This window comes from Ambystoma mexicanum, chromosome 1p (assembly GCF_040938575.1).
Source record: "Ambystoma mexicanum isolate Mex_15411 chromosome 1p, UKY_AmexF1_1, whole genome shotgun sequence".
Classification (NCBI taxonomy): domain Eukaryota; kingdom Metazoa; phylum Chordata; class Amphibia; order Caudata; family Ambystomatidae; genus Ambystoma; species Ambystoma mexicanum.
Window position 1 is genome coordinate 1,464,355,912 of NC_090921.1, and position 144,179 is coordinate 1,464,500,090.

General features: G+C 47.2%; 1 protein-coding gene across 1 annotated transcript; it reads left to right on the forward strand.

Moving 5' to 3' along the window:
• Positions 1-2,637: 2,637 nt before the first annotated feature.
• On the forward strand, positions 2,638-110,106 carry PAQR6 (progestin and adipoQ receptor family member 6). The gene is made up of 8 exons (XM_069607114.1): positions 2,638-2,773; positions 47,527-47,710; positions 51,764-51,891; positions 64,001-64,206; positions 68,581-68,707; positions 71,452-71,548; positions 105,599-105,743; positions 106,796-110,106. Exons 2-8 carry the CDS (start codon positions 47,660-47,662, stop codon positions 107,065-107,067), a joined length of 1,026 nt encoding a protein of 341 aa, XP_069463215.1. The 5' UTR covers positions 2,638-2,773; positions 47,527-47,659; the 3' UTR covers positions 107,068-110,106.
• The last annotated feature ends 34,073 nt before the right edge of the window (positions 110,107-144,179 follow it).

Here is a 144,179-nt window from a genome sequence, read left to right on the forward strand (position 1 = left end):
TACCTACTCCATAGCATCATTTTTCATGTGTGTTACACAGCACCTTCAGTGCAGTGACACAGGGTTGTCTTTGAGACTTCCTACTGACTCAATTTTTTGGGGCTGACTACTGTCCCCTAGAAAAGATAAAGTTGCCATTAACTTTATGTTAGTCACTTTAAACCACAGATCGAGTACACCCCATCTTACATGGAGTATTGGAAAGGGTTAATTCTTATCCCTTTTTGTCTGTGTATCTTGGAGCATTGTTTCGCTCCCTTTACATCAAGACTTGGCTGGTGGCAGTGGCAACTACCCTATTTTTTATACTGCAGTTATCTTAAATAACCATGGTATTGTTTTAGGCTATTATATTAGCCTCAAACATAAACCCGCTTGACCATATATATTTTATTACGGTTCCAGCTGGGTTTATTCGCCATTCCTTTTTGTAAATGTCTTTTTCGTGTTTTACTCTGCGCGCCAAACCAGGTTTGGTCCCTTTGTTCGCCGTCTTTTTGCAGGCTTCTGCACAGAAACCCTCCTTAAGGCGCCTGAAAGTCTGGGTAGGCAGAATGTGAGGGAGGGGTTTTAGGACCCCTGCCATGGGTTCCCTTAGTAACCCAAGTCGCACTCCTGTTTGATTGGCTGGGTGACTGTCCTTGCCAGGACAGCCACCCTGCTGTGTGATTGACAGCCAGGCTATATGAATGGGGGAAAATTGCCTAAAAAGCAGGTCTCTGGGACTGGAAGAGCAGAGTCGCCACTGGAATGAAAGAACCAGTGAGGAGCTGATGGAAGAGGACCCCTACAACGACTGAACCGCCCATTGAAGCCCTGCCGGAGATCTGAATCTTCAGAATACGACTACAGAGAAGATCCTCCAGGAAACTTCTTCCCTTGAGCTGGTGGGACCAACCAGTTTGCCCAAACTTCAAGCCAGGACCTCTCCTCTGGTTGAATTCGCTGTACAGAGCTACAGTGGGCCGGATAGCCAGGAAGGTCGGACCCTGCTTGGATTTTAAGGAGCGCCCTTTTATTTGTTGCTTTGCTCGGCTGCTGGTTTCTTCCCTGGGTAGTGCAGGACCCTCCGGTCTTCCTACTTCTTGTCAGTCCGACAGTCGCTTCAGGAACTGTGAGCCTGCAGGAACTACCAGGAACGTCCGCCTCAGCTACAGCTTCCTCCCCGTTTTAAGGTACTGTGCAAATCTGGTTGTTCGTTTCGTTCAACCGCGATGAAAGTGTTTGAAATCTTTCTCATATCCGAGGGCTTGTCCTTCTCTTCTCTTTGAATTAACTTTTCCACCAACCAACCTCGTCCGGAATCCGTGGCACGAACTTTACCGCGAACTAACCTGAAGCATGTGATCTTGAGCAAAAGACTTTTGACCTAGTGACTTTGGCCTTAAGCCTTTTTACCTGATTCTATCATTGTAGTTCTTCTTGCTCAATTGCCATGAGTATGAGCCTGTTGGTGTGGTTCAATTTTAATCAACTTTGTCTTTCCCTCCCTTTTAAATTGCTGGAGTGCCATTTTGCTCCCACTTCATTTTGTGAGCTTAACTTGTCTGGAACTTATTGGGAGTTGTGTGGTGTATTAAGAGTGTGATTTTTAAAGTGCTTAGAATAGTGAAATGTTATACAACTGAAGAGTAAAATTAATGTTTATTCTTTTACTTGAAAACCTTGAGTCAGTGTTTGTTTGAATCATAGTAATTGCTGTCCTTTGTGTAACTATTTGATACTGCCCACTTACTCTTGAGATAAGTCTGGCTGCTCAGCCACTGCTACCACTTTAACTGTGTAGTACAGGCTTGTACCAAAGGTGAATTTGTACTGTCACGTGTAGTCTTAATTGTGTGTGGTGTTCCCAAAGGGTACTGCATATAATTCTGCCTAACACAGCCTATAAAATTAGAATGAGGCCATATTGGAGCTCATTTTGCTCCAGTCTGTAATTTGGCAGCGGAGAGCCGTTACATGTAGACATACGCATAGACGGTTCCCTGCCGCTATATATTGGGAGCATGGCAGAGTGCAAATGTGCTGGGGACGAAAGGCGCTAGAGACGCGCCATGAGAAAATTACACTTGACTCGACTTAGCAGCAAGAGGACTCAATTGCCAAACCCTGAGTTCCCCCGGGACTTGGACTTACACATTTATAGGAAATGCTCCATGCCTGAGGCTGTTAGGTCCAATGCACTGTCAATAAAAGGTGTTATCTGCCCAACTCAGTGGATATGCACTTTATCAGTTCTAGTAAGATGTCAGCCTGTCTGATTCAGACATACAACTTAGCTTTCAGGTTGCATTCAGATCTTAGGAGCAGGAGCATTAATCCACTGAGCTATCTTGATAATATTCCTTCTTCAGAGTCACCGCAGTCTGAACCAAAACAAAAATGGGTCAACCTTAAAGGAAGCACCATACACAACGAGGTGTATTTGGCTCTAGCGGTTAAAAGCATGCAATCTGATATGCTTTCAGGGATGGGGTAATGCCGGGAGGGACAGGGGCGCCGGGCGCTCTCTGCTTCGGGCGCACACAAAGCCCTTTCACTGAGGCTGGTCTCCTGACTGTGTACAGAGGCGAGGGGCCCTTTCTTCTCTCTCCGCCAATGGGGAGGCAGCGGGCGGGTCTTGCTGCCTGGCCCCGCCAAGGAATGCGATAGGGGAAAAAATCAGAACACTGGAATAACTGACAAGAGCAAAACAATAAAGCGCCAGGCAGAACTCTGCACAAAGGGAAGGATGGCCTGGAGGAGGGAGCGCGCAGCCCGGCCCGCAGCACAGGTTTGGAACCCTGCACGCGCCGCTTTTTGCGTTTGATTTCACTTATTTTGTGAGAGCGTTCGGGGCTCTGTACAACATGATTGCATGGAGGGGCGTGGCCTTTCCTTATAGATTTCATAATGCATCATTCCTGTTCATAATGTACTGGGTTTTTTGGTGGAGAAAGGCGACGAGGAAACGCCCCTTAGAAAGACAGAAAGTCAGACATTTCACATATACACAAATCTGAAGCGGATGTCTGACAAATAAGTTTGTTTGCTTTTATGAAGTCATTGGGGAGGCACACGGATGCAAGTTGCTTTAAAACGACGACGATGGGATATAGGAAGGAGTAGGGCGGCGTATTTTTAGCAAATAATTGTAGCAATGAAACAGAAATGCCAAGAGGAAAGCCTGTAAAACTACCCTGTTTCCTAAAGTAAAGAGCCAGCTGGTCCCCCTGATAGACTGGAATACTTGTATAGTTTGCTGCTGTCGGGCACCCACAAAAACACCCCTGAATTTTAGCCTGTGGCCACCCGCCCCCTCCACACAAGCCCCCTTGAGCGAGCACACACATGGCATTTTGCAGCAGTGTGCAGCCCTTCGGTGGGCTCAGACACCAGACAGCGGTTACGAGATTTTGGGCACTTGTTTGGTACCCTACCCGGTGAATTTTTATCTTTTTACCCCTAGACTCTTGAAATGGAAATTAACAAATACAGTACTTTTGGTTCCTCCTTTTTCGGGATTCTGCTGTGCAATAAAGCGACGGTAACAGAATAACTGCCACTTTACCGCCATTTTTAGTAGCTTTTGAAAAACAGTGGGACATGCTATCCAGTCGCGTTTAAAAAAATGTACTTGCATTGTTGGAACAAACCTTCTTATGGTTTAGTAGTTTCTTTGGAAGGTAGGTCCCAAAGTGTCAAATTGGGTGATGTATTTTCGTCCCACCCCATTCCTGTGATCTGTTGACCCCTTGTCTCATTTCTTTGCAGCCTCTTGAGTATTTTTTGAAAACATAATTTCCCGTTTCACTCTGACGTTGATGATATGCAAATCTATGTTTAAAGCAACCGACTTAACCGGGAACTGCTCTCATTAGGAGGATTCGCTTTCCTAAATTCACCCACGGATGGCTGTTAATGGACTCGACTTAAACCCCTCCAAGATCGGAGTGATAGTGGGAGCTCCGAAACACTGCTTAAAGGATCCTAATCCTGCTTTACCTTCCCAGTTTTTGCTCTGACTTCCTACTTCCTTGTCCATCAAGGTGAGGAATTTGGGAGCCAGATCCATCCCTCAGAGCCAGATCCATCCCTCGCTAGTCAGGTTAAGGAAGTGGTAAGATGCCTACTTCCCACTTCCTTCTCTAGCAAGGTGAGGAGTCTGGGAGCCAGATCCATCCCTCGCTAGTCAGGTTAAGGAAGTGCTAAAATGCCTACTTCCCACTTCCTTCTCTAGCAAGGTGAGGAGTCTGGGAGCCAGATCCATCCCTCACAAGGTGAGGAATCTGGGAGCTTGATCCATCCCTCACTAGTCAGGTTAAGGAAGTGGTAAGATGCCTACTTCCCACTTCCTTCTCTAGCAAGGTGAGGAGTCTGGGAGCCAGATCCATCCCTCGCTAGTCAGGTTAAGGAAGTGGTCAGAGCTACATTCAGAGGTCAGGCTACTTTTGATCTGCAACCTCAACACAAAAGCACTACAATCTTGCCTTTCCCTCTCCTCACAACTAATGAAACACCCCCATTGTCTCCCAGACCCGTCGGAGTGCCTGGAGACCACTGCAGCGGTGAGTGGTCCAAATCTTGATGGAATAGTATAGCAGCGGCGCGTATAGAGGCTCCCTGCAATTTGCTCTGCAGTAATAGCGCTGCAAATGGGCAGAAACTCGCCAGATTTACCGCCAGCTCACAGCTGGAGGTGTAAAGCCAGGCGGCTTTCGGAGCAGTAATGCGGCGGTAATAGCAATGGCAGCCGTGTGCTATGCAAGACCTCATTGCACGTCGCGCTTCCTGGAGCCACAATGAGGAGCATCAGCGCTTGGATCTTGCATACCTGCTATTGGAGCACTTGACCGCACTTGGGCGCTTTAAACTTTTTTTACTTTCAGAATTGTTTTATTGTCAAAATAGTTTCTGTGTTGCCAAGTTTCTGTCAGCATACGCCCCGATGCACACATCGCTTTTCAGGCGTTGATTAACATGATACCCTCTAAAACGTGCCATACCGGCGCACGATACTCGCATCATTGTGAGTTTTTGTTCATCATGGCATCACTTGCCAGCTTCTGCCGCCATCTGCTCACGTTTACCATTTACCAGGCACTGACATCATGTTCTGGTGGCCACACCATTAGTCGGGTATTAGGTGGCGGCATACATTGTTTGCCAGGTGCTGGCATTGTCTTTAGAAGTTCACAAACTATTTGCCAGTGATCACAAGCGGATGTGCCCATGTACTCAGACCATCTGGCAAGCATGGCTCTACTTTGCCCGGGTACTCACACCATTTGCTAGGTATTGCCAGTATTTGCCCAGGCACTCGCACACTTCGTCATTCTTGGGCATCTTTTACCCAGGTACATGCATCATTTGCCAAGCATTAGCATTCAATGCCCATGTGCCATGAAGTAGCTGACGCAGAGTCAATACATAAAATAAATAATATGGGACTCTCAGCACTCGCCAGCAGCTGGGGCCGGAAGGGACGTTAATGCGTAAGAACTGGGGACCACCTTTGTCAATAAGGTCAACCTGAATAATGCTGAGCAATTGTGTTGAGGGTAAGGGGTTAAATGGTTAAACAATAGGGCCGTGAAGGCGGTAAAAAGGTGGGAACATGTGCCCCTAAAGGAGACAGAGTAAAAAAACAACCTGACCAAAAACAGCCAAACTCGGTCAACCTTATTGATATAAATCCTTTTACAACATGTTTTCACACGGAACTGACAGGACTGGCTTTTTTGTGACCTTGGTCACTTCTCTTCTCTTCCTTCCATCAATGGGAGTATTTAGCATTGGTTTCGAACAGGGGCCTGCAACCTGTGGCTCCTCAGATGTTTTGGCCTACTGTTCCCATGATCCTTCATCATTGACTATGCTGTTTAGGGCTGATGGGAATTGTAGTCCAAAACATCTGGTGAGCCAAAGGTTGCAGACCCATGGAACTTTAGAAGCTGGTGCACACGTATTACACAACTGTTACACACACTGCATACTCTTTCACTCCATGGCTAGCCCCCGCCAGCTAGGCCACACTTTATAGCAAGCCATTCCCAGAAGTAGTGCCAATGCTTAGTCTTGAATATCATGTTCCACTTTCTTTCCATAGGTCGGCCACACGTGGTTACATACAACAACCAGAAGGAGTGAACATGTTAAGTCTTAACACACTGGGGATCATTTTGGATTAACCTGGACGTGCGTGAGTGGTCCTCTCACAAGAATAGGCTCTTGCACGGTGCCGTGCCATGTTTCATAATGGGGCAAAACAGCTATTACCATACTGTTTGCTCAAGATCACAAGGTGGCTCTGCAATAAAACATTTACTCTCCAGTGTGAGATCTTACATTCCTCCCCTTTGTTCGCCACATAAGAGCCCTCCATGTACTGTTTGTCTAAGATCACATGGCTGCACTGTAGGGATCCCTCCAAGTCCAGTGATGACTGCTGTACTGATTGCTTTCTTCCCCAGGACTGGAACACACGAATTCAGAATGAATTGCTCACCAAATATCGCAAGGCTATCCTACATTGAATAGATTCACCTACACGTGCTGACACACTTCATTTCCAAGAAAAACAAAACAACACATTATAATACTTCACCATGATCACAAGGCTGTACTGTAATGAATATTTTCAGGTCTCCCAAATTCTTTAAAATCCCATTAAACCTGTAGGGTGAGTTCCTTCTTTTACATGCTCACCCTAAGAGGAATACACTCGTCCCCCTGGTGACGGGTGACACATTATTTACCAGTGCTTTCTGTAAAATGGTGCATGTCACCATAAGCACTATATATTCAGTGCAAGACTGCCACTCAAAGGCCAGCCATGCACAGTGAAACTTTTATTTTCCATTTACTGCGAACACAGTTTGTTTGGAGTAAATGTCATATAAAAGTTGAACACATCCCTATACTCACCAGTTAAGTTGAGTACCATACAAATCTCCTCCCCAATGTAAGTGGGCTACTAGATTTTTAATCGTCCAGTGCCGGCTGCTTTTTTACCTGCTCATAGACTAGGAGCACAGAATTGCCACCACAGGGACACGCTGCACTATTATTTGCCTGCCTCCCATTACTTCTACTTTCCTCTTCATGGAACTCAAGAGCTTACTGTCTATGGTGTTTCGCCAGGATAAGAAAGCTGCAGGCACTGCGGCCTCAGTGTGCAGTCCCCACTAGACACCAGTGGTTGAAGTGAGCGGGAGCGGTGCTCCTCTACTTTTTAAAATTAGGTTCTAATGTTCCTATATTTTTATTTTAAAAAGAAATCATTCCGGAATGGTTTTGTTTTAAAGTAAAAGTGTAGGAAGAAGTTGAAGCTTGCACTTTCAGTGCAATACACTGAACGTTCCCTTAAACAGCAGGTGCAAGTGTTTGGGGGTTTGTATTGTGCATGGGAGGGGGCGCTGCAATGGAGTCTGTGGGGAGCAGTGCAGGCCAGCAGGGAACATAGTTCCACAACTTCTTTTCGTACACTTCGACCACTGCTAGACACTGGCACTCTCTGCCTCACAGTGGAGTTATTTGCCAAGGGTTGGGAGCACGTTAATATATTCCTTAAACACACTGCAGTGCAGAAGAAAGATGGCAAAATCCTCAAGCAGCATGGAAAGAAAAGCAGTACTTAAAGGCATTTCTTGACAGCGTGTACGGTTGCACTAGCAGCCAGCAACCATAGCACAGCTTTCATGATGATGCTTCATGGAGCAGCTGAGTAACCCCAGGGCAGGGCCTTTACACACTCCTGCAGGAGCGATGGCAGCCAGCAACCATAGCACAGCTTTCATTATGATGCATCGTGGAGCAGCTGAGTAACCCCAGGGCAGGGCCCTCACACACTCCTGCAGGAGCGCTGGCAGCCAGCGACCATAGCACAGCTTTCATTATGATGCATCGTGGAGCAGCTGAACAACCCCAGGGCAGGGCCACTACACACACTCCTGCAGGAGCGATGGCAGCCAGCGACCATAGCACAGCTTTCATTATGATGCATCGTGGAGTAGCTGAGCAACCCCAGGGCAGGGCCCTTACACACTCCTGCAGGAGCGCTGGCAGCCAGCGACCATAGCACAGCTTTCATTATGATGCTTCGTGGAGCAGCTGAGCAACCCCAGGGCAGGGCCCTTACACACTCCTGCAGGAGCGCTGGCAGCCAGCGACCATAGCACAGCTTTCATGATGATGCTTCGTGGAGCAGCTGAGTAACCCCAGGGCAGGGCCCTTACACACTCCTGCTGGAGCGCTGGCAGCCAGCGACCATAGCACAGCTTTCATTATGATGCTTCGTGGAGCAGCTGAGTAACCCCAGGGCAGGGCCCTTACACACTCCTGCAGGAGCGATGGCAGCCAGCAACCATAGCACAGCTTTCATTATGATGCTTCGTGGAGCAGCTGAGTAACCCCAGTGCAGGGCCCTTACACACTCCTGCAGGAGCGATGGCAGGCAGCAACCATAGCACAGCTTTCATTATGATGCATCGTGGAGCAGCTGAGTAACCCCAGGGCAGGGCCCTCACACACTCCTGCAGGAGCGATGGCAGCCAGCAACCATAGCACCGCTTTCATTATGATGCATCGTGGAGCAGCTGAGTAACCCCAGGGCAGGGCCCTCACACACTCCTGCAGGAGCGCTGGCAGCCAGCGACCATAGCACAGCTTTCATTATGATGCTTCGTGGAGCAGCTGAGTAACCCCAGGGCAGGGCCTTTACACACTCCTGCAGGAGCGCTGGCAGCCAGCGACCATAGCACAGCTTTCATTATGATGCTTCGTGGAGCAGCTGAGCAACCCCAGGGCAGGGCCCTTACACACTCCTGCAGGAGCGCTGGCAGCCAGCGACCATAGCACAGCTTTCACTATGACGCATCGTGGAGCAGCTGAGCAACCCCAGGGCAGGGCCCTTACACACTCCTGCAGGAGCGCTGGCAGCCAGCGACCATAGCACAGCTTTCATTATGACGCTTCGTGGAGCAGCTGAGCAACCCCAGGGCAGGGCCCTTACACACTCCTGCAGGAGCGCTGGCAGCCAGCGACCATAGCACAGCTTTCATTATGACGCTTCGTGGAGCAGTTGAGTAACCCCAGGGCAGGGCCTTTACACACTCCTGCAGGAGCGCTGGCAGCCAGCAACCATAGCACAGCTTTCATTATGATGCTTCGTGGAGCAGCTGAGTAACCCCAGGGCAGGGCCTTTACACACTCCTGCAGGAGCGCTGGCAGCCAGCAACCATAGCACCGCTTTCATTATGATGCTTCGTGGAGCAGCTGAGTAACCCCAGGGCAGGGCCTTTACACACTCCTGCAGGAGCGCTGGCAGCCAGCAACCATAGCACAGCTTTCACTATGACGCATCGTGGAGCAGCTGAGCAACCCCAGGGCAGGGCCCTTACACACTCCTGCAGGAGCGCTGGCAGCTAGCAACCATAGCACAGCTTTCATTATGATGCTTCGTGGAGCAGCTGAGTAACCCCAGGGCAGGGCCTTTACACACTCCTGCAGGAGCGATGGCAGCCAGCAACGATAGCACAGCTTTCATTATGATGCATTGTGGAGCAGCTGAGTAACCCCAGGGCAGGGCCCTCACACACTCCTGCAGGAGCGCTGGCAGCCAGCAACCATAGCACAGCTTTCATTATGATGCTTCGTGGAGCAGCTGAGTAACCCCAGGGCAGGGCCTTTACACACTCCTGTAGGAGCGCTGGCAGCCAGCAACCATAGCACAGCTTTCATTATGATGCATTGTGGAGCAGCTGAGTAACCCCAGGGCAGGGCCCTTACACACTCCTGCAGGAGCGCTGGCAGCCAGCAACCATAGCACAGCTTTCATTATGACGCTTCGTGGAGCAGCTGAGTAACCCCAGGGCAGGGCCTTTACACACTCCTGCAGGAGCGCTGGCAGCCAGCAACCATAGCACAGCTTTCATTATGACGCTTCGTGGAGCAGCTGAGTAACCCCAGGGCAGGGCCCTTACACACTCCTGCAGGAGCGCTGGCAGCCAGCGACCATAGCACAGCTTTCACTATGACGCATCGTGGAGCAGCTGAGCAACCCCAGGGCAGGGCCCTTACACACTCCTGCAGGAGCGCTGGCAGCCAGCGACCATAGCACAGCTTTCATTATGACGCTTCGTGGAGCAGCTGAGCAACCCCAGGGCAGGGCCCTTACACACTCCTGCAGGAGCGCTGGCAGCCAGCGACCATAGCACAGCTTTCATTATGATGCTTCGTGGAGCAGCTGAGTAACCCCAGGGCAGGGCCTTTACACACTCCTGCAGGAGCGCTGGCAGCCAGTAACCATAGCACCGCTTTCATTATGATGCTTCGTGGAGCAGCTGAGTAACCCCAGGGCAGGGCCTTTACACACTCCTGCAGGAGCGCTGGCAGCCAGCAACCATAGCACAGCTTTCATTATGATGCTTCGTGGAGCAGCTGAGTAACCCCAGGACAGGGCCTTTACACACTCCTGCAGGAGCGCTGGCAGCCAGCAACCATAGCACCGCTTTCATTATGATGCTTCGTGGAGCAGCTGAGTAACCCCAGGGCAGGGCCTTTACACACTCCTGCAGGAGCGCTGCCAGCCAGCAACCATAGCACAGCTTTCACTATGACGCATCGTGAAGCAGCCTAGCAACCCCAGGGCAGGGCCCTTACACACTCCTGCAGGAGCACTGGCAGCTAGCAACTATAGCACAGCTTTCATTATGATGCTTCGTGGAGCAGCTGAGTAACCCCAGGGCAGGGCCTTTACACACTCCTGCAAGAGCGCTGGCAGCCAGCAACCATAGCACAGCTTTAATTATGATGCATTGTGGAGCAGCTGAGTAACCCCAGGGCAGGGCCCTTACACACTCCTGCAGGAGCGCTGGCAGCCTTCAACCATAGCACAGCTTTCATTATGACGCTTCGTGGAGCAGCTGAGTAACCCCAGGGCAGGGCCCTTACACACTCCTGCAGGAGCGCTGGCAGCTAGCGACCATAGCACAGCTTTCATTATGATGCTTCGTGGAGCAGCTGAGTAACCCCAGGGCAGGGCCTTTACACACTCCTGCAGGAGCGATGGCAGCCAGCAACGATAGCACAGCTTTCATTATGATGCTTCGTGGAGCAGCTGAGTAACCCCAGGGCAGGGCCTTTACACACTCCTGCAGGAGCGATGGCAGCCAGCGACCATAGCGCCGCTTTCATTATGATGCATCGTGGAGCAGCTGAGTAACCCCAGGGCAGGGCCACTACACACACACTCCTGTAGGAGCGCTGGCAGGCAGCTAAAGCTCTTTCTAGCCACCCTAAGCATGATAACCGGCTTCTATGTTTGATTTTGTTCATAATGACTGGCGTTTCTGAGCAGAAGGGAAGAGTCCTGCCTACATGTAACCAGAGCGGATGCGCGGTTGACCACCAAGTGTTGACGTGCTCGAGCGCCTGCTGTTGTGCACGAGTGTTCATTAGCAGGCCGTGTGCTCTCGTGCGCTGCTTCCTGCCATAGCAAAGACACAGCGTCATGGGTGGTCAGTTGGTTGAGCTCACACTTTTCTTACCTTTGCTCAAGCTTCAATTCACAGCAGTTTTGAAACCCAGGCTGGCCAGCCTTCCCTTATCAGAAATCAATACATTGAGTACTAACATGTTGGTTAATAGTCGCTTACTGGCCTACAAAGACCACAATAAAACATGTATAAAAGCATGCTAATATTTTCTGCACACTAGACATACTTTAGCAACTCGAGGCTCTTTGAATGTCTGTTTTTGTAGTGCTTGCTGCCACTCTTGTCTTCATAACATTTTAAATAGCAGGTGCTACTGTTGCCCAGCTTAACAGTTGTTTTTTATCGACAGCTGGAGAATGGAAGGCTAAGTCAACCCCTCCTAAATGTGGATGACTTCGAGTGCACCATTTGTGTATTGTGGCTCCTAGGTGTTGCAGAGGCAACACCTGCTGGAACGCAATCAGTGTGTGCGGCTAGTGGTGGACAGCCAATATGTATTAATACCATTGCTGATTATGGCAATATTCCTTCCTTTTGTGTGTTTCTGGTATTGTGATTTCCTGAACAGTGATCTTTCGGTGCGCGCCTTATTTGCAATTGGTGCCTCTGCTGTAGAGAGTCCCAGATGTCCGAGTCTTGACACAGCACTCTTTTGCTTTTCCTTTGGTGTGTGCATGGCTTGTGTTCATTACTTTAATGATTGTTAGCATTGGTAACGGTATAGACGTTATTGCTGCCCTTTAGTTAAGGTGTGTTTCTTAGGATATGTGAGCCTGCCCTTGACAGATGACATCCAAAATCAATCGGCTTTCCAGTGATTGTTTTATTTACTTTCATTTTTGGGATCCCAGATCTGAAAAGTTGAGTACCACTTTGCGACAGAACCACCATTATTCCCCTCAGAGTTGATTGTTTGAGACCCACAATCCACACCATTTGTTTAAGAGCCACAGTCCATACCACTGACTCAAAGGTTGCGGTCCGTAATAACATGCCCTTTTAATATAGCGCTCCACTCCTGGGCTAGACGACTACTGAAATTATAGACATTTGCACCCAGGGAAGGGAGCCCAGCCAATCAGGTGGCTGGAAGAGCGGACGAGAATACACTGTGTAACACCCGCTCTTAATTGTAGGGAGGCATCAGGGAGCCTCTCCCTGTTGCTTCCCTACATCCCCACCCTCCCGCCCCCACTTCCAATGTTATCCGAACCCTTTCCTCGCCTCCCTCCTTCCCTCCCCCACTTACCCACTGCACCGGAGCTTTGTGTTCAGCTCCCGGCGCTCCTCCGTCCATAGCCGCCCTGGAAATGGAAAAGGGAGCAAGTCCCTTTTCCTATGGTGGCAGCCATCCTTTTTTTTAAAGTGAGATTGGGCTTGCATATTATTTAACTATTTGCACACCGGAAGAACCCCGGGGTGCGAATGGCTATCACCCCATTGTCATGGAGCGGGCATGACCGTTAACGCCCACAACCCTTGCAGAGGCCCTGGGCTTGCGAGCCGTCACCGGCCAGGGAGTTGACGCGGAGATGATTGCCATAACAGCCAATGGAATATAATCCCATTTTTGTTTAGATGTTTATAATCCAAATTAGATTTGATTGAACTGTTCGAGAACATAGATGTACAGAAAATGGAACACTTATTTTTAGTCAAGAATATCCTCTCTAATCTAGGAAACATAAAAACCTCAAACGAACATAACCCCTACCTTTCATCCCTCATTCCACCCACCCTCTACTAGTAAAGAAACATTGGCCCTCATTACGACCCAGCCGGAAATCGAAAAACGATGGCGGAAATGCAATACCGCCATCGAATACCGCTCGTTGCGACTATGACCCGTCACCGTAAAGTACAATGCCATTAGCGACACCCTAGTGAATGCCAACGCTAACTGCACCAAGTACGCGCACGCGCGCCATGCAAAACCGTAATTACCACCATGGCGCAACGGTACGCGAATGCTGACCCTAGCGGACATTTACATTACGCCATCAAGCATGGCGGAAAGTACCAATCCGCCATGGCGAGAAATACGGCATCGTGAACCAACCGCAAATGGCCCAACTGAGTGCCTGTACACCACTCCCTGGCCACATTGCACAACACCTCGCAGGTGCAATGAAGTAAAATGCAACCAGTGAAATGCACAAGTCACCCACGCATGCCAACGAACAAATGAATGTAGGGGCTCCAAGTGCCTTGTGAGTGGCCATCCATATTTGGCATGTCACCATTGCCGTACTGATGCAGCACAGGCATGCGAAGGTTCAAGTACAGCAAAATGAACTGAAAGATGAGACAAAACAACAACAGGCCCCCATCGCCTGACACCAGTGTAAGGCAACATTCAAAGCAGCATCCTTAGGGAGACTGCACCAGCCCTGTACACATGCCAGTAAACAAACCAACCATCAGCATAAGCATGTACCACACAAGTTGGCAGAGTGACTGAGCAGCCAGGCTCATCTCAAGAGGGGCCAATGGGAGCTGCAGGGCACAGATGGCACGAATACAGAAGCTATTCCAATGGACATGACCTCAGTCTCCCTCCAAGAAACGCACGCAAACACAGGCACCTGTGACCAGCCATTATCTGATAATCACATCATTCCACCAATCCACCTGGCTGACCGGCATCTGTTACACAAAAGCTAAACCCCCGCCCCTAAGCATGACATCATTAAAACAGTCATGATGGCAGCCCCTATCCCTGACCTCACTGGGCTTCGTAGGCAAACGCGGCCAGTACAGTACCACGCAACTATACTCAGAAGCCGGAACCCAATGCATATCTACTCACAATACATCGCTCCACAAATAGGAATATGCTACATTACTTCCAAAGAATAACGCTACACGGTTAACATCAGACTAAAATTTTAATGCACATCAAATTCACCAAGCCCATACAGCTATTAGGCCATGAACCCCAAAATATCTACATTACTGTGGGCTGCATCCGCAATAAATGACCAGCTACTCCTTGTGTGACGCCCTGTTCCTTCATGGTACACAGGGGCTACATTCACGTCCAAAAAGGCAACATGGAAGCGCCTAGAACCGCAGGCCCGTCCCATTAGGTAGGCACTAGTCCAGCTGAAAGGTAGATATGTTGCTCCTAGCCACTAGTACTGCGTAAGGGCATGGTGGCCATTGGCGATCGTCCCATAAGATCGTAATGGTGCTCCACTGATTAACACGAAGCAGCAGGTGTCGGGAGTAAAAGCCATCTGCAGGAGTGGCATACAGATGGCAGCGGAAAAAGGGGAGGAGATACCTGTCACCCAAATGAAATGAAAAACAATAGTATGGCCATCAGAACTTCATTTGAATCACTCACTTCAATGATCACACCAAATCTACAGCCATATGCATGCTAGCCCACTCAAAAGGATTATTTCCACCCATGAATCACTTGCCAATCATAACAACATAAATCGAGGTGAAAACACTATTACAAACGAGTGTTTGTGTGCATGCGTCTGTCAAAACAGAATCCATGAGATGGGATTAGTAACGTGCATAGACACAAGTGTTGGAAGGCGCGTCGAGACAGGGAGGGTTCAACAAGGGCAGATAGACGATGGTCCCACTATGGCAGCTCTGCATCACATAGCGCAGGGGAAGGGGATAGATACCAAAAAGCCATGTACATGGCAAACTCTCTATTAAATCATCTGTCCATGCATCCATACATCATTCCCTCATCCCGGTATAAAAACGCATGATTATTAACTCACATTACATTTGAAATCTCCATTGAGTCTGTGCGTAATGCAGCCTGCAAAATCCACTGTGCTCCAGCCCGGAATTCTAGTGATGTGAAGTAACATGTATTTGGGAACGTCCTGCCTTATCGTCCACTACGCTATTGCGCATCCCATACTATTCATATCAATCATTGCATTCTCGCCATGGCCCCTGTCCCAAGGACATTAAACAATAGAACGTTATATTTGCAGTCAGACCTGTGGGCGTCTCCTCGCCGCTAGCTGAAAACCGAAAGCGCTGTCCTTCGAATTCCTCATTTGCAACATCACGTCGAATAGGCATCCGTGGGCGCTCGAAATCACAAAATCATCCATGTAGTGCGGCAGTGTGTGAAAATGGCAACTGGCTTCACTCACAAATGGGACGCCCCGCCCGTCGGTGGACCTCGGTACAGTGCTCGCCCAAAGGGGATTGCAGCTGGCACAGGTGGAATGAATCACCACAGGTGGAGGCCATACAGCCTGAAAACACATAAATTGCACACCCAACCCCCTCCCACAACCACACCCACTCCAAAATGCTACCGGCAGGACTAGCGATGTTGGGCCTGGGGGACCTGATAGCACTGCAAGTACTCCAACTTCAAGAAGAAGACGAACACCAACTACTACAACAACCGGCCGCACAGAGGAGACGCAGGAGGAGGAGGAGGGCAAGGCAGGGCCAGCAAGGCCCACCAGCACAGCCACTACCACCACGCAGGCAGCCCGCAATCCCACGCCTCCGAGCTCATCCGTTCAACCTCACTGATGAGCAGATCCACACCCTCTACCGTTTGGACCGGGACACCATAATCTCCATTGTGGACATGACACACGCTGACCTTGTCAGCATGATAGATAGCCCAACCGCCATCCCACCCCTACTGAAGGTGGTGTCTGTACTCCACTTCCTGGCCACAGGCACCTACCAGCACACAGTCGGACAGTTGCATGGCATTTCACAGCCACTGTTCTCACGGACACTATTGCAAGTGCTCGATGCCCTCCTGAAGCACGCAGACGACTACATCTCTTTACCACGCTCGGAGCAGGAGATTACAAACACAAAAGTTGGATTCCATGCACTGGCCGGCATACCGGGTTGCATTGGTGCCATCGACTGCACCCATGTGGAATTGGTTGTCCCACATGCCATGGAGGCCCAGTACCGCAACCGGAAGCAATATCATTCTCTTAATGTACAGATGGTGTGTGACTCCAACAGGATCTTTACACATTGTTGTGCCCGATTTCCTGGATCAACCCATGATTCTTTGGTCTTGAGGAACTCTACAATACCACGCTACATGGAGCGACACGCAGGGAACAGATCCTGGCTACTCGGTGAGTCTCATTCCATGCATGATAATGTGGGGTATGTGATGCGGCAATGACCTGGCAGGAAGGGGGGGGGATGCGTACGTAGCAATGTCATTCCACAAACATCCTTTCTTGTCCACATACAGGTGATGCCGGGTATCCACTGAAGAGATGGCTCCTTACACCACTCCGGAACCCACAGGACCAGCATGAGGAGGACTACAACCATGCCCACTCACGTACCCGTGTAGTCATAGAACAGGCATTCGGCCTACTGAAGGCTCGTTTCCGCTGCCTCAGCAGGTCTGGCGGGGCACTCCTGTACCGCCATGAGAAGGTTGCAAAGATAGTCATGGCATGTGTCATGCTACACAACATGTGCGTACGTAGAAATGTGCCCATGCCCCCTGACGCAGAACTGCACGCACCTGAAGATGGTCATGATGAGGCTGGGGATGTGGCAGCACCTCAGGGAGTCCGCGAGGCACAGGAGGCCCGTGAAATTCGTCAGAGTATCATAGATTCATGCTTCTAGCACTCACGCCTGGTGGCTGATACATGGACACGGGACTTGTGGCACTGTGTGTGTCTGGAACATGCACAATGTGGACTGTACGCCTATAAAGGCCTCGTACACAAAGATCAATGTCCACACGTCTCATTGGATGATTATGAAATGTTTATAGCATATGTGAAGTTATGTTACACACCCCATCGACCCGCCACCCATGTAAGCCCAACACCCCCCCCTCCACCCTCCTACCTCCCCCCCGAACACCAGTGTCCAAAGATGCTCATTGTCAGTGGGCAGACGCTATTGCAAGCCCCCTCTCCGGGTATCAGGGGCACCCCTGCCTGTGGAGCGCAGGTTCCTCCCAGATCTACGTTGGGGGCTGCCCTGGACGGAACTTGCAACGGATGATGTCTCTGCCTGCTCACGTCCATGCATGTCCCTAAGGGTTTGTGAGAGCTCAGTGAGCACACGGCGCACAGCGGCAAGTTCAGCACATACGTCTTTGGACGTCGCATGCAGTTCCCCCCTCAGGCTCTCGGTGCTTCTCTCCATTTGTACCCTCAGGCTCTCGGTGCTTCTCTCCATTTGTACCCTCAGGCTCTCGGTGCTTCTCTCCATTTGTGCCCTAAGTGTCTCAGTAGATGTTTCTATGGCTGCCTTAGTACCCCCACATTCATCAGCATGGTCCTTGAGGAGCGTGGCCAGTTGCTGCTGTTGCACGATCACCTGGTCGAGGGACTGTTGCCTCTGCTGGGCCATGGCCATTTGCGGTGGTGTCACAGAGGGGCTGATCAACTCATGTTGCCTTGCCACAGGGCTTGTGGGGGATGGCCAGTCGTCGTCTTGTGGGTGCCCCTGCGTGGTGTCCTCATGGTGTAGGGGATGAAACAAACAGGGGGATTGAGACAGGTCATGGATGGGTCCTACATCGACAGCACCGTTGTCTGTGTCGGAGCATGCTGGCATCAATGCAGTGTCACCTATGGTGCTGCTGCCATCAGAAGCAGTGCCTTCTGTGGCATCCATTGGGGGGACCTGTGGTGCTGCTGGTGTGGGCATGCTGGCTGCTGGGGTGCCTGTTGAAGTCCCCTCCTGTGTGCTGCCACTTGATTTGGGCTGCTGCCGTGTCTTGATCCGTGCAGCTGATGTGGAGGGTCTTTGGCCGTTGGTCTTGGCCCTCTTTGCAGGTGTGCTGGTAGGGGTGTCCTGCAGCTCGTCGTTTGACTCGGACCCTGTGGTGGAGTAAAGGAGGGCGAGCGTTATTTATGGGTCTGTGGAAATTGGAATGGCAATGTATCACATGCATTGGGGTGGTACCTGAGGGTGATTTGGGTCAGGGCCTTGGAGGTGGTTTCATTTCTGTGTGGATTGAGGATGCAGTTGTTTTGCAGCCTGCAGTTAGGGTGTGCATGCTGCACGTGTAGAGGGTGTTTTTAGGATTTTTAATTATTTATGTATTTAATGTGACTTTTAAAGTGCGCTATCAGGCCAATGTATGTGGCCGTTCTCCTGGACATGTGTTTCTGTTGCACTATGTGGCCACATGGTACTTCACATGATTGGACATTGTGGATTTGGCATTGTTTTATTTGGCCCACCTACCTGATTCTTCGGATGTCTGCACTCCTTTCTCCATCCCTCCGACTCCCACTATGCTCTCCATTCCAATGGTGGAGGCACAGATTTCTTCCCAGGGGGTCAACTTGATGGGTGATTCCGATCCTCCCCCGGTAGCTGTGGCAATGTTACGGTTGGCTGATAGTATGCTCCGTACGCGTATCCGCAAGTCGTCCCATCGCTTTCTGCATTGCTGTGGGTTGCGGGGTGCGGTCCCCACCGCACTTACCCGCTGTGCCACCAGGGCCCATGTGGCCTTCTTGTTCGCAAGTGCCGTCCTGGTCATTTGCGTCGAGAAGACGACGGCAGCATTCTCCTGGAGGGTCTCTGTGAGCACGGTGAGTTCCTCATGGGAGAAGTGGACCTGCCGCTTGCGGTCGCACGCTTTTTTTGCTACTTTTCCCATTTTGTTTGTTTTAACTAGGGTGGCTGTCGGGTTGGGATGTGTCTCAGGGTCGGATTTTTAATGGTTGTGTTGGGATTCTGATTTTATAGGTGTGCGGCGTGCTGTTTCCCGTTCCGGCCCCATGTTTTTACTTCCGTTTCCGTATATTTACGGTCACCGTATTTTGCGATTGGCGCTCATTACGGTGACCGCTATGATGGGTGGCAGAATTGCACCTAGGGCGCCGTACGACGGCGGTGAGGGGCGTTTTGGGGACATTTCCGCCATCGCGGAGTTTGCACTTCCGCCATGGCATAATGCTCGTGCCCGATGGGTCATAATTGGCCGCACTTTACTCCATCGTGCAATGGCGGAAACGCTATTTACGCTATGGCGGTCGGGTCAGTTACTTTCCGCCAGGGTCGTAATGAGGGCCATTGAATCCAACTGTCCCAAGTCTGTGTTGGTAGAAGGCAAACGCGTGTCCATTATGAAATAGTCACTCATTAGAATGTACATATTTCTCCATGAAGGGCAGCCAACGTTTTTTTAATAGCGCCTGTAAATGGACTCTAGGCGGTTTCTCGCTGCTCCGAAATCCCAAGTGCGGCGAAGGGTGTCTGCACAGAAGGCGGGTGGTCTTTTCTAAAGGGCTTTTCTCCCCAAGGTGGCAGCCATATTCTGAGTTGCAGGACCACCAGAAGGTCAAGACATGCCAAATGCCTGGGCCATGTTGGGCAGCGCTCTCAGACCATGACTCGTGGAGGTGCTTGCGTAGGAGGCTGCCAACCATGAATTTGATCTTTGACGCAGAGAGTAAGCAATTGCGTGCAGCCCATGAGAACGCAGCATCTCTTGGAGATAAATCGGCAGGGGCGTTTTAGAGTCTCTGCAGCAGGTGAATAGATTTCTGGGGACATTAAAGATATCATAAGTTACAATTGGCAAGTTGAATAATGACATTTGTCCCCTTTCTGCCCTTTACTATCTAGAGTCTTAGCTATTGAGGAGAATTATGAATCTTTTTGTGGTATTAGGATGGTTTCGCTGATTTTTTTACTTGTTTCTCTGGGATGAAATGTAATTCACAGGTGAAGCTGCGGGTCCCTTTATGGGCTGGTTGAGTGGTAGAGTCGAAGTCATTAGGCATGGCAGTGTGTGAGGATCACACTTTGCGGTTGGGCTTGCCAAGACTTTGGATTCAAGTAAGATCACTTCAATTTTTACGCCATTTGATTTTTTATTTTGTCCCTTCACACACACAATTTTATATTTAGCAATATTTCCAGGAAAGATAAGCAGAAGAGCCTTCGTGCCCTAATGGAGTAATAGATGCAACAGCCATTTTTTCCACCCCGCCAAATCCTAATCCTCTCTCAACGGGTAAATATGGTTCATGGTTAGAAACTGTGAATTGTTAGGGTGAGTGCTGTGAAAACTGAAATGAACATCAAGACCAGTGTTAATCATGTTCTTAGTGATTCAAGAATACCAAACCTTTATCACTGACCTGTTTGTAAACTTTAAAGAACTGTGGTAAGTCTTATGTTCTCACAATGCTCTTTGATTTTATGCAGAGCAGCCAGTAACACTCATTGGTGCCATTTTCTCACCTACACCATTGTCTGGAAGTATTTTAAAAGAGTAGAATAGGTATGAACCAGACTGTCATTTTTGAAATGATAGCCTATCAGAAAATAATGTATATGGTGAGACTACCTTTTGATTATGTGCTTTGCTGAATAAGACGAGTGCCATGTACTTATTATGACTACAATGTATACTGGAAGTGATCACAAGATATACATATTTTAACGTTTTAAAAAGAGACAGTTTGCAATGAATACACACCTAATCTTGTCTCACAAAATGTCCTTCCTTCTTGGAAAGGATCGTGCTCAGATTAAAACTGATTATCAGTTTCTTTTGTGTGTACAAAAGCAACTGTTACTGCATGCACAAGCACGAATAATTAACCAAAAATAGAACATAGGAAAAACAGTTGTAGACCCCGCAGCACTGTCCTCTGGTCAAGATGACAGGGCTTCAGGGTCTAGCAAGGTTCTGACGGCCTTGTAAGAACAAGGTCTGTCTGAAGCCTACTCCGTAGAGCCAGTCTGCACCTCTTTCACCCCTCCTGTGCCCCCTCCGCCTTATAGGCTTGGCTCAATAAAGTGTGATGGCAACATTAAATCTATAGCCCGGTCGCCGCCACAGGGATGCCTCTGTTGAAGCTGCTCTCATTCTACAGGTAACCAACCCACTCCCCCTTCCGGAAGTGTGTGTATTTTCCTCTAGTCGTGCTGCTGCCGGCAATGGCAGGGTGGCTCTAGCAAGCAAGAACATGACCACGTGCCCCTCGCCCAGAGAGAGAGAGAGAGCCAGAGGTATAGAGACAGTGCTGGGACGCCAGGTCCAGCCAGTATAAAGCGACCATTTACCCTATTGTGAAATGTGTGAAGAAACTGTGTTTTCTTTTCTCTTCCAAACACTGATCTTACTGGTTGTTTTGTATTTTATCCAACTGGCGCATTTGCCTCGTGATAACCCACTCACCAACCACCCCATGAACGTATTCTTTATGTTATCGTTTGTGTTTGTATTTTGGTTTTGTTAAGCACAAATGTTTCAGGAAATCAAGGATGACCTGTAACCAAGGGGCTCAGCGGTCGAGCATAGGGGTTAGCTAATGATTGAGACTTAGGCTAGGGGCAGGGAACACATCCATTTTCATATATCATTCTTTTCGCAAAGTGGAAATCCCAGATCTAATGCTGCCCAACGTACAGTCGCACCACACCATTCTGGCACAACAAACAGGCGATTGGGATCAAAATTCGAATATGTTTAAATATTTAAATCAAAGGTGCTCCCTTTATGCCGGGGAAGTCACGACAAAGCATCAGGTATACATTACATGGGATTACTTACCCAATGAAACTGAGCCTCCTCATAACATTCTCTCTAATTATACTACACACAATCAGTCCCACATCAGCACCAATATTAGCACCTTCGGCAGGCTCCTCAGCCAATCAGGTTGCTCCTAACGATCCAAGCCCGGGTTTGGAGCAATCCGAGTGCTTTACACACCCACCAGCCATTTTCCCTAGAGCCCCCAGCCAACCTCCCTCATCTGTCTACACCACTCCCGACCCGGCCCCCACTTACCTGCGCCTGCCATGGTCCTGGGGCCTCCGCGGCTCACCACTCCCCATCTCCTGCTCCGGTCTGCCATGGAAATGGAAGAGGGGCTCTGTACGGACAGAGCCGCGCCCTTCCTTTCCGCGGCGACCATATTGAGGTGAGGAAGTGTTTGTAAGAAAAAATGGGTTGCGTCGCCATGACCCAATGTTTCTCACAAATAAATTGCTCTTTGCAGTCTAAGGGTTTGTCTTGGGGTGCTAACAGCAATAAGCACCCATTCAGGGGGTCTTCACCAGCTCCAACAGTGTCAGGCCTGGTGTTAACGCTGTCGCTTCGCTCCGGCCTTTAACTTGGGCCTCTGGCTGTTACATGCTGGTGAAGCCCCCTGCGAACGGGTGCTTGCTTAAATAATATTTCTAAGAATTCTAATCCTAAATGGCACATGGCCACCTCTAAACAGCACTTAATTATGTGGACCCAGTGCCGCTTTTCAGTTCACATTTGAACAAAACAACTTTGATCAATCAACAAGAAATCAAAACATCTTTCATTTTCTCCAGTATAAAAAACAAGCATGGTACCAAAGAAAATTCAAATTTAAAAATCATGTTTAGACACTTATTTGTTTCTATGCGTTCCCCCTAATGTAAGCGTGGGTTTGTGGGTACATAACTTGTGCATGTAATTGAATGTAAGTTTGCATTGCATGTGCCTTTTGTAGGTTTGGGTTATGGAAGCAGTGTTATCAATTTAGAGTGCCCAGACTATTGGTTCACCCACCTATGCTAGGAGAATTGTTTGTAATTTTCTCTTGCAAGGATGAGTACCTCTCCCACTTCGCTTCCCAACCGGGTCACACTGTGTAATGTCAAGAGTGAAGAGAGGATATTTTTAGATTCTGATTACTTCCATTTCTGAGTGGCATTAGGATGACCAACCACCTTTGACCTACCCATTCACTTCTTCATATCGATGTCTTTCACAGGCCTCAATTTATCACGCAATCCTGGACATGTGGAAATGTGCCCCCTTCCACAAACCCAGTAACAGACTGAACCTGTGAAAGCCGCAGGATCCAATTACAAAATGCTAAACTGTCAATGATGAGAAGCAGTCTCTATTTTAAACAGCGCCCACAGCACAGACAAAACCTGTATGTATTGTGAGACAGGCATGGTATCAAGAGAGACACAGACTCATTTTCTATAATTTCAAAACCTTTATTTGCTATAATGTTGGGGTTGGTGTAATACCTAACTGGCCCTGGCTATAAAGGGATGGTTCCCTCAACTGATGTTTCTAAGGGCCATCGACATCTGAAAGTCCAGAACCAAAATCCGTCTGTGTCTAAACCTATACTTGCCCTCACTCTCTGATAAAATGCGGTAGGAGGTCTCTTTAAAGAAAAATAATGATTTGAAAAGAAATATTTGCCAAGGCTGGTTTCAGGTGGTCTTCTCACCAGGTGTGGCCTGGTCAGTATCATCAAAGTTCAGCACAATCAAAAAGAGGATGTTTGTTAACTATTCTCCACAAAGTTCTTGCACTTTGTTCATTTGTTCAAACAACTCCCAATGTATTTAGTTCCCGCGGATTCTCTTCTCCAAGCTTCAATCCTTCCAGACAAACTAAAAATATGACACAGTTTCTCTCAGGATTCTCAGAGTTCCCTTCCCCAAGCGTATGCCTCCTTGTTTCACCAAATAAGTATCCACCTTTGTAAGGCCTCTTGGGGTTCCCTTCCCCAAGCTCAGGCCCCTTCATAGTTTCACTGTTGCACACATTGTCATACCAGTTTCTACATTTCCTCCAGAAACTTGTAAGGCCCGATTGACATTGCCCATTTTAAGAATATTTACATGCTAGTCGTTAACTTGTCTCAGAAAATTCCTAAGCCAATTTCACAAGGCAATAGTCCAAATACAATAGCCCATTTAATGAATGTTCTGATAGTGGCGAAATTCAATTTAACAATATCTGTGTTAGACACTACAAGGTTTGCTACGCTGTTTAAAGTCCCCAGAATATTGTAGTGCCAGTTTTCCCATGCCAGTCCCTCCCCTTATTCACATGCCATGTTATGCCACCTTACTCCCAGCAGGTACCCCTTCTCTCTGCAGCCAAATATCAGGTAGTGCTGGCATATGCCCATGTGGTATGCCACTACCTACTTTAGCATGTGAGGGGTTCCTACCAGCCAGAACCTCCCAACCTACCACACCTTACATAGCCCAATCACACAAGAAGCCAGTCCTGGGCATCATATGTAATATCCAATTGGAACCAGGAGACCACTACATTGGGAATGGGCACACATTGTAATGCCTATTACATTACACAGTACACACACCCCAGGATAAAAATGTCAATTTGCAAGCTACTAGCCAGCCATTAAAAAGGTCATTTGCTATCTCAATTCTACACAAATACACAGCACGCCATTACTTGCGGCGAGGCAATTATCACTAGCCAATGGGTGCACATTTTGAGCCCTAGACACACACACACACACACACTCTCATAAATATACACACAGCACCTTCCCCTCACTCTTCTGCATAATATACCCTACCTGCCCTGACGGTGGGGTACTGGGTCTTGGCGCTATATTATTACGCTACCACAGTGACACGTTGACATTACACTGTGAATCGTGCCACAATGAGGGGCTCTGTGACAGCTCCCTCTACGCTCCCAGCCCCTGACTCACCCCATGCATTATCTGGCTTTGGAATGGAGTGCCTCTCATGCCTTCCTAAGTAACTCAAGGCTCGTCCACTCCTGGAGCTTAGGCCGTGAATGAGTGTCCATGTCCAAGGGGGACCACACAGACGTGGACGTACAGTAGGGATTTCTAGGAACATTGTGAGGGGCAGTCCTTATGATTACCCAGACTGTTCTTTTTTAATGGAATGTTTTTAAATGAAGGAACAGGTGGGTTAGGTGTAGATGTCTGGTGGTATGAAGTTACTCCGGAGCTGCTACAAAGATTTCCTGGTGTCTCCTGTCTTAGTGGAATCAGGGAGTGGTCATTTTGTCATCAGTGACTGCTTTCGTTGGTGTCTTTCTGCCGAAAAGACACAAACAATGCATTGCCTAGTTTTCCCCTTCTTTGGAACCAAAAGCAGTTATACCGTTGGACGTTTCTTTAAACAGATACCATCACCTGGTGTGTGCCTCTGTTGAGCCCTGTCCGCTCTTATCTGAAGTGTAATATACACTTTTTAGTCCACGTTTGCCGTTTCCTTCATTTTGCTTCTGTTACGCTAAAGGTTCTTGTACCTCACACTGCTGCCAATTGAGCGGGAAAAGAGCAAGAGTGCTTTGATGTGCTGTTGGCATCTTCAGTTCGGAGAAACCAGTCACTGAGCATCGGCCCATTTTCGGTCAGTAGCCGTCATGTTGTGGTGAAGTGAGATTGTGCGGGGTATGGTTTCATGCTGGGTGTTGTGAAGTGGGTGCGGTTTGTGATGCAGTATTGATATGGTTGTGTTTCGTTCAGAGTTTGAGGGTGAGTATGCTGACACATTATTGTTCCCAACAATGCGTCTAAGTGTGGTACATTTCCTACCCCCAGCAATCCTTCTGACCTCCGTTTGTCTGCACCAGACCTGAGTAACTTGTTTGTGGATAGCAATCAGTGAATTAGCACCGTGTCTGCAATGCCACCGTGTTGCGGGAAGAGGCTGCGTCCCACTACGCACAGAAACATTGCACCTCAATGCTTATTTTCCCTCATGACTGTCATTGAGAGGGCGAGATAAAGAACTCCTATTGAAACATTTGCCAGAACTCTGAAAACATAATTATCCACAACAGGGAAACGTTTTCTCCTCTTGCAAAAAGTTGCCACAAGGCGGGGAAGCCCTCTTTTTCTATTCCCACCAGCTGACCGCCACCTGACCTCGACGTTGCACTTCCCAGGTTCGCCGTCTTTGTGACCTTTGCCAGTCTACCCGCAACTCCCGCCAATTCCCTGAATGGGGGCCTTGTGTGAAAGTGCAAGTGGAAGAGTGATGTACAGACCACCACTGCCTCCTGGACAGCTGGGCCGTGGTTTTCAAATCTCAGACGTTAAATAAACCTTTCTCATATAAATCGGGCCATACAAACGCTTGATATTCTTGGACCTTTCATACTGCTGAGTTGGTGATGTTTGAGAAAAGGTTCGGTCTTTTTTCTTTCACTTCGTCCTTTCTATTTTCTTTCACTGATTCCTTTCTTTTTTCTTTCCATGTCCGCCTCGAAGGTGTGCCGAACTAACCGTTGAGAGTGGACCCATTTCAAATGACCTGGTAGCCGGTCATGTCTGCATATGTCAATAACAAATAAGTATTTATGAGGTACTGTTGAAAACAATCGTTCGAATGCAAAACGACCGCGCAAGTTGTCATGTCGGGTATTTGCGGCATAGGAATTTTAAATGGGTGCGTTTTATTATACCTGATGTACATATCTGCTCACACAATCAATATATTTACTATTTTGGAAAATTATCTGTTTGATTTCTCATACGTCATAGCATGTTTAACATCTTCCTTGCTGGATTACAGCTGCCACAGAACTGAATGCTATCCATGTGTGGTCCTGTTCGCTTGTAGATGTGCTGAGTGACTTTCCATTAAGGTCTCTGGAGGTTTTCTAGAACCTTCTGGCCAGTCGAGCCCTGATTATGAGATCACACTCGTTTGTAATGTGGCTGATTTTGCAACTATTTTGGTCTGGTGGGTTCTTACACACACCCTGCTAGTGTGAGGGGTGCATGCACTCACCTTGTCTGAGGGGATCTTGCACTTAAATACTCTGAGGGAATTTTATACAGACAACCTTCTTGTCTGATAGGTTGCAACACCTATGATATGATATGGCGTTATAACGCGCCTGTACACAAATGTTTCGATATATTACCAGAGGTGCAGACCTTGATATCCTGTTAGTATGAGGGATGTGGACACTCTCATAGTCTGAGGACCGCCAACTCAGAGCCCACCAAACTCTGAGGCATTGTGATCATGCATCTATATCAGTCTCTGGGCTTTCACTCCGTGACATCCTAGTTTGAGGGGCTTTGACAGAGACATCCTCTACCAAGGTCTTATTCTGATAACTTGTCACTCAGCAGCTTTGCCTCTAGGTTGGGTCTCTCTTTGTCTCAAAGTCGCTTACACTGAGGACAAGCTAGACTGAGCACTGTACCTCAGAGACAATTTTATTGTGTGAAGCGCCGTCTCCGAAACAATTTGAAATGTAGTGGTTCTGATCCTGACACCATCAGGACTGAGAAACGTTGGCTCTGGGACCCTCTGGGCAAGTGAGGGGGTTTGACTCACAAAGATGGCCTTTGTTTGAGGGATGGCGACATTGAGATACTCTCTCACTTGGAGTGCCCTCACAATCTCTAATCTGAGGGTTGTGCAGGTGTGCCGGTAAAACAAATCCCACAAACTATGGATGAATGTGAAATATTTTCCACTAGGAGACAAAGTATGCATCATTAAGCACGCATGCATAACCATTTTTAAGGCAATTTAAACATACATTTTTTTCTTTTTTTTAAAAACAGCCCAAAAATTTCAAGCACACTTTTCTCAAGTGCATTGATCAACAAAATCCCACACAAATAACCTTTACAGAGCAACAATGACATCAAATATCGCCATCTTGGGGCAATATCTTTCCTCATCTGAAGCGGCTTTCTTCCCAGACTAAGGTGAACGTGTCTAGAAATGTATCATTGGTCACCAGACTGAGCCGCGATATCCAATAAAAAGAGAGAACAGAAGAGGAAATGGTGGCGATAAAGTGAAGCGCCCCCAGAAGATCCGGATTCTAATCTGGGCTTCCCTTCCTAGCCCAGGGGGTTTGGTCATGACAGCCCTGTTTGAAATGTGTTGTGTCGCTGTCTATGAGCACTGGCGGACATGCGCAGATTGATCCCAGTCACTGTCCTCATGTGAAGATGTTCCTCGCATCTTCCTCACTCCGGGATGGGGCTCATTGGAACCCAGTAATCAAAGAGTTGCCAAGGAAGGGGGAATGGTTTCCACAATGTGTGACATTTCCCACAAACCTGGTTCCCTGTTTTTAGCCTATTCAGCTCACTGGGGGGCGGGTGGGGGAACTGTGACTCAGAGTCACTCCTGGTCTAAGTGTGGCAGAAAAGAGACCTTACTGCTCGGAGGGTCTCCAACTACCAACTCCTAAACTGAAGGTTTTAGCCACTCACACCCTCTTGAGCGGCTCAAGTCATATTTTAGGTGACACTGACTCTAGATTAGGAAGATTCATTGCAGGCTTTTGCTTTTCATCCTCAAAGCTAAAGAAAGACCTGTGCTTGCAGAGACGCCCAGTTATCCCGTGTTGCATGAGAGCATTCCCCCCAGCGGTGCATTATTCCTCGCAGTCTGACACGTGACACCTGTCATTTGGAGTAGTCTCAGACTACCAGGAGCAGAATGCATAGCAAAATAAAGGAATACTGGAGAAGGCGTTGACACCTGGCAGGTGGCAGGTTAAGAAGTCTGCCTGCTTGTGCCTTGAGTCTGGTGCAGCATTTGTGGATAATGGAATGCGAGGCTAGGTGGGCAGGCTGTGCCTTGCATAGTGCCTCGTGGTGAACATACATTGAAATGGCGATTTCCCTTGTTTACCATTGAGCTCAGCCACCGCTTGATTCCCAATCATTGTTACTGCCCTGCGCCGAACAGGTGAACACAGTGCGAAACATGTCTGTGATTGCTGAACACCTTTTGGAGATGTCTGTTGTTGGCCAACACATGAACCTGTGAAGTGGCATTGCCCTTGGGCTTTGGCTTTTCCTGAAGCAGTGAAGCTAAAAAGTGTGCCTTCCACGGCAAATGCGCACATGCCCAGTCCTAGCGCGTGCCTTGATTCTGTGGCAGATTCCTAGATGAAGCAGCCCAGGGGGCGTGGTGTGGCTGCAGCGTATCAAGGGACATGTTTTTTCTTCGCTGGACTAGATAACATAGGAAGGGAGTCAGGTAGGGAGTGAAACTATAAATGATCATTTCGGAAAATTGATGAAATTTTCTTTATCAGAGATGTTCCCCAAGGTGCTGGGTTGATTTCAGTTGGCTCTTTACGTTGTGTAATCATAAAATGTAGGGGGATTCCTGCAATGCATCTAGAAGTCTCTTCAGCTGTGGCAGCCACACTACCATTTAGGGCCGCAGGCTTTTCCAACAGACCTGCAGTTGAGAACCTTTTCTAAGGGAGCATTAGCGTGCCAGTGGTGGCTTTAGAGAGTAAGAGCAAGAACAGAGGAACCGTAGCAGGTAGGAAGCAGAGGACGTTACACGCAGAAAAGGAAGGGAGCATCAGCATGCCTGTGGTGGCTTCAGAGAGTAAGACCAAGAACAGAGGAACCGTAGCAGGTAGGAAGCAGAGGAGGTTACACGCGGAAGAGGAAGGGAGCATCAGCGTGCCAGTGGTGGCTTCAGAGAGTAAGAGCAAAAACAGAGGAACCGTAGCAGGTAGGAAGCAGAGGAGATTACACACGGAAGAGGAAGGGAGCATCAGCGTGCCAGTGGTGGCTTCAGAGAGTAAGAGCAAGAACAGAGGAACCGTAGCAGTTAGGAAGCAGAGGAGGTTTCATGCGGAAGAGGAATGGAGCATGAGCGTGCCAGTGGTGGCTTCAGAGAGTAAGAGCAAGAACAGAGGAACCGTAGCAGGTAGGAAGCAGAGGACGTTACACGCGGAAAAGGAAGGGAGCATTAGCATGCCTGTGGTGGCTTCAGAGAGTAAAACCAAGAACAGAGGAACCGTAGCAGGTAGGAAGCAGAGGAGGTTACACGCGGAAGAGGAAGGGAGCATCAGCGTGCCAGTGGTGGCTTCAGAGAGTAAGAACAGAGGAACCGTAGCAGGTAGGAAGCAGAGGAGGTTACACGCGGAAGAGGAACAGAGCATCAGCATGCTAGTGGTGGCTTCAGAGAGTAAGAGCAAGAACAGAGGAACCGTAGCAGTTAGGAAGCAGAGGAGGTTTCATGCCGAAGAGGAATGGAGCATGAGCGTGCCAGTGGTGGCTTCAGAAAGTAAGAGCAAAAACAGAGGAACCAAAGCAGGTAGGAAGCAGAGGAGGTTACAAGCGGAAGAGGAACGGAGCATCAGCATGCTAGTGGTGGCTTCAGAGAGTAAGAACAGAGGAACCATAGTAGGTAGGAAGCAGAGGAGGTTACACACGGAAGAGGGAGGGAGCATGAGTGTGCCAGTGGTGGCTTCACAGAGTAAGAACAGAGGAACCGTAGCAGGTAGGCAGCAGAGGAGGTTACACGCAGAAGAGGAACAGAGGATCAACATGCCAGTGGTGGCTTCAGAGAGTAAGAGCAAGAACAGAGGAACCGTACCAGGTAGGAAGCAGAGGAGGTTACATGCGGAAGAGGGAGGGGGCATCAGCGTGCCAGTGGTGGCTTCAGAGAGTAAGAGCAAGAACAGAGGAACCATAGCAGGTAGGAAGCAGAGGAGGTTATACTCGGAAGAGGAATGCTTTGAGGAACCTTCCTAAATTCGAAGAGATGGGGACCCAAGTGGAGCTCAGCGGAGAGACAGTCCCAGTGTCATGCTCCAAGATAAGAATAGGCTCTTAAATCCTTAGTCCTCTACTTCATTTCTGGGACACAGAGAAGTCTGGTTGAACGAAGTGGCCGGCCGCAAGGTGTGCAAGGGTGAATTCAGAGACCTGTGGGTCGAATCAAAGAGTGATTTATAAATGATGCAAGCAAGAGTATGCACTGACAAGGCTTATGGGCCAGACTTCATCTTATGCAGGGACAACCTCTTCTACCCAACTACTGGCATCATACCCGCACACCAGTGTCTTTTTGCCAAGGTACATCCTTAGGCAGCCAGACACAGGCATCGATGTCCAAGTACATTCTCAAATGTCGTTGAGCTTTACAAATACAGCTTAAGATAACATTACATGTGTCCAGGTTCTTCCATATTTAGCCAAGTGCAACCTCATATTATAGCATCATAGACCAAACCTAAATCTAACCCTACCACTAAAAAAAAAGGACTAACATAAAGTTGACCAAAACAGGTCTCTAAAGGGTTTCCATCTCAATAGCTGAAATGGTGGCTGGCTTTTGACCCGCACCTAAATGTCTCTCTGGATGTTTCCACGTCCTGTGCCTGGTAGGTTAATTCAGAGTTCTGATAAGAATATCCATTAAGTCTTCCTCGTTTTCTTGTATAACAGTCTCTGATTATAGCAGTTGAATCATGATTCCTCCACCCTGGAGTATGGGTTCTCTAAATCGACCTTGGAGTCGTATGTCTCTCCCTCTCTCCCTCTCTTTTTCCACAAGTTCTTTTATCATTTATTCGACCCCTTCTTGGGGTTTTGTTACTTTCAGCCCCTTTTGGGGTCCAGACAGTCTCGCCCCTCCACCCCCATGGATTATTGTGTCCCTTACTTCTTCTTGGGGCCGTTTGGCTTTCAACTAGCATTGGGTTTTCTGGTCTTCTTCACCTGATCTTGGGTCTGCGTATCTCTTAACCCAGATAGGGGCCCCTTTCACACCACCTAAGGTTCTCTGGTTTCTTACCCCGCCATGGGGACCCTTTACCCCATCTGGAGTCTGTGTATTTCTTAACCCAAGCCTGTGGTCCTTTGGTTTTCACCCCACATTGGGCTTTCTGATTTCTCATACAGCCTCTGGGTTTCTTTACCCGATCTTGGTCCGGTGTTTGTCTTAACCCAGCTTCGAGTCCTTTGGCTTTCACCCCAACTAGGGTTCTTGGGTTTCTCACCCTGCCGTGGGGCTATTTGGGGTCTGTTCGCCCTTCTCGGTGCTCCCGAGAACAGATGCATACCGTCTTTGTTGTGGCAGCGTTCCTCGCCGGAGGAGGCGGCCTTCTCAGCTATTGTGGAAACCTGGTTCACCCTCATCCTGTGGTTCCTGCGTTGGTTTGTTTCGTCACCCTCCTCTTCTGCCGGATGCTCAGCATTTAGTCAGGGCCATTCACTGCGGGCGCCGGTCAACGGCTTTTGGATTTGTCAGTGCTTCATCACTCGCTCGGTCGAACCCGAATGGCTCCATGCCGTTTTGGAGAAAGCAGCATTCCTCAGGCTCCTTGGCTCCTCCGCACAGGATGCTGTACACATTGGGTCCTTTGGTTTTCACCCCGCATTGGGCTTTCTGATTTCTCATCCAGCCTCTGGGTTTCTTTACCTGATCTTGGTCCGGTGTTTGTCTTAACCCAGCTCCGAGTCCTTTGGCTTTCACCCCAACTAGGGTTCTTGGGTTTCTCACCTTACCGTGGGGCTTTCTGGGGTCTGTTCGCCCTTCTAGCTGCTCCCGAGAACAGATGCATACCGTCTTTGTTGTGGCAGCGTTCCTCGCCGGAGGAGGCGGCCTTCTCAGCTATTGTGGAAACCTGGTTCACCCTCATCCTGTGGTTCCTGCGTTGGTTTGTTTCGTCACCCTCCTCTTCTGCCAGATGCTCAGCATTTAGTCAGGGCCATTGACTGCGGGCGCCGGTCAACGGCTTTTGGATTTGTCAGTGCTTCATCACTTGCTCGGTCGAACCCGAATGGCTCCACGCCGTTTTGGAGAAAGCAGCATTCCTCAGGCTCTTTGGCTTCTCCGCACAGGATGCTGTACACATTGGGCTACTGCCAGACTCTGCCCTCCAGGGGGATATCCCCTCTCACAGCTTGCTCCGCAGGACTTCCTCTTCCCTTTCCGTCTCATTGGGTGTTGCTCCTGCAGCGTCTTCATATTGCAAACTGAAACAGGATTGGATGACCTTTTCGTTCCATGTTTCTCATGATGAGTGTCTCATAAAAGGGTCAGAAACCAAACTAGCTATTTCGTACGGGTCAAACGTACAATTATATTGATCAATCCCTGTATAGCCAACAAACACATGGGATTTTTCTCATGAGGGAGGATGAATAAGATCCCTTTCTGGCGATTCCTTGTCCACCAAGTGGGAGTCACCCCAGTGGGATCCTGCTTGCCCTGCCCCCCAGGGGTTGTTAAGCTTAGCACGCTTGCCTTCCCAGTCAAAAAGGGGATGGCTCCCCCTTGGGGCGAAGGGACAACATCCTTGTATTCATCACACCAGCTTCAGTCATCACATGCCCAGCTGCTGCGTGCAACTATTACATAATAATGTAATGTAATGTAAAGTGGTCTTGTATAGTACACTTCTGCCATTTTGGCTGTTTGTAGTAAATGATTCTGGAATAAGGAGGGGAAGAGGGAGAGGCAGGTGGAAAACCTGAGATGTTTTTGGAGGCTGGCTGGAAGCCCCAGAGGCCTGGTACCAGTGTGATTCGAGGTGGTCTGTGGTGGTGACACTTCAGTGGCTGTTTATTCAGAGGAGTGAGCCCAAGATATATTGGGTGACCGTATGGGTAGTTGGGAGAGTGTAGAGTCTCTGGTGCGGGAGCCTGCGGGAGGGTGCTGTATGATAGAGCTAAAGACATTGTGCACCATACAGAGAGGTTCACGTTGCTGCACTGAGGTTAATGTGGTGGAGGTGTTGCTAGAATGTGTGGGGCCGCTTTGTGCATGGGGGAACATCCCCGCCCTGAATGTGTTGCAGCGTGGCTGCAAAACATTTCAGCATTATGTAATGAGACAGCACGAGCCTTGCTGGGCACCCCAGCTGGGCTTGCGCTGTCCAATTACATAATTGATCATTGGGGGCCCACTGCCCTGCCTCAAAAAGATGGGGGGGATAAAAAGGCATGCCACAGAAGTTGGGAGGGACAAAACCCCCTGTCCCCCCCCTAAAATTACGCCCATGGCCAGAATCCTTCTGAAATGTTATTCCTGCACTGCAGAGGCGCACAGTAAGAAGCCGTCTTATCTTTAAGAGCATGTGCCTGGTTTAAACAAATCTCCAAAACCCGATCTCTACCCCGCTTTCCTGGAAACTGTGCATATCTTCTCGATCTCTGAGCTGAAATCGGCACAGCAAACTCAACTCAATATACCCAGATACCGAAACAGAAAGTCAGGGGCGCCGCTCTTTTGTGCGATTAGAATTTGGAGCAGGGAATGGAAAAGAGAGAGAGCTTTCCCTGGGTGGGTCTGTGCGCCCCATTGCTTCTGAGTGTACTCTGGCAAGGTGGCAGAGAAACTGGCATTCGAGCGAGAAGCATCACAGGGCAGCTGCACCCACAATGCATACGCTCCCTTCACTCTCAACCATACTAGGAGGGATGGAACGGCAAAGGAGCAGACCGTGGCACAAGCCTTCACTGGAACAGTACTGAGCAACCAATGAGAAATGGGGAAATGGCCTACAGCCTCCGTGACTGGAGATTTGTATGTGTCCTTGTATGGAGCTTTCTTAAAAGACAGCCCAAGTTATTATGACGCTATTTATTCTTATGTTATTTATTGAGCGCAGACCTAGCTTCAAGAAGCAACAGTGCACTTTACAGGGATATACAACAGTACAGATGCATAACGGAGCGCTTTTCAGATGTAACAACAGAACAGATATACAGCGGGTGGTAGGATGCAGAGGGTCAAAGAGGAGGGGTACAGCTGTACAGGGTGGTGGGGGGAGAGGGGCGGATGGCGTCTAGTGTGTCAGGTGGCACAGGGGCGACGTGATGGCCTAGGTGTTGAGGAGGAGAGATTCCTTGAAGAGGTGGGTCTTCAGTTTATTTCTGAATGAGCGTGGGGTGCTGACAGAAGGAGGTTCCAGAGTCTTGGGGCGTAGGCAGAGAAAGCTTGTTTTCTAGACCTTTCCTTTTTGCAGCAGCAGATTTCAAGTCTGCACATGTCCTTGCTTCTGGTGGTGCACTATCCGATGGAGATGCTGAGTTGCTCCGCGAGGTAGCTGTGTGACTTGAAGGCGACTGTCTTATAGATGATGCAGCAAGACTTGAAGGTGATTCATGCATGCAGTGGGGGCCAGTGAAGGTCGATGAGGGCTGGGGTGATGTGGTCGTATCTGCGTAGACCCTTGATGAGATGTGCAGCCGCGTGTAGGTCACTTCTCAGTGGCACAAGAGAGGACGACGGGAGGCCTTCGAAGAGAGAATAGCCCACATCAAGGTAGGATAAGACCAGTGTTTGAGCGGTGGATCTAAAGCTGTCCGGAGAGAGGAAGGGCTTTACTTTCCACAGAAGGGAAAGCTGATACCAAGCTGTCTGAGTTGTCTTTGCTATTTGTGTCTGCAAGAAGAGGTGTTTGTCGATGTGTAACCCGAGGGACTTGGCGCAGGAGGTGACCTCGGGTGTGAAGCCCTCAGGGTTCATGGTTGATAGCCAGGTCTGTATGTCTGGGCTTTCAGAGTTGTTGGTAAGGAGTAGGAATTCGGTCTTGGAGGGGTTGAGCTCCAAGTATGCCCTGGACATCGAAGACTGGATCAGCGAGGGGCAGGTTTTGAGTCTGTGATGTCCTTGATGCAGTCGGTCTTGAGGTATCGCCGTATCTTGTGTGTCGTCTGCGCATTGGTGCATGTGGATATTGTGTGTTGCTAAAAGGGCTCCCAACAGCTCCATGTATAGATTGAAGATCACTGGGGAGAGGCTAGAACCCTGGGGGACTCCATAGGTGATGGGTAGCATTGGCATTCTAATGGAGTCCATCTGAACCATCTGCTGGCGGTTGGCGATGTAGGACTTGGACCAGCATAGGATGAAGTTGCTGATCTCTATGCGCCAATGTACGGTGTATGTGAGTGCCTGGTGGTCTGCTGTGTAAAAATCGACCGAGAGGTCCAGTTGAGGCTGTTGTTGACCACCTGTACGGTTGCTGTCTCCATGCTGCATCTGAGTCTGAACCCGGTTTGGTAGTTTTGGAGGAGATTGTTGGTGTCAATGTGTTGCTGCAGTTGCGCGGCTACCACTTTCTCAATGATCTTACCTATGAAGGCAAGATGGGTGATGGGGCAATAGTTACTTAGGTTGTCGGGATCCAGATTGGTTTGTTTATTAGAGGGAGGATTCTTTCTGTCTTTAGGGTAGAAGGGAAGGTGCCTTAAGTTTGGGAGCTGTTGATGATCTCCAGGTAGGGAAGGAGAGCTTCTGCGGGGAGAGTCTTAAGGATGGATGCTGGGAAGATGTCTGTATATGATGTGGCTTTGAGGGTGGCCAGGGTTTCTACCAGGTCCTGTATAGATAGTGTCTTGAATGTTGTCCAGCGTGTGGAGATTTTGCGAGGAGGGACGTAAGGTGGGTCTGTGGATGCAGAGCTGGTGTCTATGTGCTGGCGAATCTTGCTGATTTTGACAATGAAGAAGGTGTTGATGGTGGTGGACCTTTTTATGGAGTGTGGTATGGCAGGGTCAGTTAGCGGTTTGATGCAGTGGTTGACCGCTTTGAAGAGGGCTCTGCTTTGTTGTTGGCTTCTCCTATGGTGTTCTGAAAGTAGGAGGCCTTGACTGTGTTGGTTAGTTGTCAGCGAGTTGCTCTGAGTTCCTTGAGGAGCACGAGGTCGGATGTGGTCCTGCAGCAGTGCGAGGTTTTCTCTTGTATCCTGATTGCTTTTTTGTTGAGGTTGAGTTCTTGTGTGTACCAGGGTGCTGACGGTTTTGGTTTGCATGTGCATTGTTTCAGAGACACGTGTTGGTCGATGGAGGCTGAGAGAGTGCCGTTGAGTGCTTCCAGTAGAGCATTGCAGTTCAGTTGGGGGGTTTTGGTCCATGTGAGGTGGGGTTGGCAAGGTCTTCCATTAGAGCTTCCACCATGAAATTCTTGAAGGACCTGAAGGTTTATCTGATGGATTTTGGCATGGAGTGCTTGACTGGGGTGGTGTGTTGGATGTTGATAGGCACGGCCAGGTGCTCAGACCAGTCAAGCAGCAGAGGAGAGCTTTAATGGAGGGAGGGAAGGCAGTGCGGTGATGATTAGGTCAAGGGTGTTAACTTTCTCATGCTTTGGGTCTTTTATGTGCTGTGTGAGGCTGAGGGTGTCGAGAAGGCAGGGGAGAGCTTCATTCATCGGTTTGGTGGCCTCGTTGCCTGGGGGTGACCTTACGTCCCAAAGCATACTGCATTCTCTCCAGGCAGACTTAATATCAGTCTACTTAACCTGGCTTCTTGCATCATTGAAGTAGAACTCTGGTGCAAACTTGAGTGAAGCTTAGGGGTTGGGGAAAGAAACACACTTTTGAACCTGTGTCTGTGTACTGGTAGCTAAGTCACATTACAGTGACGTCCTTGCCATTGAAGGTGGCGTTACAGGGCACTGCCATGTTTAAACAATAGGACTCCTAATACAGGGCGCACAATTTGCTCTCCCTCTCAGCTGCATTTGACTCTTGGCGAGTGATATATGGTGTTTTGTGTATGTATAGAATTGAGGTTGAGAGTTGCTTTTTTATGGCTGGCTACTAGCTTGCAACTTGCATGTTTTACCACTGCAATGGAACAAAGGCACCAAAGCAGAGTTTTATACAGTTACACAGAAGCAGGCCACACCTTTATGCATAACACTCCTATCTCGGTCTCCTGCTGTAGTGCTTGGTCAAGGTATTTGTTGCCGGGCCACAACTTCAGCGCATCACTGCCTGTATGTTAGTGTGTTAGTGTGTTAGTGCCAAAGATGTGGGCGTGCTTTGCAGAATGCCCTTTCTCGAATTAGGTGCTGTTTTTTGTCATGCAGTTCAAGAATGAAGGCGCCAAGCAGGTGCAATGGCATGTTGAAGGCAAATGCAAAGATATTCACTTGTGTTGTAGCATTAAGTTTGTGGCGACAACTGGATATTCTTATCAGGTAAGTTATTAGCAAAGCTACAACTATCAATAATAGCCAATAACCTTAAATAGTAAGAATTTGGTTTTTTGATGACATATTTCTAAAATTATTAGGGGCACAGTTGATGGCATATATGTTCAATGTTTCCCCCTCTCTGGATGAGCCTGGGTCTTCAGAACTGGGAGCGTTCTCGCCACTGGTGTTAACAACCTGGGTGGGGATATCGTCCGCTGTTGTCACTTGTGTGTGCCTACTCTCTTTGGGCCTGTCCAGCACCCATCCCAACAGAGCTCGCTAAATGCTGCTTCCTCGCAGCAAAGCCATCTATTGATTTGCCTTTCTTCGGCTTCACCTTACTCAGGCGGAACCTCTCCAAATCCAGAGTGATGGCAGAAGAAATTGTGGTTGCGTGCCATGATAACTGTTGCCACGGCATTGTTGTCATCCCTGTTGCCGATGTTTGGTAAGGACAGGAACACTTAACATACTTCCCAATCCTGCAAGATGAAGCATTGTTTAGCACTTCAGGTCCATAGCTAGCAGCCTTTTGGCCTGGAGATAGTGTTTGTAGCACTGGGTGGGCCGCCTCTTCTGCAGATACTCCTGGCTCAGGCATGTGGATACACTTGCTCATTATATGGTTTTGGACAACAGTAGGAATGTGAGTAGAGTGTTTTCGAGCCACAGCGCAGGATCTACCATTACCACAAGTTATGTGGCAGAGAATGTCACTGGTTGGAGCGGCACAGAGGGTACCTCGTTCTTCATCTTGAGCACATGACACGAATTGCTAAGCCATAATGTCACTGTGCCATGACAAGCATGGGTCTTTCACACAACATCTGGGACTAATCGAAATATTGATCAGTCTCTTAGGGAAGATAGCTCAGCGGAAACATGCTCGCCTTGGAAGCAAAACGACGCGGAGCAACACAGATTCGATCTCCGGGTCCATGCTAAAAAACCTCTGGTGTTAAGCGTGTTATAAATGACCAATCATCATAGAGGATAATTTTCATACCAGCGTTAATTTCATGCAGATGGCCGCCAATATTAGTGGTACATAAAACTGGCTGGAATCGCCTTAGTTCTTTACTTTCCTGCTCTGTCTTGTTTAAAACACAAATGCTGCCTCCAAATGATGCTCTACAGAGCGCATATACCAATGGATTCCTAGGGAATCGGCCTGCTTGTGGCAGGTGGTAAATGGAGGAAGATTCCATACATCCGTTTTACACCTTTATGAAAATCTCCGGCCGGTGTAAAACAAGATTATTTCGGGACCAAAGAGGAAAGCACAGCGTGGATGTCCGCTCCCCTTCACGGCCCTTCTCTGCCATGACAGCAAATGAAAATGGGGCATAGAGGTAAATGAAGCTATACAGGCATTACTCCTTGCTTTTACGCCTTCATTTCCCGCTCACCCCCACATAAAAAGACCCCTTTAATGCTTAACATAGTGGAACAAGCCCCTACTGTAAGTGTATAGCGCTGGAATGATGAATGAAAGATTTCAAAGATGGATGGATGAATGAATGAATGAACGTTTAAAGTAATATGCTATTGTGAGGATAGACGGATGGACAAAGGCATAATTGTGGCATGAATGAATGGATTATTGAATAAGCAAGTGGGGAGAGATACACGTGCGAGGATGGACAAATCAATGAGAAAGTGAGGATGGGTGAGTGAGTGTGAGGTCAGCAGTCTGAAGCCCACAGCAAGATAGCTCTATGTTTCTCTGGCTGTTTTCTATTCAGTGGCCATGAAATGTGGGCATGCATGGCATATTGTGCAATAGTAGTAGAGTCATAGTGTATGCGCAAATTGAATGCCACTAAAAGAAGTGCAATGGTTGTCCCCGTTACCAAAGCTTCCATTGCTGGGGTGGTTGTCCCCGTTACCAAAGCTTCCATTGCTGGGGTGGTTGTCCCCGTTACCAAAGCTTCCATTGCTGGGGTGGTTGTCCCCGTTACCAAAGCTTCCATTGCTGGGGTGGGGGGAGAGGAATGCAGGCTCTTTAGCTGCTCCTTATGGCAACAGCCCAGTCCTAGGATGTACACAGTTGACACTGTTGTGAACTAGCTGCATGTCCGATTTCTGTAGGTTCTTTTAATTCTTGAGGGAAATGCAGCATGCCGCGAGGATATGCAGCACACGCGCACATTCAACAAGCCTAGGCCTGCAATAAGAGCAGGAGCCTGCAGTAGATTGAACTACCTTTATTCAACTCCTGCAGCAAACTGCCGCTTCCCAGGCTCCTCACCTTGCATGCGCGAACCTTGCACATGTACATTGGCCCAGCCAGCAGAGCTCCAGACCTCCATTAACTGAGTCCTTGCCAGGACACTACATCTCCCCCTGTCGAACAAACAAATCAGGTCACTTACAGTTCTATCTTTATATTTCTACAATTAGCTGCACTGGTCTTCTGATGCATCTGGTCGGCCTCACTCGATGTTTTTCTTGCTCTTGCTCCATCTCTTCTCTCATTGGCTCACTGGCGGAGGTCACTGAGGTGTCTCTCTCATTTTGTTCTTGATCCTCTTCCTTATACCATTGGAAGAGGAGACATTTTGAGTGACCACCTTGGTAGGAGATCGAACAGTCACAATGGTTCCCTTGACGCTGGACGCTGTCAGGTATTCTGGATCATATTTTGAATCTGGTTTCCTTTCCTACCCTCTGCAGACAATCATTGTGTCTCCCACCTATAGGTTGGAGCTCTTGGATCGCCTCTAACTGTCAGCATAGACCTTCATGTCCTGCTGCTTGCGGGAATCCGTTTCTCGTACATGTTCCCCATCTCCTTTCGGAGTGCCTGTCAGGTGAGGAAGCCCGGTTCTGATTCTCCTGCCGAATAACAATACTGAGGGACACCTTACTGTCATGCCGTGAGGAGAGTTCCTGTAGCCTTGCAGCATTTTGCATAGGGCCCGATTTAGCGACATGGATCGTAATTGGTTCTGTTGGAGGACTTTCTTGAGGCTTCCCATGAATCGCTCACCATGCCATTTGCCTGTGGCCATAGGGGAGTAATCTTTCGGTGGCGGATGCCCATGTACTCCATGAATTTCGCAAACTCTAGACTGCTGAATGGCGATTCATTCTCCAATTTAACGACTTCCAGAATGCAGCATGCAGAGAAAATGCTATCCAACACTGGTATGATTGTACTGGCGGCTGTGGATGATACCAGGTGTACCAGAGGAAATCGTGAATACTCATCCATGATAACCAGCCAGTATTTGCTCTCTCTGAACGGGCCTGGTCAAGTCCCGGGAACCACATGGTGTGTCTCTCTTGTCTCTTTGTGGCCACCACCCCTGGTGTCCTTCATGGGCCAGGTCTATGACTTGCTGTCGCTGGTCCAAGGGGATCACTACTCTGTGGCCTCGCATGACAAGCCCTTCTGCCGATACTGATAGTTCCTCTCTTATATTTTTGAAAGCTTGAAGTTCTGTCACGGCACAGTCACCCATCTCTCTGCTTGCGAAGTCTGCATTCTTCCACCTTCCAGACCTAAGAGGTCTGGTATTCGCAACATCATAGTGTTCTGTTCTGTGTGCTCCAGAATCACTTCTGGTGTGATGGCTATTGGAGGCCCATGGTGAGTGAGGAAGTTCACATACTCTTTGGCTATTGATTTGTTGGTTGACACGTCCACGAGGGGATGTCATGACATGAAGTCCGCCGGTTTGTACCCATTCCCCGGTTTGTGGATAATTGTGAAGTCAAAATCCTGCAATCGCAGGCCCCACCTCTCTATTTGTGGCAGCATCTTGCATTTGGAGCTGCAATAGATCGTCACCAGGGGCTTGATGATCCATCACAAACATGGTTTGCTGAGGAGAAACATCTGAAAAATGCTCACAAGCCCACACGACAGCCAGGCCCTCCTTTTCTGGTTGTGAATATCGTGTTTCCACCTCTGAAAGGCTCTTGCTGGCATAGGTGATCACCATTTGTGGGATTCTTGCATGAGTTGATGTTGTGCTAGGATTGCCCCCAGGCCAACTGGACTGATATCAACAGTCACTTCGGTGCACATGTTTGGATTGAAGTAGGCCATGCATTCAGTGAAACAATGTCCAGTTTTGTTTGCGTGAAAGCCTCTTCACATTGCTGAGAACATTTGAATGTCCTGCCCTGCTTGGTGAGCTCCCTGAGTGAGGCACTGATGGTCGCAAAGTCTCGAAAGTATTGGCTGCAATAGCTGGCCGTCCCCAGGAAAGACCTCACCTCACTGACAGCCTGAGGAGCTGAGATCTGAGATATAGCAGTCACTTTTCCTGGATCGGGGCTCATCCCTTCGTGTGAGAAAATATGGTCATAGAATCTAAGGAGAGATTTATGAAAAGCACACATTTGTCTTTGTTCAGCGTCAGGCCAGCTTCTCTGAGCGCCATGCATACTTGGTGAAGTGCCTGATCGTGTTTAGTGAGCTGGGCCCCAAATACCAGGATGTCATCACTGTAGTTGAAACAGTTGCCAACATGTTTAAATTGCTCTTCGTACCCTCTCCTGAAATATTTCCGCTGCCGAGGAGATGCCGAAACTGAGTCTCTTGTATCTGAAGAGTCCGACCAGTGTGGCGGATGTAGTGATGTAGCAAGATTGTTGGTCTGTCATGATCTGGTGGTAGACTTTGTTCAAGTCAAACTTTGAGAACACTCACGCCCCATTCAGCAGGCTGATCATGTCATCCAGGTGCATTCCTGGATGCCTCTCACACCCAATTGCCTTATCTTGCCTGTCGCATGTCTACACATATGCGTATTTTGTCAGAGGAGCCTCCTTTGTGTACAGCCACTATGGGAGACACCCACGGGGTCAGACCATCATCCGGTTCAATTATTCCCTCCTTTAGCAACCACTGTATCTCTTCTTCAATGAGAGGTTGCAGGTGAACTGGAATTCTCCTCGGGAGCTGAGCTACGGGTGTTATAGACTGATCGAAGTGAGGTATCACAGGGTCTCCTTTGAGGCATCCAATGCCTTCGAACAGAGTTGGGAAAATGTGCATGACTGATAGTCTGTGTTGCATAGTGTACGACACCGCTGCAATTTCCATCTCGAGGGCAGTGAGACGCCCTAGCAGATTACTTCCCGGTACTTCCCCTTGTAGGACATGAAATTCGACTTCCGCACATTTCTCTTTGTAGCAGATTGTTGTGACGAACTTCCCGTGGTTCTGCATGGGACCTCTCCCTGCCCACTTGAAGACTGTGAGATCTGATGACCTTAGCTGGGGTGGACACGCCATTTTGCGATATTCCGATATGCACATTATGTTGAGGGTTGGGCCAGTAAAAATGAGGAACCTGTCCTGGTGATCACCCACTAGTAAGGTAATGTCATCCTCCGAGGTTGAGGTCACTTCATTCATCATGTATACATATACCTGTGGGGCACCCTCTGTAGATGGGGAGGGTGATGGAGACCTTCCGGTCAATTGCCTGACGTGTCTCTCGAGGTCTGTCCTACTCCCAGCAGTGCTGCGTTCACCATGCTCCGACCGGTATGTCGTGGAGCGGTATCCCTGTGAACGTCCGGGTGGGTAGTTGCAGACAACCACTAGGTGAATCTCCCTACCACACTTGGCACAGGCTTTCCCAAAAGCGGGACATCTCACACCTTCCTGGTGAGTAAATTGTAGGCCATGCATGTAGCATCTTCCGGATGGGGGGAACACTCTGGGTACGACGGCCTGTAGTCTTACCGGTCTCGATTTGCAAAGCTTGCGTGTGTGCTCGTGACTCCATCCTAGCCATTTGTAATATCATTGCCAGTTGGAGCGGTTCACATAGTAACTTCTTCCTGAACGAGGAGGACTGGCAACCTCCTACAATCCTCAGTCTGATGGCTTTCTCATTCGTGAACATGTGAAATTCACAATGTGCCACTAGTTTTCGAAAGGCGGCTGGCGAATGCATCCATGGACTCGCCCGTCATCAGGCAGGCTGAATGTGTGCCTCTCGTGGTCAATATTGCGCTGGGGTTCAAAGTAGTTGCTCAGTGCTTCTTTGAGGCTGCTGTAGGTTCCGACGGATCCAGGCAGAAAGTGGGAATGAGGTCTTCCACCTTATCTCCCACCAGATTGACCAGCAGCCGCCTAGCAAAATTGTCAGGCGCTTTCTCATCTTGGGCAAATAGGTAATTTTCAAATCTCCGAATCCATCTTTCCCATCGGGGCCCCAATGCGTGCTGATCACCCATATCGAATGGTCCAGGCCAGTGAAGAGCTGCGGCACTACCCGGTTATTCATTTTCTGACATCCCGGCGGTTAGTGTAATTTGGCGCCAATTCACCACCTCGAATGCAGAGCATGTTGCGACAAATGTTCCTGTCTTCCTTTATTTTCAGCAGAGAAATCCCACCTTCGTCGGCATTGTCCGATTTCTGTCTGTTCTTTTAATTGAACTCTTGAGGGAAAGGCAACATGCAGTGAGGATATGCAGCACACACGCGCATTCAATAGGCCTAGGAATGCAGTAAGACCAGGAGCCTGCAGTAGGTTGATCTACCTTTATTCAACTCCTGCGGCGAACTGCTGCTTCCCGGGCTCCTCACCTCGCATACGCGAACCTTGCACATGCTCATTGGCCCAGCCAGCAGAGCTCCAGAGCTCCATTAACTGTGTCCTTGCCAGGACACTACACTGCATAGTGGGATAGGCAGCTTTTTGTGCTGTTGGGGGATTGAGGGCATCAGCTTTCTAAATGATTCAAGGTCAGTGGTGGCTTATGAACACTTTCGGTGGAGGGGAATATTTCAAGTGAAGTAGCGCAAATGACTGAGTGTAGCAAAGGAGCACTAAGTAACGTAAGGGGGTTTGGCGTGTTCCCCCTCCCTTTGAATATTTGTTTAATCCAATTTGTTAAAATGGTCCATTCTGAAGCACAATCCTTCAGAAAAAAAATGGATAAAAACCATACAATTTACTATCAATTCAGTAGGAGAACACATGCCCATACTCATTAGACATGTAAATGTGCAGACACGCATGAAGGCAAACGCCTACCTTTGATGGTCCATGTGATCTCCGGGGCATGAGGATTCAGGAAGCCTGGCAGCTGAAGTGATAGCACGCGGCTCAGACAGGATCTGAACGTGGTTGTCTTGTCTCACAATCAGATTTCTGCAGTGATGGCGGCCCCCCAGCTCACGATGGAAGGGACTCTACCTAACATTTTAAAGATATAGATTTATATTTTTCAAAACAAGCTCAGAATCGAGGACAACAGCAGCGCACTGGGATGCAAAGGGGAGACCGCTGGGAGGTGGCCGACCAACCTACATCCTCCACACTTTGTCACTGTACCCAGATCGTTATGTGGCTAAGCACAGAGTTAGGAAAAAGTACAGGGGAAAAAAGGAACTGTGGGGTGCAGGAGATTTGCCACCCAAATAAAGAGAAGGATCATAAAACAGCACCTCCCTGTCCATGGGGTTCCTTACAAGGTCTGCGGTAACCCGTCGTTGCTACCGGGGGGTTGCCGCCGACTCGTAACACCTTACAAGTCGTGGTAGCCCGAGATGTCAACTGTAAATCCCCATTCCCGTGGGGTCCCATAGAACTCCATGGGAATGGGGACACATAAGCACCAACACCGTTGCTAACGATGCCGGTGCTTCCATGAGAAACATACCTGCACCTATCACTATTGCCTCCTTAAGTACACAGCACAGTTACTTCCAAGGTTGCCAGAAATAGAAATCCGTGTATAGCCTAAGTGGATCCAAAAACGTGCGCACCTCTGCCTGAACAGCATCTCCGCCAATCAGCATCAATGTTAGGGGTCTGTTTTCCCCTGGAGAGGCTGCGAGTAGTAGAACTGCACACAGTTAATCATGGCATTGAATGTATGACGAGTTTGTGAAGTACATTTTTCCTCTAAGCTGAAACTAAAGTAAATATGCAGCATATATTTCTTTTTAATGTAGCTCCATTTTATTCCAAATAAATTAAATGGCTGTCGTTTTTAATGTGTATTTGTTTTTGCATTTATTGTATCGTATTACTATATTTCCATATAGTGCGATTGTTCTTTTATGTGTCTAAAGTTTGCAATAAACTGAGTGCACAATAATAAATAAATAAATAAATGTTTTTATTCCAAACGCAATCACCTAAGGTCATGAGGTGCGGTGGCCCATCCTTCCCGGCTTGTTTATTTGCACCCTTTGGCAATTATATTAAAAAAGGACTACACGTCTTCCACTACAAAGCAAAAACCAGCAGTGAATGAGTCAATCCAATTTGAGAACTTTGTACATGCACAACACTCTCTGAAAGTAACCAGCTAAGGCTAGAGGCTGTGTAACACCTTATTCCCGTTTTGTGAATAAGACATTCCAGTTTAATTAGTATACATATATATTTATATATATATATATATTTAAATCCATTCCACATCCACCACTGTCAATGCCACTCTGCTGAGACGCTCTTCCCCAGAAAAAGAAATGCTCTATACCCATTGCTCAAATGGCTTTGTCACAACATAGTGGTGCAATGCTCCTATGCACACAAGCAACGCTAAACCAGCAGGAGTTGGCCCTGGGACCCTGCTTAATTTAAAGGTCATGGTGGCACCACGTTACCCTGAACTGTCCATTATTATTTATTGATTTATAAAGCGCGAAAGCCTGTGGGCATCTGGGCCCTGCATGCCTGCCCTCCACTCTCCAAGTAGAGTGATAGAAGTTTTCATCCAATCAGTCCGACACTGTCCTGTGGGGGGTCAGTGAACACCCTGATTGGGCGAATGCTTCATAGAAAGGAAAGCGTGAACCAAGCCAGGATGGCGGCGTCCTTACACGAATCTGAACGCACGTGCCTCATAGGAATATGTTGGCCAACCTTCGCCAAATCGAAACATGTGGAAGATGAGTTTGTGGTGGCATCCTGGGTTTGGAAAGCCCTCGACCCATAAGTCCTTCTCCCATCATGTCCTACCTCATCTGACCCGACCCCCATCCTTTCCATGAGGAGTGGAGATGCCTGTGTCACCTGAGGAGCTGCACACTATATTGCATGTCTATCATCCCTAAAACTCGGGTGCGCGCTCTACACCCGCATGCCATCCCTTGCTCTTATAAGCCCTTAGTGGCCTGATGTCCCGTGGGGCTGCTTTTGTCAATTCTTACTTTTCAGCCAGCAGCTTCTTGCATGCCGGGATTTGTAGTTTCTTTTTGCCTCTTAAAATCTATGGGGCTTCGCGTCCCAGCATGCAATTAGAAATGATTATGCAAATGAACACTCAGCAGCTATGCATTCAAAGCAACTCATTTCATGAACATTATAAGTATGGCAGGCTGAGGTTTTCAACATGGGATCTCCCTGGGATTTGAACATGTGTCCTGGAGGGTAGCCACCACACTCTCTGTTAGAAAGCAATCACAGGCACATATCTCGCTCTTTCGCCGGGGGGGGCACAGAGGCGATCCTGCAGTATTACTAGGCCTCGGTCCATGACTGTCAAGGTTCCACCAGCCCTCTAAAGCTGTGGCCCAACCCACAGGGCTACCAGCAAATGTCTCCTGGGGGAAGTGGGCGTGCATTCTTAAAACTTGACTGCAGAACTGTTTGTCCTTAACCCCGTCCTGCAGAGCTGCGGTTTGGGCACGGGAATCCGGCACCGGCAGTGATGTGAAGCCGGAAGTGAGCGAGGAAGTGCCAGACGCAAGCCAGGGCGCCTGAACCCTGCTCGGCGGCAGCTGCGCAACCCGGATCCATCCCACCATGCTGACCATCAAGCTCCCTCAGCTCCTGCACGTGCACCAAGTGCCCCGCGTGAGTACTGTGCAGGTGGCACGATGCCACGGAATGATTTGAACAAGCGAAAGTCTCTTTTATATGCTCGTGAAACACGCGCTGTCACCCGATTAAGCATGGGGCATGGAGATCAACTGGCCACATTACTGTCACTGGTATGAAGGGCAAATTGGAGGAGCTCCCCCCATCCCCCTCTATGTTTACATGTCACATGTCTTTAGGGTCTACTCCCTCTGACATACTCTTGAGAATAGCGCAGGTTGGAGTTTCATCTAATTTGTCAGGGGAAGGAATGGTCTCCTGAGACCGCGGGGTGAGGGTAAGGATTTAGGATTCTGTTGCCTTCGAACATGCTCTATAGTCTTATTTGTTCTGTGGCTCCCTACAATGTCATGTTTGTCCTTCACCATGAGTGTGATTTTGCTGCTGTCCTCTACCATGTTCTAAAGTGTGATTCTTCTGTTGCCTTCTTCCATGTCCTTATTACCCTCTACCATGCTCTGCACTTTGATTCTTGTTGCCTTCTTCTATGTCATTATTACCCTCTACCATGCTCTGCGATTCTTCTGTTGCCTTCTTCCATGTCATTATTGCCCTCTGCGATGCTCTGCACTCTGATTCTTCTATTGCCTTCTTCCATGTGATTATTGCCCTCTGCAATGCTCTGCGCTCTAATTCTTCTGTTGCCTTCTTCCATGTCATTATTGCTCTCTGCGATGCTCTGCACTCTAATTCTTCTATTGCCTTCTTCCATTTCATTATTGCCCTCTGCGATGCTCTGCACTCTGATTCTTTTATTGCCTTCTTCCATATCATTATTGCCCTTTACCATGCTATGCACTCTGATTCTTCTGCTGCCTTCTTCCATGTCTTTATTGCCCTCTACCATGCTCTGCACTCTGATTCTTCTATTGCCTTCTTCCATGGCATTATTGCCCTCTAACATGCTCTGCGATCTGATTCTTCTCTTGCCTTCTTCCATGCCATTATTGCCCTCGACCATGCTCTGTGATTCTTATATTGCCTTCTTCCATGTCATTATTGCCCTCTGCGATGCTCTGCACTCTAATTCTTCTGTTGCCTTTTTCCATTGTCATGTTTGCCCTCTATCCTGCTCTGCACTCTGATTCTTCTGTTGCCTTCTTCCATGTCATTATTGCCCTCTGCGATGCTCTGCACTCTGATTCTTCTGTTGCCTTCTTCCATGTCATTATTGCCCTCTGCGATGCTCTGCACTCTAATTCTTCTGTTGCCTTTTTCCATTGTCATTTTTGCCCTCTACCATGCTGTGCACTCTGATTCTTCTATTGCCTTCTTCCATGTGATTATTGCCCTCTGCAATGGTCTGTGCTCTAATTCTTCTGTTGCCTTCTTCCATGTCATTATTGCCCTCTGCGATGCTCTGCACTCTAATTCTTCTGTTGCCTTTTTCCATTGTCATTTTTGCCCTCTACCATGCTCTGCGATCTGATTCTTCTCTTGCCTTCTCCCATGCCATTATTGCCCTCGACCATGCTCTGTGATTCTTATATTGCCTTCTTCCATGTCATTATTGCCCTCTGCGATGCTCTGCACTCTAATTCTTCTGTTGCCTTTTTCCATTGTCATGTTTGCCCTCTATCCTGCTCTGCACTCTGATTCTTCTGTTGCCTTCTTCCATGTCATTATTGCCCTCTGCGATGCTCTGCACTCTGATTCTTCTGTTGCCTTCTTCCATGTCATTATTGCCCTCTGCGATGCTCTGCACTCTAATTCTTCTGTTGCCTTTTTCCATTGTCATTTTTGCCCTCTACCATGCTGTGCACTCTGATTCTTCTATTGCCTTCTTCCATGTGATTATTGCCCTCTGCAATGGTCTGTGCTCTGATTCTTCTATTGCCTTCTTCCATGTTATTATTGCCCTCTGTGATGCTCTGCACTCTGATTCTTTTATTGCCTTCTTCCATATCATTATTGCCCTCTACCATGCTGTGCACTCTGATTCTTCTGCTGCCTTCTTCCATGTCATTATTGCCCTCTAACATGCTCTGCGATCTGATTCTTCTCTTGCCTTCTTCCATGCCATTATTGCCCTCGACCATGCTCTGTGATTCTTCTATTGCCTTCTTCCATGTCTTTATTGCCCTCTGCGATTCTCTGCACTCTAATTCTTATGTTGCCTTCTTCCATGTCATTATTGCCCTCTAAAATGCTCTGTACTCTGATTCTTCTATTGCCTTCTTCCATGTTATTATTGCCTGCTGCAATGCTCTGCGCTCTAATTCTTCTGTTGCCTTCTTCCATGTCATTATTGCCCTCTGCGATGCTCTGCACTCTAATTCTTCTGTTGCCTTCTTCCATGTCATTATTGCCCTCTGCGATGCTCTGCACTCTAATTCTTCTGTTGCCTTTTTCCATTGTCATTTTTGCCCTCTACCATGCTCTGCACTCTAATTCTTTTATTGCCTTCTTCCATATCATTATTGCCCTCGACCATGCTCTGCACTCTGATTCTTCTATTGCCTTCTTCCATGTCATTATTGCCCTCTGCGATGCTCTGCACTCTAATTCTTATGTTGCCTTCTTCCATGTCATTATTGCCCTCTAACATGCTCTGCACTCCGATTCTTCTATTGCCTTCTTCCATGTTATTATTGCCCTCCGCGATGCTCTGCACTCTAAATCTTCTGTTGCCTTCTTCCATGTCATGTTTTCCCTCTACTATGCTCTGCGCTCTGATTCTTCTGCTGCCTTCTTCCATGCCATTTTTTCCCTCTACCAAGCTAGTAACGTGTGGAAATTTGGCGCTGGTTGTACATGTCAATTGTGCACAAAATCACAGCTGAAGAGCATGGTTCTCAGTATGATTTAATGTCATGCAATTAGTGTGCCAGTCAGCCGACACGTGTTTTGACCCTCATGGTCTTTTTCAACACAGTGAGTCTGAATGTCCAAAATTGGACTGTGTATGTCAGTCAGTGTAGTTGCAAGAATCTACTTACTGTTGTGATGTTCCCTGTAAGAATGGGCAATAGCAGTAAAATACCGAATATAGTGTGAGGACTTGGAGGACTGATGGGGCTTATGAAGAACCATCAGAACGAACTAAAATGTGTCCCATTTCTGCCTTGTGGCATGAGAAGAGAGGTTTGTTTGTTTGTTTGTTTTATTATTTCTAATGCGCACCAGACCCAGGGGTATCAGGGCGCAGCAGTTACAGGAATATGCAAAGCTTATTTACAAAGTTACAGAGAATGAAAGAAAATTGTATATAGTGACATACAGTACATACATGGATATAGTGCAGGTTACAGGTAAAACGCACAAAACATGAATTTACATTTATACGGTGGATCAGGAGTAGTGTTAAGTTACACCTTAGCTAGAGAGGTATAGGGTCACCGGTGGAAATTACACTGGCAGGTTTCCAGGTCTTTCTGCCTTTTGTCTTCAATTGCACCCAAAGGCAGAAGGAACTCCATGAGGGTCAAAACACGTGTTGGATGACAGGCGCACCATGCCACGCACTAGTCCACTGCCTTATGCCATGCTCTGCAGAATGTGGGGTGTTCTTTGTCTAGTGCCCTCTGCCCTTTGCCATGCTCGGAGGATAAAACCTCCTCTTACATACAATACCGAAAGAGCCTTCACTGTCTGTTGGGGATTAATAGCATATTGACCCGATCTGAGGTCTATTACCCATGATCTTTCCCTGCCCAGTGATGGCCTGCTGTCCACTGCCATGCACTGTGAAGTGATGGCATATTGCCCCTTGCCATGCTCTGGAGAGTGATGGCCTTTTCCCCCTGACATGCTGTGGGGACAGGGGCTTTGGAGCCCTCTACCATCCCAGAATGAAGGATTCCAGCCCTTCGCTCCATCTCTGGCTATGGGAGCATATCATGTGTTCTGTGGAAGCTTTCCAAAGGTTACTCCTGAAAGTTGAAAGCTTCTGAACAGACACTATGATTTCAAGCCCCAATGTCATGAAGAGAAGAGTCGGTGAAGGGATAAGGATTTTTTCACTAGGATCCCCTATTTATAATTAAGTTAACCAACATTTGTTTTTAACTCATTATGACATCCCTGCAGGTGTTCTGGGAGGATGGCATCATGTCAGGTTATCGTCATCCGAAGAGCTCCGCCTTGGACTGCATCCTTAGCTCCTTCCAAATGACCAACGAAACTGTCAACATCTGGACCCACTTCCTTCCCACCTGGTAAGCCTTGGTCAGATACACGAGAGGTGATTTTACATTGTTACATAGACGCATTTTGACAGACCTATTGTAGACCTTTTTCTTATTGTGCACTATGCTCGATTCCCCCATGTTCCCACTCCATAGATTTCTGTGGGACCTGTCATGAATCTAGCAATATCGCCACTAACTCTAGAGGGAAGCTTCCCTTATGTGGCCTGGGAAGGGCAGAAGCTGCCTGAAAACGACCTGGGGGGGTGCCGTCTGTGGGAGGATCACATTGGGGAAGCCAAACTCCAGAGAAGTAGGAACATCCTAGATCAACCTAATCTGGCAATCATAAATCCCCATGATACACATACACCTTTACAACCCCCTTGTATGGCCTATTGTAATGTAGAGGAAGAAACACCTGGCTTTTCCAGCCAAATGCCTTGTTTGTCCCCCCACCCCATTGAAGTACTGAGACGAGAGAGAGAGATAGAGCCTAGAAGCAGTAAGCCAATGCCACATTCTAGTCTTTGGAAGCTTTTGACAAATGCAGGGAAGTTTAAAACAGCCACAGCTGATAGCAATGGGGAGAGAGTGATGCAGAGCCTGAGGATGTAAGCGAGAAGCTTATGAATCGCAGTGCAGAGGCTCAATTGGATGGTGTGAGGAAGAACTGAACCAGAAGCAGCCTGCTGCCCGGTGACCGGGAGCAGCAGGAGCCACCCGAAGCGAGAGAAACCAGAGCGAAGATGGACGGGCTGAAAGGATGGATGATTAGTGAGTGGACCTAACGAGAGGCCAAAGAGGAGACGTGAAAACTGCAAAAGATGCCTGGTAAGCCCAGGGAGTTGGAATGGGTTACCGGGGCACCTAGCAGCGAATGTCTCATTACGCAGAGTATGCAAGAGAAAGTCATTGAAAACAACAGAATGGATATAAATGAGAATATTGGTGAAAGCGGGTCAGAGACCCAATATTCCAAAGGAAGGAGTGATGTGTAAATGATATTTTTCTAAAGTGAAACGGAAACCCAAAACCGTAAAAGAGGAACTGTGATGCTTACGAACAAAGTGGAAAATGGTTTGGAAACCCTACTCTTGGAAAAGGGGGCTTAAGTAAATACAAACTATGTTGAAAAAGTGTCCATGACCCAAATGTGGAAATATGTTGTGAAGTGGTTGAAAGTAAGAGTAAATCAAGAAAGAGAAAGCCATGGCAGGTTTGTGCACCATGCATACAGAAAGTGTCAGACTCCTAATCAGGAGGGGAGACAAGAAGCAAAGTGATATCCTGGCAGGAGAGTATATCAGGAGTAATAAGTGAAGCAATATCCTGGCAGGAGAGTATACCAGGAGTTAGAGGTGAAGCCATTTCCTGGCAGGAGAGTAAACCAGGAGTGAGAAGTGAAGCAATATCCTGGCAAGAGAGTAAATCGGGAGTGAGGAATGAAACAAAATCCTGGAAAAGGAGCAACACAGGAGTGAGAAGAGAAGAAAAGTGACACCCTGGCATGGGAGTAACCCAGGAGTGTGAAAGGAAAGTAAACTTGAAGTTGTGGAAATAAAAGGTAAGACATATACCCCTTGTAAGGTTTGAAGAGAGAGTCAGAAATACCCTGGCAGGAGAGTACACCAGGGGTGGAAAGTGAATCCTCTGGGGTATTGTAAAGAAAGTGCACATTTGAAGGCAACTCAAAGGAAGGCTCATGCCCTTGTGAGATACTATAAAACATGATAAAGAGATACTTTGAACTGCCAGGAGGACTTTAGGGGAAGGGAGATCCCTTTCCTGGTGGGACTCTGTTGTAGTCTCATGTTCTGCACCTTAACCCCTTACATTGAGAACTTTTGAAACAAGCTGCACATATATAGCATACCAGAGAATCCCGATACACATTATATTGAGTTTAAAGTATAAGGGTCAGATTAGGATTTTCGGACACAGGACCGAGGACGCTCTTTTGTTTAAACATCCTGACACAGACGGTCCTTAATTTTGTTGAGGCAGGGAAACCCCTCTTAGATCTAGGGATACATAGGGTTTTCTTCAACCCTTTGTATTATTTTCTGGAAATAAAATTCTATAGCAACCAACAAACATGCCATTGTGTCTGAGTCTAACTCTTGACCCCTTACAGACCCAATTCTCTTGGCTTGTTTTGAAATCTGTCCTGACTTTCTGATGGTTAGTAAAGCCTTCTGCTTTACTTCCATTGCCTGTTTGTTTCATTCTCATGGGGAAACTGACTAGTCCCTAACACAGTCAATACTGAGAGTATTGGGGTCATTACGGGTTTAGCATTGTCCGGGCTGTTGTACCGGCGGGTTACCGGCAAACCAGCCTTACCGTTACCACTATCCAATATCCCAGTGTTACTGGGATATTACAGGTGCTGGCAATGGCAGTAAGTTCCCATTCTGTGGAGTCCAAAAGGACTCCACGGAATGGGTTTGCCGCAATCGCCGGCACCGGTACTACCAGTGTCAGCGATTGTGGCAATTATCAGGTCAGGCCTGCCGATAGTTCACTGCCCCTACCGGCAAACTCAGAGTGTGCCAGTCCAGGGAAAATACCGTTGCCGGTATTACCAGTATTATTTCTGGCATTTTTACTGGACCGGCACACCCGTAATGACCCCCTATGTCTCTCTTTAGGAATTCTTGTATTTTCACAATTGCGCACATCACCTTACAGTGAAGTGCAGTTAGGATACTTTGTAGCCATATACCTTATTATATAATGGCTTTTTGGTTACTTTGACAATGTGTCTAAGACAAGCTGGTGGCAGCTGTGTGATTGTTACAGTTTTTTTGTTATTTTATTTGTGCACCTTTGCATTTACCATGAATCGCTACTAAAGATGGTTAGCACCCTAAGATGGCCATGCCACAAGATTTCACGCTTGTTCTTTGGCTATATTGTTCTTTGGCCTTCTTCCTGCCATCCCAGGTCAGGAAATGCCTTATATGGAAATCCCTTTCCCGGGGAAAGCTGCTGCTTTCTCTGGCAAAGTGGCTTTGTGTGTGAGCCAGACGAAGCGGCTGGAACTGCCTAGTTCCAATCCACAACCTCTGGTGCCTCAAAGTCTGTCATTGGGAAGATATAATGACCAGTGGTTGTCACTGATTGGGCAACATAGAGCTGTTTGAATGGTTCAGATCCGTACCATTGGTGGTTTTGGCTTGCTCCCAGCCTGAATCTGGGATAAGAGGAGGGCACCTCCAACTGTTCATCAGATCACCATTGGAGCCAAGACATCTACTAAGATGATCAGCTCGCTGACGATTCGAAGAAGACCCATGCAGCTGACCAGCGTTGACTCCAGTGGTGTCCGGGTGAAGCCCTGCTTCTCTGTCCTGATCTCAAGAAGGCCTTTGTTGGTGCTTCAGCCTCTGGACCAGTGGGAACGACCAGTCTCGATCCCTGCTCGAGGATCTGTGCCTGCTGAGTCTTGGGAAGTATCCCAGAACCAATCAGTGTATTGACCAGCTCTCTCATGGGTGTCCTTGCTGCAGCATTCATCATTCTGAGCAGAGCCTTGGAACTTTGCAGCTTGTACCACAAGTGGCCTGCTCCTTCATGTTCAGCCATCTCACTCTAAGAGATGCTGTGGTGGAGCTGCACCTGTGTTCACCGCTTTACGATCTCCTGTTGTCACCTAACTGTGGTGACCTTCGTTTGATGTTGTCTTCTTCATGTCCTGAAGCCGTCTCTCCCGCAGAGGTCTTACTTTGTCTTCATTTGGGTCTTCAACTGGATGCTAAACTGACCGGAAGCGATTCCTGTGCAACACGACCAACCAAAGCTAAACTCCCTTCATAGAAAGTGTCTCTGCTGTCTAGACGACCCTTGAGGTGGGAACAAGAACAGAAGAACGAGCCTAGAACCAAGTCTGGAAACGGAATAGTCAGAGCCAGGGGGAAATGTACATACTGGTTGTTTTCTCCCCCTGTCTCCCATAGGGCATTTGGGTGTAAGGTCCTGACCTTAACTCACTCTAACCTCAACTTTGGTGGTGAAACCTGAGTTAAGGATCCTTCCTTAGGCCTATCCTAGAGTGTTGGATTGAGTTGAGTACTCACCTGGCCTTTACTGAATTTTTATCTAACTTTGGAAACTTTCTATAATCGCCACCACAGCCCACTGCACTCTTTTTTTCTATATAAACTTACCTGAAGAAGTTATACTTTGAAACTGGTGACTTTTGAACACAAGGCCCTAAACCATCTTAGGGTTGGATTAATTCAGATTGAGGGAACGGTTATTGTGTTGATTCTCAAAAGTTCTGCCTATGTTTCCTTGCACTTGGCTACTCACCTGTATTCCACTGGTAATTGATTCATGTGCAATTCTGTTCTCCTAATGGCGACTCTGTAAATATGTTTATTAGATTTTGTGTGACAGTCCTTACCTGTGGTTTTTATGCGCTTAGTGTGTATCTGAAGGCCTAAAGTATCTGTATTTCTGATGTTTGTTAATCTGCTTAGAATCACATGCTGTGCATAGGACCCACAATCCCTCACGCGTCGAGGTCCCTGAGATTGTTTTTTTCCGCCCAGCTACTGGTCGCCTTTACGCGGAGCTCCTCGAGAGACATTGCAAATTTCATCTCCTCGACCTTTAGTCGTTTTTCTCATTAATATTAAACACATACTCCCTCCCTCGACGCAGTTCTGAAGCTGTTGTCCGCCGAGCAAGATCTTCGACGGAGGGTCGAGCGGAGGAGATCCTTCGGCGTTGCCGAACATGTGGCCTGGCCTCGCAGGCCATATACAGTAGGGAGAGTGGGGTCGTGGGACATCTCTGGTTCTTTTCTGAGAATGCCTTTCCCTTTCCCCTTCCTTTCCCTTGGGGTGGTTATCACGATTTATTACCTCGGCTATGGAGAGGACTCCCTTTAGATTTTGCCCGCTTTGCAAAGGCAAATTTACTTGGAAGGACAAGCATTCACGGTGTAACCGCTGCTTGCCCCTCGATCACAAGGAGGACGGTTGCGCGGCTTGTCGGCTTCTTAAGCCTAAAACTCTAAAAGACCGTAGGGTTAAAAGGTGGGCGGCCTACGCGATGTCGAAGGCCGAAGGTTCACCCGCCGCTGCTACCACCGACAGTGACGAGGAACGCGATAACACGACCTCCGCTACGGAAGTCGAAAACCCCTCTAAGGAGCGCTCGCGCGCTTCGTCGTCTGTCCCTGGCCCCGACGGGCTCGGCTCACGCCCTGCTTATGGGGATGAACACCCCGGCGACATTGACGCACATAAAAACACACTTAAGCACACAACCCACGCCTCTTCTTCGTCTAAGACGAAGAGAGCTTCGGCGCCCAAGGAGACGCAGGTTCCACCGGCGGCCTCCTCGGACCGTTCGGGTTCGAAGCCCCTCTCGCAACCGCAGCCGCGACCAGCGACTGGGCTTTCGGCAAATAAGAGCGCCGCCCCCAAACCATCGGCGGGCGCGCATCAACAAAAGGCGCATACCGCCGTAGAGCGATCGACACCCGTAGCGTCAAAAACGCAAGCTTCCGCCGACAAACGAGTCGCCGACAAACAAGTCGCCGAGAGCTTGGCGAGGATCGTTGTAGCCGACGCCCAGAAGCGTACGCCGAAAGTCACGTCGAGCGCTACGCACAAGTCGAAAGACACGCCGAAAAAGCCCGAAGGAAGGCAGGGACTACCCCCTTCAGTCGGGGGGTCACCCAGCACACCTGAAGGTTTCTCGGAGGGCGACGGGACACTTTCCTCAACGCTTTGGGAGAGGTCGAGCCGTTTCCAGCTAGATAACTCTATTTTTCCCCCGCCAGACCGCTCTGGGGTACCCCATGAAACCATGGAAAGACTCCACCTCTGTATGGAGAGGATGGAAAGGTTTATGAATACCCAGACCTCTCAAACTCCCAAGAGGACTAGAGAAGGGCCTCAGGAGGACCCCAGGGCCAAAAATCCGAGGCGAGTTGATCCCCAGAAGGACACAGCCTCAGACTTCCATAATGTATACGACCTCACTGGGGAGGAACAATACTTGGAGGAGGAGGATGATTTCATGGACGATGAAGAAGGACAGAACCAGGAGGAATGTCTGGAAGACAGGCCAGACATTATAGAAGAAGGCTTCGAAGAAAACACAGAAGAAGGACCTTCGCACCCCTGGCAATCCCCATCAGTATATTCCGACACTGATGTCCTAAACCTAAATCCTCCTGACAATTCACTGGTTAGGAACACGTCTCCAATTGACGATCAGCCCACTTTCAATGCACTGTTGCGCAGAGCAGCAGCACATTTCGAACTGGACACTGGGGAACTCTCTCCAGAATTAGACTTTGTGGAAAGAGTAATTAAAGAGAAACCCCCGGTCAGCCAGACCATTCCCCTCCTAGCTTCAGTGAAGAGAAGAATCATCCCTTCGCTGGCCACTCCCGCATTGATCAGAGGGGTCAATCCGAGAATTGAAAAACTTTTCACTCCTTCTCCCTCAGACCCGCTCTACATTAAGGGACATTCCATTCCGGATTCCCTAGTAGTATCTAATACTAGAAAGAGGGCAGGGGTACCACTTTCCACCAGTGAGGCACCCCCTGACAAGGAGGGCAAAAGGCTATATGCCCTCGCAAAAAGAGTAACTTCCTCGACTGCCTTCTCAGCAAGAATTGCGAACAACAATTCTTTGCTTGCTAGCTATGCAGACGCGCAGTGGGCCAAACTGCGCAAGGACGCCGAGGAAGCACCGGAGCCTTTACGTACACACCTACTTTCAACTATTGGCGAAGGAACCCAGGTGAACCAGAGCATTGTAAAAAACTCTCTGGACGCGGCAGAAACAGCGGGACGTTCCCTGGTGCAGGGAATACTCCTAAAACACCATGTATGGCTGCGCAACTCAGGGTTTAAACCGGAGACACAGGCGTCTTTAATAAATAAACCTGTGGAAGACTCTAACCTCTTCGGGAAAGCGGTGGATGAAGCTCTAGAGATGGCTAAAAAAGAGTTTGATACTATCAAGACTCTTGACCAAATCTCTAAGCCCACTACCAGACGCGGCTATGGCAACAAACGCCTTTTTCGTGGCCAACGCCAACAACAACAACAAAGTCAGCATCAACAATACCCTGCCACCAATTACCAGACCAATAGTGGGCAGTACAGCCAAAGAGGCCAACGCCGGGGTAAAGGGAGAGGTCGGGGATCCACCCCCAGAGGCTCCCAAGCCCCCAACAACTCCAAGTGACGCGAAGATTCGCGTCCCTTCCCATGCAACACCGGTCGGGGGCCGGATAACATCCTTTCTTCCTGCATGGGAGGAGATAACGTCAGACCGTTGGGTACTTTCCACCGTAGCCCACGGATACTGTATCGAATTCAACCGTTCCCCATCCTACAGACCCCCGAGGGGACGTCGCATGACACCGGAACATCTTGCCATCCTTCTCCAAGAAGTACAACAACTGCTGGAAAAAGGAGCCATAGAGGTCGTGCCTCTATCTCAGGTAACGGAAGGTATTTATTCAGTGTACTTCCTTGTACCCAAAAAGGATCTAACCATGCGCCCTGTATTAGATCTGCGCCCAGCGAACAAGTTTATCAAACCCCAAAAGTTTCGTATGGTAACCTTACAGGAAGTGATCCCACTGCTTTCTCAGGGAGATTACATGACAACATTGGACATGAAAGATGCATACTTTCATATTTTAATGTTGCCAGCGCACAGAAAATACCTCAGGTTCATGATAGAGGGCAAACACTACCAGTTCAAAGTGCTACCCTTCGGCATAGCATCAGCACCAAGGGTATTCACGAAGGTGCTGGCAGTGGTAGCGGCCCACCTGCGCAGGTTGTCCATCCCAGTTTACCCTTACCTCGACGACTGGCTCATAACAGGGGATTCTTACAGAACATGCTTCTCCAATACCCAGAAGACGGTAGACCTTTTGTTCCAGTTGGGCTTCTCCATCAACGAAAAGAAGTCCAGTTTAGACCCCAGTCAAATCAAGCAATTCCTAGGGGCTCTCATTCAAACAAAGGACGGCCTCGTCTTCCCCTCCAAAGAGAGGGTCCAAAACATGCTGTTTCAGATCCCTCAATATGTGACCGGTCGAGAGGTGACGGTACGCAAAGCAATGTGCTTGCTAGGAATGATGGCGTCGTGTATTTATTTGGTACCTCACGCGCGCCTGCGCATGCGCCCAATGCAAGAGTGGCTCAACAGCCAGTGGTGTCAGGCCAGCGGACTATGGGAGGATCTAGTTGTGGTCTCGCAAGCCTTGGTTCTCTCGCTACGGTGGTGGACAAAGGAAAACATGGAAAAAGGGAAACCCTTTGCCACACCCGCGGCGGAAGCCACTCTAACCACAGACGCATCCCTCACAGGATGGGGGCGCACCTATCCCATCAGACTGCTCACGGAGTGTGGACTCCGAACGTAGCATCCAAACACATAAATCTACTGGAGCTACTAGCTGTGTTCAAGGCACTAAGAGCCTTCCAGGAACACCTACAAGGCAAAACAGTAATGGTCCTTACAGACAGCACCACAGCCATGTACTACATCAACAAGCAGGGGGGCACCCACTCTCCAGGCCTGTCCAAGCTGGCCCAGAATATATGAAAGTGGGCTCTCAGACAGGACATGTTCCTACTATCACTACATGTACCCGGGGAACTCAATCTGCTGGCAGACAGACTCAGCAGAGATTTCCCCCTGCCCGAAGAGTACGAATGGCGACTGCACGAAGACATCGTCTTCAACGTCTTCACACAATGGGGATTCCCAGAAATAGACCTGTTCGCAACCCTGGAAAACTCACAATGCCTAAGTTATGCCTCCAGGTACCCCCAGAACCAATCCAAGGGGAACGGTCTGTCGATGCAATGGTCAGGGAAATTTGTCTACGCTTTTCCCCCGACTCCCCTTCTCAACAGGGTGGTGCACAAGATGCACCAGGAACAAGTAACCATGATACTAGTGGCCCCAATGTGGGCCCGTCAACCATGGTTCGCTCACTTGATGGAGATGTCTCTATCTCCCCCAGTGAGACTCCCCTGCCCGTACAACATGCTGTCTCAAGACAAGGGCAGGACTCTGCATCCATGCCCCCAGAACATGAACTTAGCAGCTTGGCTCCTGAAATCATAGAGTTCGGACATCTACAGCTCCCGCAAAGATGCATGGACATCCTCAGGGAAGCCAGAAAACCCAACACTCGCCACTGCTACTCTAGCAAGTGGAAAAGATTTGTCATCTGGTGCAGGAGTAAAAGCATCAACCCTATTGACTGCTCTCCCACACATGTTGTCCTATACCTGACCCACCTTTTGGACTCAGGTCTAGTGTTTAACTCCATTAAAGTCCACCTAGCGGCACTTTCTGCATACACCACTTCCCAACTCAAGGTGTCGTGGTGGAGGATCCCTGTTATTAAAGCCTTCATGGAGGGAGTAAAGAGAATACACCCCCCGATAGCTGGCCCAGCTCCCGGATGGGACCTTAATGTGGTACTTACCAGACTCATGGGCTCTCCATTCGAACCCATGCACAAAGCATCTCTTAAACACCTCACTCTTAAGACTGCTTTTTTAATAGCTATCACCTCCATCAGGAGAGTAAGTGAACTTCAGGCTCTTTCTATTCTAGACCCCTTCGTTACAGTTCACAGAGATAAGGTGGTTCTACGCACTCACCCTAGGTTTGCCCCGAAATTTATTTCTAAATTCCACGTAAACCAATCTATAGAACTACCAACGTTCTTTCAAAATCCTTCCAATTTGGGAGAAAGGACTCTGCACACACTAGATGTTCGCAGAGCGGTCATGTTCTACATGGAAAGAACCAGACCACTGAGGAAGACTAATCAGTTCTTCGTCTCGGTGGCAGCAGGAAGAGAAGGAGATGCGATTTCAAAGTCCACTATTTCTAGATGGATTGTTCAATGCATCACTCTCTGCTATACTCTTGCTAAGAGAGAACTGCCCTTTAGGCCAACAGCACACTCTACTCGAGGCACGGGGGCATCCATAGCATTCATTGCAAATGTTCCCCTTGAGTCCATCTGCAAAGCGGCTACCTGGAGTTCTGTGCACACCTTTACAAAACACTACTGTCTAGATGCACACTCTAGATCTGACTCCCAGGTGGGACAGGCAGTATTATGACACCTTTTCTCTACTGTTCCTTCTCATAACCCACCGCCAACTCCGGGTACTGCTCGCTAGTCTATGCACAGCATGTGATTCTAAGCAGATTAACAAACATCAGAAGACATGCATTACTTACCGTAAAAGCATTTCTGATGGTTGTATCTGCTTAGATTCACATGCGCCCACCCTTCCTCCCCGCTCGGATGGAAGGAACATAGACTTCCCTTATATCTCTCTCTCTTTTCTGTACTCACTCACGTCTAAAAGGCTCCCTCAGGGCAGAAAAATACAAACAGAGGGACCTCGACGCGTGAGGGATTGTGGGTACAACGCACGTCACTATAGGGATAGTGTTTCAGACACGCCTTGTCGACGTCCCTTTTTCGACTACGAAAAACAAAATGCAATACTCCGCAGTGACCACTGGATGTCGGACCTATGCACAGCATGTGAATCTAAGCAGATACAACCATCAGAAATGCTTTTACGGTAAGTAATGCATTGTCATACTTACTATTTAATTTGAATAATTGGTGTTGCTCTGCGTGGACTCTTTGTAGCCCTCGATCACTCTCACACGTTTCCTGAGACCACTCGCACGCATTGACTGCTCGGCTACCTCACCCTGAATGGGGTTTGGCTAACCTCTCAGTGTCTTCCCTTTTTACCATAAACAGGGTGACCTCGCAAAATCCTCCCACCAGGGTTGATTTTTAAAATCCATCTTAACAAGTTGCATCACAAATACCCAAAAGGTATAAACCATAGAATATGTCCGCATTGCATATGTACAGTGCCTGTTTCATTCTAATAAAAGTTACAATTATTAGGATTGAAATGAAAGTTGACAGACAGGAGGTAAAAGTAGTTCATAGGTAAAAGTATTAAAGTAAAATAGAAGTGAAAACATTCTAACCTTTCTTTAAATTATCGATAGTCAAAACTAAAAAAAGTTAACAAATGGCAAAATGCTCGGTATCTTGCGAATGATTAACACCTGAATTTGGGCGATTTGGAATTTTCCAAAAAGCACACTGGGCGACTTTTTAATCATATAGCGTAGTTTCCTTTAGTTTATCTTTGAGGTCGTTGTTACCTGTGGTCAATTCACTTTATGTGAAAATGCATGTTTTAATGTTACTTCTTTGTCTCTCCACCACCCTGTCTCGTTTATTGCTCTGTGGTCCGATTTCACGTGTCCTTTCTGCTGAAAAATGATTCCACACAGTAAAGTCTATTCCAATTTGAATGTCCCATTGTCTGCTTCAGCCTTTCCTCCATCGTCCACAGATTTAGGTTCTAGAGCCTCACCTAGTTTAGCTCGAGTTTTAAACTTGGCACCATTGTGACAGGAAACGGCTTGTGGTCTCTCTCCAATCTTTCTTTATCGCCTCTGGGAGATTTCCCCTCCAGAAAAGGAGGACAGTAATCCAGACGATGCCCCCCCATTGATGTGGCCGCAGAAGCACAACTTCCTGTTATCATTAGGGAATACCTCTCCCTATGTACCCAGATATGTTATGTTATGCATGTTTATATCGCGCCGGTAGCCCACAGGCATCAGGGCGCAGAAAACACAAAAACAGTACTAGGCATACATTTGGAGCACCCTGCTGTGTCCAGACAGACTCTTTATTTCTGGAAATGAGTGTGATCATTCTTAACTCTCACCACCATGTCACGTTCTTAATAACAGCCCAAGTAACCTTCTGCTGTTAGGTGACATCTAAGACCCCAGCTGCCAATTCGTAATGCCACTTTGGGTTTCTGCCTTGATTGTTTACCATCTTAGAAGTTAGCCAAGAAAATTATTTGGCAGTCATTGACACATCAGAAGTGATCGTGTGACAGGACAACCAATCCTGAAACTCTGTGGCACATCTGATTGTCATGAGGCGTCTGCAAGGAGATTTCTGAGGTATTGTTGTGCAAGACCTGGCTTTTATATATTATGCATCTAGCCTGGACCCCCATGGAGTGGCTCATTTGTGAAACCTCTTCCCTTGCAGGTACTTCATGTGGAGGTTCCAAGTGCTCTCCTATTCGCTGGACTTCTTCACGGAGGCCTACAACTGGCCACTGCTGGTGTACATGCTGCTGATCTGCATTTACCCCTTCACTTCCAGCTGCGCCCACACCTTCAGCAGCATGTCCCCGCGTGCACGCCACATCTGCTATTTCTTCGACTACGGAGCCCTGAGCCTTTACAGCCTTGGTAAGCAGATATGTATTGTGCCTTTCCGCTCACATTCAGGGAGGTGGGAAACACGCTTGGGCGGAAGAGGAGCCTCTGTGCATCTTTGGCGCACAGGTAGGACCGGGACTAATATGATTGTGCGGTGTGTGGCCTCACCTTGTGAAAATTATGGATCAACACGTTCGACTGTCTTTATAAAGCTGAACACGCCAAAAAAGATGCCTGGGAAGTGTTCCCTTCTAGTAACAATATGAAGTTGTTGTTGTGAGGCTCTAAGTTATGCTGAGAGTCACCCCCTCGGTGGCAAAAGAGCTAAATTGATGCTCAAGGGCAGCCTCACTTAATATCAGTGGATCAGCTCCATTGATAGCAATGGGATAGAGAGCTCAGTTGCTCCGTGTCCAATGTCTCACTTAGTGCCATCCGGATACTTAAGATGGTTCTAGTTTCTCGCATGGTATATCTATTGTATATGATGGCACAGTGGGAAGTGATGGCATGCCCAGTTATTGACTCGGGGTTAGGTCACATGATTGTGGGGACACTCTGCTGATTCTTGTGAGCTAGTTCAGTTTTTGCCCATTAATTCCGCACTTGATATGATAGGTTATTTATAATGATATGATAGGGTATTTATAACACGCTTAATACCCAGACGTTTCTAAGCGCGGACCCAGGGATCGAACCTGTGGTGCTCCATGTCGTCTTGCTTCCAAGGCGAGCATGTGGCCCCTGAGCTATCGTTCCAAGACTTCAAAGCAAACACATGGATAACTCCATTAAAGAAGAATTACTACTAAGGCCCTAATTGTCAATGGGTCAGTAAATGGCCCAGAGATGTCTAAAAATACAGAGACAATTTTGCAGGGGTGTTCCTAAATGAAGTGGGGCCCGGGGTGTTGAGAGGGAGGGGGCGGGATCTGCTCTGCATGTGTAGCCACTCTGTGCATCTGATTTTGATGATATGGGCAAAGAGGCTGGAATCCCTATGCATTACCCCTTATTTTGTACACCTGAAAATGAAAGCAGGTAGAATCCATAGGGATTTCTTGCAATGAAGGCCCACATGTCTGTACATGGCGCCGGCATTCCTGATCACTGCAATGCGCGCATCCATGGCAGCGATTAAAGGGCACTTTCGACCAGGGGTGGCAAATGGCATGGGAACCCGAGGCCCAATGGATTTCTGTGTCCTTTGCAACCCTATGCGGAAAAGGATTCCAAGCTTTCAGAGCGACCCACCTAGGTGGTCCGCTCCTCCGGTTTCAACGATCGATCCAAATACAAAAGTGAGCAAGTGATATGTGAAATGACTGTTAGCTTCGACCATTTCATGTTGGGTTTCATACAAACACTCCCCTTTTTTCATTGCTCAAGGTCCCCCATTGCTTTGGTTTGTAGCAGGGTGGCGGGCGTGAGCAAAGCTTGTGGGGCTGACCATGGCCTACACAATATATACATTCCTGCAATAGACACAAGTTAGCAAAGATGCACACTGATGGCGGCCCTGCCTGCCCCAATGAAGACTGCATTCACCGGGGCAGAGGCGCAACCCCACCAGGCCACCCACCTCTGTCTTCCTGTGGTTCTATGTGATTTTGCCGAGTTTTTTGCCGAATCAGATTTCATCAAATTATTTTTTTTTAATGGGTGATTTTGCTTTCATATATTTGCGGGTGTTGGGGGGGGGGGTGATATTCATGAGGATCTGTACCTGGGGTCGGCGGCTTGCTGTCAGCTCCCCGCTGCCCATGTCCTCGATGCAATCTGGGAGATCTGAAGACTTCCTCGTCCTCCAGACCCTTCTTCCTCCAAGAGGACCATGTTCGGAGAAAGAGAACACAAGACAGGAAGGGAGGAGCAGAGAAAGACCGGTCCAATTATCAATGCGCATTGCTTCTATTGTCAGCACTTCATGTTGCAGGGATTTCATTGGGACATGCAGTATCATTACCATAAAGTTGCAGAGGTTAAACATATGTGCTCTTATTACGCGGTGAGCTTGTTTTGCATCACATGTCATATTGCTGCTTAAATTCCACGGTTATGGCTTGGCTGGAAACTGGGGGATAGAATTGGGGGCCTTGCCAGCAGAAAGTGTAAGTACCCCAGGTACACTGCAGTATCTGTCTATAAGCCATGCCTGAGAGTTGGGAAAGCCCCCCCTCCCCTGGATCCTGCCTTTCCCAAACCTTCCAACTAAACGATGCGTATCCCCCTCCTCGCAGGGAGCAATATTAGAAAACTACAAAAATGGATACCTCACGGAAACAAATTCCAATGAATTCAGTAGGGTTCAAAGAACACCAGAGGTTTGTGGCAGGCAAAATTGTCAATATAAAATCATGTAGTGATATATTTTAATAAAGATGTATATAAAAGAATATATGACAGAACTCAATTCATAAAACGCTTTTAACAGTGTGTGTACATTGGATAAATTGGCATACTGTGCAAAGAAGCAAATTAACTTGTGCAAATCCGCAACAAGAAATGTGCAACTGCGCAAATCGCGTATACCCCCAGTCTTCAAAGTTAAGACATCAATTTGCATCCAATAATAACACACACATTGGAACAAACTTAACAGGACAATGTGCTGTTCATCTAAAGTGTAAAAAAAAACCTATTCAGACCCTGATCAGAGCACTAAACTATTCATCTAAAATACAGACAAAACCTATTCAACATTCGTTAACCAAAGGTGGTTAAAGAGGAGACAAACACACTAAATTAAATAGACTCCTCAATATAAACGTCCCTTTCTCTTAGTTTCGACGGAAACACACCTAGTTCACTATTCGAGCTGATGCCTGTCTTCCTCAGGACGTGAATGTTGCAATCTCTGAAATGACATAAACACACGTATCAACCAGCTAAAACCAATATTGCCTCTCCACGAGCCAACGTATTGCCCCATGGCTCCCTTAATTTGTAATACAGAGCATTTACCTTAAGCTCATTCCTGATTTTTAGCAGGGAGGAACCTCATCCTTCATCAGCAAACTAGCGGGAGACCAGCGACCAGCCTGCAATAACATAGCACACAAACGGGGTGTTACCCTCTAGTTCCCATGAATGGTGCTTGCATGTGTTCCCGGATGGGGACATCATGAGCACATACCCTCACCCGCAAATGATGCTTCATTCAGCGGTGAGGCCTGTTCACTGCTTTCCAATTCATCCAAGCTGTCCTGTCGCTACAGCTTTACATACAGGTGACGATTCAATTACCCACGAGTTAGAAGTCATTCCATATCTCGCCTTGCCGCATTTATTAAATGTCAGTTATAGTTCAAAAACATATCAGGCCAGGTGAAAAACACTCTGTACCTTTCTTGTTCAGAGTAAACCGGCTGATGGGAGAGGATTAGGAAATATAGAAGGAATTACCTTACCTCACGTCCTGATGAAGACAGGCATTATCAGGTGGAATAGCTCACTAGATGTGTTTCCGTCAAAACTAAGGGGCTGATTAATGGAATTTGTGCGCCGAAAAAGGGGGATTCGTGCGCCATTCTGCCTGCGAATCGCAATTTGTTAAACAGGGATTTGCGGGCAGAATGGCGCACAAATCCCTGTTTTTCGGCGCACAAATTCCATGAATCAGCACGTTAGAGAAAGGGAAGTTTATATTGAGCAGTCTATTTAATTTAGTGTGTTTGTCTCCTCTTTAACTACCTTTAGTTGACAAATGTTGAATAGGTTTTGTCTTTATTTTAGATGAACAGTTTAGTGCTCTGTTCAGGGCCTGAATAGGCTTTTTGCACTTTAGATGAACAGCACATTGTTCTGTTCAGTTTGTTCCAATGTGTGTGCTATTATTAGATGCAAATTGATGTCTTAACTTTGAAGACTGGGGGTATACGTGAGTTGCGCATTTGCACATTTCGTGTTGCAGATTTGTACAAATTAATTTGCTTCTTTGCACAGTAAGTCGATTTATGTCATTTTCACACACTGTTAAAAGCGTTTTATGAATTGAGTTTCGTCTTATTCTCTTTCCCAAACCTGCCATGTGAACCCTGGCTCATGCATTCATATATATATTTAAAAAGTTATTTTTGGGGGACCATGCAGATATAGACCCCTAATGTACTTGTTGGTAAAGGAGGTTGGAGAAAGTGGGATTGAGCCCTGGGCGGCCCACAAAATAACTAGAGAATAATGGCACAAGCGTCCCCCCCGATTGCCATCTCCTCTGCCCTGCCCAAAGGAGGCTTCCTAAGACATGGCACAGACAACAGCTGTACCTCCACAGCAGATGGAAACATGGCAGGCTTGCGGCTTGAAGTAGTGGTATGCTTAGAGGGAGGTTGGCTAAAAAGAGACTGTGATCTGCTTGGCTTGGAGTTCCTACCATCCCATAATGTGGTGTGTTTGTGTTTGTAGGCTGTGCTTTCACGTACGGAGCCTATGCGATGCCAGACCGTTGGGCTAACAGCACTTTGCACCAGTACTTTGTGCCAATGGCTGCTTTAAACACATTTGTCTGCACCGGCCTGTCATGCTACACTCGGTACGTAGGACAACCAAACTATACATTCTCCTGTGTAGGGTGTGGATTTCTAAATACTGTTTGACACTACTAAAGGAGTGAGTGGTGTTTCCAAATGGCTAGCCTGCCTAATACACTAACAGTGACCCCCTAGCATTACCCTAAGGCCTAGCTCCATCTGGTATCAGGAAGGGGACAGAATGGGGGCGCGTAATGTCAAGAAACACCTTCTTTGAAAATGAATTTTTCTGTCGACTTTCCCAAGTAATGATCCTCATTTTTCTAACTCTTCATGCGCTTGCGACTGGGGCAGTAGTGGTTCTCAGCTGTCGGGATGTGACCCGAGTCTTGGTGCCCACCCTATGGTGGCCTGGCCATGGGACGCCCAATGAAACCAGCCATCTGATCCGCAAGGACACCTGGGCACATCTGGACATACTGCATGCAGAGATTTGTCGGGTAGTTGTGCATTACACTGAGCACGCTCTTGGCTGAAATCGGAGTGGCACTGTACCACCCCCTAAACAGTGTGGCCAACAAAAAGTGCACCTCCTTGCAATGTATGTGCCATGGCCATAAATGCATGTATCATTAAAGACGCGCCAGCGGGTTTACACAGCAAATGTACATCCAAGACACACAGGCTGCGCGTTTCCGATACCTTCGGAGGTGTGCTGGCGGTGTGACTTTGGTGCAAACCCTTAAAGTACCCAGGTATGTCCACGCGGAAAAGAACTAGGAATACAAATGACCAAAAAAAGGGAAAAAACAAAAACATCTGGCTGACCTTCAAGAGACATTCACATGCTTATCTGGTGTCTAGGTCACTACTACTTGTTGGGGTGTTGATGATTTGTTTTGGACTAGGGGTGGAGGGGACGGGATCACAGCCCCCCCTGTATGAGAACCACTTGAGTAGACTATTTCCAATGTAGAACTCACTTTAGCCTGTCAGGGATGTGGTCTCACCTGAGCTGACCCACTAATTCCATGCTCAGTAACCCACCTTGTTCACTGCATGTACCTGCCACGGTAACCCAAAAAAGGTGCCCCTCGCAGCGCTTAGTACTGTAGTTCCTAAAAGACCTTGTAGAGCAGTGGCCCAGCGGTTCGATTTTATTTTGATATCGTACAAGTGCTTTTTCGGTCTGCTCTGTGACCTGTTGACCTTTGATAGCATATAGACCATAACTCACTGGGCAGCAGTGTGACCACGTATGCATCACTCTTTCTCTGCTTCTGCTCATATACCCTGCGTGCTGGGTCCCGACTGAAAGGGGCCTCCTTCAGAACTCTTCCTTGTCTAAAAACTATGCTGTGATTGGCTGGTTTGCTGACTGCAGAGTAGATGTTTAGGAATGTGACTGGATTGTGGGAGAAATGCATAGCTCGGCGGGTTGGTGTTCTGCAGCGTTGTCTCGAGGAGGTTCTGTAAAACAGTCCTGCCTTAAAACAGGAAGTGCTTCCAAAACCAAGATGGCAGCTTCAAGCACCATCTAAGTATTATTATTATTACTGTATCTTCTTTCTAACTTCCCCAGGGACTGCATACGGCCCTGGAAGTTTGGTAGAGGCAATGCCCTTAAACAAAAAATTCAGGCAGGAGTTCAATTTAATTTTCCATTCAACAGGGAATGACCTGACCAGGGTTGGACTGGGAACCAAAATAGGCCCTGGAAATAATGTTCAAAGTGTCTGCGTATTACACATTTTCAGCAAGTCCAGCTCTTTTCCTAGGCGAAAATTTGGAAATAAAGTAGGTCACCACACAAAAGAGGCCCAGGGTGCAGAGGCGTAGCTGGAATTCTCCAGAGTTCCCTACAGGCCAGTCCTGCCCTGGACCTGGGATTCCAAGCTTCTGTTCACTCCGAGTGTCATATCCTCATCCCCTTGTCTTGTTGACAATCCCTGAAGAATCCAGTCATATGCTCCTACATTTTAGGGCGAGGACCAAAACAGTTAGTTCATCCCATACAGAGGGCAAAGCAAGCGCAAGGAAGGGAGGGTTCCTTAAATAAGCTGAACACAGACAGTTGTTTGATTTGCATGCACGACTTCCATAGCGGCACCATGTCAGCAGATGCCGAAAGTCAAGCCTTGCAGCCCCTTTCTTGCAGGGCGCCAACACTGTTCAGGGCACCCTATATGTCTGGGTGCAGAATCTCACCATACTACATTTTTCCTGTAGCGCCCATTAGTTTGCATCAAGTCATTGCCACGTGAATGCAGTCGTGCTCAACTCTACCTTTTGAAAGGGTAACACATCATTTTGCACCAGGAACATCCAGATGGTGCCATGCACCAGGAACATCCAGATGGTGCCATGCCGCCCATATGGTCTGTTTTAAATTCTTGGCACCTTCCTAGTGCTTTGGTTCAGCCCAGGATAATCCTAGAGTTTGGGAGTCAAAATGGCAAAAGACAATTCGTCCCGAGTGCATGGTTTTTTGGCTTGCACTTTGCAAAGTCTTAGTGCGTGCCCTGCGCTGGCCCCGGCCAGGCCTAGTGCCACCAGCACTTTGTGCCACGACAAAGACGGGAATGGCATGGAACAGAACAGCCTCTCCTTTAGTTTAATAGCAGAGTGGCTCGGCTGGCAAATCAGTATTCCCGCTGTGTGTGTGTGCTCTGCATAGGAAAGCCCTCTTGTTGCCAGGCTCCTTTGTGCCCATTGTTGGTTGCCCCAGCAACGGGACCGAAGGAGTGCAGCACGCTCTGGACAAACGTCTTTTGAGACTTCTGTGTCTTTCGCTCTTTTGTGACAGATTCCTGGAACTGGAATGCCCGCGGCTAAGTAAAGTCCTTCGCACCGCCGCCTTCGTCTACCCCTTCGTTTTCGACAACATCCCGCTTTTTTATAGGGTAAGTGAGTTTTGAAAAACATGATCATGATAAAAATAAAAAAAACAATCTGCTGTTATATTGTAGTCTTGTCTTGTATCTGGCCAGGAGTGCTTGCAATCAGAATGTTGATGCATGAAGGCAGCTCAGGAGAATGTTGTGTGGATCTGTGTGTGAATGTTCTGGGAGTGTCAGCTGGGGGCCTGAGCTGGGATGATAGGATGGCCGGTGGGTCTACTCCTTTGTATGTTTGTTTGTTTTAGTCAAATTTACATAGTGCACAACAGCCCATAAGCATCGTGGCACTTGTTACATGGCAGAGCTTAGTTACATAAAAGATATTGACATTAGTTACATAGTGATTCCATTTGTGATGCAAGATATACAAAGATTACAATAGTTTACATTACATTTATATTACAATATACAGGTTAAGAGGAAAAGGCGTGGTGACAGTGTTAGTCAAAGAAAGAGGTCTTGCGGAAGACATAGATGGAGGTTTCCGCTCTGAGGGTGGCAGGGAGTGAGTTCCATAATTTCGGTGCAATGTAAGAGAAGCCAAGCCCACCAGCCATATCTCTCTTGATGCGTTTTGTGTGGAGCTGGTTGGTGTACTGAGATATTGTGGGGCGCGTGGATTGTGTTCTTGATATAGCTTCTGATAGGTGTGTGGGAGCGGTGCTGTAGATGCATCTGTGTGTGATGGTAAGGATTTTGAGAGCAATGCGGTTTTTGACCTTTAACCACCGTTCTGCATGTCTGGCATGGGATATGTGGTCTCTTCTAGGGATGCTCATGGCGGCTCTGAGGGCATTGTTTTGTGTGGTTTGCAGTCTGTGGATGTTTTTGGAAGAGGTGCCAGCTAGGAGAGCGTTACAATAGTCGAGTTTGGCACCTATTGTTGCTTTGGCTATTGCTAGACAGTTAGGAGCGGACAAGTATGGTTTAATGGCATTGATACGTTTGGTGCTGATGCCGAGGCTATGGCGCTGACTTGTTTGCTCATTGATAAGTTTGCATCAATGTGTACACCCAATGTTTTTACAGAGGATGAGACAGTGATGGTGGAGTTGTCTATGTTGAAATTGGCGTACTGGGGGTTTAGCTTATCTAAGGTGTTTTTCTGGCCAAGGATAAGTATTTCAGTCTTATCTCCGTTGAGACAAAGGCCATTGATCGCCATCCATGCTTGTAGTGTACTTACCAATCCCTGTCCCTGTCCAGTCATCAATGTCAAAGTATATACTTGAGAGTAACATGATTATGTACATACTGTACACGCTGTATAATAAAGTCTACCTGGATCAATCTGAGTCTCCACAGCAAGTCTGTGTGTGTCTGAGGGACTACTAAGAGACTTTACTACATCTGCCCACTTCTGTGTGACCGGGAACCTTCTCTTATAGGTTGGAAAGACAGTGGATTTAAAATGGGCATATTGGCCGCACAATGGTGAAGTTATCCAATGTTACTTTGGGAGCAAAGCGGCAATAAGCAGATGCCCTCGCCTCTGTAGTTTGGTAAAAGGCTGTATTTACTGAAAGCAATGGTGTGTCCAGACTCTTTTGCCTGGGGTGGCCCAAGTGGGGCACTGACTTATGCAAGGGTGGCATGAAGTACGAGCGCACACACACACACACACATAATGATCATAGTTTAGGATAATGAGGTGGCACCTGGAGTGTCCAAGCAGATTCCAAGGGTAGCACGTGCCACCCCAGGCCACTGCCTGGACACGCCACTGACTGAAAGTAACCTCAAAGGGCATGTTCTGCAACTTGGTCCTCTCGTCATCCAATAACACGCCCACCTCTGATGTATGACTGGGCCTACCGTTCCTTCAGGCCACAGCGTCCACCCTAAGGGCAGGGTTGCAACGTCCAGCTCTTCCCTTAATCCAGTAGGTTAAAGTAGGTTGTAGTTTAGCTCATGGGTGCTGAGTACAGAATGCTCTGATGTCACTGGAATGTGTTGGTGGGTGACTGCGTCTGTAAGTTCCAGGAGTGGCAGGTCTGTAAACTGGCTCGAGTGGATGTGCCAGTGTCTGTGTCCTATACCTTGCTAACTGGTCGTGGAATAAACATACCAACTTACCTGATGTCTCCGGCGTAGTATGTAACTGGAAGAACCACAGATCTTCTCAAAGTACAACTTTAAACGTACCTCTTTAAACAGCTGCCCCTCTGGAAATATTTCTGGCCCCTTGAAAAATCTTTTCTAGCTGGTGTTATTTCCTCTCCCCCATTCACCTGCCTACCCATTTAGGAAATGTCTTCCCCGCTTTAGTTATTCTTTGGTTTTAGCAACCGGCACAGACATCAGGTCCCTCAGAACGCGGGCTGAAATCTCTGATCTCAGTCCACGTTCCACAGAACCACAGGCTGCCTCCCCCGCCACAGGCCGCCATCTTCCTCCGCACCCCCGCTCGCCCAGCACCCCTCACACCTACCCTTTTTTATTTTTATTTTCATTCCACCCCCCCCACTTAACTGATTGTTGCGGTAGCACGCTGCCGGCCGTCGCCGCAGCTTCCCTTTTCTGGCTGCCATGGTCATAGAAGAGGGGCTCTGTATGCCTTTTATAACCATGGTGGCCATCTTGGTAAAGTATTTTCCTTCATTGAAGACATCCCGTTGATTGAAAGAAAATACTTCCTTTTTTTAGCACCGCAGGTTACCGCTTTGGTAACCCGGTGTGCTAATGGTGATCATCAACACTTCTCTGTTCACTACTCTCTTGGAACCCTCAGTGCTAGCTCCTTCCTGGCTCTCCAGTGTATGATCCCAGGAACAGGGAAATGTTCTACCCTTCTCTTTACCTGGTATTAATCAATTCGCGTTAATCAATGAAAAGCCTGTCTCCCCTCCCCCATCCTTCTTCCCCTGGCATAATCATCAAGTCCTCGCTTCAACATTTAGCATTAGCAAAACGTGTGCCAATTGATTGCAACTCTTATTTTCTTGACCCTGTTACATCAACTTCCTCATTTTTTGTTGCATAACTATTATCTGTCGTAATGTTTCTGTGCATGTAATACTGTTCATTTCACCCCCGAATATCTGGTAACTCAAACGTCCTTCCTCTCCCTGCTTCTGCTTTTCATTGAGTGTAAGACGAAAAAGAAAGACAGCGCCCAAAGCAAATCGCCCTGCACTCCCAGTTCATACCTCCATTCCCACCGCCTACAGCTCCTCACCTCTTCCTTGAAGCCCAGCTGTGCCCCCTTTGCAGCACCACAATGTGAAAAGATCACGTGACACAATCCTTATTTTCCAATTCCAATCTTCTGTTGCATTTCTGAAAACTGCCCAAACCAGGCGTCTTCCCAGCACTTCCCCTCCTTCGTGCTGTACCAAAACTCTTCCTCCACTTGCCTAGTGCCCGGCGGGCATCCAGGATCCGGCCTAACTTTGGTGCATAGCCCGAACATGCGCACCTACCCATTCTGCTCTGCCCTGTAACTCCTCAACGTGATGTTTCCCTAATTCTTTCTCAGCCTAATTCTTTCAGTATACACGCTTTCCTTCTCTAGCCTCTCTATTCGGAAAGCACGCATGCTCCCCAAAACATGAAGGCGGATACAGAAGGACTCTTCTCAAACGGCAGAAAACAAACTGCATCCAATGTTGCCACATTCCCCTCATCCATTTCAGTGTAATAGCTTTCCTTATGATTCTTGTCACCATCTCCTGAAATGGCCCATCCTTTCAACAGGCTCCAATCCATGGCGGGCCTGCATCCGATTAGTCATTTCCCATTAAAAAATGTTGGCTTAACCACTGTTTAACCTTGCAAGTAGGCTCGCATTGTCCACTTCAATGTTACTCTCCTATTTAAGAACTCACCATCCCATAGCACAACTACTGCCAGTACTGGGAAATCTCCAATTCAATTCTGTGCTCCTACTTTGGCCATTGCACCAACCACTTGTCTGATACAGTCTTTAAACGTTTGTATATATGTTCTTTTAAGGTATTTGCATTTTAAGGTATAACAAAAATCTGTCAGTTCTAGTACCAGGTTTTTAGAAGAGTTTGCGAATCTGAAAAACCTAATCACACTCAGCCTTAACCCCGCAATATTGTAGACATATGGAAAGTCCTTGTGTGAAGTACTTTAGTGCTGATGGCTTTGTCATAGTGTCAATGGTTTTGTCTTAGCGTTGATGGCTTTGTATTAGTGTTGATAGTTTTGTATTAGCATTGAGGGCTTTGATTAGCGTTGATGGTTTTGTATTAGCGTTGATGGCTTTGTCTTAGCGTTGATGGCTTTGTCTTCATGCCTGGCTTTCCCAGGTCATGGGCATTCTGCAAATGGATTGTCGTTTCAGAGTCGAGCCCCTGTTCCCTGCGCCGAGGTCCCACATGTGGCAAAAGGGGTAAAACAGAATTGGTGCACTAGAGTGCTAAATTGAGTAAACATCACCCTCCCCCTCTTCAATGACCTAGATGATTACGGCATAGCATACACAAACTACGCTGATGATACACAGATTCTTCTCCCTCTCACTGGCTCTTATGATCAAGACGCAGCCACACTCGACCAGATCTATGACATCATCCAGGCCTGGATGGCGGCAAATGGCTTATGCCTCAATGGAGACAAGACCGAAATACTACTGGCCGGTCCCAAACAAGTCCTTAGCAAACTATATAGTAAATACACATCCTTCAAAATTGACAACACAATCATCACTACTGAGGCGGAAGATAAAACTCTAGGGGTATACCTAGACTCCACACTCCCTATGTCTCGTTAAGTGAACGCTATCGCCTCCTCGGCTGCGTTAATTACAAAGATCATTAATGCTGTCAAACCCTACCTTCCCCCAAAAACTGCCTATTTGTAGCCTGAGCTACTGTGGGAGCAAAGTTAGACTATTGCAACATACTGTTTCTAGGCACATCAGACAAAAACCTGAAGAAACTACAAACCACACAAAACAATGCACTCAGAGCAGCCATCAGCATCCCTAAGAGAGAGCACATCTCCCAGGCCAGACAGGACGCCCACTGGCTCCCTGTGAAAGAGCGCATTCTCTTTAAAACACTCTCCATCACACACTCCTGCCTGTCTCAAACAGCACCTCCCTATGTATCAGAAGCTATTCACTGAGCCACTTCTAACAGACCCAAGCGGACCCAATACTGCAACCAACTTGAAGTTCCTACCTTCAAATGACAAAAAGCTAGAGGCTCCAGTTTTCCCTTCTTAGCTCCCAAAAACTGGAATGCGCAACCACCCGCCATCTGGAAAGAAACATCCCTCAATCCATTCCGCAAGGCACTCAAAACACTACTTTTCCACTAAACCTTGCCGGCCGCCTAATGCTTACACTACTGACACCGCTACTACCATATCACACTATTGTACTACACACCGTAGCTCGCTATGTAAGCTGCTGAATTACTGCTGATATGTAAATATGTAAAATTATGTTTCTGTAAGCTCAATAGGTTTAGTTGTTCGTAAAAGCAAGTATCTTGTAACAGCGCCACGATGCCCTAGGGCCGTTGCCACTTTAAAAATCCAAATAAATAAAAAGAAATAATAATAATTACACCTTCAGTCCGAGGGTGTCATCCTAGAGTACCCTGCCATCCCTGGTGCCCCCTCGCAGTGGCATGCTTTGATGCTGCTCTATGCCCCACTGCCACAACAACCACCAAGGACACAAGTCAAGAGATTGGCAGAGTAACTGTGTAGGAGCCAATCCATATGACCTCCCATCACCTTTTCATTTACAGTCACCTGGCTCACCTTTATGTGTTTGTTTTATCTGCACCCTCCTACCCTCACCATCTCTCTCCTCCATCCACTTTTCCTTCACTATGCAGACTACCCTGGACATTGCCACAAAGGCCAACTTCCGGACCGGCATCCGGGCTTTGAGACCATTTGAGGTTTGATCTGCACAGTATACAAACATTCTAGCATTCCATCACACAATATGATACAACTCACCAAGGCCCAATTAAGCTGTTCTGCCACCATAAAGATATCATCAGTACACACATATTATATGTACATATTATATTGTATGATACTTAAAATCTGGTGTGCGTACTCTGGCAGGGCGGCATAGGGGAACTGGCCCGAGTCCGTAGAAAAGGACAGTAGAAGAAGGTTTTCTATCACACATTGGGCCTCATTACAAGTTTGGTGGTAGCCTTGCCGGTAAACCAGGCAGGCTGCTGTCAAACTTGCACATTTTTCCAGCCCCCGCGAATGGGCAATTACTGGGTCATTACGGCACCGCCGGACCCGGTAATTGCCCATTTGTGGGAATCAGCAAAAAATGCTCCCCATTCCCATTTGAGCCCTATAGGGCTCAAATGGGAATGGAGAGGTTGGTGCACCGGCACCATTCAGAATGGGGCCGGTGCATCTGACAGGCTGTGCTCGCGGGTGCCGGAAGGCTCCCGTGAGTAGAACTCGTAGTTTGCCGGTCCGGTACCAATGGTACCGGCAAGCTTACCAGTCTGGTAACAACGGTACCGGCAAGCTTACCAGTACAGTTGTTACCAGACCGGCAAACTTATAATGAGGCTCATTTTCTTTAATTGCAGTGACATTAAATATCCTATAAGTGTTATGGGGTTTTCTTCACCAATCACCTCCTGAAAAAGAATTGGAGTGTGCTGAAAAGAGAAGAAAAAATTAAGAGATTGATGGAGTTTCTGCAAAGGCCCCTGCAGAATGGACAACCGCATACACAAAGACCTAGGAACATAATATCAAACTGGGCGAAGAGTCAGTATTGCACAACATTGCAGGAAAAACGGGCAGGGACCAATCTTTGAAAGCCCACGCTTTACACGGGCCACGATTTTAGTGGCCGAGTTTGTGATATATTTCTAAAGCTTGTGAATCTGCTTAGATTCACATGCTTTGCATAGGCCAGTATCTAGTGGTTGCTCCGAAGTATTACACTTTTTATTTCTCAAAATCAAAAAGGCCATTGATATAGGTGTGTGCTCATGACACACTATCCTTACGCTGCATGCACAGGTACGCATCAACGTCCTTTTTCCACCATCGGTTGGCCGTATGTGAGTAGAGTGCAGAACAACTTTGCGATTCAACTCCAGATGACCGCTGCATTTGACATCGAAGATCATCTCAGCAATCGAGTTCGATTAAGCTCATGATGAGTTGTCGCATCGATGCTGCTAGACGTATCATCTGAAAAGGCGTATAGTAGGGAGAGTGGGGCGGGGTGAAAGGCCTGAATTGCCACGCAGCCATAGAATGCCTCTAATTCCCAACACATTTACATTCCAGGTTGCCCTTGATTTTCAGCCTACTCATGGAGAACGCTCTGTGCAATACCAAGTTGAATTGGAAGGACATACATGGGCTGTGTAATAACTGCCTCCACAGGGACCACCTTGGGAACAGGTGCTCTTCATGGAAGCACTTTAAAACAAAAACACGTAATGAGAGCAGAGTCAAGTGCTGGGTGACCCATGCTATACAGATAGAGTGGCAGAGGCTATGCTCCGCACCCTAAAAGAGGTTACCAAGGTCAACTAGCCGAGAGCCAAGTCAAGATTGACCCTGAGCAGGCTTAAAAAGAGGTGCTGAAGGGGAAAACCTCTTTTTAAGGCTGCTCAGGGTCACGATCCATGGAGACAATATCAGGTGACAAAAAGACTGTCAAATTGCCCAAGGCCAATAGCATCGAAGCCCAAAAATCCCCCATCTGGTAGTAGCACTGAGAACTAGGGATCGACATCAAGGTCAGTGGAAACCGATCAGTTACAAGCATTGAGTGCTGTCAACGCTGATGTTAAAACACAAAAGACAAAACGTAAAGTCCCCAAACACGCAGACCCTGAGTAGGGTAAAAATAGTAGACCTACGAAGATGGCCTCCCAGAGCAATACAGTGTTATTACAGCAATGCACACATTCAGAAGCGGGGATTCTCAAGATTCCAGAACAAGGCACTCTTAGGAGTTCTCCACATCAGAGGAGGAAAATGAGGCAGAGGAGTTGGAAGAGGAGCAGCCGTGAGGGCCTCCACACAAAGGCAAATGCCACTGTCCAGCAATCTTAGCAGGTGTGAAACACAGAGGGTTTTCCACCACCATGTCCCGGGGTGGCTTGTCCATAATGGGCAGGGAGGCGCCGACCCGCCGGGTCTTGGCCCCCTCTCACCCATTATGGAGGAGCCAGCCCAGTGAAATACGAGCACTCCCTCAACTGTTTTTTTCAGCTGAAGGAGTGCTCTTAACTGTCAAAGGGAAACACTGTTTTCCTTTAACAGTTAAAATTCCCTAGCTGTGCAAGCTCAATGAGCCATGCAAGGATGGGGCGTTTGCTTCCCCAGCCTCGCATGGCTCATTGGAAATACTGGCTGGGGTACTGCATGTCTGTATATGCAAGGGGGCGCTCCTGCACCTCCTCGCACATAAAGACAGAGCAGGCTGGAGTGGGGCGTCTCGTACCCACGCTCAGGCCCCTCTACGCATGAGCAGAAACCAGGAAGCTTTCTGATTCATGTTCATGCTACCATGGGGCTTGAGCGCTGGTGAGAAAAGACCTGCGGCAGAAGGTAAGTTTGTTTATGTTCTGTTTTTTAATTTACATCATGGCTATGGATGCGTGCGTGCTTGTGTTGTTAGGTGAATGATTGGATGATGATGGATTCAGGTGTACATGATAGCGTGATTGCTGTGTGCATGTTTTGTACATGTGTGTGTTTGTATGTTCATTTATTTATTATTTAAATATGAGTATGCTTGTGTTATCAGTGAGTGCATGATGGGTGCTCGTGTGAATGAGACAGAGCTTGCAGTGTGTATGTTATCTAAATGTGTGCATTTGTATGTTCATTTCAATATGTGTATCGATATGTGTATGCTTGTGTCATGCGTGATTGCATAATGTATGTTCGTGTGAATGAAACAGAGAGTGTTTTCTGTGTGAATGTGTGTGTTTGTATGTTTATTATTTAAATGTGTGTATGCTTGTGTTATGAGTGAGTGCATTATGGGTTTCCGTTTGAATGAGACAGAGTGCTTGCTGAGTGTATGCTATGTAAATGTATGTGTATGTATGTTCATTTATTTATGGAGGGAACAAGGGGAAAAACAGCAGTCGTTCAGAGCCCTTGAAATTCTGAAACAATAATAGTCTGCACAAGCAGAGGAAGTGCATAAAAAACAATTAACAGTGGGGGTAACAGCAAATGGGTCTGACAACAATTCTGCAGTTTTTTCAAGTGCAATAAAGGTGCTACCATGCAGGGAGTGAAGAGAAGGGGGAAGAAAACAGACGATCTTCAGGCATGGTGCATTTGGATCATGAATATGCACAGATGAATACAGGGGAGGGGTCTGCAGGGGGGGTGGACAAGTCCTGGGGGGTCCAAGTGCAACCTGTCGTGGGAGACTGGGGTAAGTGCAGAGAGATGCAACTCTCTTGGGTCATTGATCAAGTGCAGTGATGATGGAGCGAGTGCAGGGACCCGAGGCGAGTGGGAGAAAGACTGGCGGGGGTGCCAGGGACCTGTGAGACTCTGAGGTGCACCAGGCGCCCAGTCTGCAAGCTGTACGGGGGGGGGGAGGGAGGGAGGGAGGAAAAGAGCAGAGAGATAGGTTAGCAGTGTACTTTCTTATAGTATCATTACTGGCATTATGCACGAAGCAAGCATGAGTACCTTCTTATATGGTAATAGTAGGGTATAATGTTGCAGTCAGCATGGAAATGTATGGTCACAGCCAGTGTGAAAAGGTTTTATACTGGCACATATTGTGGGAAAAGGCATCATGCAAATGTGTTGGAGAACTGCTCCTTTGCACTGTTGGTGTATTACCCCACAAAACCCAACTGCAAACTATTTGTTTTTTTAATCAATTTTTTCAAAAATATGTGCTCTAAAATGCACCACTTTTACCCATTATTTAAAAAACGTTTTTAAACGCTCCCTCGCTATGCTCAGTCGCTCTGACATTTCAGGGAAAAATATTCACGCCCCTCCAGTTATAAAATTCACCAGCTGCCACTGATCATGTCACAAATTGCATTCTTCCTGGAGAACACGGAATGCAGGCTCTGTAAACGCAAACTACATTCACTCGTTGCAGGAAGGCATAGAGCCCCTTGAAGACCCCCATAATGAGGCAGTAGAACATTATAGTGATGTCTATGAGGATAAAGAAGATGAGACCCCTGTACATGGGAAAGGCAGTGCGAATCCAGATAATTACTCTATGGACCCTCCTAAAGACTTCAACCCCCACATTATTACTTCCCCAAAGGAAGACCAATTTGAAAATACGGCACTGCTCAAACCAGCAAGCAGGCAGATTTGGAATTAGGGCACAGGAAGCTGATGAAACTATAGCATTCATTGTGGAACACAACACAGTGTCTCATTTCATTCCCTTAATGTACTTAGTGAAAAAGTGACACCTTCTCTGTTAAAGCCAGCCGACAGGAGAGAAATAATATAAGCCCTCACCATTTGACCCACTCAACATACAGGGTCAGCCAACACCAGAGTCCCTTGTTGTTACAACAACTAGAAAAAGGAGTAACACCTCCCTCAACAGCGGAACATCTGCCCAAAAAAGAGAGCAGAACAATCTACTGTGTTATCAGAAAAAGGCTACTTTAACTATATACAGTGTTTGTATTGTGAATGCAACACCCCTAACGACGCTCTAGAAAGGGCGAAATAGGACTATCAGTGACCTCTACATCTAGCCTTCTATAACATCTTGCAGGAAGGGTAAACACTGCAAAGTTGATTAACAAGAATGCGTTAGACGCAACAGGAACTGCAGGACACCAAGTTGTAGAAGCCATGGTCATTAAGCGTCGTGCATGACGGTATTGCGCGAAAATAATGAACAAAAAGCTGAATTGTTCGGTATTATGGGCTCGGGGATTGCAGGGGTGTCCCCAGCTTCCATTACATGGATATCGGCAGGGAAATAAAGATTGACAGACAAAAGAAAAAAGGACCCTGCTGCAGAATTTCCCACCCAATAAAGGGATAGGAAACTGATATCCCAGGGAGCCGGGCAAGGCACAGGAATAAAAGTAAGTGCCAGGAAGGATATATGCGTAAATGTGGAAGCAGATATGTGGGATCGGGGAAAGAGTGATCGACGCTATCACTGCGCGCCTGTATTTTCAGATTTGACATTTTTGTATGTGAAATTAAGGGGCACACAGTGATCACATAGATCCATGCATGGCTACACGGTACCAGCTTTAAGCAGGAGAAGTAAGCCCGCCTGGAGGATAAGCCACCTGAGAACTCCCTGCACTTTGGCAAACTGGTGGATGAGCCACTAGAGAAAGCCAAAAAAGAGCAAACGAGCATGACACCCTAAAATACTGGGTCAATCGACCTTACCAGCACAGGGGGGTGTTCTACAATACGTGAACTTTTCTAGGTCAAACATATGGTCAATCATTCACGCAGAATGCACATCTGCCTATGGAGTACGGAATACAGGCTCCAGTAGCCAGTCATTTTCATACACAGCAATGACAGCAGCAGTGTAGGACGAGGTAGAGGCAATACAACTAAGTATTCATCTACACATGGGAGGGGATCACCACAAACAAGTGGCCGGCATGTACAATAAAGGATGGGATACTGTATAGAACTTGTGGGTAGACCACTCAGCCTTCAACCGCGCAACAGAAAGTTGCCCAAGAACATCTCCTTCTACTACAGGACGAAGTTCAGACGCTTCTGGAAAAGGGGGAAATCAAAAGATGAGTGCTTGGTCTGCACCCTGCAAACACATTTTGGAAACCAGAAGGATTCCCATAGGCACATCACAAGAGGTATTTCCACTCTTAAAAATATACTTTAATGTTCCAAGGCCATCACAATTACCTAAAATTCAAGATGGAAACGTAATTTTCTGTTGAAAGTGCTTCCTTTTGGGATTGCATCAGCATCTCATGTGATCCCAAAGTTACAAGCAGAAATGGGAGCTGACCTGTACCACAAAAGCATCCTGGTCTACCCTTACCTAGAGAGCTGGCTTATAACAGTTAAAAGGGCGACACAAAACTATCAATTTCCTCCACCAACTGGTTTCTCAATCAAGGAACAAAAATCCAGCCTCAATCCAAACCAATTCTACATTTTCTTAGGAGCCATCTTGGATACAAGGAGAGCAATGACTTATCCCTCTCAGGAAAGGGTACGGGCTCGTCCAGCTAAACTCATATAGACCAGTCAGGCATTAATGTGGCAAGAAGCCCCGAGACGGCGGGCCATTACGGCCTAAGGTAATGCCCCTGGGGCTCACAGCGACAGGCCCGAGCCCGAGCCTGAGCGTAGCGAAGTTTATATTGAGCCTGATAAGCGTAGCATATTCCCCAAATTTGTTTTACTATTTTTGGAGGCCCTTGGGAGTGTAGTCAAGCAGGGCTGGAGTTTTCGATCTTCAGGGATGAATATTCGCAGACCTAATCACCGTAGGTAAGTCTGTCATAGCTCCAAAGTGGGCAAGAAATGTATGGTACCTTGACCTCAAAAGCATATCAGTGTGCCCACCAATCAAGTTGCGTGCAGCACACAACTTTCTGATGCAACATCATCTGCAGATAACACAACCAAATCCACAAACCTGGCGGCCTGGCCCCCGAGGTCACAAAGTTTGGCCACTTATCCCTGCTGTAGTGATCTATGGAAATACTGCACGAGGCAAGGAAACAAAACACAAGACACTGCTACTTCAAAAAATGGAAGTGGTTTGTAATTTATGTATGTAGAAACAGATTAATCCATTTGATTGTTCATCTGCAGACATTTCCTTGACTAAGATTTACTATACAACTCTAAAAGTACACTTATCTGCACTAGCAGCACACAAAACCTCACAATAAAAAACTACGAGTTCTGCTCGCAGGTGCTTTCCCGCCCGCCAGGTCAGACCTGCACCCGCGAGCAGAGCTTGGCGGATGCACCGACACCATTCGGAATGGTGCCGGTGCATCCGACCTCCCCATTCCCATTGAGCCCTGGCTCAAATGGGAATGGGGAGCATTTCATCCCGGTGCCTGCGAATGGGCAATTACCGGGTCTGGCAGGGCCGTAATGACCCAGTAATTGGCCATTCGAGGGCGCCGGAAATTTTCGCAAGTTTGGCGGGAGCCTGGCGGTTTTACCGGCAAGGCTACCACCAAACTTATAATGAGGCCCATTGTCTCTGAGTGGTGGCGATAAATCCTCCACTTTAAGGCCAAAATCTGGAGGTTCTAGCACAGGCGGCATTAGTGTCCATTGGCTGTCAGATCCTCGCTGACACCGGCACCATTACAATCAGCTTGAGCATCGCCACATTGACTCCCAGGATACCGGTATTCATTACCGCATTATCTAGTGGATACCTCTGTTAACAACCAGGGTCATCCACTTTCCCTCTTGAAGACGGTTCATGATTAATGGCCTTGATTAATTCAAGATTTTTTTCCTGCATTTGGAGATGAGCACACCATATCCTCTCGACTCAGTGATTTTCTGCAGTTACTATTGCTCATGCTTTGTACCGAGGTCTAATTGTCTCCTGACCCCCTGCCTTTGGAGAATTCCCCCTCATTTATTTTGGGGAATTTCACTACTTACTCTGCCCCGAGGAAGGCGGTTCTTTAACATCAGTGGCCTTACAGGTGGCCCGCCGAAACGTAAAAGTGGCCTCCTTGTTTGCTGGAACTCATTTTTGTTTCCAATTATTCACAGATTTTTTTCTCTTTGAGACCCTCCCTTTTCAAAAACCGAATCATGTGAAAAGTTTACGTTGGCAGACCTGTATAAATGTTTAATCAACTGAACTGAATGGTTCTTTTCATTTTTTCCTTTTTTGTTCTTGGTTTTCATTTGAACAGTCAACCAGCAGATGTATCAAATGAAATAGTTTTTGTTTTATTTATCAATTTTATGTCTTTGTTAAAAGCAATGAATTTTATGCACTTGATAAATATACTCACCTTTGTGAAATAAATGAGTGAAACCCGAGAGAAAAAAAATATGTTTTCAGTGTGACATTATATTGCTCTATGCTTCTCATGGCTACCTTGGGTTGTTTTAAGTAAGAATAATCAGGATATCCCGTATCGGATACCATGTGAATAGTTATCATAACTTTCTAAATTTAGTTTTTACGGCTTTTGAAACTTTGTTGTGTGGGCATTAGTGTCCTAATTCCTTTAAATTCTTCACAGAGTCCTATGGACTTTAACAATTGACCACAATATGATTCAAACTGGTACATACTCCAACTTAGGGTGACTTTGTGGGCTCATCAGCCTACATCACCAAAATGGCCATTGTGGCTGTGCCTTTTGGTCCATACAGATAAAGAAAGGCCACAAAAACAAAATGGCTGGGGTAGGATCTGAAAAGTACATTAGTATACCAATGATTACCTTCTAGCCACTTTGGGCTACTAATGTTGTAAAAAGGGCTATAACTATGGTGTAGCCAAAACAAAGTATAGCTGCCACCAGCCCACTCCTCAACACACTTTCAGGGTGATACAAGCACCCTGGAGTCAAAATGGGGGTTTCACATGCATCCTTTCCCTGGTGCTGGTGATTTGCATCTATTGGATTTTTGGCTTGGAGTTATCCTACAAAACGAATTGCAAACTATCCAGCTTTTTACCCAATTGTTAACAGAAGCCGTGCTGTATAAAGTGCGGTTTTACCCCATTATTCAAAACGTTTTCTCAGAGGATGGATAGAACCCCTCGCCCCAATCTCACAGAACCCTCTTTGGTTGATCTGGGCTCCCTTGCTCATCTCGGTCACTCTGGCATATTTGTGGGAATTGTTTACGCCCCTCCAATTAAAAAATGTACCAGCCACCACTGGGTGAGTGGCTGCTGGGTGAATGGGTTTGACTTTGTGCATGCAGGGCTGGGCCTTGGCAAGGGGCATTGGAGCATGGATGTCTTCTTACATGTATTACTGGTATTTCTGGGTAAAGCGAACAACTTGATGAATATTATTACAACCTAAAGAAACATGACGTAATCAGTTTTGACTTTCTGGTCGCTCATACTTGGAATCAGCTCCCTTTTTCAACTAGATCTATTCCCTGCCTGGCTCGTTTAGCTAAAAACGATGAAGACTCTTTTCTTCACTAGACGAGTAGATTGGACCTCGCCTCATCATCTTCCTGTCTGCCACTTTATTTTTAGTTCTTGTATTTCTGTCCTTTGTCTTTTTTGTGTGCCGTGAGGCCTTCGGGTGAGCCGGCGCATTACACAAAACAAAGTAAAGTACATGCAGGAGGGTTTGTGCTGGGAGGCTTCATAGCACAATGCGGCAGGCAGACTGGACATGTTCTTTCTGTTGCATGGCATCTTTTCCTCATATAAGGGGTAAGGTGAATATGATGTGTGTTCTTACCTGGGGAGGGTTGGGGCACTTGTGCAGTCAGCATATCAGTGTTTTTTTACTGCGGCATTGCGTGTTGGTTTTAATGGCAAAGTCCAGATGAGGGGTGTTCAGACATGGTGGGTGTATGCATTTGTGCAGCCAAACAAGGAAATGGTACCTTACTGTAGCATTTCTTGTTTTACTGCCGTTTAGGACAGATTCAACATAAAGAGTATTCTTACATGGTGGTGTGGGGGTTGGGCAAGCATTTGTGCAGCAACAATAATATATTTACTTCTTGTGGCAGGACATTTCTACTGGCATTAAGGGCAAAGCCAACAAGCGAATGCTGGTACAGGGATATTGACATATACTGACAGATCCAGCAGCACCATGTTTTATTATTGTATCATTACTGTGCTTAATATTACTGGCCACACGCAGAGTTGGCTGGTATATTTGGGTGTCAGGACTCAGGAGCCAGGGACAGCCCACTTGTTTATATGTTAGGTGAAATATGTAAGGTTTGATCAAAACACATACTTACATCTTAGACCTAGTGCAGTGCCTGCCGTGCCCCAGTAGCAGCGTGATCGTTGTGGTACAGGATGGCATGCAGTGTGACGCGGACCGTGCTTTGATGCCGAGCTTGGGCACACAGGGGCCCTCAGCATAGCAGGCAGGGGAGGCCCAAGATTTTGTGTTGTGCCACTGGCTCTGAGACTCAGTGGAGTTTGAGCGCATTAAAGAATACCATAGCACAGGAAATGACAGTCCATAAATGACAGCCCTATAAGCAGTTTTAGCACCACAAAAAAAGCGTGTTCAGGAGATGGTGGATGGCCGATAAAGTCAAGTGTGTAGCTGAGAAGCATCACACTCAGCTCTTCGGATTCGCATAACATCTAGTGTTCAACCTAGTGGGACACTGACCCCAGGTGTCATGGTTCCAGGGTAGAATAAATCAGCACAACTCTAATCTGATTCATCTGAGATTAACTAAATGACCAAGATCACTAGACTTTAGCTCCTAGATACAGAGTAAATGTGCTTGTTGCTCAACCAATTCAAATGTCACCTGACTCTGTAGTCTCCAGATGAAAGAAACACCCAACAGTGTTCTAAGTTCTAACCCTAAGCTCATCTTTCAACATTTCCCCTAAACATCCATACACCATCCAGTCTTTCTGCACCCAATGAAGCGGTGCACGTTTATACAATGCACACTCAAAATCCACACATGGACATGGAGAACTTGGACCCTCTGTCATTACTGCTGTAAATGTCACTCCAAAAGCATTTGCCATTCTCTAAAACGCTACCACCAGTTCCTTACATTCAACTATCCTACCTGTCTTCGCCACAAGACGTAAGTCGTCCAGGAACGGAAGTACTTGCACTAGGCTTGATTTCTGTCTGAAGGCCCATTCTGAAAATATGCCAAGTGTCACCAAGATCACCCAAGATACAGTTGCCGTTATGCTGTTCATGAAATATATCTCCTCCAAAAACGTGTTCAATAGATACAAATTATGCTGATGCATTGGCAAAAAAAACGAAGGCGGACATATTGTATTTTCCCCCTCCACTGCCTTCCCGTGCCTTATCAGTATTAGAATAAAACACACCACCAGAGGCGACTGTTGAATTTTGAAACTGCTGAATTGAGCGCTAACCAACTGATTGTGGTTTGGTTTTGTAGGGTGGGGTGCACCCTGAGCCCGAGAATCTTTTTAAAAAACTTGTTTGAAATAATGCAGCTCAAATTTCATACAAATCCGGTATAAAGCCTAACCATTTACAATTGGTTCTCTAGGGGAACGAATGAAAAAAATACAGGAGGCCAGGGCGCCAGCAGTATACACAATATATGCCTACATTGCTACAGTACATGACATTTCTATGATGCCTGGGCACACAATATACACCAGTAATTCCCCGTAGCACACGTTTTAATGGTGAAAGTGCTCCTATGGCCTATGTTAGTGAAGCCTGTAAAACATGTTTGTAAAGGAGCGGGTCATCCACAGTCGGCTTCTGGTCGGTGCCCTGCCACTCATTTTAAAGGAGTTGGGCCTAGTAGAGCCCTCAGGGAGAAACATGCAGGAGCACCCTCTGACCCTGCAAGAGCGCCCCGCATGCCCAATGACCCATGCAAGGCTGTGACATGCATGTGGAGGAAGTGCATCATCTGTATCTTAATAAGAACCAACGTTATACACCCGCAGGGGCAGTGTCCAAGCAATTACGAGCTCCACCCATCGGTCAATGCCCGCGTTCAAGTGCCAATGAGCATACTTGCCATATAGGATATGTAGCCTCTAATTCATTAGTAAATGGTACCAGGGATCTCTCTCATAATCCGCTACTGGTAGCAGATTGTTCCAACGCACATACAGCTAATGATGTTGGCATCCTTAATGCCGTGGATTGACATTAAAAGTCCCCTTCCGTGGAAGACATCCATCGTTCTGCCTTTAACCTTTCCATCCGTGTATATCCTAAAAATGAGCTTCAAATGATGTATTGCAACATAGCAGGTTTTGGGCGAAAGATGGATGATCTTGCATGGCCCGACTTTATCCACACATTTGATGTGATATGCCTACAAGATGTATGCGCAATATAGGCAGATCCAGTGGGAGGGCACTCTAATTACTACTGTCCAGCTATTAAGGGATTGAAAGGTCATCAGAGTGTCAAGGGGGTTGCGGGGAGGGGCAGGGGAAGGGAGCTCAAAACCTGGATAGCCAGAGATTTGCCATTTGAGGTCCAGCACCTCCATAGTGGCTCCCCATACATCCTTGACATTGTTTTAAAAGTACATATAGACTTTACATCATTGCCATTAATGTGTATAACAGACCCATGGATTCTGGAACGAATACTATTCACATGGCACAAAACATTGATAGATAACTGGCTTTCACATTAAAAAAAGGGAAGGGGAAGTAACGTGTGGTGATGGAAGATCTCAACGTTCAATTTGAGCGACTTGATTCCATGGAAGCTGCTCACTCCACGGAGGACTTAGCGTTTGATATCCCTGACACCAAGATACCAGAGCTGAAAGAGGAACATCGTTTTGTTCTAGAAATAGCCCATACATGGTCCAGACCCGGTGTAAGAGGACTTAATGGTCACTTTTGGGAAGGCAATTTGATTCGTCCAAGATTTAGAGGCCTAGGATGCTTGAGTCATATTGAATATAAGTTCACAGCATTACCTCATGGCACCTGGCCAAATGTTTTAAGACTGTAAAATGCCCAGAGAATGATCATGTCTCACTTACCTAAAGTTTGGGTATTTTAGCACTATCTTTACTACAGGATAAGGCGAATTTATTGTTTGATCCTCCATATATTCGTAGAGTAAACGATTTAGACTTCAACACCTTGATGCCTCTATTATAAACAGACCTATATCAATCATAGAACCAATATTGTCTGTTGATTTGGGCAAATGTGAGTTACCTATCTACTCTTTATCTCAAGTAGTGAAATGCATCTATAATTATATCTCTCAACCATCCCGCCAGATTTGAAGCAGGAAGAAAATCAGGGAGTCGTGGTGTAACAAAGAGTGCAGACAATGCAAGCAAAGGTTATTATCACTGGCTAAAATGAACTCCCCGAGAAGTAGTTCACGGTTATGATTTGCTAGGTGGGATTATAAGAATTGAATTGCTGAAAAGAAGGCATATGCTGTTAAAAAGTGGCAACACTTTAAGCTGTCTCTTAAACAACATGATTGCAATTTTCTTTTTAGAGCTAGTGAACAAAGGTTTTAGTGGAGGACCAACAGCACAGGAAGCCTGTATTCATGAGTCGGTGCGATACACAAACTTTTCTGTTCTTTATCTTGCAAATAGAGGGATTTTTAAGAGAGTGGAAGTTGAGTCGGAATATTCTTGCAGGAATCGTTAATTGTATTTGTATTGCAGTGGATCAAAAATGCGCTTTGTGCTCAGAAATCGGGGAAAGCACCTAGCCCAGATGGTAGACAAATAGCCTTCTTTAAGTGAAAAGTCTTAGTCTGTGCCCCATACTTACCGAGAGTATTTAGTGCCATAATTCATGCAAATAAAATTCCTCCCTACTGAAAAAAGCAGGGATCGTCACTCTGTACAAAAAGGGTGCAAGAGAGAATCCCACCAGCTATCGCCCTCCTACACCCAGCGGGAACCATTTTGGGGAATTTGTTATTGAACCATCTAGAAAATTTGGGCCACGTTTAATAATGATACAATCTCAAACCTCCAAGCTGGATTCCAGAAAGCAGTGAGCACCATCTAACAGACTTTTAGATTATTCTTATTAATGATTAAATATAACGTAAAAACATAATATATATACTTCAAATATTTTTCCTTTATCTCTTATTTATTCAACAAATCATGAAATTAATCAATTGTTGTACACTTAATGAAGTTGCTACTCCAAGGATACGTTCATTTCCTTGGTTATAAATTCCATAATTGTAGTTCATGAATTAAAATGTTTTGTTTGCCTTTAGTCTGTACAATGTACCATCAGGTATTACAAATGTTGTTCTTCTGTAGCTTATTACATGTGCCTTCATAAATTGGAAGTTGTATTTATCTATAATATTTGTCAGCACGTGTTTGACTTGGAGCTCCAAATACATTTATTGTGGTCTCCAGTGAGCTTCTTCAGGGCTTGCTGTCAATGTGTTCTCCGTTTGCTATAATACTTTGTCAAACAAAGGAAAGCCATCATACAAGTGATTTTCAGGCAATAGATAAAGCAAGTAACAAGATACATCCATTGAAGATTCAGTGATCATATTATCTAAGTTATGAAAATAAAAGGTGACGAATTTAAAGCAAAGATGACTTAACTAATTATCAGAAGTGAAACATGTTATATGCTGAAAGTGTTATGGCAAACAGTGAAAAAATGGACAGACGCACACCGAAGGGTGAATATCTCGAATTATCACCCACTCCACGACCCAAAGTACTCATATTAGTGGTTTTTGGCAAAAACTGCTCCCGCAGCACAAAACAACCCAGTAAACGGCTCCTTTCCAGAGGTGCAGATTCCAGGATTCCGTTCCTAGTGACTCGCACCCTGAGCCAGCAATGATTCTAGCGACCCAGGAAAGGAACAAAGGCTCTTCCCAAGATGCTGACCTTCAGGCCTGCGTTGGATATTTCGGCTAGGATGACCCCAGGAAGACGAGGGAACCTACAAAGATGGCTCGTGGTCACCCAAACAAAGGAAAGCTCTAAAGCATGAAATATCAGAGAAGAGGATTAAAAAAATGCAGTGGCGACCAATGCGCTAAAATGGCGTGCAACCTTGGTGATAAAGTCTAGCTGCCTAACTCCCTGAAACCTATGTAGGGTGACAACATCACCCTATGGCAAAATGGGGAGCCTGAGAAGCACCCCTGGGACCGGACGCCTTAGGAGCAACCCAGTACCAAATGCCTTAAATAACGTATAAAGGGTTGTTTTGGTAGAAGGACTTCAGAAGAATGCCAAAAATGCATTAATAGGTATGTGCCATGCACTGCCATAATATGTCTACATACAATCACCATTGGTCACCTGCTCCCATCTTCTGGCCAGGAAGTGCCATTATGACAATGTCTGGAAATGTCTATCCCAAACCTAAGCAAAAAATAACCTCGCCAATGCTTGGTGTATGATTTCTTTTATTTTTATTTATTTTATTGTGCATTTATAAAACACTTATACAATCAAGAAATGTGGTTCAAAGCGCCCACAGGGCAAACGGGGAGGGGACATGGGAGCAAGAGGCAAACAGAAATAAGACTGATGAACAGGAAAGAGGCGGTCCTACTAGGCCTTGTGAGCATTCAGAACTTGCAAGTGCAGAGAGGGGGGGTTAGGGGAAGGGGAGGAAGGGGAAAGGGAGGAGGTAAGTGCTGGGAGATTCCACAGAGGGGGAAGTGCTAGGGAGTCCATTGCAGGCAACAGGTAAGTGCCTGGCAGAGATCACTTGGTAAGGAGTGGCCACCTGCCAGTGCAATAAGTGCATGACAGTTCTCAAAACCCCATGGGTTTATTCCTCAGGCAGTGCCCGAGGAAGAGACCCATATGTTCTTGAATGCCAGCAGACACACATATAGATTTAGCCTGAAAAGGTATAATTTTGGTAAGATCCTGTGTTTTAAAACTGCAGTATTTTTTGGCTACAGCATTATTGCAGCCTCTATGATTATGATACAGAAGTAGGAGAATTTGGTTAAATAAGACTGCAGGGTCGTGATATGGTCCTTGGCCAAAAGTCCCACGCTCAACAATGTGCTTGGATATTGGACAAGGTGTCAAATCTGTACAAGTGTCCCGCCAGAATAGCTGAGATTGTTTTTTTAAAGTTTGGTTGTTATAAATGAGTGTTTTGAAGTATTATCTATACAATGTGCGGATTACAAAACAGTAATATAATAGAAAGAAATACCCTTTGACGTTGTGAAGAAGTTGTAAGAAACTTCCATCAGTAAGAATAAGTAGTATCATGGGCCCTTGGTGATAAAATAGATGAAATGTCTAATGTGTTTGCCACAACTCTTTGTGCAGCATTAGCAGGGTACTGCGTTCTGTCATTGCTCAACGTCTCGCCTCTATTCGATCCTGGCTCGGATAAAGTGCACTCCATTTCATCTGGCCAACCCAACTCAACTACTGACCAACAGAATTGTGCGGGATAGGTTTAAATATCCTTTAATGTGCCGCAGCATTAGTAATCTATTCTATTCAGGCTGACCCGGAATCCAGGTTTTGATACCTTGTATTGGTCTTCCTGGAAATGAGATGAAACTATGCATTGCTGATCAAGAGTCCTATAGATTCATTACACAGTGAAAAGAGTAGCAAAGCAACGCATGCTAAACCGTTCTCCAGCGATCCGATTGAGTATGTTATCTCTATCTAATATGTGGTGAAATTCAGCGTTGAAAGCAACGCAGTGTACAAGAGTGGACTATTCCCACATTCCCAGGAATCAGCCCGAGTCACTGACTTTCATCGAGACACGATACTAGTAATGCCACCGCTGATGGAGCATTTGCAATGAAGGTGGGACAACACCCACCAGAAGTGTAACTTCCATTGTTTCCAAAACAGCGGATATTGTTGATCCTCCACTTAATACGCTTCAGGCCGTGCCGAGAGTATGGTGGTATAGCAATGGCTACAACCAAGGTGATACTGGACCTTAAAGAGGGAAGCCCATCACCTGGTGTTGATAGTGGAATGTTCCAAACCCTGGCTGACAATCCCTGAAGTAGAGGAAGGTGTCACTCTGACGTCCAGCTGCAAACCTTAATTACTGTTTCATTTTGGGCTGTGTAGCTACCTCTCAGTGCCACCCATCAATGCAATAAATGGTCAAATGCACTTGTAGGTTCTGTCATGATCCATCGATCACGCCCTTTCTGGTCTTCCTGGTCTCTGGCACGTCGGGGGTTACTCGCTGTAGTACACCCAACATGGCCGTATACACGGAACGCGGTCTGTCGACCTTAAGTCCTAGGCAACACGTTCTATAAATTAGCCACTCTCAACGCTACCGTAAGCTGTGGCTTGACGTGTGTTGTAGTTCGTACTCCTGGAACAGAGTTGCTTCCTGAATTCCCGGAACCCATTCCTTACTCTTATTCCTTCCCCTCTCCTTGTACCTGTATCCTTCCGCGTTCCACGCAGTCCGCCCCCGAATGCTGCCTTCCTTCCTGGCCTTCCTGGAGTTTCCTTCATCCCGGACGAAGAAGGTGAACGAATCCTGGAATCCGAAGACGGCCGAGCGGGCTTATACAAGACCCGAACAGCACGGAAGAAAACCCCGGCGAAGGATTCCGCAAAGCAGCGAAAACAGGTGAGAAAAAGTGAAACCTGTGACAGATTGAGACGCCACCTGATTGATTTCAATAAGGACATGGAAGCGGCCATCCAGGACCTTATGCGTGGTATGCAAGAGTTGACGGCCGAAGTGCAGAACTTAAAGGCAGAGAACGCCGCCTTAAAGCAATTAGTGTTATCCCGTGAATCCGCCACGAAAGAGAGTGTAAGCCTGGGCGACGTTGTTGATAAACATGAAGGTTCCTGTCGTGATCTCGGCGTCGTTGATAAACATGATGGTTCCTGTCATGATCTCGGCTTCCAAAAGGTCAGGGTTTTCCCAACTCCCCTGGAAGCAGATCCATAACCCAGGTTCCGAGTGCCAACCAGTCCCAATTGGGACCTTTTGGACCCAGTCCTGGCGCCAGTGGCACCAGGCTCATAAATATGCCCAGTCCCAGCGCTGGAAGCGCCGGGCTCATAATGCTTGGGTGGACTTACCTGCAGCAGACCATGCTGCTTACTTGCCTGCCAGTTGAGCCTCTGATCCTCTTCTGTTTGGAACTACTTTTCCTGTTGGGTGGGGCAGGAGCCACTCCCTAGGTTCAAAACACTGGAACTCTTCTGGAAAGCAGGAACTCTTTTCTTACCTAGGCGTGGCTGTGGAAGGAGACATCTAAGCACTACAGGAGGCTATTTAATGGATGAATCTTGCGTTGCGTTATTCTGCATCCTCTGCAGCAGAACGCTCATCGTGTCTTCTGCATCTGATCCTGGGCCTAAGGAAAAAGGCTGACCATCCTGAATCCAGTCTTCAGCAACACCTATAAAGACAAGAAAGAACAGGTTAGCATTACGGTCTTCAGTGACAGCTCTTCACTTACCTGGCCCATCGGCTGTCACCAACGCCTCGCGCTGCATTCTGAAAGACAAAGGCTTACCTACTCTTCGTGCGCTCCGGAGGTCTTCACACTGCATTCCGGCATCTGAAAGACAAAAGCTTACCAACTCTTCGCACGCTCCGGAGGCCTTCGGCGCTGCATCCCGCATCTGAAAGACAAAACAAGGTGCGTTTAAAGACATTGGGGAACTTTAATACTCACGTGCCATTACTCCTTTCCACATCTAACCCAGTGGGTATTCCGGCACCCTGCAGCCGCTCCGAACTTGTACCTGCAAAATAAAAAGACAGTTAGAGCGCATCGTGAAGCAGGCAACAAGCGCTTACTTACGTGCTTCCAGGCGCTTCTATTCATCACACGGGCTCCATCTTCAACTCACTTCAGCCCGTCATCCACCATCGCCAGAACCCTGCAAAACAAGAGACATCATTACTAAAGACTTTAAAGACATTAGAATTACTCGAAACTTACCGTTCGTGCAGTAAACGACGGACAGCAGTCCTCTGAAGTCAAGAGGCCTGCTCCCCTTATCCAGTGAAGAAACTGGTTACAGCACCCTGCCCCGAGGCAGATGGAGAGCACGGCGTTCACTTACCTAAGGTGAGAGCGTTAACCTTCGGGGTTCTACAGGAGAAGAGAAAGGGAAGAAGAGAGAGACATTCAATAACCCAGTTCATTAATCCCATATTTTCTATCTGCAGACATCTTACCCTTCGAGTCAAACATACAGTGCACAGAGGTCCAGCCCAAAGAGCCAGCCGTGTGTTACACATCACCTTTGAAGATACGGTATACGCCCAGTCAAGACCGGCGCCTCTACGGGAATCAGGTGAGCGTTACAGTTCCGCAAAGAGCCTTCGTGGATTCCTTGATTCATGTTTGGTCCACTTCACTTTTAAGCCTTATTATTTTTCTACGCCCAGGGCTAAGGTGGGCTTTATTATCTCGCATCTTTCCGGTAATGCTTTGACCTGGGCCACCCCACTAGTTAACTCTGGGGATGCTCTCCTGGATGACTACTACGGCTTCATACAGGCCCTTAAGACCATGTTTGACCGGCCAGAACAGGTCTACAGTGCCCAGGAACGTCTACTCGACTTTCAACAAGGTACCCAGGATATGCTCACGTATGTCACACGCTTCAAACAGCTGGCTAAAGAAGCGGATTGGTCCTCTGAAGCTTGTTTTACTCTATTTCGAACAGGGCCAAACGAAGACATCAAGGATGAACTAGCCAGAGTGGCACGCCCGAGTTCCTATCAAGCCTTGATGGATCTCGCCCTACAGATTGACTTTCGCATCCAGGAAAGAAGGGCAGAGAAAAAGAAAAGCAAGTTACCACTCCAGAAGAGCCCCATTGGAATACCCTTTAACACCGAGGGCATTTCTACCTCTAGCAACGAGCCTGAACCTATGCAGCTAGGGGCATTCCGTGGACCTATATCCTCCCAGGAAAGGATGCGTAGGATCCATACCGGATTGTGCATATATTGTGCATCAGATAAACATTTAGAGAGAGGGTGCCCAATAGCCCCCCCACGGCGCTCATGAAACGCCAGCTCCCGATTCTAAATGGAGCACAGGTTCAGGAGAGAGATGCCTGCTCCACATCTATTCCATCCTTGAACTCTCCTGGACAAAATTCTTTGGTAATCTTACAGGCCTTCTTATCGCCATCCAAGAAGGAAACATATCCTATCCTGGCACTGGTGGACTGTGGGGTTATGGGGGTATTCATAGACCAAGAATGGGTCCTTAAACACCATATTCCTTACGAATCCCGGACTATCATGCAACCTGTAGAAGCAATTGATGGAAGACCTATTTCCTCAGGACCCATAACCCTTCAGACCAAGGAAATCGAGCTTGCTATAAACCACCATTGAGAAAAGATAAGATTTGGCATCATCAAGTCGGCTCCTTACCCAATGGTTCTGGGAATGCCCTGGCTTCAAAAACACAACCCATACATCAATTGGGCAGCGGGTTCCTTGTTCCTGGGTTCTGAGTTTTGTATGTCCCATTGCATAATTTCGGACCTTGTTCCGACACCATCAGAAGGACTTCCTACGACCCATCAAGGTACAATTTCAATCTCAAACATTATCCGGGTTCCGGAGATATACCAGGAATATTCTGATGTTTTCTCCTCTGCAATTGTCCAGGCGCTACCTCCCCATAGACCAGAAGACTGTGTTATAGAAACAGAACATTTTGCTGTGATTCCCTTTGGAAGGATGTTCATCTTATCCGAACCAGAAAAGAAAGCCCTTCGAGAATACCTGGATATAAATCTTGCAAATGGCACCATACGACCCTCTAAAGCCCCAGCAGGGGCCCCACTGTTTTTCGTTCCTAAGAAAGACACCCAGGAACTCAGACCGTGTCTGGACTATCGAGGTCTAAATCAATGCACCCTTAAGGATCGCTATCCGTTACCCCTGATCTCGGACAACCTGGAGGCAGTAAGGGGCGCAGTTGTTTTCACCAAGTTGGATCTCAGGGGTGCCTACCATCTGATCTGTATTAGTGCAGGAGACGAGTGGAAAACAGCCTTTAGAACACCCTTTGGTCACTTTGAATACTTGGTCATGCCCTTTGGACTTGCTAATGCCGCAGCGGTCTTCCAACGCTTCATGGATAGGGTGTTCTCAGACATGTTATTTCTTTTCGTGATTGTCTGGACGATATCCTAATATTCTCGAAGGACCCTTGCAAGCACGAAGAACATGTTAAGACAGTGTTACAACGGCTACGCGAAAACAAGCTCCTGGCAAAGCCCGAGAAGTGTATCTTCCATGCTTCTACTATACACTACCTAGGATTTGTCCTTAGTCCAGAAGGCATCGGTATGGATCAATCCAAGGTTAAGGCTATATTATCCTGGCCAAGCCCCACCTCCGTGAAACAAATCTAATCCTTCCTGGGCTTGGCTAATTTTTATAGGAAATTCATATCTTCCTTTTCCGAGATAGTCCAACCAATCATTGCCCTGCTAAAGAAAGATGCTCCCTTCGTTTGGACCACAGCTCAAGAGGAAGCCTTCCAATGGTTGAAGACTGAGTTTACCCAGGCCCCCATCCTGGCTCAACCTGATGTTAACTGACCATTCATAGTGGAGACAGACTCCTCCAGCTACGCTATTGGAGCCGTTCTAAAACAGCTATTCGGGGACAGGATGGAACATCTCATCGCCTACCTGTCACAGACATTAACTCCTAGTGAAACCCATTACTCAGTCTTGGAAAAGGAACTGCTAGTCAGCCGCCAAGCCTTCACAGAGTGGCGTCATCTACTCCTCGGAGCGAAACATCCCGTCCAGGTCCGCACGGACCATCAAAACCTACAAGTATTGCAGGCCTTGGAATGTAGGAATAGCCGTCAAGCTCAGTGGGCCTTCTTCTTTGCCCAATACCAGTTCCAGATTTGCCACGTTCCCGGAACACAAAATCTAATAGCTGATGCCCTCTCTCGCCATCCAGACTACAAGCCCGCGGGCGATCGGGCATATCCCAAGATGTTTCCTAATACAATATTTATAGCTCAAGCAAACAATCTCCTGGAAGACATTCGTATGCAAACTCAGACTTCGGAACTCTGGAAGGGTCTTTCAGAAAAGAATCAGTGGGATCTGAGAACCAAGGACGGATACTTGTTTAAAGGTAATAAACTGGTCATCCCCACGCAGAAACTACAACAAAAGATAATAAACCTCTGCCATGATACTCTTCACTCTGGTCATCGTGGCATTTCCAACACCCTCTGTCTAATACAAAGACAATTCTGGTGGCCCAGGATGAAGGCTGATGTTCAACTGTACATTGATCTTGTTCCGTCTGTAATCAAAACAAACATGACAACCAGAAGCCAGTGGGATTCTTATTGCAGCCTACACCACCAACAAGACCTTGGGAAATCATTGCTACAGACTTTATTGTTGAATTACCGCCATCCAGAGGATACACCACTATCATGGTCACCATTGACTTGTTCACTCATATGGCTCATTTTACACCTCTGTATAAATTACCATCCTCGTCAGAACTTGCTGGAATCTTCCTGAAACACATCTTCCGAGTGCATGGACTTCCTTCCAAGATCATATTGGACAGAGGACCACAGTATATCTCTCAGTTTTGGAAACACCTGCGCAGGATACTAGGAATCCAACAAGCCCTTTCCTCGGGATATCATCCCCAAACCAATGGAGTCACAGAACGGGTGAATCAAACCCTTGAACAATACCTTCGATGTTTCTCTACTAAGGTCCAGGACGATTGGTCGCTTTTAATACCAGTGGCTGAAATCGCCTACAATAATTTGGACCATTCGGCTGTTAAGACCAGCCCTTTTTTTTGTAGCCAAGGATTCCATCCTTCGGTCTTACCTTCAGTCCTTCCGCACCCTAAACCAGTTCCAACAGTCAATTCCTGGATTGAATCACTCATCAATGTACAGAGAGAAGCCAAGGAACATCTAGAAAGGGCACAAATCCAAACCAAGCACTATGCAGATTCAAGGAGAATACCAGGGCCTTCTTACACTATTGGGGATAAGGTATGGCTATCCTTGAAACTACTGCCCGACATCTCAGACCGAATAAGTTGGCTCCCCGATATTATAGGCCTTTCCCTATAAAAGAAATCATTAACCCTGTGGCCTTTCGACTCAAACTACCAGATTCCTGGTAGAAAATACATCCGGTGTTTCACAAATCTCTATTGAAGCCTTACATCCAAACCACCCAGACTAATTTTAGACCCAGTCCTGTGATTGTCGATGACCAGCTGGAATACAAAGTATCTCGAATATGTGACTCCAGATATAGGCGAGGACAACTTCAATACCTGGTGGCATTGAAGGGCTATCCCCCCAGTGAACTTAACTGGGAACCAGTTTCAAACCTAAATTCCCCCAGATTGCTCAGAAGGTTCCATCTAATACATCCAGGCAAACCCGGTGGAACGGGGTTTAGAAGGGGGCATGCTGTCATGATCCATCGATCACGCCCTTTCTGGTCTTCCTGGTCCCTGGCACGTCGGGGGTTACTCGCTGTAGTACACCCAACATGGCCGTATACACGGAACGCGGTCTATCGACCTTACGTCCTCGGCTGCACATTCTATAAATTAGCCACTCCCCTGCGGCTCTGTGCGTCTCAACGCTACCGTAAACTGTGGCTTGACGTGTGTCGTAGTTCATACTCCTGGAACTGAGTTGCTTCCTGAATTCCCGGAACCCATTCCTTACTCCTTTTCCTTCCCCTCTCCTTGTACCTGTATCCTTCCGCGTTCCACGAGGTCTGCCCCCGAATGCTGCCTTCCTTCCTGGTCTTCCTTGAGTTTCCTTGATCCCGGATGAAGAAGGTGAACGAATCCTGGAGTCCGAAGACGGCCGAGCGGGCTTATACAAGACCCGAACATCACGGAAGAAAACCCCAGCGAAGGATTCCGCAAAGCAGCGAAAACAGGTGAGAAAAAGTGAAACCTCTGACAGATTCTGTAGTCCGGTGGCCAGTCATTTCTATGGGGATCTGGCTCGTGCCAAGGACTTCCATTGGGATCTAGTGTGCTCAGGTGGAAAACTAAATGATGAATTAATCATCTATTGTGACCATAGATAGGTGGGAACAGAAACCTCACAGTGCAGGCAACCGTAACATCTCTGCAGTGCACTACCAACATTAGCCTGGATCTTTCTAAAGAATGCCTGTACTATTCTGACACACAATTTGGTGTGACAAAAGGATTTGCAGTGGCTCACCCAACCATTAACAACATAACTGAAAGAACTCTATCCCATGCCCGTTGTTAAAATCGATTTTCGAAATCAACTCTCGGGGTGGATTTTGGGAGGTCAACCTATTATGGTGAACAGGAAAGTTGCTGAAGTCTAGCCAAACCCAATCAAGGTACGTAGCAGAGCGGCATGGCCTAGACTCAGGAGGGGAGTGAGAGTGGTCTAGGGATACAATGAGGCACACACAGGGCATTCCAATAAACCCAGTTAGCTAGGTAAGTACAAAAACATACAATGATTTATTAGGCCTTTAATATACACACTAAGCAATGAAATCTCTAGAAAAGTATTGTCTCACAACATATATATACATTCACTTTTGCGAGAAAATAGAAACACATTTAATTTAAAACCAGTTCAATACAGGTAAGTAATCAGATGCAGAAAACACAGTAGAAACACTTAGGCGAAACTATAGAATAATTCCCTATTACTTCACAAATCCAGCCAATGTTGCCAGTAAGATACCAGTGGTTGCAATTCAGAGTTCTAAAAAGTTAAGGAAAGTTCAGGTAAGTAACTCTCCCAATCCCACTACACTAGGGTAGGTCCACTGGGGGATGCTTGACTAGAATACCACTGATCTAAGCCAGGAAATAATGACAAGACTTTATGCCCATGTAAACCTATTGAGGATAGGAATAGGTATGTTAATTTACCACCCTTACTCCGATTTCTCTAGAGAACACTTCAGAAATTGTGCATTCCGTTGGAGACGTGTCCTTCTGTGCTTGGTCCGGTCGAGGAAGGTTGCAGTACCTGTATTACAGTTGCAGGCACTGTCCAGCTGAACACCTTTGGGATGAAAGGAAGAAGAATTATGTGGAGCATGCCACCTCAGGAGACCTCCTGGGAGCAAAGAAGTGTTGCAATGGGAGTCAACACGATAAGGTGGTGACAGGCTATCTTCGATGGGTGAGCAAAGGAGCAAGCCCTGCACTGCTGCTGTTGGGACTCGAAGGATGAAAATGCAGGCGCACGTGTCTTGTAGGGAATTGCCCATTTTGATGGTTAAAAAGCGATCGAATGCTACATTTGACCAATTTCTGCCAGTACCATTCGATCAATTTTTTCAAAAATACCGAACATGTGGAGCAGGGGTGTCCCCCCGCTCTCCATGTTCAGTATTTCTGGCCTGAGGGGGAGGGGTTGCGTGGGTGTCCCCCACGTCCTCAATATTGGAGGTGGGGGAGCGGGAAAAAAAAGGGGCCCTGCGGCGTCCGATCCGTGTTAGAGGGACAGATCTGATGCTGCAGGGGAAGTGGCAGCGAGCAAGCATGTAAATAGGGGAGGGGGTAGTGTTAGGCACATTTAGGTTTGTTTGGCAGAAGTGCTAAGCGATTTGCGTTAAAACTGACTACAGTCAATTCCGCAGCGAATTATTACATTTCAGTCAAACAACCCCAATCCATCTTGTAGCACAAGCTGAATCTTTGAGGAGCGATCATGACTGATTGTTTGCACCGGTCCTGGGGCTGAAGCACCGACAAGGGCCTTCTTGAGATTAGGACAGAAGAGCAGGGCTTCACCGGGACTTGGCTGGAGCTGATGCTGGTGATCTGCAGCAGTCGTACTCAGGTTGTCAGAAGACTGCACTTCTTCGTAGGGGTCATGGCTCCAGCGATGATCTGGTGAATGGCTGCAGGAGTCCTCCTTTTACCCAAGATCTGGACTGGAAGCTTGCCCAGGTCACCAATGGCACCATTCAATCTGACAGTGGTTTTCCAATTGTGGATAACCGCCGACCACACAATCTGCCCAGCAACAGACACTTAGGGCATTAGATGTGAACTTGGAACAGACATCCCAGCCCCCACATCCACCCACACACACAGCCTGCCACTTTGCCCGGTAAAGCAGAAGCTTACCCTGTGAAAGGGCATATGATATATAGCAATTCCAGACCCGAGAGGGCTCGAAGATGGCCAAAGGACAAGTGAACAATTTGTGGCATGGCCACTTTAGAGTGCTAGACACTCTTATCTTAGCGTAAGGCTTCAACTTACTCCAAAAAGTCAGGTCAGCAGTGAAAGCAAAGCAAAAAGAAATTATATTCGATAGAACGCTATGGCAGGAAAGCAGCAAAAAGAGAATCTTTCCTAACACCCGTACTTTAAAGACTATGCACGGCAAGTACTGATGAAAATGCAAAGGTCCAAAACTACAACCAAAACTATCAGTCTCTTATCCAACTCACTGCACTAGAAGGACCACCTCTTCATCTTCAAACTTCAATGTAATCCACAGAGTTTTCAAAACACGGCACCTCAAAGCAATGTCCTCCAATGTCATGAGCAGGCTCTGTGCTGGACTAGTGAAGAGTTTCATGCTAAGTGTTCCCAGACCACATAGCCACCTGACTCAAAAATGGCTGCCTCGCGGGCACGGACCAACCTAAATTCCTCTGGGCCTATGCTTCACGCTGCAGGAATGACTGACAGCATCCTGCACATCCACCATGGTGTTCTTGCCATTGGCCGATCTGTTGCATGCAGGCATAGTCCATGCCTCATACTACTGTGGCTGAACCCCACGCCTGCACAATGACCTTGCTAGTTAACCTTGCATCTGCATTCCAACGTTGCTTAGGTGACTTGGAACCGACATCCTGTCTCTTGAACGCGAGGACATCCCCACACTTTTACCCACTTTTCTTGGGATGATAAACAGGTAATGTAAGGGGGGCGAGCAGGGAAATGGGGAACCGTTAGGATCTTGGGCATCATATGACCGAAGGACACTTTTCCTCTTATGGTGCGGAGGTGGTGTTGTGCCTTTGATAGAAGTCACTTACACCTGCTTTGTCTCATTTGTTTGCCGGTATGCCTGATCTAGCCCCTCACTCCAGGAGGGTGGATTTTCCAGGTTGCAGTCGCTCACACCTGCTTATCACAATTGCATATCGGGTTCCCCTTATGCAGTTCACCTACTTGTTCCTGTACTTGTTTGTATGTAATGTACCTCTCACCTCCTCCCTTCCTGCACCTCACTTCCTCCCCCTCTCCTTCTTTTTTCATGTCCAGCACTTGCACGTTCCAAATAGTCTGACGACCTAGTCAGAGCGTTTTGTTTGTTTTCTTCCCCTCGACCCCCCTCCTGCACGCTCCCCTCTTCCCCTCTCCTCTGTACACGTGCTATAGCACCTGCACGTTCCAAATGTTCCAAGACCTTTTAGGAACGTTTTGTTTTTGTTTTATACCCTCTTCCTCATCCCTATTCTGCCCCCTTGTCTTGAGGCGCCTTGAAACACAATTCTTGCTGTATAGTGTGCATTACAAACAAGCAATACATAACACAATATAAATAATTGCTGAGGCGATCTGATGAAGACCTGATAGGGTCTTACATTCTATGTTTAAAATGTGGGAATGTGTCTCAAGGTTTGTTTCTTGACCGGTACTTGGTGCCACTGCTTTTGAGTTGAATACTTTTCCCTGGCTTACTGTCTCCACACTGGATCAGGTTCCTGGTGTGATTATCCACAAGCTTGGTATGTTGCTTAGGCATCACGGTATCAGCGCCTCTTAGTGATGCCAGTATATTAAACACAAGCGCGTCTTATGAGAGTCTCATGCCTAGCGTATGAGAACTTGTGAGAAAGTATTGGAAAACAGTAGCTTTATAAGAACCTTCAGTACAGGGCAACCATTTTGTTATTCTTTTTTAAAGTATTATAAGTAAAAGGTATGATTTTAGGATAGGTATGCTTGTAGGTCTGATTCACTCCCCACCCTTCCTGAGAGTAGGTGATCTGCTGCTCTGCACGGTTTCCTCCCCTGGTTGCTAGTAGATTCCTTGTTGCCCATTGCCCACCCGCCCCTGTTGTTCGCTCCCCGCTCCCATTTTCTCTGCTTCCCTCACTGTGTTCTTCCCCCCATGATTGTAAAGCGCTCCATTGATTGCTTCCCGAAGCAAAGTATCTGCTCAATAAATACCATAATACAAATGTTTGTAATGTCTGAATGAACAATTCTAGGAAAGCCAGTGGGGAATGCTTTGATGGGTAACCTTTCACCGTTGGGTATGTTTCCCATACTCTGTGGTGGGAATGAGTGTCATGTCTTGTGTCATGTTGGGGTGGTAAAATGTTCTGTACTCCGGTGGCAGTTCCCACTCCTGGGCGTCTTATCAACATGGGCTCTGTGCCTCTTTTCTGACTGCTTTCCCCTTTACCTTTTAGCTCCTGTTCTGCTTCGGGGAAGACTGCAACTCCAACACAGCGATCCCGCTTCATTTCTACCACCTCTTCTTTGCGCTGCTCACCGGCTTCCTTTTTGCATCTCATCTGCCGGAGCGGTTGGCCCCAGGGCGCTTTGATTATTTTGGTAAGGAAGCCATAAAATGACATGCACAACGTACCACTTTTGCATCCAGAAGAATGCTGATCACGGTTTGCCGCTTTTCACCATTTCCCGGCTATTCGTGGCCCACTTGAGATTTGATCCACAATGACCAGTACTGTTAAGATTAAGCGGGTGGTTACAAGTGTGGCAGTAGTGGTAAAATATGTGGCATTTCCAACACAATGCATTTTTTAACAATTAACCTCTCAAAAACGGTCTGTTTTTGTGTGGAGGAAATGTCCTCTACACAAAAGCGGTACTAAGGGCAGTAATGCCATATGCAATAACGTGGCATTACCCCATGGAGCCCACTCGAAGTCCAAAATGACCTTACCTGAACCACCTGGCGGAATGGTCTGTATGAGTCTGAATTATGTGAACCCTCCCTGTTGCCGCCTCCGGGAATGGCAATCCTGTTTGATTGGATTATGATCGCTTATACCGCCAAACTTGTAGGCACCCACTAACAGTGTTGCTTCTGATATCTGTGTGCCAACGGTGGTCACAGTGCTCGATTGCCATTGGGGTGCCCTCAGCTGCTTATTCTTACAAAGTTGCTAAAATAAGTACAAATTGGTTAGGGTATGGCAATTCCTGTCATTAACAGTGCTTATAGCAAGTGCTGTTTAAGAACAAATTAACGTTTTTATTGCAATAATAGGAGAGCATGTAGTTTAACTCTTTTATTGCAGGGTTCTGTAATATTTGGCTTGCTAGATATTTAGAACTACAACTCCCATCAGCCGTAGCTAGCATGGCCAATGGTAGGAGACCATGGCCGCCGTAGTAAGAAACATCTGGAGTAGGTGTATTGCATGATCAGAGCTGTTCCAATGAAACCAAATGTTTTACATGCTATCATTTGTCTGCAAAGCAGGTTTTGATGACAATATGTGTGTTCAGTATGGTTATGAATACTTTGTATAATCATCTTATGAATTTGGGCTATATATGCAATTCTTTTGGCACAATGTGGAGAACTATTGCTTAGCCTCACAATGTGCTAGTCTAAATACACATGTTTTTCCTTCCAGGTCACAGCCACCAGCTATTCCATGTTTGCGCTGTCGTGGGCACTCACTTTCAGATGGAGGCCGTCCTGACAGACATGAAACTGAGACGGACCTGGCTGACGGGCCACACGCCGTTGCCGTCTTCCTTTGGAACCCTGGGAATCATGGCGATTGCTGTGGTGGGAAACCTCCTTTTGATCATTGGTTTCACCAGCTTCCTGCTCTGGTCCCCCAAGGCCAGCTCGATTCTGCAGAGCACTGTTCATGAGGAAACCAAAGTGAAGGCGCACTAACCCCTCAGCAAATGAGGGCGTAGTATTGCGCGCAGAGTGTTGGGGAACACCACGATTCTGTGTCAGGGAGCTTGGTTTCATGTTTCAGACCTGTCTTGTGGACCTATCCCTTGACTACCTCAGTGTATCTCTATTTCTGAGGATCGACTCCATAATCAGAGGAGACTCATTGCGAACCGCGGTGTCGATCAGGCTGTAGGGTAGAGATTAAGGGAGCAACCGTGGATTTCTAGAAGACGATTCTACGATGTTGCTATAGCATTTCCTCTCAGGAAATTAGGACCACTCATGAAAAACGACATGTAGGTCTGGAGCTATTATTTTAATGATTTGTGTGCCGCAAAACCCTGAGTTTGTGCCTTATGCTGGAATAATGTTTGCATTTCTCTTTCTATTTTTTTGGGAAATGGCAGCTGGAGTGCCGTTTAGTGTCTTCGGTACATATGTGCTGTTTATCCAGAAAAGCCAAATATGAGTGGCATCCCAAGCAATCTAGGTGAGCAGCAGTCAGAGCATATATGTCCCCGATATGACACCTGTGTGTGCTTCTCTGCAGAGGGGGAATCAGGACATTCCTGCCAGCATTTCCAGTACAGCCTGCTCTGTCAGAGGATACCAGAAAACCCCATGTTGCCGGGTGCAGCGCGACCCAGTAATGCGCTTCCATCTCACAGCAGTTGCCTCCTTGGAGATGTAGTCTTTGTTTACGGAAATTGTATACACAGGCTTAAAGTATAAGCAGGGCTAGGGATGGAATATGGTGCTTCCGTTTACATGGGTTCAACTGGTAACCTTACCTGATCTACCCAACATCAAATAAGCCGCTTCTGTTTCATCCCTGGCTGAACAGAAAGATGTCCAACTCCCACCCCCAAATATCTCATGCAGATGTTATTTACTCCCCTAATGTAGAGTTCAAGATTAATTTGGATTTTTATATAAAATAGGACGTAATACGACTTTGGCATGCATTCCGCCATTTTCATTTACCGCTGCCGCCACTTGGTCTGGCTCAATTACCACCGGATTACAAGTATGTATTTTTTTGGGAGTAGATAGGACTTCAGGACGATTTGGAGGATTTACCACAAGCGGTAATTCCACCAATGTAAATCCTCCAACATTTAGAGGTAAAGTGGAGGAGTTATCACCAGCAAAATGTTGGAGGGTAACTGCTCCATTTCATCTCTAAAGTCAGAATTGAGCAGTGCAGTACCAAAATAAAGTGCTATTGGAATCACACCCCAAAATGTACTGCCCCACTAAACTCATAATGAGCCCCTAAAACCTTCCTACAAAGCCAGTGTTGATTTAGAACGTGAGAGGTGCCAAAATGCAGCATGGCAGGCTGTATATACATCAGCAGCAGTAAGTGAGGGCTGTTGTTGGTGAGGTCATCACAGCAACCCATTTACATATGGTACTCTGCGTTATTAATTATGCAGACTCCTAAACGAAGTTACCCCTTTTAGTTTGTAGAAAAACAACAACCCTGTAATACTTTTCATTCCTGGAATGCTTGCTTGGATTAATTGTATGTCTGGTTCCCCTTGAGACAAAGCAACATGATTTGGATGGCGAAGACCCATAGGAATAACCCTAAAGGCTTTTCCAGGAACCGTTTCAGTGTCTTGGGTTAAGGACAGCACTTTTTACTCATGTTCAATTTTAACTGATTGTTTACATGCGCCAGAGGTTTTTATGCACTCTGGGTAAAAGGACCCACTTGTTATTTTCCACAGGAAATCAAGGGAAATTAGATTTTTAAAACCCCTTCCTTTATGCACGATGCAGGCCAGAGAATATGGGAATACCTAATTATGCAGCGGCGGTCCATTTGTTTCCTGAGGATAGTTTGAGTGCCTGTCAAATATGTTATAAGTACACGAATTTGCAAGAAGAATGCAGCCCTCAGTAAACAATAACAATCAGTGGGTCCATTTTACCTGGGGACCATCTGGTCCTCTCCCCTAAACGTTCCGAAGCACCTTTTCAGATATGAAATTGTGAGGTGAATAGGTTCAATTTTTTAATTGTTTACATCAAAGATGTATTGAAATGCAACTCTTGCACATGTGGGACATATCAATATTCCAGCCTGCCAATGTGGGAGATGTGTCTGACACCCTCAAATGCCCAAAACAACAAGAAATGGAATGTCGCATTATGATGACATCATAAGGCTGCTTCCTAGCTTTGACTTCAAGAGCATCTGAAACAAAGAGTGATTTTCCTGACGGAGATTTGGAGGTTAGACGAAAGTTTGCCAGCAATGATTCCTAGTCCAAAGTTGGATATCCTACGGAGCTTCAACGCGGTTTGACTTGGGCAGCCTTTTAAGCCCAGCCTGTAATGCAAATATGGGCGTGGGTCCCTGGAAAAGACCGTTTCTGATTGAGAATTTTCAAGCCACCTGGTGCTGTAAAATTGCATGTGGAGACGGGGCGACCACGTGCTGTCTTACCTCTGCTCAAACTGCCAATAAGAAACTAGTAAAGCAAGCAGCTGAGGAAAATGCCTTAATCTTGTCCTAAATGAAACTGCAAGGCACTTAACATGCAGTTTTTGTCTGTATGTTTAATCTGTATGTGCATATCTGCGCTTGTGTTGTGTGTGTCATTGTTTACTAATCTGCATAACATCTTAACAGAGTTATTATAGAGAGAAGAATGTCTGATTAAGCTAAAATGTACATACCATCTAAAAAGTTGAATATGTTGATCTCATTGTTATACATTTTAAAGGGGAAAGTCGATACATGCCGGCCAAATGTAATTTAGTTTTTTTTAACACATACGTTGAGGCTAAATGCTTATAGCACTGAAATATGAAGTTGCTTGAATGTAACAGATCGACGGGGGTCACCAGTTTGTTTTTAAGTGTTATGGTGGCTGGTTTTGACAAAATACTATGTTCAGTTTACTTTCATTGTTCTAGGTATATCTTTTCATTATCCATGCAGCTTTCTGTGTATTCAGGTAAAACACTGTAAGGAAAGTTATTTTAGTCCTTGCCCCGAAATAAAAAGAGAAAAACTGAGTGCCTGCTCCCCCAAAAATGATCAGATCATTTTGGGGGGATTTTGGGGGGAATTGGTGTGCTGTACTGTTTGCCACTAGGTGGCGCTGTAATTGTGCTTTGTGGGAAAGGAAAGTGAGGTTAACGACAGTTGTGGATTTGGGTCTAGAGCTGGAAAGAGGGAAGATCTGTTTAAACAACTGAACTGTGAGAATACAACACAGACCCAGAACTAAACAAAACTGCTGCTCCACACTCAACAATCGATCTTGGAGTAATGAAGCTCAAGCATTGAGACCAGACATCATTGCTGCCAGATTAGTCATAGTTTGTGTTCTTGATATGGTGCTTCATGCCAGATCCCCCCTGCTTTTTAGCACTGCAGCAATAGGTCTTATTATTACCCAAATGAAGGCTACGTGTGCTATGGACCCGTAGGGACGAAGGGCTGAGTGGGCTCGGCCTCAGGATTCGAACTTGGAGAGTGCAGGCTTGCCCCGTGCCTGAGGAGAGCACGTAACTCGCGAGCTATTCTCCCAGGCATAGTCAATCTGTCAGGAAACAAATAACTCTCTCGCTGGATTCTTTGGATGGTGCGTCAGCCAAAGGCAGCCACTGAAGTGCCACTTCTTTTACATCCTGGAAAGCTAGCATGATGGGAGCAGCATGGAAAGCTAGCATGATGAGAGCAGGGCATGCTGTCACAGTAACTCTCGCGCAGTTAGCATGGGAAGCGAGCATGATGGGAGCAGATCATGCTGTCACAGTAACTCTCGCGCAGTTAGCATGGGAAGCGAGCATGTTGGGAGCAGGGCATGCTGTCACAGTAACTCTCGCACAGTTAGCATGGGAAGCGAGCACGATGGGAGCAGGGCATGCTGTCACAGTAACTCTCGCGCTGTTAGCATGGAAAGCGAGCACGATAGGAGCAGGGCATGCTGTCACAGTAACTCTCGCCCAGTTAGCATGGAAAGCGAGCACGATGGGAGCAGGGCATGCTGTCACAGTAACTCTCGCGCAGTTAGCATGGAAAGCGAGCACGATGGGAGCAGGGCATGCTGTCACAGTAACTCTCGCGCAGTTAGCATGGGAAGCGAGCATGATGGGAGCAGGGCATGCTGTCACAGTAACTCTCGCGCAGTTAGCATGGGAAGCGAGCACGATGGGAGCAGGGCATGCTGTCACAGTAACTCTCGCGCAGTTAGCATGGGAAGCGAGCATGTTGGGAGCAGGGCATGCTGTCACAGTAACTCTCGCACAGTTAGCATGGGAAGCGAGCACGATGGGAGCAGGGCATGCTGTCACAGTAACTCTCGCGCTGTTAGCATGGAAAGCGAGCACGATAGGAGCAGGGCATGCTGTCACAGTAACTCTCGCCCAGTTAGCATGGAAAGCGAGCACGATGGGAGCAGGGCATGCTGTCACAGTAACTCTCGCGCAGTTAGCATGGAAAGCGAGCACGATGGGAGCAGGGCATGCTGTCACAGTAACTCGCAGTTAGCATGGGTAGCGAGCATGATGGGGGCAGGGCATGCTGTCACAGTAACTCTCGCGCAGTTAGCATGGGAAGCGAGCACGATGGGAGCAGGGCATGCTGTTACAGTAACTCTCGCGCAGTGAGCATGGAAAGCGAGCACGATGGGAGCAGGGCATGCTGTCACAGTAACTCTCGCACAGTTAGCATGGGAAGCGAGCACGATGGGGGCAGGGCATGCTGTCACAGTAACTCTCGCGCAGTTAGCATGGGAAGCGAGCACGATGGGGGCAGGGCATGCTGTCACAGTAACTCTCGCGCAGTTAGCATGGAAAGCGAGCACGATGGGAGCAGGGCATGCTGTTACAGTAACTCTCGCGCAGTGAGCATGGAAAGCGAGCACGATAGGAGCAGGGCATGCTGTCACAGTAACTCTCGCACAGTTAGCATGGGAAGCGAGCACGATGGGAGCAGGGCATGCTGTCACAGTAACTCTCGCGCAGTTAGCATGATGGGGGCAGGGCATGCTGTCACAGTAACTCTCGCAGTTAGCATGATGGGGGCAGGGCATGCTGTCACAGTAACTCTAGCGCAGTTAGCGACATAGTTATTGCAGCCGCGCCTGCTGTGCTGACATGGACGGGAGCCAGTGATATAATCGTTCCCCACAACGTTATTCACAGAAACGGAGACAAAGAAAATGCAGGAATGTAATAATGGAGGCACAAAATGCCGTTCTACATTCTGTTTAATATCCTAGCCAAGGTGTGGTGGGAGAGGACTAGGAGGAGAGGGTGCGGGTCCAGGGGAGTGTCGCGCTGAAAGGGTTTGTTTCATGAATTGTAATGATAATGACAGAATTACTTCACAGTGAAAGCGTGATGGCGCACGCTTCATTTCACCAGCCTGGAATGTGGCTGCAACGCTCTCTCCAGTGACTCGTAAATGACACTTCCTAAGGCAGGCCTGCCCCCAGCGGAAATGACCCGGTTCTCGTGTCGCCTGTGTAGGCAGAGTTACACGTGTCCACCCGCTGTCAGTTTCACTGCTCGCTCAATCGCTGGATGACATCTCTTTGTTCCTTTCACTTAACGGCTTAAAAAATAACCAATATGTGATTTCCCAGTTTCCAGCACATCATTGATTTGCAATGATGTTTGAAGAGCGATATTTTTAAACGTGCCATTATTTTTACGAGAGCACAATATTTAAGCACGCTTCATTTTTTCGATGGCATTTCTACAGCACGGTGTTTAAAAAACGTTAATATCAGATACAACCACACGGACGAGTGCAGCGGGAGGTCCTGGCAGACTAAGGAAATATATCAAAACAAACACAATAGGGGCCGCAGGGGTCCTGGAAGCTTGCGCAGTGCAGCAGAGAGATAAATAAAGAACAGGGTCAGAGAGCTGCTTCCTGTGCAGCAGCTAACTGTGGACCGCAGGAAGTAAGGGGAAGAAGGACACAAGGCAAGGAATGTGTGCTGCAGAGTCCTCCATCTCCACCGACAGGAAGAGGATGTACAAGGCATGGCGAGGGACACACAAGCGCTGAAGAGCGAGAAGAGCAGACCGAGCAGCGCTCTCTCCGGGGGCTGATCAACAACAGAGCGCTGATAAACCGATTATGAAACACAAGCAAAAATACCCAGGGCCTCATCACGAATTGCCGGGAATACCGCCCGGCTAATAGCGTTACTGCCAAACCCTCCGCCGCTATTAGTGCTGGATCACGGCTTTGGCGGTAACAGTAATTCCCCATTGGGTCAATTGGACCCAACGGGGTATTTTCGCAGCAGTTAGCACGCACTAATAAGGCAGCAGAAATTGCACCCTCAAATGGGAATTTTCCCGCCGCATTTACCACCACCTCAGAGCTGGGGTTAAATGCAGCAAAACCTGTGATTTGGCCCACCGTTAAATGCGGCGGCAATAGCGTGACCGCCGCATTTAAGGGTTACTGCCAAACTCATGATGAGGCTGCCAGTCTTGAGTATGCTAGATTTTCTGCATCATCTCTCAAAATACCACAGTGGCGATGCAGGGTGGGACACCTAATGCAGCAGTGAGAAGTGGACGCGGGGCCCATATTTCATTGACAAAGAAGAATGTTAGCTAGATAAGACGCAAAGGAAGTGAAAGACCTTCCTTGGCACATCCAGGCAAGAGTGTGCAGGGAGCGCAACTTTCCTCAGCATCAGAAGGATTCAACTATTTGGCACGTGTGTAGCCGCACTATTTGGGACTGGTTATGTGGATGCCAGGGAAAGAGATCACAACCTAGGGGTGGAAAGACACAGGGTATTTGAGAGTCTGACCATCCATCCTCTTGTAGCAGCAGACATGACTCTGGGCGTTTGCGCTGAAGGCAAACTACATGCAAAAAAAGTTTGGTTCATACAGAAAATATAACGCTGCAGAGGCTGACATTTTACACCAGGAGACAAGCGGTGTCGGATTCGGTAGATGATTTCAATGTAACTCACCCAAAAAAAGTCGTGATTCTGAATGATTTTGGAACAACCAGCGATGACAGGATTAAGGACATGACAATAATGAACTGCAAAGATCACAATATCCCAGAGAAGAGTTCAACTGCAAAGAACCCCACATGAGAAGATGCACTGATTGTTGCAAGTGCAGATGAGGAAGTAGTGGTCCGGCGCAGACATAGAGGTGACAAGGACCATGACAAAGAAATATCACAGGAAAAGTGGTAATGCCCAAGGAGGGAACAGAAGTATGATTGCCCTCAAACATCCACGTATACAGGAAGACCAGTCATATCCACTGCTACAGGTGTGAAGATAACCAGCATCTCATGAATTCACCTAAATGCCCAGCAAGAGAAGCAAGGTGTTCAAACTGCAAGAAACAAGGACTTTGCACCAAGAACAGCAGAGTCAGGAATACGCACGAAGTGAGAGTCGTCATGGCTTCCTCCCGTGAGAATGATACTGAATCACCCAAAGAACCGCCAGTTCTGGTCATTGAGAATTCTAAGAGAAGACCGAAGACAGAGACATACTGCAAAGTGAAAGTGAAGGGACGTGAAATGACGATGGTAGCAGACGCAAGGTTGGATATCGCCATCCTACCGATCGTTGCTTCCTATTCAGGTTCTCTGAGTCTAAATCTGTGACTCAAACCTTCAGACGCCGGACCGGGGGTATACAGAGGGAACACAATTACTGTGACGAGATACAACAAATGCAGTTTACAATTTAAAGGAAGGCAGGCGCAAGAAACATGCAGGTGGCTCAATACGAGGATGGCATGAACCAAGAGAAAGCTGACCTTCACACTGGATACTTGCAGAAAGCAAAGACATGACAACCATGCAGGAATCGTCGACAGAAAATCATGGCTTTGTGAAGCATTGTACCCATTCCAGAGTTCTCCAGGAAAGTGCAACTCAAATAAAGCGAAAGGCATGGCCAGTTGCCATCACAGCTTAAAATGAACCAAGGAACTTGGAGAACATAGAGAAGGATGGAACCATCGAGCAATGGGAAGCCAGTGGTTCTGATGAAAAAGAAAGACACAGGCAAGCTGCATGTGTGCTCCGAAGTCTAAACGGGCATAGTGTTATGGATTGTTACCCACTTCCTAACATCTCTGTGCTAATGCAGCTACTAGGAAAGGCTGCAAAAGTCTTTAGAAAGACAGAACCCACATCACCAAATACCACTCTCCCACAGCGTCCAGGACACCACTCTGAGCGTATCAATTCAACAGAATTCCATTTGGCCTCATCAGCCGCCTGGGACCAGGATGTGTTGCAGTGGGGAAGATATGACATGATATCATAAGTCATTCAGAACGCGCCTGCACACAAGTGTACTACTCCCTCATAACCATTTAGATGTGATGAGGGAGTAGCGGGAAGTGAGGGATGTCACCAAAGTCTTGCAGGCAGGGGCACAAAGCACCTGCATTAGAGTGGAAAGGAGTGAGAAGATGATCCTGAACCAGTTTGATACCCACTGCAAACTACCTATCCAATGTAGCTTGAAGGTTCAAATCCTAAACGGTCCCACTCAGCCTTTCATTCTTGACAACAATTAGAACCGTTTAGTTGACTATCAGTTGCACATTTTGTTGCTGCAGTTTTGTTTTGGGGCTATTTTAAAAATGAGTTGTTTTTGTTACCCACTGCACTCATAACAGTGCTGGCAAACAGATCTCAGAGCCAATACCTGTTCTGGGCTGCCTCTTTCATGTGAGGTCTCTGCAGGCCATGGTTAAACAGACTGTCAAGTAGAAAACTATGACCGGAAGGGTTATTTAAGAGGATTATGGGAATGTGCCAGAAGGTCTTTGAATAGTAGTGCCAGGGCTGGGTTGACGAGAGAGAAGGGGAATGCCCTGGTAGGTCGTGTGGGGGGAAAATAAGCAAGTGTTTCGGAAGAGCGAGACGAGAGGTTGTGCGTGAGATTTTCAGGGGCAGCACTGAGTCCAGAGGCGTTGCTAGGGGGGGGGCTGAAGAGGCTATAGCCCCGGGTCTTTTGGTTGTAGCCCCGGATAGAAGCTCAGGGGCTACAACCAAAAGGCTATAGCTAGCCCCGAGTCCCACCAGTCCTGACATTAGCTGAGCCCCTGATCTTTTCCAGACCTAGCAACACCCCTGACAAAGTCCACTTGTCTGCTAGGAAATGGGGCAGGGACTTCTCAACAGACTGGTGAATTTCTAAGGCCGCTCGCGTTGGGACAGATTTGAGTCACGTGCCCACACGAGCACGGCTAGAACTGTCTCACTCTGACGCAGCCTGGTCGAACCTGCAGTGCAGATTATGCCTGTCAGAACTGCAGTACACAAACCACAGAGTCCACACGTTCTGCGTGACAAGATATCATACCCAATGTGTCGCAATGCACGTGCTAGCTCGAGCATGGTAGAGCCTTTTGAGAGATGTGCCTAACAGCTTGTCGACAGCAGCTCTATGTTGTGGCTGCCAATACCGTTGGAGCTGACGCAGTATAAAGGACTATTCCATTTACATGCCATAATGCTAGGGCCGCCATTTTCTAATGGGCCTGCATCTGCTGGAGAACACGCAATGAATGGAATTGTCCACAAATGCCAAAGCTGCTTCAGTATGTGATGAAATAAACTACCTCGATTGAAGAAGACATGTATGATGACATGCTTTTGTAGACTATCCCTTGTAATAAACTGATGGCAATGAATTTCCGTTCCGTTTGTGCTTCTTTCATAAATGGTATCTGTAGTGTGGTTTCAGCTACCTGTATGCATAGCTCAGTTGAAGCAACCATATTTGTTCGCTTGAACTATTCTTTTTTGTGTGGACCTTCCCGCCACCAGACCACGGTCTGGATACCCCTGGAAAGGGCACAGTGTGTCACTGCACGGACAAGCAAAGGCGTACTGATACTACTATGGTGACAGAGTATAACAGTATAAAAGGAAACTAACAAAGCATTTTTAAGGAGCAGCACGCCACAGTAGGCCTCCGGGGGCCTAATGAGACAGTCTACAGTGGGAGGGAAAGTTAGGCGAAAACTTCAGAAAAGAAGCAGCCTTTCAGTGTCAGTGCAAATTGGAATTTGCAAAAATGAAATTGTGTTGGATGTTTGTGTAGTGTTTATGAGCTATCTGTCCATTTAGAGTCACGATGATAGTATTTTATTGCCTTTCTGCCCCTTTCATAGGCCGGTGGACAAAGTAGTGATAATGTGTTTGTGGCGCTTAGTCAGCAAATAAAAGACAAAGGCAGTAAATGGGGGATGAGTAGTATATTTATTTCCACATAGATATTTAATGCATTAATGAACTGTGATCGTAAAGGGGGGGGGGGCTGCAGGGTTTTACCAGTGGAGTACTGGTGGGATCTATCCTCTCCCGCCTGTGCCACACCCTAAGTGTTCTTTCACAGTGGTGTGCTCGCGCATGGGTGCTACGGCACTGCTCTGGAACCCCCTGGACTTTTGCATCATAATGCGTCTGGGGCATAGATCCTCTGACGTACAGGGGATGTAAGTTGTCCGTGAACAATTCTCCATGTCTTTGCACAGTGTTCAAATAATAGTCTTGATACTTTAACTGTAGTTTCTCCTTACTCTCCTGAGACGGTTGATGGTCTCTTTACCAATGCCGTACTCATGGCTAGCAGGCTTGACCTTCTTCAGTCCTGAGGGATCATTGTGTTGATCCTCGTTGGGCACTTGCTCTGAGCCATATTTTCGTCGGTTGGTCCGGACTTTAGTCGGATTCTCCTCTTGGTCTGACCTGTCCTCCACAGTTTCTCGTGGAAGTTCTATGGAGTTTGCAGCTGGGCGTTGATCATCTGTCCTTTGATAAAGGGCTTCTCTTTCCACCTTCGACGCTTGTTCGTCTTCATTTAAGTTGGCCATTTTGCATTTCACTCTCGCTATATTTCGATAAAGTGTTGGAGTATTTATGTTTCTTTTGGACCTCGATCTCTCACATTTGCATTTGGGCTTTTCTTTTACTTCTTCATGTTATAGTGATGTTGCTTGGCCCGCTGTGCAATTTTAACCCTCTACAGGAAGTTGTCAATGGAAATCGATTTGTCTTTCCTAATGCCTAGTAGCGATGGAGGAATTAAAATTCTAGAGTTTGGTGTAATTCCGTGTGACGCCACAGCTTCTATGGCCATTTGATATGGGTGCATGTTGAACACTACCCTTTAAACCTGTTGGCCATCTTTACTTGGCCATTGGCCCCGGGTGATACTGGGCAGCTTTGCTCTTGGTTATCCCTCAGGCATGAAGGTATTCTTTCATCTCATTCGATACTAGTTGGACCCCCGTTTTCAGCCATCAGATGTTTTGGGATCTGTGCCCTAAGCAACTGTTCCTCCAGGACTTGTATCACTGCGGTTGTGTGGATACTAGGTATGAATATCAGTTTGATTCATTTTGAAAAATAGTCAACGAGGACATCGCCATATCAGTGTTCATCGTGCATTTTGTCTAAGGAATCAATAAGGTCAAGTCCTACTTTTCCCCCATGGGGCAGGTGGTATCTCTGGTATCTCTACGCACTTGAGGGGGGCTGGTCTCATCTGTAATCTGTTGTCATTGTTGAGACATCCAGGGCAGTTCTGGACTATTCAGGGCATATCCTAGTTCATCTAAGGCCACCAGTAGGCTTCTCTAACGGTTTTTTGTGAGTGTGCTACTGAGGTATCCTTTGTTTAGTATGTATCGGCTTATTTATATGGGTGGAGGTATCTTGTTACGAAACCGTATGTAATTCGTTACGACAGTGCTAGTATAGACGCAGACCTGGAGGAAGACATCCAATCAACCAGAGGTATAGACAGGGTAGAGCCTGAGCGGGCAAGGCCCACTCATAATCTGTAAATGCCCACTCAGCAGCGCTGTGTGGGCATTTTACAGATGTTAACGTCACTCTGGTGGGCCCAACTACATTAGCGTCAGGCCCGACTTGTTAGACAATCCTGGCTACGCCTCTCCTGTCAACTGGCCACCTGTTTATCATGTATTGTTTTACGTGGTTGATCTCCGAACATCCTTTCTCTTGGATGTGTCTGGTCTCTTTGCAGTGGGTGCAGAGCCATCTTCACTCATGTCTTGCAGAGTTGCTACTTTGCATTAATCTTTGAGCAGAGTACTTGCCAGTTATTTTGGGTCTGGCAGCCCAGACAAGCAGTTGGCTTGTCAGTTCTTCCATCCAGGCACGTGCTGCATCTCAAAGGTGTACTCTTGTGGCTGTGTGGCAAGCCTTGCCAGTCTTGGCGTGAAGCTTGTGCCTCCACAGCTCAGTAAGTGGACTAGTAGACTTGTTATCCATGAGAAATAGGAACTTCCATTCCCAGAAATAGGTACAAATGTATGCAGCTACGCAAGCACAAGTCAACATTTCCCTGTCAATATCGGAGTCGTTTCTTTCGGCTGTCATGAACATATTAGATACAAAGGCGATAATGGTTTCACCTTCATTTTGTTTCTGCATGAGGGTTGCTCATAGACAATAGACACTGGCATCCATCGTGTTGAATGTTCTTAGCTTTCGTTTGAAGGGTTGTTGGCACATCGCTTGGAGTTCCCTTTTTCAGGAGCAGTCGCAAATGTTCGGTGTTCATAGAGATCGTTGGCACAATCTTGGCCTAGTACTCTGTCAGGCCTAGGAACAATTTGAGTTCTTTCTTATTCTCTTGTGCCCAGGCGTTTTTTGATGGCTCCCAGGAGGTTACACTTTGGCTTGAGCCCTTTTTCCGATATTGAGTATCCTTGGTATTCGTGATATTGGTGTGGACGGCTCACTTCTTTTCGTAACTGCAGATTTCAGTCTTTCAAGTGCTGTATTCAAAGTGATGTCTCTCACTGTAGAATCTCCACAGAGTGATATGTCCTTCAGGAAATATCTAACATTAGCGAAATCCTTCTCAAGGCATCCATCCGTTATTCTTTGAAACATAAGGACCACTGAGAAAAGCTCAAAGGCCATTAGCGCATATTGAAAGTCCCAAATAGCATGATGAAAGTCGTGAGTATTTTAGAGGGGTCATGTACTTTCTCCTGGTGGTAGTTGGCTTGCTTTGTGAAGAGTTAGGCTCCTCTCAGCATTAAAGTGAGCTTTACAGCATAAAGATCCAGAGAAAACATCTTTCCTTCTGTTGAGGATGTCCACCTCAGTTTTGCTTGTACCAAAACAACTTATTCTTCGATGTTCGGGCCTAGTATTAAGATCTAGCTTTGCTTGATTGTGCCGTTCCAAGATGGCCGATCCGTGCTCTACTAGGTATACTTTTGTATGAGCTGATGGTTCCTTATAATCTTTGTGACATTGTTTCTATCTAGGGTGTTCCCTGACCCTCGATATGCTGTAGGTTTTATATGAACTTTCTTCACCTGTACAGTGTGCCTTTGTTGACCCTCTTCTTGTATGATTGAAGTGGAATGATTGTGAGGACTGATCCAGAGTACGACATCAATTTGATTGTGTTGTCGCTCACCTTGACTATGCAGTGTGTTTGGTTCTTTTCTTTTCCTCGCTGGTATGAATGCAAAGTATTATTATTATGGCATTTATTGAGCCCGGATCTAGCTGCGAGAAGCAACGGAGCGCTTTACGGAGGTATGGTGGTCTCATCACAGCTGCGTGAGCTGCCACTATTTTCCTCACCCAAGAGAGCTGCTGTTGCCTTGCAGCCTCCTGCTAACATATCTTTGCGAAGTGTCCTCGCTTTAGACATATAGTGCAGTCTTTCGTTTCTGCGGGACACCTAGTGTCGAATCCTTGGTGATCTGTGCTTCCACGGTCGTGGTTGTGCCTTCTCACCTCTTGCCTTTCTGGATTTCTTTCTTGTGCATGGTAGATGGTGTCAAGCAGAGAATGTGCATCTAATGTTCTTCAGTCGGTCTAGGTCAGCTCTTTTTCTTGCATAAATCTTGCTTGTGTTTTACTGCTGTTGGTATGGACTAGTAACATGTCTCTTATGACGTCTTGGGCATAAGCTTGAAAATGAGTCCCATGGCCTTTTTTCTCCCTGTACCTGCCATCGCTTCCATGCATACCATGGGCATGTGGTGCCTCTGGTTCTATGGGGCAGGGGCTTGCCTGGCCTCAGCAGAAACGCAGCAGTGGTGTTGCACCTTGTACGGTGAAGCCAACTGTGTTGTCATATCCTGCCTCGTCGCCAGTGTAGAGCTTAGTCTTCTAAAAGGACGAAGGCAGTATGTGTCGGATAACCAGTATATTTTTTGGAATGCTAGTACTAAATGCATTCTTGATATATTACTCTAAGGGAGGCCCGGAAGTGGTCTCTGATGGTGCACCTGTAGGAACTCTCCTCTCCCGCCTGTGCCACGCCCTAGACATCCTCTGGCACTGTTACGTGCATGCATGCGTGCTCTGGCCCTGTCTGACAGTGCCTGACGCAGAGGTCCTGTAGATACAGATAGGTTGCCACAGTAGTGTATGTGTGTGGATGGTACCCTTGCCATTGTAATGTACCCAATTACAAAGGTTAGAAGATTGGAAGATGCATCCATTGAGGCAGCCAATCGCCAGAGCGTCTTGCTGCAGCAGTGGTGCTCATTGGTAAACGCTTTTCTAAAGGCAGACGCAGTGTGATGAGGCCAAGGGCCAGATTCACAGAAAATGGGGCATCTAAACAATAGCAGAGAGGATGCACTTTTTTTCAATGTCTGGTTTTAGGAACTGCTCAGATCGGCTTGTTCGCAAAGGTAACCGGCAGGCTCCCACTGGCCTGTGCCCCAGCACGAGAGATACACAGGCAGCCCCCTTGCATATAGTGGTGTCGGGAGTGCCCTCTCAACACTGAAAAGGGGGAGGAAGGACATCTCCGGGGCAACGTGATTCTCTTGGAAGCAAGACAATGCAGCACAACACAGGTTCGAATCCCGATCCCGTGCTTAGAAACCACTCGTTGGTATTAAATGCATTTATAAATGAACAATTAAAATAAAATAATGTATTACAGACTCCCAGTACCCACGTGGATGCTGGGAGACATTTCTCAGTGGCAAGCCCCTGAAGGGCCTGCCTTTTTTTGAATGTCTAGCTATCTCTATTTAAGCATTAAAAAGGTAAGTGAGACAACACCAGTTTATACCGTGTTGAAAACAAATGCAAATTACAGAAGGAGAAAGACCATATGGAAATCAGGCTTGGTCAGATCCCTAAAAGGGGCAGTCCAGCCAAAATGTTAGGTCACATTCCTTCTGTTCGCGATTACCAGCATCCCCGGATATGTTTCGGCCTCATGGTCTGGAGAGATGCCCAGATCAATTGACAGAGGTGAATTAATTCTAAACCTCCCAGCCATCACCTCTTTATTTTGCTTTGTCACCCCAAATGGGATGGGTATCCTCAGAAGTGAGCCCTGTGCCTGATGGCCCACGCTACACCTCACTGATGATGCCCAGTGAGGCTGAAACACGTGTGGGGTTGCTTGTGACCTTGTGCAGAAGGGATGTGACCTAGCAGTTTGGGATGGACTGCCCCTTTGAGGGTGGGGCCAAGCCTCATTTGCATATGGTATTTACCCTTTTATGTAATGGCTTGGCATGAGAAGAACATTGGTTTGGAGAGTTGCCCAGAGCAATTGCCAGATGTTTAAGATTCATTCTAAACCTTCCAGCCATCACCTCTTTGTTTTGCTTTGCTTTCTGTCATCACCAGTGCAAACAGCCAAGACTCCTGTTTTCAAAATGGCTACTGCCACATTTCAGGTGTTCTGTATGTGTAATACAATGTGTCACATGAGATATTTGTATCACATGTAGACTTGGAAGGATGTGTATATTTCCGTTACCGCTGCTGCCGCTGTGCAGTTCTATTGATCGATTCATTTACTTTTTATTTCGGACAAACAGTCCGGAAAAATCTGTAAATGTGTAATCATGTGGCACTCCTGAGATTTCTGCAGGTGGTAATAGCAATTGCTGCATTCGCAAATCTATGTTGAAGTACTGCAAAATTCGTAATGAAGGTCAATATAGGTAAGAATGACTAGACATACATAGTAACATAGCACACAATAATTAATTACATTTCATGGGGGTATTCCTTGAGTTGGTTTTAAAGTAAATAACTGGGCCTCATTACGAGGCTGGCGGTAGTCGTGCCTGTAATGCAGGCACGGCTGTCGCTGGTATTCATTTTTTTCTGGCGCCCAGAAATGGGCAATAACCGGGTCATTACGACCTTGCCAGACCCGGTATTTGACCATTCCTGGGCACCAGAAAACATTCTTCACCATTCCCATTTGAGCCCCATAGGGCTGAATGGGAATGGGGAGGTTGGATCCACCAGCACTATTCAGAATGGTGCCGGTGCATCTGGCATGCTGTGCTTGCAGATGCCGCTCTGCCCGCCAGGTCAGACCTGGCGGAATGAAAGGCACCCGCAAGAAGAACTCGCAGTCTGCCGGTCTGGGAACTTCAGTACCGGCAAGCTTACCGGTCCCGTAGTTCCCGGAACGGCAGACTCGTAATGAGGTCAAGTATCTTATCTGAAAAATGGCAGGTAAAATGTCATGTACGAAAAAAGATGTGCTAAGCTTAAAAACGTTAACACGTTCTAAGCACCATGATGAACATCACGCATGAACTGGTACCCAACAAAACAGATGCAATAGACGGTCATGCATTGCCAAGAACCCCAACTGCATAATGTGGAATTTAGCAAAGCAACCCCAAACCAAATCCTAACTGTAGAGTTAAAACACAAAGAAAGCAGGTCGTGAAAAAGTAAAAATGTGTTTAATTGGTATGGCTTTCGGAAAGGGATGGTAAAACTGAAAGTGAATCCAAGAAACTGGCACATGGTGACGTTATTGGCTGATCCAATTTCCCTGTTTTCACTAGTAACCCTGCTCTTCCTTTCCTAGTGGCAAAGGGGGCACTATGATGTAGGTTTGGAAGTCCCTTTTGCTGCTTTACTGTGGAAAGAATGGCAAAGGGTCACAGACGAAATGGGAACAGAGTTTGCTTGGAGCCACCTTCAGCAGAAACATAGGGAGTGACTAACTGATGTGCTCCTAGTGGCGCGAGAGCAAGACCATTCATGGCTAGAGCTGAGCCGGAGCTGAGCCAGAGGGTCTGGCATAGCTTTAAGAGCCAAACACAAGCTGAGCAAGCAAAAGACCTCACTGACCACAAAAACAACAATAAAACGGACCAGGTGTCCTGCCTCCCAACCCCTTTAACCCGAGACACTTTAGTTAAGAGGTGAAGCCTGGATTTGATCCCAGTCTGCACTTTAGACACTATACAACATATTTTCTTCTGAGACCTGACAGAAATATCTGTCAATATACAACTATAAAAAGATAAAAATAATATTGGTTTATTGAGCTATGACTTGAAAAGTGCATAACACACATTATAAAGCAGCCAGGAATTATATAAATCATTATGTTGAGCAACATGTTTATAATTGTACCTTTGTGTTCCCAATGTAATGAAATGTAATATGCCATTTGTATAGCACCTAGTGCCATTGATATGGCCTCAAACTGCCTTAGGTGAACGCCCTTGGAGGACCTAATTCCGAGATATGAGAGATTGGTCAGAGGAGTTTAGAATGCGTGTGTGCATTTTACCCAGCACAAAGGTAAGTAAGGGTGGCTATGTCCCGGCTAGTGACCCATGTAGAAGAGGAATTGTGGATGGGTGCTGTGAAAGCTGTCGGGGGAGTATGTGAGTCAAGGAGACTAATTATATGTCCCGCAAGATCACATTTTTATTGTGGGACCATTCTAGTGGCAGAGGTGATGTGCGATATGGGATCAGTTAGCGGATGATTGAAGATGTGTGCGGGTGGGTGCGCGTGCCTTGGTAGGGATACAGCTATCTTCTATTAAGATGAGTGTGATACATACCCGTGAGTCATGGCTGATTACTTGTTTCGATGATGGAGTGTAGGTCCTGACATGCACGTCTACGGGAATCCTTTCTGTGCATGCTGAGTACTTTCTTGGAGTCTCTTCATGTGACTCATCGATGGCCCGCCTACCTGTCTGGGGGTGAATTTGGTCTGTCAGGAAACATGTGGGAAGAGCCAGGCCTTGCGTGCCTTCCAGAAATTCCATATTGTGGGTGCTTGGATGGAGAAGGAGGATATCCCTATTCTGGCCGATCTGGTGCAAGGGATGAAAAGGAGCAGAGCTGTGCCTGATGTCAGGTTTCTGTTGGGCCTGTTGTGGATATTCTGGGCCTGTGTTGTGCAGAACACGGTGGGTGATGCACATATCCTTGAAGGTGGACCATTGCCCGACACGGAGCCAGTGCAGGACACAGAGGGCAGGTGTGATGAGCTCTCTGGGGTGTAGGGCCAGGAGAAGCCTGGCTGCATTGTTTTGGACCCGTTGGAGTTTTCGGAGTTGCGATGCAGGGGCGTCCAGGTATAGGTAGTTGGCATGGTCTAGGCATGAGAGGACAATGGTCGTGATTGCAGCCAATCTGTGAGGGGAAGATGCGACGGAGAATGCGTAGGTGTAGATAGCATTATTTTGGCACAGATTTGTTGTGATAGTGTTAGGTCTGCATCCATGGTGCATCCAAGATTCTTTACTGCATTTGAGGTGGGGGGGGGGCTCGGGAACACAGCCAAGGGGTGGGTTGAGGGAAGAGGGTTGTCTTCCCGCAGATTATGATTTCAGTTTTCCCCGGGTAGCTGTCTTCAGTGTTCAATTTCTGTGAGGTCGAGGGAGGGGTTGGAGGTGCCCTTTGGGATCTTGAAGAGGATTTGTGTGTCATCTTCGTAGTTGTCTCAAGGCAGTCCGTGTGAACGGATAAGAGCAGGAAGGGGACTCAGGTAGAGGTTAAAGAGAAGGGGCAATAGAGAGGTGCCCTGTGGTACTTCCTTGGTTACAGGGTGCAGAGCTGAGGAGAAGGGAGGCATGTGTGTAATTTGGGATCTCTTGGAGAGGAAGGAGGATATCCACTTCAAAGCTGTGTCCCTGATGCCGAGTGAGTGTAGTCTGTCCGTGAGTTTGCAGTGGTCAATGGTGTCAAAGGCTGAGAGAGATCGAGAAGGATGAGTGCAGCATAAACCTCTGGGTCTGAGGTTCTTTTGAAATCATCCCAGATGGAGACTAGGGATGAGTCAGTTCTTCGTAGGGGTCTGCAGCCAGACTGGGCGTAGTCGAGGAGGAGGTTAGTTTCAGTGAAAAGGCATAGGTGGGTGTAGGCTGTTCGGTCCATTAGTTTAGCTGTGAAACAATTGTTTGAGATAGGTCTGTAGTTGGCCGGTAGAAGGGGGTCAAGTGAGGGTTTGTTTGCAGGGGTCTTATGTGGGATGTCTTGAAAACTGCTGGGAGCATGCCTGAAATGAGGGATGTGTAAATGATAGATCTTGCAAAGCTGAAAGCAAAAAGAGTGGGCACCACTGTACGATATTCACATTTCTCAAATAATTGTTTCTGTGTAGAAGTTTCGTTGCTCTAAAGATTCCTTGTTGTCAAATTGTAAAAAGGAGCTGGCTGTGACGAATAAGGAGACACCCTAATTCAAAAATACACAAGCCAAAGACCAAGTGGGATGCAAGGTCACACAGCCGCTCTCTTAGAAGACCCAATCAGGGTATGTAAGTTATGTAAACTCTACAAAGCTTGATAGACTCCAAAGTAAAATTGTTTACATATTCAAAAAATAATGATAATAATGAAAGTTCAGTGGTATTTCATAAAGGTTTTTATCAATCACTGGTTCTGTGAAAAAATACGTCTCTTGGTATGAGGCGTCACTAATATCTTCTTAGTGAGGAAGAAAAAAGCCAATAGCATTTTATGTCAGACCAAAACAATTTTTTGCCAATGCATTTCGGATTTACAAATCCTTCGTCAGGGCAAGTCTGTAGTTAACATGTATATTTACAAAACATCCAAAAGAAAGTGTATCACAATGCACATTCACAAAAAAATATATAAATAACATACCAATCATTGTAGTGGTAGAAAAATTGGTTGATACATAAAAGAAAAAGTAGAAAAAGAGAAAGAATGAGCAATAAGAAGTCTGTAAGTAATGAGGTTAGCGATGACAAGAAATGCAGCACGCGTTTACCTGAGAAAATTGCAGAATGCTTGCATGGAAAGTGGCTTGGAGAACCAGAACCATGTGGTGGGCAGAAAGCTGCCCGGACAAAATCAGCGCCAAGGCGCAGATAAGCTGAAATGTAAGAGAGACATTGTAAGGAACCCGGGTGGGATCCGTGTAAACAGTACGTGTCATAACGTCAGGGGAGCTTACCATGGGACCAGCGAGGAGTCGGACTGTTCCTCTCGCTTGTCGGCGTGTAGCTGCGTTGTTCGCATCGGAGCGTTGCCCAGACAATGCTCCTTTAATAAACCACGTGATCGCGGCCTGGCGAGGCGCGCGCTCTGGGACAAATGACAGCAAATGGGTTTCTAAGTGATAATTTAGAGCTATAAACTAATTATAAGCCTTAATGGGAATATGTCCTCCTGGGGGTCCTTTTGGGCGGGCGCCTAAAAAAGCCGAAGAGGAAGGTGCTTGTGCTGCAGGACCGCTTCCTGTGTTGAGCTCCTCAATCGTCTGTTCCGTGGATATTTCGGGTTCTCTCTGGGCTTCTGAATCAGAACTGCTGGTATTATCTGATGTGTATTTGAAAAGTTTCTTGGGTGCTACAGGGCCATACCGTTCCATCCACGTATAGACTTCATCGTTGATGTAGTCGTAAGTGTCTCGTTTACATTTTATAACTTTTTTCTGTTCCAATTCCGTTTTGTAGTCTTCAAGCTTGGTGTTAATGTCTAACAAGATGGTATCGTATTCCTCCTTTCCTAGTGTACCAACTAGTTCTTTCTAAATATCTTTGATCTCTGTCTTAAGCGTTGTCAAATTCTTGGAGAATTCTTGGATGGTTAATAGAATGAGACCTAATGAACATTTGTTCAAGATTGCCTCCCATTTACGGACAAACTCCTTGCTTTCCTTACAAAGGGTTGGTCGAAGTTGTATCCGTAGGCCTCTAGGGATTCGTTGGTTCTTAAAATAACACCCTAATGTGATTGCGTGTAATTTTCTATTGATCTCTTTGCATATAAGGTATTCTAGCTATCTAATCCGTTTCGCAGGATCTTTAAGTGAAGTTCCATGCGTGCCAATCGATGTGTCACTGATTAATCCCAAAATGGTATTCGCTTCCTCAGTTGAAAACCCTAAGGTCTCTGCACATTTGTTCGATAATCCTTCAATGTCCTCAAATGACATAGTAATATATAATTTCTATCCTTTAAATGTTAAGAAAAATGCGTGCCTCCACTATGGTGTGTCTCACCAAAATTGGGGAAGAAAAAAGCAGAAAGCAAAATGTGTTATGGACTTAGACCACCCCGCTGTGTTTCCTAGACATTGGTCTGGGACCCAAGGTGCCGTCTTGCGACGACACCATTACAGTGGGTTGGCACTTGCAGCATGACTCATGCATCTGATTTCTCCTATGATTTTTCCTATGACTACACAAAATAGCCTCAGATGCCGTTGTTTGATGACATGATCCAGTGTTGACATATATATATATATAATAATGTTGATATAGATGTTATCACTATGTGTTTACTTTGCAACTTCCTTTTATTAGCCCAGCATTCTTTAGGGCTCTTTTGTATTTGCCATTTCTCTTTTATGATTCTCTTATCTTCTTGCACTAATTCCATCCCTGTTACTTTGTCTTGTAATGGAGTATTTCTTTCATGTCTATGCTTTCAGTTTCCTTGTTTTTACATCATTTTGTTTAGACAATTCTTGACATATTCCCATTAAGGCCTATAATTAGTTTATAGCTCTAAATTATCACTTAGAAACCCATTTGCTGTCATTTGTCCCAGAGCGCGCGCCTCGCCAGGCCGCGATCACGTGGTTTATTAAAGGAGCGTTGTCTGGGCAACGCTCCGATGCGAACAACGCAGCTACATGCCGACAAGCGAGCGGAACAGTCCGACTCCTCGCTGGTCCCATGGTAAGCTCCCCTGACGTTATGACACGTACTGTTTACACGGATCCCACCCGGGTTCCTTACAATGTCTCTCTTACATTTCAGCTTATCTGCACCTTGGCGCTGATTTTGTCAGGGCAGCTTTCTGGCCACCACATGGTTCTGGTTCTCCAAGCCACTTTCCATGCAAGCATTCTGCCATTTTCTCAGGTAAACGCATGCTGCATTTCTTGTCATCGCTAACCTCATTACTTACAGACTTCTTATTGCTCATTCTTTCCCTTTTTCTATTTTTTCTTTTATGTATCAACCGATTTTTCTACCACTACAATGATTGGTATGTTATTTATATATTTTTTTGTGAATGTGCATTGTGATACTCTTTCTTTTGGATGTTTTGTAAATATACATGTTAACTACAGACTTGCCCTGACGAAGGATTTGTAAATCCGAAATGCATTGGCAAAAAATTGTTTTGGTCTGACATAAAATGCTATTGGCTTTTTTCTTCCTCACTAAGAAGATATTAGTGACGCCTCATACCAAGAGACATATTTTTTCACAGAACCAGATCTTGCAAAGCTGCCAGCACAGGTTGAGGAAAGGATATCTTTTAGGCGAGAAAGATGGCAGGGATCTCCAGGAGATCCTGAGGAACGGCTGCTGGCTAGTAGCTTAAGGAATTAAGGATGAGAGATGAGAGAGAAGGCAGAGAAGGTGGGTGGGTCTGTGGGCCCGGACAATGGTGCAAGGCGGCAGGGCGGGAGCGCTGGGAATTTAGAGCTGATGGGGCGGTTTCTTTCTACGGCTATGTTGTGGAAGTGGTCAGAGAAAGCGTCACAGAGTGCTTAGGTGTGGGGAATGGGGGAGGAGGTGCAAAGAGGGAACTTGAATTCTGAGAGGATCTTGTGGGGTTCCATGCTGGTATTAGGGGCGTTGGAGATTCTGTTCCAGTAGAAGGATTCTTTGGCTTTTTCGCATTTCTGCTTTGTAGGCTTTCATCTGTGGGCCTTCACAGTTCCATGCTGAGGTGAAGGGTCAGCCCGCCATCTGCAATCCAGGATGTGGTTTTGGATTTTGAGCGATTTGAGGGTAGGGGTAAACTATTTGGGGGAGGGGCCCGGTATATTGGAGGAGGGTCTAAAATGGGTGAGTGGTCTAAGAGCTTTGGTGAATCCATTGTTCAAAATGACCGATGGAGAGCTGACTTGCCTGGAGTGGGTGGGGTAGGTAGGGAGGCAAGCAAGCAGGGAGTCAGCGAAGTCCAGAGTTACTTTGACCCTGTTCCATAGTGGGAGGTGTGTGGACAGTGCTGGGTTAGTCCAGAGGGGAAGGAGGGTCTGCTGTTGAATGTGAAGAAGATGGCAGCGTGGCCCCTCCAGATCAGTGATCGGTGGGGAGCATGAAGATACGTTTGGAGCTAAATATTGCTTTTAGGGTGTGGCCTGCATAGTGTATGGGGCCTGATACCAGTTGAGTCAGGTGCAGGGCTTCCAGGCTGTCCAGGATTGTTTGTGTCATGGGGTTATGCAGGACATCAAGCCATCTATTGAGATCCACTAGCATGTTGAGGGAGGGGTGCATTACCAGGATGGCCACTAGGTAGTCGCTGAGGGTCTGTATAGGAGTAAGAATGTGTGAGTAAGAGAGGGAGTGATGAAAAATGTCACTAGGAGAGATTCACATTGTGCGTCACAGGCCTAATTCTCAGAGTGCGAAATGGTTTTGTAGAGGCTGGCAATTCCGCTTGCCCCACTGGTTCTGTTATGCACGATAGGTTGTAGCATGGGGGGGCATGGGTGAGTGGAGTGTGAAGAAGAGGAGTGATTGGGGGAAGGATGGGGTAGAGTTTGGTAGTTGTTGAGAGGGGTTATTATGGGTGGGTCCAAAGTCTCTGTTCCAGGAGGTAGAGAGGGAAGTAGGGTGTATTATTAGTGTGTGTGAGAAGAGGGCTCGTGGGGTGAGGGTCCTTAGGGGTTGGCGGGCATGGCAGTGCAAGGTGGAGGGGTTGTGTGAGGGGGTAGCGAGGTGGAGTCAATATTCTGAGGAGTGGGAAGGGGTGTGGAAGCTGGCAGGGCCGGTCTTTGCATAGGGTCGTGCAGGACTAGCGGGCGCCATCCGAGGCCTCCAAAAGGATCATGATACTTGATGCTGCTGCATCATTTAATATCATACGGGTAACGTTACTTTCTATATACAAAGAAAAGTGCTACTTGAAATCAGAGTCTGAGAGCGAGAGCACACTGTGACTGCATGATGCCGACATGTGTTGCTTATCAGTCCGGGCCCGGCCAGGCCTGACTTCACGGGCCTCCTCCGCGGCACATGCGCTGCAGCAGTCAAGCAGTGATTCATTATTGAGCTGGCTGAGCTGTGCTCAGTCAGAGGACCGGTTGGACACTCTAAACCTTTAGAGATGAAGCCCCTATTCACCATCATTGGGCTCGGAGGAACTTGGAAGGATCAAGACCCAGCACAGCAGCCGCTGGCATAGATAAAACCAACAAGGTTCCCAGGGGCAGCAGGGCAAGAGGAGGCCAAGCAGCTCCACTGAGGGAGAAGCTGCCCGTGTGCCAAGATCCATACGTGTTCATTGGGTATGCAAGATTTGGATGTGCCCACGACAAGCCCTCACTCGCTCCTCTCCATAAGAACATAAAAAATCATATGATGTATTTATTTCATACTACCAGGAATAGGTGTCCTGGCTGCGGGTTATCCTGACAGACAGTACCATTTTGGAAATGTCAAAATTAACTTGCAGGATTAAAGAAGCAGTGCTTTTAATCCTGTGAGTTAATTTTGACATTTCAAAAATGCATAGCCTGATACAAAGACCCGCAACGCATGACTGTAGAGGGGAGACAATACTCTCCCACTGGCAATTCTCAGTTCTTCTTTAATTCAGTGTGAAAGTACTGCCACTCCTCAGCAGGAACTCAAGTACTTCACCACGGCAGCACTGGCACCTCTCAGCAGGACTCCAGTGTGTCACGGGGCAATATGACCAGTTCTCAGTAGATCTGAAGCACCGGCCGGATAGTGCATGATTAAAGCGGCTCCACCAACACGGGCGAGCTTGCAGCAGATTCGAATCCCTGCAGGGCCAGCTCCGGCCTTCATCCTTCAGAGGTAGATCAGTTGCGTACCATTACATTGGACATGACACCTGTTATTAAAGCGCTGTGAAGTGTGGAGAATAGGTGCACTACACAACAGTATTATGTATGAGAATACTTGCAGTTCACAGCAGTACTCCTTTACATCATGAATAGTATAACAGTGAGTTATGACGATTCTCGGGAGTACTCGAATACTTGCACTGTAACAATACTTCCCTTTCTCAGCAGGTCTCCACTGTCACTCAGACAGTAGACACCTCCCAACAGAATTCAAATACCTTATCTACAGTACTGGCACTTCTGTACATAATTAAAATGCCTTTTCTGTAGGACAGTACTGGCAAATCTCAACAGAACCCCAATAAATACTGTATCTTAAGGATAGTACTGTTACTTTTGTACATAACTCAAACGTCAAAGTTTAGCTTCAGGAGTAAGGACAGTACTGGCACTTTTCAAGAGAGCCCGGATACCATATCTACAGACGAGTACCGGCACTACTCAACAGAGAAAGTAGCCAATCGAAGAAAGAGAAAGAGAAAGGGAGAAGGGCTGTGGTTTCGACTTCTCAGGCTCTGCCCATTTTTATTTTTTGTTTGTTTTAACATCTGCTCGGATAAGTGCAGCCGTTTCTCTGCAGGTGTCAAAAGCTGTTGAAGGCACAGGTTTGATGAGAGGTTTCACGCTATGCACGGGGGACGGAGGGTGTGGGGGGTTGGAAAGGCTAGAGTGTGTGCCTTGGCACAGCCCTGGGCACTCGGGACCAGCAGCCGGTTTGCAGGCTACGCTCCTGGAATGAATTTGCCAGGCTATTTGCCTTCTCTGCCGCCAAATGCACGCAAATAGACCCGATGAGCAGCACACACCCCAAATTGTGCAAAGGTCACTGAAAATAAACACGGCAAAACAAAAATCTGAAATGAGAAAAACTGACAGTTTGGATCAATAGCTCGTTTCAGGGAAACAAGCATCAATGTGAAAGCTATTTTGCTGAGCGCTGGAAGTGCACTGTGTCATTAGTTTAATAATGAACTAAAAGGGAAGCTTTAAAATTATTGCGAAAAAATGTAAAGCCATGCTAAAGCCAGTGAACATAGAAAAGTGCAATACGTGCCAAAGAAGAAGAACCTTGGGTGAAATTCCAAACCTGGGTGCGAATATGGACTGTGTTCGATATTTAGGCATCAGATTTTTGATTGATGACAGGATTGTAGAATCATTGACTATGCTGTCATGCGCAGCTTCCTGGTGTGGTTACCTTGTGCCTTTCTACAGAACACCCTTTTAAAGTAATGTTAAGTAACTTCCCCTCTGATCTTCTCATATTGCGACCATCCCTCCCTGCTGCCTTTTCCTGACATCTACATCCTATTTGAAAGACAAGCAGATAGATCACTGGGTGCAGCCAAAGGTAGGTGTGCGAGTGCGCATTTGGTGAAGGTTTAGTGTTCATTGCTAAGGACGGTGGTTAAATCCTGAAGCAACAGAAGTGGCATCAACGTTGAAACCCAAAGACCACTTTCAAACGCCACTTTCAGCGCTGTGTTCAGTGGTGAGGCCTCCTGTTGGAACTAACCAATCTGCACAGGGTGCTAGTTTCTGCGACTTTACAATGCTGTCAGCTCTTTTTTGATTTCTCAGCATGTGGTGGGGATGATGATGTCAGTATCTTATTTTAGCCTGCTGGTGGTTGATGGAGAGACATTGATGTATTAGCTCTGAAATTACTTTTACATTCAGTTAGTCCAAAATTAATGAAAAAACCTTTTTGAAGATGTTTAATTAAAGATTTGGGGAATGTGTCAGAAAGAGTTACTTGTATGTAAAGATGTGCTCTGCCCTTGGAACCGGTGTACATTTTGTGTGCACACACATTTAGGAGAAGACCCAGTATCTTTGTGATCACAATTGTTTTACAGGGACAGGGTCAGGGCCTTTCAACTTTTTCAAATGAAAGGGGCCTCAGGGGGCCCCCAGCAACTGCCCCCAGGTTTCCAGTCGGCAGTCTTTCAATATATTAATTTCTCTATTTTCAATCTGGGGCATAAAATGTGCGTTTTTCAGCGCTTGCATTACAAGCTGTGGTTTCTCTTCCCACTGGATATAAAGAAGTGTTATCACCTCATTGCATTCTAAGACTGGTTCGTCCACATCAGCCATTTTCTGAATAAGAAGAGTTTAGAGCTCTTCAGTGTGCATTTTGTGTTTAAGCTTCTTGGCGGCTGGTCGTCTCCTGATAATTGGCAGCTATTAATCTCACCTTTGTCGCCATTGTAATGTATGCACCGCACGGGTGCTTCAGACTGTTTCCGCTCTAAGCAGGCCCCCCCCCCCCAACTATCCTGTTAAAATGGGCCACCACACATCTGAGTAGAGTGATCACCAATATATGGTGTGGGTGCCTCTATAATTACTGTATTTGTGAAACTTCCCCACCGAACACCCTGCTCTTGTACATTTCGCGAATACAGTAATGATAACAACATATTGTTTATATAGAGCTTTCACCAAAACAATTTACATAGAACATATTTATATACATTATCACCCAACCCAAGTAAGTAATCTAAAAAGCTGACATATTTGCAAGGGCAAAGTCAAGAAAAGTTATTTCTGAACACTTAATACAGGTAATATTCTAAAACTGTCACCTAAGTATCTAATGGATGCAGTTTGTATTGCATTTCCATCTAGTTCTTTATTGAGTGCCCTATTAACATTTGTAACATACCATTTTTGTTTTCATTTTTTGGGGGTGCGGGCGGGGGGGGGCAATGATGCTTCCTGCCTGGGGTGCAATCTGATCTAAGACCGGCCCTGGAAGCTGGGATGGGGAGGCAGGAAGAAAGTGGCGCAGGGCAACAACTGGGGCAGTCGTGTGGGATTAATGCTGTAAAGAAGAGGTTAGGAGGGTGTCTTCTGAGGTTGAATATGGGATCAGGGTGCTGACTCCTAGGGGAGCAGTGTGGGAGTGTCTGGAGTCAGTGGTGGGAATGTTGTAAGATAGGCTGAAGAGCAATTTTACTGGGTTGGGTGAATTGGGGAGGCTGTGAGGGTGTAAGTGAGGAAGGATGTCATGGGTCTGGAGGAGATATAGGGTGAGGTGTGCAGAGATGAAAGGGTCCAGGCCAGGCAGTGTCTGTGTTTTAGGGGATTCTTGGGAGCCAGTGGTGTGTGTGTGTGAGGGTCAGCAGGGCAGTGAATTGAAGGGTAATTGCTAGGGTAGTCCAGGCTGCATTTAGCGATGCAAAGGGTGGGACATGACTGAGTGGATGAGGGGAGGGAGAGTGATAGGGGGAAAAGGGGTGTGGAGGGGGGAGGAGGTAGGGAGGGGGACGGATGGGGTGCAAGTTGGCTGGGAGGGTCTGGTAGGAGACCTGTCTTGAAGGTGCAGCGCGCTTGATCTGTGAGGGCTGGGGGTGGGGATGTGGTCTCCCTGAGGGGATAGGAGGATGAGGGAGCGGAGGTGAGAATGGATGGTGTACTGTGTAGGCTCATGTGGGGAGGACGAGAAGAAGGAGGACAGGGGTGAGGGTTCAGAGAAGCAGCGCCTGATTCCTGTGGAGAAAAATCAAGCCTACGGCACTAACCCTGTGGGAAGAGATGCAAGGTAGTGGCATCGAGCAGTAATTTGATTCAAAGTTACAGACCTACTGTAGTGAACACTTGCTAGAATCAAGATTGCAGACCCACAGCACTATCCCTGAGGAAAGAGGTGTAGGGAGATGGCACAGAACAGTAGCAAGGTTCAAAATAGAGTTATTTTAGGCAATATGCGCCGAGACTGTGGGCCATTACAGCATAAGGTAATGCCCCCAAGGCCCATAGTTACAGACCCGAGCAGAGCTCCGAGCCTATGTGGCAGGTAAGGCCCAGGCGAAGGCCAATGAGCTTGCATTTTACAAGCTCATTGACCCTCGCTGGGTACTAATTAAAATTACAGTCCTACAGCATTATCCCTCTGGAAAAGATGCCAGGTAATGGCACAAAACAGTATCTAGATTCAAATTGCAGATAAATAGTACCATTCCTGAATGGAAGCCGATGAGTACCAGAATGCAAAGTAATGTAAGCTTAAACAAGCACTTCCGGGTTTTGCAACTTTACTGAGCAACTGAGTAAAAGAATCAAAACAGCTGCAAACAAAATGATGTGGCAAGGGTACCTGCTTGTGGGCATTATCTGACACAGACATGCATCTTATTGTGCATGATGTAAAGAAAACGTCATATTTGACTACAACAACGTGAATCCTTCTTTGTGTCCAACCAGCAGAAAAATGAACATGAAGGTTTTAAAATGGGACATGGGTAATTCTGTGACACACTGCGACTATCTTGGAAGGTGATACAGTGTAGCTGCTTTTAGGGGGCTTTGAAGTACCAATGCGCCCATCGAGATCACATCAGCGAACATTGATATACTTGGTCAATGAATGTTAGGCAGAATCCAGGGCAGTGCCCTTAGGGACCTCTACAGAAGATTAAGACTTTAGGAGCTATTTCTTATTTTGTTAATCTTAAGGTCATGTTAGATTTTTACATCTGGAATGTCACTTCTGTAATTTCATCTGGGTCAAATGTCATGTGGCATCCCTTTCTCTGATGTAATCAAGATCAAAGGTCATGTGATGTCTTCGACTGTGATATAGCATTTCTGCCACCCCTAAAATTCTCAAAATAGCCACCAAAGTTTCTGGTTTGATCATGCAGTGCTATTTTGAGCTGCCAATAGTTATTTCTTTAAAAAAAAAATGTTTTATTGATTTTATTCAACCAAACAACAATACAACCAAACACGCAGTGCAGATATCAACATTTCAATTATACATTGCTTAATTTCGGCCACTGCTCCCACATCCCACCCTCCTTTATGAGCCTATTTATTCCACACACTCTTTGTTAGCCGCCCGTGGTGGAGTCTCACTTTCCGTGGGTTCTGTCAGGTCTTGCGTTGTTCCAAACAATTCCGCTATTAATGATTTCCATGCCATCAGGGTTCCCGCCTCCTCCTCTCCCCCTACATTGCTTGCCGCTTGCCATACCCTGGTTTCTGCCTCTGCCCGTTTCTGCAACTCCTTCCACCACACCTCCACCCGTGGCCTGTGGCATGTCTTCCATCCCATGGCAATCCTTCTTTTTGCGAGCACATATGCTAGACCTTTCAGTTTACCAACATGCTTACATTTCTGCGATCTGGGGAACCCCCCCAGCAAACAGGCCCAGGCTGTATCCATGATGACTTTAACCCCCTTTTCCGCTAGTTTCTGCGCCACTTCCCCCCAAAAACACTCAATTGCTGGGCATGACCAAATATGTGTACCATGTCAGCCTTTTCTTCGTCACATTTGGGACATGCTTGTCGTCCAGCATTTTCAAACCTAGATATCCTCAGAGGTGTCATATATGCCCTGTGTGTAATATACACTTGTATCTGTTTCAGTCTCGCGTTTCTTGACACCTTCTTGCGGTACCCCAGGGCACGCTCCCACATCCCATCTTCTATCGGGGCTCCTACTTCCGCTTCCCAGTCTAGTCTCAATTGTGATAAATCCTTCCTGAGTCCCCGACCCTAGACATCACCATCTTGTACAGTCTAGAGATCTCATGCCCCCCCTCCGATATATCATATATTGGATCTATAATAGCATCTGGTTCTTCTTCCAATACTGCTTCGGGCCATGTCTTCCTGATTCTCTGCACCATTCTATGGTATGTGATATACTGGCCTGTGTGTAGTCCCGTTTCTTCTCCCTGCACTTCAAAATCTGTAATAATCCCCTCCCACCAACCCCACCGATTCCCAATGGTTCCTAATTATCATCCTTAAGTGCTTATCTCCCCCTGCCAGTGCAGCTAGCGGCATCTGCGGGGAGCATGGGAATGGGTTCTCCATCATCCGGCATTGCCGGCGCCACATTTTCCACCCAAGCATCATCATCCTGGGGCGCTCTCTCATTTCTGTCTTGGGCAGCCAAATCATCTCTTTTACATAAAATGGGGCACAATCCTGTCCAAACAACCTAGATTCAGGGGTCACTTCATCCGAGAGCCATTTAGCAATATATTGCAGCTCGCTCCCTAAATAATAAACCTCATAGTTAGGCAATTTTATCCCCCCTCTTTTGTAAAAGTTCTGCAACTTCCATAGCGCCACGCTATTTCGGGTACCATGCCACAGGAAATCCCTACATATGCTGTTCAGTTTAGCAAAAACCTTCTTAGGGATCATGTATGGAATATTCCCAAAATAATGTAGGAGCCTATGTAGGACCACCATCTTCAGCATTGCACCTCGTCCCATCATTGCTAGAGGAAACTTCACCCAGAATTTCATACACTTCGCGATTTTCGCAATAGCTACCTCGGTATTATGCTTGTGTTCCTCTTCAACAGAATGGTACACGTCTATCCCAAGGTACCGGAAAGTGCTAAAAGCTCATGGTATTTGTAACACCGGTAGCCATCTCACAGGGGTTCCCTTATAACTGCCTAGCGGGAAAATGCTGGATTTTTGGGGGTTCACCGCTATCCCGGACAGTCCCGCATATCTCTCCATCACCTCCAGGATGTACTGGAGATTTTCTTCCGGGTGCCTCAAGTACAGCAACAAATCATCCGCATATAAAGAGATCAGGTGTTGTTCCCCCTCCCACCTCAATACCTATAGTATCGTATTGTTGTCCAAGGTATATTGCTAGGGGCTCCAGGGCTAGCATATAAAGCATTGGGCACCATGGGCACCCCTGTCTGGTGCCTCTGCTAAATTGCCATCTTTTGGATATCACTGATCCTGTTCTAACTCTAGCCAGCAGTTCACTGTACAGCATCTTCGGCCACCTTATGTATCCAGGCCCCATTCCGTACCCCGCCAGGGCCGCCAACAGCCACGGCCACTTGACCGAATCGAAAGCCTTTACCGCGTCTAGAGACACAATCGCCATTTCGCCCTCATTCTCACTTCCCCATTCAATTACCCGTTGGAGTCGTCTATGATTATAAGTTATATTCGGGAATAGCCCGTCTGATCAGGGTGTATAAGTTTACCAATAACTCTTCGCAATCTGTTTGCCAAGACACCCGTCAATATCTTACTGCCTTGGTTCAACATCGACAAGGGTCTGTAAGAGCCACAGCTATGCCTAGGCTTGTTGGGTTTGGGAAGCGGTATTATGATCGCTTCTCTAAGTGACTCCATCAACCGTCCCACCTCAAACGCTTCATTTAACATTTTCTAACATTGGGGGGAGCACTTCTTCCCTATATACTTTATAAAATTTACTGGGGAGCCTGTCCGCCCCCGGGGTCTTGCTAGTGGGCAGCTGCCTCACCACTTCTTATAACTCCTCCAGAGTAATCGGTGCATCTAGCTCCTCTCTTTCCTCAACACTTATCCTAGGCAGTCCTATGTCTTCCAATGTTTCCGTTATCTCCCCATGGCTATTTCCCTCTTCATCTCCATATAGCAACTTATAATAATTTGCAAACTCCTGATTAACTCCCACTTGGGTGTCCACTACACTACCATCTTCTCTCATTATCGTTCTGATCGTAGGTCTGGGAGTCTCGCTCTTGTATAACCATGCCAAAAGCCGTCCTGTTTTATCCCCTCCCGCATGCTGTCTTTCTATATACTTTTTGTAGTTGAGGTTGCACAGTCTTTCCCAATGTTCCGCACATTTCTGCTGTAATTTAAGCACCAGCTCCATGTCTTCACTTCCTACCTTTAATGCCTTTTCTAGTTCCCTTTCTGTTCCTTGTAGGCCAGCCAAAACCCCACCTTGTAGGCCTTTTGATTTTGCTATAGCTACCCCTCGCATCACTACCTTAAAGGCTTCCCATAATGCACTTGCCGAGTCAACGCTGCCCGTATTCGTCTCAAAGTAGTATGTAATCTCATCTCTTATATCCTCCGTAAAAACAGGGTCCTTAAGCGCCTCTGCTCGGAGGCGCCATGTTGGAATCCTGCCTGAGTAATCTCTGTTATTACCTCCGGCGTAGCAAAGATATAGTCTAACCTTATATGTAGCTGCTGCCGGCGGAGTAGTGCGAATAGTGCCTCTCTTGGGGGTATTTCATTCTCCACACATCCGCCAGACCAGTCGTCTAGCAGTGTTTGCCGTGCTCTAGCCGCTGGGGCGGGTCTATCAATCTTACCATCTGATCTATCTACCTTTGGGTTTAATACACAGTTAAAACACCCACCCCAGATCACCGCACTACCCATACACATCCCAAGGTTGGTGCACAGAGTTCTGAAATACGCCGCCGTGTTCTTGTTGGGGGCGTACGTATTTACAACGCTTATCTCCCTATTCTCCACTAATCCCCTCAATATGACCATCCTCCCATCCGTTCCCACCACTTCCTGTATTAGTTGAAACGGGACATGCAGCGCCACCCAGATGAGTACTCCTCTAGCATAAGCAGAGTATGTCGAGCCCGCCACAACCCCTTTCCATTTCTTCACAACCATCTCCATCTTTTCCCGTGTCAGATGTGTCTCCTGCAGCAGCGCAATGTCTATCTTTTGCCTGCGCAGGTACAACATGACCTTATTCCTCTTTAGATAACTGTTAAGTCCTCTGACATTCCACATGATTATTTTAAGGTCCTCCATGGCCCGTTAGAGTTCACTTTTCCCTCTCACCGGTGCGATCCAGATCCCACTTCCGTCTCAATCTATCTAGGCTCATTCCCCAATTCAAACTTCCTACAACTACAAACACTCCAAACATCCCTTCCCTCCGCCCTCCCGCCTCCCTTCCCCAACAACATCCTCCCCAACTGTTGCCCAGCTCCATCCCTGGTTCTCAGGCCTCCCCGCATCTAGCCCTTTCTGGTGAAACCCGTACTCGCGGCTCAGCAGGGTGAGGCCGCCCTATTGGCTGCCTTATTACTAGTTCTCAGGGGTAGGTAACCGCGATCCTGCTGCTCCTATTTGTTTAAAGTCGCTACGCCTAATGCTCTCATGTTTATGTGCGCCAATATATATCACATTATAGTCCACCAAAGTCATAAAGTTCAAGGGCTGCACCTCATCTATCGAGTACATCAAGGCTCTATGGTATATTCCCACCCGCGCAATGTACATGATACAATATCTTCACTTATCGTGCTCTTGGCCATCCTGTCCCCCATCTTGTGCCGGGCAGCCCTGTAAGTCCAACCACAACGCTGTTTCCTCCGGGGTGTCAAAAAACAACGCTCTGCCTTTGTGCAGAACTTTCAACTTCGCTGGGTACAACAGCATGTACCTAATATCCGCTGCACGTAATCTTCTCTTGACCGCCACATAACTATATCTCTGTCTTTGCACCAGCATAGTATAGTCAAGGTATACTGTGATCTTAGAGGAAGCTCTTTCTATCGTCCCGCCCTTGCGAAAATACTCGAGGATCTTTTCCCTATCTTTGTAATTCAAGATTTTCGCAATTATCGGCCGCGGAGGAGCTCCAGGCCTTGGTTTCCTCATCAGGGCTCGGTGTGCCAGCTCTACCGTGGACCCCTGAGAGAGTTTGTCCGCTCCCACTTCTTGCAGGATCATGTTCTCCACGTAGTCCGTGGGGTCTTGGCCCTCTTCTCCTTCTGGCAGGCCAACCACCCGGATGTTGTTCCGTCTCGCCCGTCCTTCTGCTTCCTCCACCCTATTTTCGAGGTTGGCGACATTTTGTTTGAGCACATGGACCTCCTTCGCATTGTTCGTGCTTACTTCCGTGTTAGTCTTCACTGTGCTTTCCTGGCCACTAGTTCTTTCTGCCAGCGCCCTGACGTCCTGTCGCAGGAGGGTAACTTCAATTCCTGCAGCATCTATTTTGTTCGCCAGAGCTGTCCGTAGTTCTGCCATTGCCGCACCCCACCTAGTGCTTAGGTCCGTTATGGCCGCTAGGACTTGTTGGTTTTCTCCTTCGGGGGCGTCATCTCCTGATGCTTCCCCCGTTATTTGTACTGGGGTCGGAGGGGTCCGTTGTGCCTTGGCAAAAGTGTCCATGGTGGGTTGCTTACTCCTGGCTTTCAGCCCCTTCACCGACATCTTGCAGTCTCACTTCGTATCTTATATCAGCTCTCCTGTATTTCAGTGTATTCCAGTTCATTGTCTTGGAGCCTTCAGTGGCCCATGCTGCAGGGCGGCCCGCAAAATTAAGCTTGGAATGGGCTGTGTCCTCCCACGTCTTCCCTACGAGCAGTATTTCAATTGCATATTTCAGGGGCCCGTACTCCCACTCCATTTTATCCACCTTTTCCTAGCAACGTGTCATCTTGGGCTCCATGTACATTTTGCAGGTCCCAGTGTCTGTTAAAGCTGACAGTGTTGCAGCAGTTTATAAATGACAGGCCAAAGACCACCTCCAGTGCTTATTCCGCACTATGTTGCGCGTGGCCTTGCTCCACAGTCCCGGTGCCACTATACAGCTCAAACTTTGCTTCTATTGAATGTCTCAGCCGTGGATGGGGTTAATTCTCGGGTGCGCGATGTAACAGGGCAAGCTCACAGTGCACTTCGATCTATTGTTGTCGCCAGACTGAGCGGCCCTAATTTCGGCCGTATTCCGATGCAGTTCGCGCGCAAGTCTGCGCACCCAATGCTCCGTCGCCATGCAGGGGAACTCAATCTGCTATCTTGTACTGTTCGTTACAGCCTCGTAACACCGTTCCTTGTGCCCCGTGCGTAGATGCACCTTTACTGGCAACAGCGCTCAGGGCCACGCTGCCCACCAGCACATACAGTTCTCAGTCCGTGTTTTCCCATATCTTTTGCGTTTGCCCGCTCCACAAGCCGCAGATCTCAGAAGTCGTCGTGCTCAGCTCTGCCTTCATGAGTGGCTGGGAGCCGCGCCAGAATTCAGCGTTTATTGTTACTTTGTAACCATCCACGGGCACTACATTACTTCAAGCTTACTTTAACGCAATGTTCACTGCTTACTTCTGCCAGCCGACTTCCTTGCGCTCCGTGCAGGTTCCGCAGAATCCTGCTGCCTCTGTGGGGGGCCGGGAGCCGTGCTAGAACCCGGCATTCCTCTGTTGTTGTTGCAGCAATCTCCGGTCGCTACATGTATCCGGGCCCGGGGGTGCCGCCTCGTTATTATAGCTCAAAGCAAGGTTTGCCACACATTGTTGCTGGCAGCAGTCTCCCTCGCACTCCGTGTAGTTCAGCAGGAGTCGTTTCTTAGCAGGGCTGCAATTATGCTCCCTTTGTTGTCCGCCATCTAGGCAACAATTTATTCACACAGCCGCCACTTATAAAGTCTCTTATCTGCCGATCCGCAGACACAATTTACTTGCTCTTCAGGATTCTTGCAGTACATATGTTCCGATGCCCGTCCCTTCAGTTTCTAAGCGCGAACAGCATTTTTGAAGCGTAGTTTCTCGGATGAATGTTGGATCAACAGGAGCCCAGCACGAAAACAAGTCCTAGTCCATGGCTAGAAAGCCACGCCCCCTGAGCTGCCAATAGTTAACAATCACTAGGCAGGCTTACTCTGTCCCAGGGTTGCTTCATCCTCTGTACGGTAGGCCGAATGCCACCTCAGTAGCTATAAAAGACATGTATTCTCCCTCTTCATAAGACAACAGCTGATGATGCAGCTTTTCTAACAAATTACCGCCCCATTCACTTCAGCCCGTTCATTACCGTCACCCAATTTTGTTACTGGTGTGAATCAAACAACCTGCTCCACATACACCAATCAGGATTCCATCCTGATAGAGGGACTCAATCTTCCCTCCTCTTTATCAAGCATGAGGTAATTCAGTCCTTGGACAGCAAAAGCTTAGCGGTCCTCATTCTTAAGGATTTGTCAGCCTTTGATGCTCATCGCCATGCCACCTTGCATGACCGCTTAAAGAACTCCTTTGGCATTATTAACAGTGCCCTTTGTTGGATGTTTTCCTTCCTTCTAGACAGACAAGTGGTCTAGCCCCTTTTTGTTGGAGGGATGAGTTTACAACTCTGAAGTCACCAAGGCTCCGCCTTTTCTTTTCAACACATACCTGCAGCTAGTGGCTTAGCTCGCTGACCCTTTTTCTTGCGCCTTCCAGACCTATGTGGATGACAGG

Bases quoted from the DNA above. Each gene is read 5' to 3' on its own strand.
- PAQR6 (XM_069607114.1), top strand. From the start codon at position 47,660: ATGCTGACCATCAAGCTCCCTCAGCTCCTGCACGTGCACCAAGTGCCC. The intron at 51,892-64,000 runs GTAAGCCTTGGT...CTTCCCTTGCAG, and splicing joins ACCCACTTCCTTCCCACCTG to GTACTTCATGTGGAGGTTCC. The intron at 64,207-68,580 runs GTAAGCAGATAT...TTGTGTTTGTAG, and splicing joins CCTGAGCCTTTACAGCCTTG to GCTGTGCTTTCACGTACGGA.